The sequence below is a fragment of the Puma concolor genome, chromosome A2, assembly GCF_028749965.1.
Source record: "Puma concolor isolate L17-30 chromosome A2, mPumCon1.1.hap2, whole genome shotgun sequence".
Taxonomy (NCBI): Eukaryota; Metazoa; Chordata; class Mammalia; order Carnivora; family Felidae; genus Puma; species Puma concolor.
Window position 1 is genome coordinate 47,499,624 of NC_141668.1, and position 121,896 is coordinate 47,621,519.

The 121,896-nt window shown below is 50.6% G+C and overlaps 1 protein-coding gene across 7 annotated transcripts; it reads right to left on the minus strand.

Moving 5' to 3' along the window:
* Positions 1 to 23,093: 23,093 nt before the first annotated feature.
* Positions 23,094 to 121,283, minus strand: ADCYAP1R1 (ADCYAP receptor type I). Of its 7 annotated transcripts, none has more exons than XM_086693244.1 (18): positions 121,062 to 121,283; positions 68,092 to 68,230; positions 66,468 to 66,573; positions 52,266 to 52,373; positions 49,672 to 49,692; positions 48,589 to 48,630; positions 46,087 to 46,196; positions 45,382 to 45,479; positions 44,788 to 44,920; positions 43,702 to 43,855; positions 43,218 to 43,278; positions 42,616 to 42,685; positions 37,660 to 37,751; positions 34,674 to 34,757; positions 30,571 to 30,651; positions 27,320 to 27,449; positions 25,902 to 25,943; positions 23,094 to 24,465 (listed from the first exon to the last, which is right to left on the minus strand). In XM_086693244.1, the coding sequence occupies exons 2-18, from the start codon at positions 68,140 to 68,142 to the stop codon at positions 24,277 to 24,279; spliced, it is 1,572 nt and encodes a 523-aa protein (XP_086549370.1). In that variant the 5' UTR covers positions 68,143 to 68,230; positions 121,062 to 121,283; the 3' UTR covers positions 23,094 to 24,276. The 7 variants fall into 7 exon arrangements, with proteins under 7 accessions (XP_086549370.1, XP_086549363.1, XP_086549380.1 ...); XM_086693237.1 differs by lacking the exon at positions 121,062 to 121,283 and adding an exon at positions 79,488 to 79,886; XM_086693254.1 differs by lacking the exons at positions 30,571 to 30,651; positions 121,062 to 121,283 and adding an exon at positions 79,488 to 79,886.
* Positions 121,284 to 121,896: the final 613 nt, after the last annotated feature.

Here is a 121,896-nt window from a genome sequence, read left to right on the forward strand (position 1 = left end):
CCCTGTGGGGACGCTGGTGAGAGAAAAGGAAACAGTTGTACTTTCTTCATATATATATATATATATATATATATATATATATACACAGATATATAATTTTTTAAGAAAATTAATGTTTGTTTATTTTTGAGAGAGAGAGAGAAACACAGCATTAGCAGGGGAGGGGCAGGGAGGGAGACAGAATCCGAAGTAGGTTCCAGGCTCCGAGCTGTCGGTCAGCACAGAGCTGGACTCCGGGCTGGAACCCACCAACCATGAAATCGACCTGAGCCGAGCCGAAGTCGGAGGCCCAACCCATCCAGCCACCCAGGCGCCCCTGTTGTACCTTCTTTCTTGCCCGGAGTTAAATCTGTGCCTTTAGAGAGGCCAGCCAAAGTTCTGGTGGTACCTGCAAATTCCCTCTCCCTCCCGGCTCACCGCCTTTCCGTACCAAACACGCACGCACGCACGCGCATACGCACTTGATTCCTCTGCTTCAAAATCACGCATGCAAATGTGCTGCTGGAGGAAGGCAAAATTTTAAATTTTTTTTTAATGTTTATTTATTTTTGAGACAGAGAGAGACAGAGCATGAACGGGGGAGGGGCAGAGAGAGAGGGAGACACAGAATCAGAAGCAGGCTCCAGGCTCTGAGCCATCAGCCCAGAGCCCGAAGCGGGGCTCGAACTCACGAACCGTGAGATCGTGACCTGAGCTGAAGTCGGACGCTCAACCGACTGCGCCACCCAGGCGCCCCAGAAGGCAAAATTTTAAATGGGGTAAGGATAGGGTGAGAAGACGGGGAGAGAAGTGAGAGACTGAGATAGAGGGTGGCAGAGCGGAGAAGCCAACTTCAGACCCTGCCTTCTCAGCAAGGACCCGTGGAGCTCCCGAAGGAAAGCGTTGTAATCTGAACAGCGGGCGCCATCTAGTGGCTGATTCTTATAAGGAGTGGAAGTGTGGTCGGCGGTGAGGACCAAAGCCCGAAAAGGCAGCCGGTGGGGTGGGGGAAGAGTAAGGGAGTTAGGAAAGTAGGGAAGGCGAGAGGTAATGATTGAAAAGTCACATATAAGCTGTTCTTCTGGGACCCAGGATTCACACATCCAGCTTGGAACAGGGCACCTGAACTGCATTCAGGCTGCCCGTTGACTGTCCTCCATCTTCAGCAGCCCCTCTCCTGGGAGGCCGGCTTCTCAGAGCCACATCATCGCCCTACGATTGTCTCCAGATCCCTGGTCCCTTTTCTTTGCTTGACCAGAAGATCCCTCACGTCTGGTTGATGCCGTCCCTTGCTGACGTTTTTCTCCTAATTATTAGCAGTCTTTAGTACTAGTGCCTGGATATAGTATTTCTGATTTGGAAATCCAACACGCTTTTAATTAGAGAAGCAACAGGAAGAGATATTAAGCTGTATTAATGCATCTGAAAACCCAGCACAGTTAAAAGAAAGACAATCTCACAGATACCAGCACTGTTGAAAATTACAGGAACAGCTTCCAGTAAATAACTAAATGGAAAATCCCAGAGAGGGTCAATTGTTGTTAGTTAATATTTGTAGCAAAGCACAGCACTTAATAATGAGGCTGTTTCTTATCCTTATGGGAGGCAAATAATCAGAATTGGGATTTCCACTTTAGATGGTAATTCTGGCTCACTTGTAAGGGCCCCAGATTTTGCAATAATGAGCCTCATGAAAGTTTGTCTTAGAAATAATCCCTCCACCATCAACTCTCAGAAGAAGGGCTTCTAAAAATGCCTCTCTTTCCAAAAAATTTCACAAAAATGACCTTAGATCAGGTCATAAGATAGACCCTGAAATAGATTGTTTGTAATAAAATGGCCACAATTACTCCCTTCTCTGTATTTAGTCCTTGAACCTGGGATGAATTTGATTTGTTTTGTCTAATAAAATGCAGTGGATGGCACAAAAACAGACACATAGACCAATGGAATAGAATAGAAACCCCAGAACTAGACCCACAAACGTATGGCCAACTCATCTTTGACAAAGCAGGAAAGAACATCCAATGGAAAAAAGACAGCCTCTTTAACAAATGGTGCTGGGAGAACTGGACAGCAACATGCAGAAGGTTGAAACTAGACCACTTTCTCACACCACTCACAAAAATAAACTCAAAATGGATAAAGGACCTGAATGTGAGACAGGAAACCATCAAAACCTTAGAGGAGAAAGCAGGAAAAGACCTCTCTGACCTCAGCCGTAGCAATCTCTTACTCGACACATCCCCAAAGGCAAGGGAATTAAAAGCAAAAGTGAATTACTGGGACCTTATGAAGATAAAAATCTTCTGCACAGCAAAGGAAACAACCAACAAAACTAAAAGGCAACCAACGGAATGGGAAAAGATATTTGCAAGTGACATATCGGACAAAGGGCTAGTATCCAAAATCTATAAAGAGCTCACCAAACTCCACACCCGAAAAGCAAATAACCCAGTGAAGAAATGGGCAGAAAACATGAATAGACACTTCTCTAAAGAAGACATCCGGATGGCCAACAGGCACATGAAAAGATGTTCAGCGTCGCTCCTTATCAGGGAAATACAAATCAAAACCACACTCAGGTATCACCTCACGCCAGTCAGAGTGGCCAAAATGAACAAATCAGGAGACTATAGATGCTGGAGAGGATGTGGAGAAACGGGAACCCTCTTGCATTGTTGGTGGGAATGCAAATTGGTGCAGCCGCTCTGGAAAGCAGTGTGGAGGTTCCTCAGAAAATTAAAAATAGACCTACCCTATGACCCAGCAATAGCACTGCTAGGAATTTATCCAAGGGATACAGGAGTACTGATGCATAGGGGCACTTGTACCCCAATGTTCATAGCAGCACTCTCAACAATAGCCAAATTATGGAAAGAGCCTAAATGTCCATCAACTGATGAATGGATAAAGAAATTGTGGTTTATATACACAATGGAGTACTACGTGGCAATGAGAAAAAATGAAATATGGCCTTTTGTAGCAACGTGGATGGAACTGGAGAGTGTGATGCTAAGTGAAATAAGCCATACAGAGAAAGACAGATACCATATGGTTTCACTCTTATGTGGATCCTGAGAAACTTAACAGGAACCCGTGGGGGAGGGGGAGGGAAAAAAAAAAAAAGGTTAGAGTGGGAGAGAGCCAAAGCATAAGAGACTGTTAAAAACTGAGAACAAACTGAGGGTTGATGGGGGGTGGGAGGGAGGAGAGGGTGGGTGATGGGTACTGAGGAGGGCACCTTTTGGGATGAGCACTGGGTGTTGTATGGAAACCAATTTGACAATAAATTTCATATATTAAAAAAAAAAAATGCAGTGGAAAACACTTACCAATTCTGATCCCTTACACACTTCAGCCCAACCTCTTGGAACCCTGACAGCTGCCAAGTGAACAACCCCAAACCGGCCTCGTGGAACATGCAAGAACATACGGGGCAGAGACACGCCATTGTAGCAAGGCGCTAAGACATGGGGGAGAGCCCAACCAAGACCAGCAAAGCCATCCACAGATGCATGAGAGGACCCAGCAGAAACTGCAAGCACTACCCAGCTGATCCCAGCCCAGATTGCTGGTCTTCAGAATCATCACGAGCTAAACAAAATGGAGGTTTGGAGGTGGTTTGTGATACAAGCATTATGGCTAAGTCGCATATAGAAAATGTGTATTTCCTGACTGCATAGGAAATCAGGATACAAAAAAAGGGGGAGGAGCACATTTGAGGGATAAGCCAGATGGAAATAAGGATGTTGGCCCTTCTCGTGTTGCCAGTCAGAGGACTCATGACTTCCTTCTGGGCTATCTAACCCCAGCTGAAACTAACTCTGTTCCTCATTGGTACATTCTAGTTAAGCAGACATGAAATTTTAATAAGCTGCTGTTCCTGTCGTTACCACGTTTGCCGAAATCCTCATTTATTTCACATAGAATTTATTGTAGCAGCTGATTTTTCTTATACTAAATTTATTTCTATTCCAATTTATATTGTTGTCTACAATCGGACCAAGTGTTTTTTAATGTCTTTTTCTATATGTTGCTCCCCTCCTCAAAATGTTTTAAAATCTTTCCTGTTGCATAAACAGGTCTCTTTTAATTTTTTTTTAAATTGATACATGAGACTTCATAAAAATTTCAGAAGTCTGTTCTTCCAAAGATGCTGTTAAGAAAATGAGGACAAGCCACAGACTAGGAGAAAATATTTGTAAAACACATCTCTGATGAAAAACTCGTATGAGGATTTTTTTTTCGAGAAACGCTCACAACTCAATAACAAGGAAACAGATATCCCAGTTGTTTTGAAAAGTGGGTTATATGAGCAGATACTTAACCAAGGGGATGATGTGAGTAGCAAATAAACAGATGAAAAAATATTCAGTATAATTCACTAGGAAAATGCAGATTAAAATTGCAATCGATGTCATTACACACCTAGTAGAAAGGCTTTTTAAAAAACCACCAATATCAGGTGCTGGTGAGGTTTCGGAGAAACTGGAACTCTCACATGTTGCTGGTGGAGATGCAAAATGGCACAGCCCCTTTGAAAAACAGACAATTTCTTGCAGACAGTAGGGAGAAATTATGGCCTAACCTGCAGCCCATTTACACCTTAAAATTGTGCACAGCCTTTTGAAATAGCTAATCACAAAAGCTTAAGTGAAACATAAAAAAATACTGAAGGCAGATGAAGTATAAAAGAGAGAATCCATGATAGTATTCATTTACATAAAACAAGCACAATTTAAGTTGGCTAAAGAGAAGAAAAACTCAACTTCTATTTACATTTATTATTATTATTATTATTATTATTATTATTAGGTAAGGCTCAATTTACAGATCCTCCCACGCATGTCTGATCAAATTATTCAAAGCTACTTACAGCAGCATTTCTCTTCTCTAGTAGTGTTTCCTTTTTTAACTTTTTAACAGTTTTATTGAGATACAATGCACATACCAAGCAATTCACCTATTTAAAGTGTACAATTCAATAATTTTTATTGTACAATTCGCCTATTTAAAGTGTACAATTCAATAATTCCAATATTTGCAACCATCTCCACAATTTTAAAACATTTTCATCATTTCAAAACACACACACACACAAAACCTTTTCACTATCATCCCTCTGTATTCACAGTCCTGCCCTAGCCCTAAGCACACACCTACCTCCTGTCTCCATAGATTTCTCTGTTCTGGGCATTTCATATGAAAAGCCATGTAATCTATGGCCTTTTGTGACTGACTTCTTTCACTTGGCATAATATTTTCAAGGCCCATCCCTGTTGTAGCCTGTGTCAGTACTTCATGCCGTTGTAAAGCCAAATAATATTCTGTTGTATGGCTGTACCACATTTGTTTATCTATCAATCAGTTGATAGACATTTGGGTGGTTTCTACCTTTTGGGTATTATGAATAATGCTGCAGAACCATTCTTGTATAAGGGTTTCTTTAATCTTTATTCATTCTCACTATAGAAATGTATAGCTATAAATTCTCCTCTAAGCTCTGCTTTAGCTGCATAATATAAGTTTTTGGTCTGTTGTATCTTTGTTTTCACTCATTTCAAAGTAGTTTCTCACTTCTTTTGATTTCTTCTTCAACCCATAGGTTATTCAGGAGTATGTTGTTGAATTTCCACAAGTCTGTGAATTTCCCAATTATTTTCCTGCTGTTGATTTCTTATTTCATTCCGTTGTGACTGGACAGCATGCTCTGTATTATTTCTATCCTTTTAAATTTATTGAGGTTTACTTTATGGCTTAGCACATGGTCTGTCCTGGAGAATGTTCCATGTGTACCTGGGAAGAATGTGTATATTTTCTTGTGGGGAAGAGGGTTCCACACGTTAGGTCTTTGGTTTACAGTGTTATTCAAGGCTATGAATATTTTCAAGACTATGGCTATTGAACTATTTCCCCCTGCATTTCTGTCAGTTTTACTTCATGTACTTTAGTGCTCTATTATTCGATGCATATGTATATGTAATCATTACATCTTCCTGACTGATGGACCCCTTTATCATTATACAATATTTATGTCTATGTGTCTGATATCAGCACAGCCCCTCCAGCTTTCCTGTGGTTGCTGTGCACCTGATATACCTTTGCTCATCCTTTTATTTCCCACCTACTTGTCGCTTAGAATCTAAAGTGCGTCTCCTGTAGGCAGAATGCAGCTGGATCGTGTTTTTTAATGCAATCTGATAATCTCTACCTTTTGATGGAATTGTTTAATCTAACTTTTCATTGTAAGATAAATACAGATAAAGAAGTTATACAAAAATGTATAGTTTTAATAAGTTATTAGGTAAAACCCTCATAGCCAGCACCCAGAACTTTCATTAGCTCCTTCAGAAGCTCCTCCGTGTGGCATTCCAATCACAATCCTGTCCCTGCTCCCCAAATTAATGACTATCTTGACTTTTATAGTAATCATTTCCTTGACTTCTTTAAAGTTTTATTATACCAGTGTATATCCATAAACACTATAGTTTAGCCCCTCCTGTTTCTTTCTATCTAGTAAGTTTCTTCTTGAAAGCTATATGGTTTGGTTCAAGCTGGCCTATGCAAAATGAGAATGGAAACAGGATTCAGCCTTGTTAAGAAGGTCTAGGAAGTCAATGAGGCACCTGGGTGGCTCAATCAGTTAAGTGTGGGACTCTTGATTTCAGCTCAGGTCATGCCCCACGTTGGGCTCCTCACTGAGAGCTCAGAGCCTGCTTGGGATTCTGTCTCTCCTCTCGCCCTCCCCCGATCACACACGCACTCTCCTCTCTCTCTCTCTCTCTCTCTCTCTCTCTCTCTCTCTCTCTCTCTCTCTCAAATGAACTAAAAAAAAGGTCTAGGAAGTAAAAAGTCAGAGAATCAAACGTCTTGCAGAACTGCAAAAGCGAAAAGTCTGCCACACGTATACTAAAGCCTGTCTGAACAGAGGCAGAAAGTGGGAATGCGGCTGGATGTAAGATTCAGGCTAGAGAACCAAAGAAATGGGAGACATAAGATCCTCAGCCCCTTCCTGCCCCCTGCTATCTGCCTGAGATAATGCCTGTTGCCATCAAGGAATGCCAGCTGGAAATGGGGTCTGAAGGCAGGAACAGATGGGTTCTACCCTCCCCCACAAAACACAAATGTATTGCTTAACCTTCGGAGGCAGAGGTCAAGAAAGTAGCCACCAGACTGGGATGGAAGATAGAGTGAGAGCCTGTGCTAGGAGGCACGAACTGTAAAGGCAGGATGCCGACTCCAAGGCCACCATACAACATGGTTTATGACATTGGACAGCAGAGTACAGCGTTTCCAAGAATCAGATTGTCAATCAGCATTTTAGAAAATCCCCCAAACTGGTAAATGGGGGGTCAGAGATTACTAATCCCCAAGACCATCTCCTGGTTCCCAAAACAATGCCCACACTTAGCTGCTGAAGCATAACGGCACTTGGCGGAGCAGAATCCTCCTGGATCTTGCTCTCCAGCATCGCCATGGAAATCAAGGCACGAGGGAAGTCCCTCCAGGGTGAAGCTGAGGTCAGCTGTGTATGGCGAATGGTGGGTTGGGAGAGGAGGGCACAGAGAACCACAAGAATCTGGGAACACCATCCTTTTCAGAAGCAGCTAAGAACATGTGCTGCCCGCAGTGTGCTCCCATTCCCCATGGACTATTTTCATCTGAGCCAGCCCAGCCCAAGTACCACTATGTCCTGAACCAGGTCTGGGCCATCTAACACTGGGAATACCGGGAAGGCACTGGGATGCGGTGGAAACCCCAGAGATCCTCCTTGGAGGTGGGGAAATGACTTGCATCATGAGCTCTAACAACCCAGTGAGGAAAAGTTCAGGATGTTCCAGAAACATACCCTGCATTTACGGCGCTGGCCAGCAGGGCATGGCGTACCCAGCCCTCTGCGCACCACTGTGCTGCTCTATATGCCAGTCCTCATGCTGCCACCAGAGACAGAGTCCTAGAGGACCTGGCCATAGGAGCAATCCTTCAGCGTGTGCTAATAAGAAAAACTCAGCTGAATAGAATCAGCTTTAGAAAATCAGTCCAACAGAGTCAGGAAGCTACTCTTACACATGTCAGTGCTGGGTGGTGTTAGGTAACCTGAAGAAGTATAGGGCAGCATCCTTCTTCAGGAAGACTCAAGAGCTTTCAAGGAAGGAAAAGCCCCGTCTCTAAGTTTACTTTGGAAATTTGGGTGGGGGGCATTTTTGGATAATGACAACGAGAGCTGGAGCACAACTGGCATCTACTGGGCAGGGGCCAAGAACAGTGGACATCTCGCAATACCCAGAGCAGGTCCACAGTCTGAAGAATTGTCCCACATCCTGGACAGCCTTCCAGTATCCTAAAGGACCTTTGTGTAGGCAAAAACATACAGGTTTTTAACTTAAAACCTGGGCCAGTATAGGTTTACATTCAAACCTGGACCAAGAACTCAATTCCTGTTTATATTTGAAAGCAAAGTATTAGGGGCGTGGTTTTAGAATATTTTACATTTCCCAGCAGAGCAACTGCTTTGTTAATCAGGGGAGGATTAAACTCTTGTCCAAAACTCTACTGGGATGTGTTCCTAATTTTAGATAATTGTGTCAATGACAATAGTTCTGCTGGTGGCGTTTGGGTCACTGGCACATCTCTAAGAGCCTGTCTTTGCAGCGGCTGTATTTATGGTGATACGATAAGTATCGTAGATATTTATCGTAGATGGACAAAAGCATCTACTTCTTTATGTCTGCTATAGTGTTGTCAGCTGAGGGCTGACATGTACTTATTGAATAAATATCATTACAGTTTAATGCCCCCATTCTTTTTTATATTGCAGTTAGACCATTATATTGCTTTTTAAAAGTTTTAATAAGTACATATGCCTACACATATAGGCACATACACACACATATATACTATGTGAATTTCATTTTAGGAAAGTATAATGGATGCATCAATCATAATGAGCTAATTATGCTGCAGAAATTAACAACTCTGTGTTAATCTCTGCGATTTAAAACAGCCAAAGCTTATTTCTGGCACAAATGGCATTTCTGCCTTGATCTTTGCTCCAGCAGAGGGAACAAGAACATGACAGATCTCACATGGCTCTTGAATGCTTCGATAGCAAAGTGGCCCAGCTCACTTCTGTTCACGGTTCATTGGCTAGTCCATGTCACGTGGCCATATCCAACTAGGGTGTATGCCATCCAATTGTGTGCCCATAAAGAGAAGGTTCAAAATATTTAGAAAAGCCCTAACAGCCACTCAAAGTGTTATGAGAAAGAAATGTTTCATAGGATTGATAACTGCTGCATTAGGAAGATCCTATCCTACACAAATTATAGAAAAGAAAAAAGAAAAAAAAAAACGTTGGCTCTAAGGTCACTCTTCCATCCCAGTGATCATGACAGCCTTTGTGGAAGAGGTGAGATTGGAAAGGTGAGTCCTTTTGTTATTGGGAACACAGACTATTTCAGAAGTGAAGGGGGTGGAAGATGGGAGCTGGGGAACGAAATACGTTGAGCAGCTACTCTGTACAGGCAGGAGTGGGAGACTGTATGCTTAGAAGCCATTGGCTCGAAGTCACAGACTTTGGGATTCCACTGCAGGCTAGCTATCTCAAAAGCCCAGGGGTTTCTTTAAATTCCCCACACAGCCACTGAGCAAGAGAACAGGCTGAGAAAAGGCAGCAAAGGCTGGAAAGGGCATGAGGCTTGTCTAATGGAGAGAGGACTGTGGCCTGACCTTTGGGGAGCATGAGTAAGGCAAGCAAATGGGGATTAAAAAGCGTCCTGGAAGTCACTCACTTCCACAAACATCACGCGTTAACTCCTGTGCAGTAAAGAAAGATGAATAAAACACACCCCTACTGCGAGAGCTTACAGACCAGTGAGAAGTTTTAGGTCTTAAGGCCACAGGTCTTCGGAAGGCTTATTAGATCAACGGACAGCGTATTCTCAGGACACTGGCATGGAGAATGGAACTGATAGCCATGCAGAACGAGGACAGCCCGGCCTCCCAGAAGGACCCAAGGTCCACTAGGTCACAAAGGCCACCTGCCTTTGTCACCAGGGCCATTCATCAGATGACCAGAGGCATTCACTACCAGAAATGGCAGAGACTTGTCTCCTACTGGTTTACACCATCCCTGGTCCTTTAGAGGGACTCTTGGCTCTGAATCCAGAGACTAAATGAAAGACTTCAATGCCTTAAATGTGGAAAGCCTAGAGAATGTTCCGAGAAACCAAATACAGTGCTTGTTTGAAACGGTGTGGGATACGCTCAGTGGTCAATGCCATGGTTTAAACTAACCATCCATAGCAGGAATTCTGGGAGTTGACACTGACTGAGACCTCAACCACTGGATGAAAAGAATTAGCACATTTGTCCCCATAGGCAAGTTTTTGGAAAATTGTAGGAAAGAAACTTGGTGACATTAACTAGTTGGCATATTTTATTTTCACTACAGAACTTACTTCAATTTATCTAATCGTCCATCACTTGTTTTCTTGTCTCTTTCCCTTCCCACCAGACTATAAATGCCAGTGATAACAAGACTTTACCATATTTGCTGCTGGGTCCCCAAGGCCTGGAAGCCTGCCCAGTTCGTAGAAGGCACTCCGTCAATATGTGTTTGTGGAATGAACGATCATGTCTAAAGTGCTCAAATCTAACCTAACCTTCCAGGCACATTTTCCTGATCCTAAAACTAGATATGGTCTGTCCTGAGCCTTTTCAATGGCACATGTTTTTATCTGGATTCTGTAGAAGCAGAGCCTGAAATGGAGAATCTCGAGCAAGTAACTTACGGAGGGGGGTGCCCTTGGGAGAAACTGTCGTGGAATGAGGAAAACAGGGAGGGACGGAGGAAAGGGATGGGCAGAGATGTCATTTCAGCAGAATCAGCCCCCTCCTGCCCCTGCACAGTGCCACACAGAGGCAAGGGACTGGGCTGCCCTATCCCTCCATCCGTCAGTCCCTGGACACAGGCTTCACCCGATGGGAAGTATGGAGGGAGGGTGGTATCACCCCTCGGGCATCCCTCAGCGACCATCTGGAGAAGGGGGCAGGGACACCATCAGCAGCCCACACCTGCAGCATCTGGACCTGGGTGGGTACCAATAGTGTCTGTTAAGGCACATCTCCCGGTTTGCCTTCTTAGTTATTTACTTCCTTACAAACAGCAAGCTCCTCAAGATCAGAGTCCTTACCTCTTTCACCTCCGTGTCTCCCACAGCATGGGAGGCAGGACACAGCAAACACCTCAGTGGAAATCTGAGGAACGAATGAATGAATAAACGCGTATATTCATGTTTACAACTGAGTGTGAAAACTCTTAGGCACAGATTTACCTCCTAAATTACACTGAACATATGTTTGTTATATTTTTGTGGTCTTCAGAAATCAACTTTCTGTATGATGAGAAAAAAAACGTAAGTGTATTCTTGCCAACCAACAATGCAGAGGGTTAAACCCAATGCAAAATCCTCTCTAGGCCACAGTCTCTCCGCAGGCAATTTAAGATGTAAGTTTTTCATCCCGATGTTAATTATAGTAAATATTTTAACTTGCTCTTGCCCTTCATTATCTCATTTATGAGTCATTGTGTGGAAACAAGTCGGGTTGGCAGAGAAATCCCTGCTGGGAAGGGCTCCTGCGATTTCCAGAAAGGAGCGTGGCGCTGCCTTGTCGATAACTGAGTGACCAGAAGGGGGCAGTGCAGACCCACGCACTAATTTTCCTCCCAAAGAACTGAAGATCAGGAAACGTGCCTCTACATGTATCGACTGGGGGACAAATGGGTTCTCGGTTCCTGGGCTTTTTACATTTGCTCTTGCCTCACTTACTCGTTCAGCCTAAATGACAGGTTGGGTCGTGACCTGTTTTAAGTATTTCCCTGCTCGTGATGTAGATGAATGAGGAGGCAGGTCCACTCACTAGGCCACTTGCAGAGACCAGGACACCTGTCTTCTGCACTCTCTGTGTTTCCATCGTGGCTGCTTTGTGGGCCAAGGCCCAGCCTCAGGTCCTGGTGCTGCTGGGGCAGGGGGCGGGTTCAGTGCAGGCTGAGTCTCATTCCTTCAGCCTGTCCAACTGTTCTCTGAGCCTCTTATTCCCCCTATTAAAACTCCTCATACTTGGAATACCCAGAATGGCTTCTTTTTTCCTGACTGACTCCTGACTGATAAAGTCAGTGACATTAGAAGTTGACCCTTCTGTAACAGAACTCTTCGAGTGTCCCCCACAGTCTACCCTCCTCCTCTTCACCTACACTAATGGCACCCCCACCCCAGCCATTGTTCAAGAACTTGATCATCATCTTTCCCTTACCATGCCCAACCCAAGAGCAACTCCCACTGGCTTGAGCTCCAAATGCCCCTGATCCAGTAGTTTCTCACCATGTCCACTGCTACAGCTCGACTCCAAGCTGAGAAATCATCTTTCTCATCTGGACAATGGTAACTGCCTCTGGATGAGCCTACAGTCCATTCTCTACAAGGCTGCCAGAGTGATTTGAACATATAAAGTGCATGACCTCACTTTCTAGCTCAAAACGCTCCCAAGACTTTCTACCGCTCTTGAGAAATATTCCAGATTTCTTATCATGGCCTACAAGGCACTACATGACCTGGTCACTGCCTGCTTCTCAAACATTACGACCTTCCCCAGGACTTGCTGCACTCATTGCTTATTTCCACTCTCCTTATTTCCATCCCCTGGAGATTTCCCTTTCTTGCATTAGTTCTGCTATATTTCTAAACATGTACATATGTATACATATCACTCTTCGCCCATAATTTCTATGTATTTGAAACTAAAGTTTGCTTACCAGCCTTGTTAATCAGACATTCTAGCCACACTGGTCATTTTTCTGTTTCTAGGAACACCATGAAGTCTGTACCTACCTCAGGATCTTTGCACTTTTCAGATCATTGCCCTTTTGATCTTTGAATGGCCATACCCTTGTCTTTTAGCACTCAACTCAAATGTCACCTTCTTGAGAGGCTTGTCCAGAGCACCCTATTAAAATCTGCTCTATCCCATTATCCTATTTTGTAGCACTACATATAGCACAACCTGAAACTATGTTATTATTTACCTATATTTTTTCTGCCTTTCTGATTAGAATGTATTCCCTACAAGAAAAAAAAAAAATCTTATCCTTAACTCATGGTTTTATCCCAGGCATCTAAAATATATAGAACTTAATAGACATGCCATTAATATTTTTTGCATGAATGCTCGCATTCAGTAGGACTTCAGTACAGAATTCTAGGAGAAAATACCAGAGAGGATTTAGCCAGATTTGGGATCATGGAAAGCTTTTCAGAAGAAAGTCAGTAAGTCTTTGCTCATACTACTTTTGCTGCTTTTAATGGTATTTCTTTCCTCTCTTCTTATCCATTTGTTCATTAATACTCAGACTTAAAAAAAATTCTCCTGGAAAAGTTGACTTACCAAACCCCTTCCCCAGCTATTAGCAGGTGTCTCTAACAGTCAAAATACTATATGTTTCAAGAGACTAAAAATCCAGCACCATGTCACATGTTGAGTAGTGTTAGAGATACATTCAGTTTGGGTTACAATTAAGAAATGTACTGTTGCTTCATTATATAGTTAGATTATTACTAAGCCTTCTAGGAATACTATTATATTTCATTCAGCATTACATATAAAAACAGAGGGCTAGAGATCATATCAAAATGTGAAAGTGTCCTACAGGGTCTGGCATTGTGACTCCATTGTTTGCGGAGAAACAAAGTTTGGCATATATGGGGCCAGGCACTGATCTGTGAAAATAATCATCCAATCACCAGATATGTAACATTTTAAGTGGAGGATTCTGTTCTTACTGGTAGTGAGACCAAATTATCAATAATAAACTACATACTTTATTAATCGTGTGACTAAATTAGATTTCAATTATCTGTATAGAGAATGATTTAAAAATTATTATCCAAAATAAGATATAACCAAAGAGTGTATAGCCCAAAAAGTAGACAAAAGTGTCATAGAGTAATTAATATAAATATTACACATTTTGGGGGGATTTTAAAATATTTGTGACAGTTGTCAAATTTTCTCATTCTAAAAAAGAACATCTCATTGTTATAACTAAATTTGAATTTAAATTTTGCGTTTTTTATTAAAGAGCCTCCCCCCAATTATATGTGTTTCAGGCTCTATAAATCCCAGATTTGCCTTTGATCAAGTTGGATAAATTAGCCACAAAAAGATTTGACTCTCAAGTACTTATAGTATGTTGGAACTGTCTGTGGTGCTGGACCTGAAGTTCACTCAACTCTCTCCATAGTACTTATGGCACAAACCCCTGCCTTTGCCAATAGATTGTGCCTGGAGATGAAGAGTTGGGGTTCAACTCTTCATGACCAACTGAGGTCATCGTTAATTAATAAAAGTGAAAGTTTTCGCCCATGGAGAGAGTGTCTAAGAAGAAGAGGGTTGTGGAGAAAATCACAGATGACTCTCAAATATCAGGAAACCCAAAACACAGGGACACAAAAAGGGTATTATCTCAAGGAAAATGTTGACCACCAGCCCATACCTGAATCTAGATTAAAGGCAGAGAGGAGGGACCCAGGGTGCGAGAAAGTAAGTGAAGAGATTGTAATAGACTGGGGGCATGGACTGTCTTGAAGGGAAACGAGAGAGAATGACTGAGAGGGGTAGCCTGAGAGTAAGCCCGAGGGCCAAAGCAAAGATCATTCCCATTGACGTGGTGGGACTTCACTCCTAAATCTCCATGTGAAAGTCTGTATGAGTTGGAATATATGTAAATGATGGTTTTAAACAAGTCTGGCATCCATGAGTATGTGTAGCTGACTGTCATTTTTTCAGTTTGCTTTTGCTTCTGCTTTGGAATGGGCACTCAACTTCTTTGAAAGCTGGGGTTATTTGGACAGTGACACAAGGTCAGTGTCTAGCCTTCCTGAATGAATTTCATCCAGCTTCACCTGCTGAGACTGGGCCCCCTAAGCGTTTTGATGCTGCTGTGGGGGTTGTGATCTGGCAATGGAATCTGAGGAGTCAGTCAATTTCCATTGGAAACATGAGAAATTCTCAGCAAAAGACCAGACCAGGACTGGGTGGGCCAGGGCTGATGCATGTTTTTGTTTTGTTTTTTTACTCGAATGCATTAGTGGTCCTGAGGGGTGACTGTGGATGAGAGGAGGCTGTGACACCCACCTCTGCCCCACATTTCCATCATCAATCCCTACCTCTGCCAAATTATCAAAGTCAAAGCAGTGAATTAGCTTAACCAGTGAAGGTTCAAACTTTCTTGCCCTTTGCTGTGCATTGAAACATGTCCCCTCAAAAGACACATTGAAATCCTAATTCCAGATACCTGTCAATGTGCCCTTATGTGACAATAGGGTCTTTGCAGATGTAATTAGTTAATATGAGGTTATATTAGATTAGGGTGGGTTCTAAACCCAATATGACTGGTATCCCTGTAAGAGTGGAAGACACAGATACACAGACAGACATACAGGGAGAAAGCCATGTGATAACTGAGAAAAGGCTGGAGTGATGCCTCTCCAGGCCAAGGAATACAAGAATTGCCAGCAAGACAGGAAGCTAAGAGAAAGGTACAGAACAGATCCTCCTGTAGAGCCTTCAGGGCCTTTAGAGCATTTGGGTACCCTGCTGACACCTTAATTTCAGCCTGCTGGCCTCCAGAACTGTGAAAGAATTAATTTCTGTTGTTTTAAGTGACTTGGTTTATGGTAATTTGTTACAACAGCCCTAGGAAAGTAGATGCCCTTCTTTGAATATGCATTTCACACTTTGGTGCATTTTCTCTTGCTGGTTCCTCTACATGGAATGCTTTTTCCCTTTGGTGTTTGCAGAGATCCACAGGGGATGGGTTAATGAGTCTGAGAGGGGCAGAATGTTCAGGTACTTAATGTCTGCATCCTAAATAGGTCTCCCCTGGCTGGCTGATCCCAGTACTCTCTACTTATCAATAGCTGTTTTCTTTATAACACTTTCTATCTGAAATCACCTCATCTCTCTCTTTCCTTATTTAGAATGTAAGATCTTGGAGAGCAGGGCCCTCATCTGTGATGATTACCAGTGACAGAACAGTTCCCGGCACACAGTAAGCGTTGAGGTGATATTTGCTAAATGAGGAGTTAGATACTCAACAAGTATTTGTTAACTAAACAAATGAAAGGCACATATCCCACTGCCATAATCTGTCTTCTAAAAACATTGATACCCGTAAGCCTCTCCCATATAGAAATTTAGGAAACAATTATTTCAGAGGCCAAGGAAAACTATCTTTACATGAGCATTTACAAGATAGTATTCTAAAAATTAGAAGAGCTCTTTGTGACTGAGTTTCACACATCAAAATTATAATCTTGCACCCAGAACAGGGGGAATAAGCCATCTGCACACCCAGACCAGAACAGCAGCAATGGGCATCACCAGGGTGCAGTCCAACAAAGTTGGGACGCTCAGAAGTACCTCACTTGAGTTCACTTGAGAGCAACTGACAAAAATTCAAAGACAAAAAAAAAAAAAAGTGAACTATATAACTACATCACTACTCTGATGATCCCCCCAATTAAAAAGATATATAATGTAGAATCCATGGCAGAGCAGATCCACTCAGGAAATGTAGTCATGAGAGAGCAAGCAGGGTGGAGAAAACCAGAAACAATGCAGACATGCCCTCACGCCTCACACCAGAGCTTCCTATACGTGGGCATAAAAAGTTCCCTCAATTATGAGTGGGGCCCTCCAGAGTCCTTCTATGGACAAGGTTGGAGACTGCATCCCTCACTTTGTTCCCACTGTTGGAGAGTGGGGCATCAGTGGGATCATTCAGCCTCTGGTTTTTCACAGGTGTGGATGAATTCAGTGACCACCACCTATGGGAGTTTGAGACTAGCACACAAATTACTGTTTGCCAGACAGTATCTACTCTCTGCTTCCAATTTTCTTAGGGGTGCATAATACTGCCTGCCTTGCAGTAAACTATGGCCATGTGATTAATTGTTGGCCAAAAAGATATAAGCAGATGTGAGGCTTCTTAAAACAAAATGAACAAATTAGGAGGAGGGGCATCTTGCTTACTCTGACTGCCCCTGAATCTGGTGATGTCCAGACCTCCAGGAGCCATCTTGAATCATGTGACCTTGAGACTGGAGGTCACATGCTAAGAATGCAGGAGCAGAAAGAGGGAAGTTTGAGTCCTCAGAGAGACCATAACACCACCACACCAACTTTGGAGTGTTTACCACTGGACTTCTTTAACGTGGTAAAAATTAACTTCTATCTTTGTTAAACCACATATTTTATTTTTATGTTTTTATTTTATAGCCCACTGAAATCAATCCTAGTTGGTTCAGAGATGATCTTACACTTTGAGACTAAAAGTACATCTATGGGCTGATTTCCTCTTGGAACTTTCTGCCTCCTTTCCCTAAGACAGTGGCCTGGGAAGAAAAGTTGACTAAAGCTTGTGCTGCTGACATCTGCATTTGTCCTCCCCACCTTGGGAAATTAATCATTGTCCAGGCCCAAGGTTCACAAAAAGGGACTGTGATGTCCAGCTGGTGTCCTTGGAAGAGTGTCTAGAACAGTGCTTCCTAAAGTATAGTCTCCAGACCAAAGCAGCACCTGCACCTGGAAACTTTTTAGAAATGCAGAATATGAGGTAGGCCCTACTTCATACCTGCTGGATGAGAAATTTAGGTCCAGCAATATACATTTTCACAATACTTCAGGTGATTCTGATACACACTAATGCTTGAGAACCACTGGGTACCCAAGAGGAATTTCTCACACTACCAGTAGCAAAGAACATCATCAGGAATAACCGGAGTTGAAGGCATTCTTTTAAGGGGCTTGGCAGAAAAGAGGCCTGGAATAGTTGATAGATTTGGTGAAATGGATAGGACAGGATTTAGTAGTTTGATGATCTTCACGGTTGCCAAGAAATTCAAGTCTAACACAGAATTCAAGGTTCCAGTTACTTCTGGCTCCTTATCTTTGCTTCTGGAATGTGACCTCTAAGAACAAAACATACGGAACCTCATTTTATCAGGGTCACACCAGTGACACTAGACACTAGACTTCTAGGCACTAGAGAAGTCTTCTTTCTGAGTGGTCAACAGAGTCTGACATGCAGAGATTGATTTTCACCCATTGAGGGTAGGTTCCATTTTGAAAGCAGCTCAATATATCTGCTAAGTAGGTTATAAGACATAAGCCTGGTAATATTTTTTAGGGTTCAAGAAGAGGAAGACCTGGAGAGGAAAAAGGAGGGGCAATCCTAGGAAGCAGAAATAGCTGGGGAACACCCCCACTGGATACCTGGTGCATTTGGCATGAGGCCTCTCTGCTTGTAGGGCTCACATGTTATCTGGTTGGGATTTATCTTGTCATTGACTTCTTCAGAGTGGCCCACCCAATCACTACAGGGTGCTAGGGCTTTCTGCCATAGCTGTAGACCTCAGGCCTGCTGTAATGGGCATTCACTATTTCAGGGCTTTTAGAAAATTCCTAGACTGGGGAGCCTGACTTACCCAAGGTAGAATCCAGAAAAGTCAAATTTCCAGCCTCCTTTGCAGCTGGAACACAGCCAATCTAATGGACTCATGTGAGGCTTCAATTCAGAAGTGAGAGACTTAAGAGGCTGCACGTGGAATCTGCTTTGCTGGTGAGGATGGCAGCAAAGCTCCCTGCTCAGAACTGGTAACTATGATGAGGGGGGTCGCTGGTACAGAAGAGGCTTCTGGGCTGGCAGCAGCAGCAGTCAACAGCTTTGTCACCAGTTCCATGGCATGCTCCAGCTTGAAACACCTTTGCTGTTTTTCTCCAGCCTCAAGAGAGTTCTAGGAGGTGCCCAACATCTTTCTCCTAAACCCCTTTTCTCAATTATCAGTCAAAATTATCTTCTGTTGCCGGCAACTGTAAATTCTGACTCATATAAAGATGGGCACTGGAAGTTGTGACAATTGGTAGAAATTCAAGGAAATGGAGGTTACCTGGAATTCATTAACTGGTCTGGCCTGGAATGATGGTTCTGAATATCCAGATTAGGGGGAGGGACTCTGGCAGCCAATGATGCACCTGTGCTTACCTGGAATGAAATGCTCACTGTAGGCAAGCTTTGAGGGATCTGGTAGCCGTGCTGATAAAACAATATGAAGGCCACGAGGCATCAGAGACCGTAGGGTGAGTTACTTCCATTTCTAGGCACCCAAAACATCCAAGACATCTTCATTCCATTCAGTTTGCATGATCCTAGGACCTGACTCTTCCAAGCCCAACCTAAGCTCATTTATGCTTGTTCTCACACCTCTCCCTTGGAATCCAGAAGGCCACAGGACTGTGTAAACCAGATTACTCTGGATGATCAGATTTCCTCCCCTCCTTACCTCCTCTCCTCCCTGCCCTCCACTTCTGCCAAGTTACAGCCACCAGGAAAAATGATAAGACATTTATTGAGTTATCTACAGCAGGTTGACATCCTTAAAATCCAGGACAAGGTTGTGAGCACAGCATTAATGGCGGCAGAAGTAGCAGTGAGGTCTGCGGGGTTTATCTTTATTGTGGGAGATGAAACACAGGTGAGCCTGGTTCCACAAGCAAGCCTGGAGCCACATCTGGGATGCTGGGGACTGCCCCACTTCAGCCCTCACAGGGCAAACTATAAAACACGGACATAAGACAAGACACAAATGGCCAAGCACAGATGCATCCCAGGACTTCACATTTAGGGAAAGAAGAAAGGGGCACATAGCCCACTTCAGGGATATCCCAGATCCTTGAAGGATTCCCATGAAAGTGACATGGAAATCACCACCCACATGAAATTCTCCCATCCTGGGGCGCCTGGGTGGCGCAGTCGGTTAAGCGTCCGACTTCAGCCAGGTCACGATCTCGCGGTCTGTGAGTTCGAGCCCCGCGTCGGGCTCTGGGCTGATGGCTCAGAGCCTGGAGCCTGTTTCCGATTCTGTGTCTCTCTCTCTCTCTGCCCCTCCCCCGTTCATGCTCTGTGTCTCTCTCTGTCCCAAAAATAAATAAACGTTGAAAAAAAAAAATTAAAAAAAAAAAAATTCTCCCATCCTAACCCCAGGAAAAAACTATTCAGTTGTTGGCAGAGATAAGCCTGGAATTCTGTGTCTGTCAGAGCCCACTGGCCTTCCCCTTACCCCCGGTGCTGGTGGTTTTACAAGTGGGGCAAAGGTTAACCCAGGAGGGCTCAAAGTAGTTGACAAACAGCATGGGATCCCTTTCAGGGATCTTCACCCCAGAAACCAGCCCCTACCTGCGTAGTTTCCAAAGCCCTTTTACACACAAGAATGTCTCATTTCAACCTTATCCCTGGCCTGAGGAGCAGACTGCAAATCATGTCCTCCCATGTCTCATATTAGGAAGCAGAGGCTCAAAGAGGCCAAGCCTTGGAGGACAGAGCAGGTGGTAAGGCTTGAACTACAACACAGGTCTCCCCATGCCACACTGACACCATTGTTCCTCCTGCAATATGGAGTCCTAACAACTTCTGTAGCCAGAGCCCCTCTCTTGCACAAGGCTGAATGTTTTCTGTACGGACACTTTATTCTGGCTCACATGCAGGGCTGGGCACATGCTGGTGGGCCCACTTTCTCACTCAGGTTTGTAAAGCATATTGGATCCCGACACAATACAGGCACTGTGCTAGGCCTGCTGGTAAGTGATTTCTCATCAGCCTAACGGGGAGGTTTGACCTGCAGATCTCCATTTTCTTTCCCAGATCTAGTGCTTCATGAGTCTCCCTGAAGATACATGGGGATGGGGTCAAGGCCAGGTCAGTGGCAAAGCTGGGAGAAGCCTGGGTTCCCTGCTCCCTGCTCAGAGTTCTTCTGGCAGGCTTCCAAGGTCACTGGGCTCAGGCAGGAATTTATGATGACAAAGCACTCACCGCTTTCACTTTGGAGTGACCTTGAAGGGGTCAAGGGTACTCACAGAATCACAAAGAAAGCCTCTTCTAGCTTTCCTTCCAGGAAGGGAAAGGGTCAGATGAAGGAGGTGAATGAGCACACTTGGTGAGTGATGATGTGTACTTCCAGCCTTGGGCCCAGCTCCAGCTGCCTGGCCCTGATCCCTGGAGAAGCTGGTAAGGGTCAGAGAAGGAATCACTGCAGGCCACTGGATATGTCAAGGAGGGCCACAGAGCTACCCACTGAGACAGGAAAAGTAGCCCAGCCTCTAGTAGGGGGTTAAGAAGCCCACAGTGCTGGGTACCACCAAAATGCCACTGAACCCGTCCCCCCTGCCCAAATCACACACACTTCCCTCCCAGATTCCCTGACAGCCTCAGCATCCCTGACTTGAAATCCCATTTCCCCTAGGGGTGGAGACTCTCTCCTAACACGGCCTTTCCCATGGCGGGACATTCATGGAAGAGGTTGAAAAATCGCTTCATTCCAAGGAGAATTCAGCCTCCCCTGGGTGACAGTTGCCCTTTAGGATTGCATGAAACAAGAAAAAAAAAAAAAAAAAAAAAAAAACCCTTCCTGGTAATGATCTTCTAGAGTCAAGGAGTTGGATACCTCTGCTCTCCTCCGACCTAACCATTCCCAAGGCCCTCAAACCCCTCCTGGCTGCACAGGATTTCTTATCCTTTCCAGTCAGGCAAATACCACAATCCCTGCCTGGGGCCCATTCCCTGTAACTAGATGGCTGGTATTTAGACAGAGAATTCCAAACATGCACTGGGCTACACAAATCATCTAGTCTTACTTCCCATTTTACAGATTTGAAAACCAAGACTAGAGAGGGAAGGTTTTTACCCAAACCTTATGCTTCTCACCCACTACCAGTGGCCTTTAAGCCAGCTGCCTAACCTCCTGGAACATTCGAAATACATTGGGTACATCTAGTTCACAAGACTGGCAATAACTCATTCAGACAGAAAAACAAACCACAGACCAACGGGAACCTGGAACCTCTACAAGGATGCAACCCAGGGCTCAGGTGACAGCACAGCACATGGAATTCAGGCCTAATGATGTTTTTGCTGTTTTGTGATGACATGTGTGTGTGTGTGTATGTATGTGTATATAAAATCAAAGTCTCTTTTTCCACAGTGAAGCAGATCTGCTGGTGGGGACAGGGGTGAAGAAATGGGGTCCAGTTAAGGGACTGCTCCTAGGATCTGGAGGTGGCTACTATCCAAGCAGCCGTGGCATCCTGCCCTGGCTAGGCACACGGCTGGGTCAGCACATCATGCCCAAGGCACCTGTCCAATTGTCCCTGTCATGACCTTTCCCTCTGGCCCACCAGCTTCCACTGTGGTGTCCCAGTGGAAGAAACAGATGTTTCCTTTCTAAGAAAGAGAAAATAAACAGCATCCTCCCTTCCCTCCACGTATACACAAACATGTACACTTCAAAACCTTAGATGATACACATAACAATGATGCATGCCCTTTTATCTGCTGACTTTTGAAATGGAGAATTACTGACGTACAGAGCCTAGAGAAGCTTTAGAAGTCCCTGCATCCCACAAATGGAGAAACCAAGGCCCAGAACAGGGAGCTGCATGTCCACAATATCAGTAGTCTGAGCCCAACTAGGGCAGATTCTAGGTTTGCCAAAGACCCAGGGACCCACAGTGCTTCACTGGCCACGGACACAGGGCTTGTCTCCAAACAAAGCAACTAAGTCCTTCTCCAGTCACTTTGAAGATCTCTCCAAAAACAGACCCCCAAGCCCCTTCCTCTTTATAAAACCAAGATAAGCAGTATTTCCTCTCCACGCAAATTCCCCAAGCATTCCAGAACATGATCATGAAACAAGTCCACAAACACACTTGGACAGGAACACCACCAAAAGTTGACATAGAATGAAATGGGCCCCCCACATGGGCCATGGCACTCTAGCACTTCTGTCCATCTTCCCCCAACCCAGTTGCGCCCCATCTTGAATTCCTAGACTGTGGCCAAGCAATTTGCATCTGGAGAACCACAATAGGCATTGGGGATCTGCCATCCCTCCCATTTGCAGCTTCTGCTAACAGGCATGGCACGTGTGCCTTCCCCTCCCAACACTCTAGGACACTAGTGTCCGTGGTGATTCAATGTCAAGAATACACAGAGGGAAGTCTTTGCAAAGGTCTCAGAGATATTTCAGTAGCTGAGCCCAAGCCCAAAGAGCTGGTGGCTGGGATCCGCATTGTCCATGGGGGTGGGGTGAGGGGGAAATCTAGGCCCTGGACTCGGGCACATGGAGGCATAAGTTGTTCCAGGATTCACTGACATCACAGGAAGGCGGCTGGTTCATCCTAATCATGGCTTTAACTTAAGAAGAAATGAGGAGGGGGAAGGCTTAGGCACGGGTAGGGAGCAGTGTCTCTGAGGCATCCATCTCTCACAGTCCGCAGCTGATGCCTGGGGATGGGAGGGGCAGAAGGGAGGCTACCAGATGAACCCCCTCTCACCTTGAGTTGGGGGTAAAATAATGGAGCCAGTGAAGGTCTTCTTCCATGGGAGCCCCAAACTCTTTCCATCTCCTTTCCAATCACATCCACATTTCTGGCTCTTGGCAATTTTTCTTCTACCAAATGAAGAGCACCAGAACATTCTGGGACCCTTAGCCCCACACCCAAAATCAAGTCGCTGAATGGAAAAACTCTGGAGCTATCCCACTGCCCTTGTACCCAGGAGCTGGGCACCTAGACACCAAGATGCTGGGGGAGGGTATGAAGGAGTCTTGACTCAGGTCTCGCCTGCACTAAAGGATGCTCTGGGAGCCCAAGTTGGACCTCTGGCAGGCTTCAGACACTGGGCCAGGTCTGAGAAGGGCCTCAGGTGGCAAGGAGATTCAAGGAGTCCACGCTGAAAGTCAGACACTTGGTGGGGGGGGTGGCTGTTGGACATGCCCACCCCAAGCCCCCAAAGCAAGGTCGTCAGCCTCAGTTGACAGGGCCTCACTGACAAGGTCAAGGAGATCACTGAGGCTGGTGGAAACAGGGCAGGGTAAAGCTGGGGACTTGCTTGAGGTGAGCAGGGACAGTGGGCAAAGGGGTAGGGAATGAGACAACTTTTCAAAATTTGTGGCGTATTTACATGTCTGGATCAGGGCCCAGCGGCCCACGGTGGGTGGGGCCGGCGCCAAACAGGGAGAGGAAATAACCCATCTGCGCCCTGCATCCTTCTCCCACCTCAGGGAGCCCAGCCTCCAGCCTCAGGCCCGCCCGAAGTGAGAGAAGAAGCACAACATGCGTGGGCCGGCGCCTGCCCACAAACCCCAGCCTGCGTGTGGAGGAGAGGGGGAGGGGAGCGCGGGCTCAGGTGGCCAGGTTGTCAGCTGGGAGGCCGGACATGCGGATCTGGGAGCTGCTCTTGCTCAGGATGGAGAGCTGGGTGCCCCCATTCACCCCGCTGCTGGCCAGGGATGGGTGCCGGTGTTTGAAGTCCACGGCAAAGTAGCGGTTCACCTTCCAGCTCCGCCACTTACGCTTGATCTCCGCCTGTACCTGCAGGGAGCAACTTGGACGATCACTTCCAGACAGACACCTTCTCTAGCCTCATCCACCTGAATGCTCTGCCCGGGACCCCTCCCAGGCTGGCCCTGCCACCTCCTGCAGTACCCAGCAACTCCCAAATGGCACTTGTAGCCCTCAAGGCCACCAATGGGAAAGAAGGCCTCTGAGGAGCTGACCTCAGCCCCTTTCCCAAGTCACTGAGCAAGACCCTCCAGTGGCTTCTTGTTCTCTGTGGGCCTCTGTTCCTGGGCCTTGGTGCTCCATAGTCAGAGACCAGCTCACAGGCCCTTGGGTCAGGCAGATCAGGGCAAGGAGCCCCACTCTCTCAGACCATTAACAGTGGGCCGCAGATTAGAATTACCTGGAGAGCTTTAAAAGTCCAGATGCCCATATCATATCCCAGAACAATTACATCAGAATCTCTGCGGTAAGGCATCCATAGGTTGTAAAGCTTCCCAGTGGATTCCAGTATGCAGTCAGGGTTGAGGACCACTAAATAATGCACTCTCTGGCTGAACACACCCCCCATGTTGCTGTTAGCATAGTTAAGTACAGGGCATGGCCAGTTTCAGCTTCCATATGCCCCCTCAGTCCAGCACATTTGCTTAGTGCATGAACTGCACGACTAGAAGTGAGTGGTGCCAGCATCCAGCCCTCCAGTTCCAGCCCCCACCTCCCCCACAGGCTCCTGGTAAGCTCCACACACTCCCACTTCCTGACTCCCCAGCCACCCCCTGCAGGGCTCTGTCTCCTTATCTATCCTCATCTGACCTTCCCATAGATTGTCTTGGCAATCATTGAACCCTAACTTCTGGTTTCTCACATGCAAAAAGAGGGGGAGCCTGCTGAGGTCATGCAGGCAAGATGCCAGCACAGATGCAATGATTCCTGCCCACTCTCTAAACCCATCCCACCCATTCAGTCCCCATCCCTATCCCAGCACCTCTGTTATGGGCTCTATTCAAAAGCATCATCCTGGGAATGGAACAATACAAGAAGGTTCTTAGGCCTCTCCCGGGGTCTCTTCCAAGTCCCCAGAGTCCCTCCTCAGCAGCCCTGCTCATCACAGCCTCATAAACTATAGGTCCCATTGTCTGTACCTCACCCTTCCTCACTTTCCATTTTTCTTTACTAAGGCAGTCTTACTATGCAAGCCTTGCCAGGAAGGGCTGTGTTCAGCAGGCAATGCCTTTCCAGGCACAGCTGATGCCTTGGACAGTAGGCAAAGTGGGAGAGATTCTGGCACGGGGTGGAGGCTGTCAGGAGACCCTAGCACCACTGCCTTCCCCCTCATCCAGGTGCTGGGAGCCTGACATTGCCCTGGTCTAGGGAATCAGCTCTGGTAGGCGGCAGGCGATGTCCCTACCTGCCTGCTCCCTGGCAATCCCCACCTCCATTGTTAAGAAGTCAGAGGGCCAGAGTCTTACCTCCCCATTCAGAAAACAGTAGAGAACAGTCACCACAAAACCCTAGGGAGAAAGAGCAAAAATAACCTGAGAATGTTAGCAAGGGACCTTGTGCACTGGGAGTATAGGAGGTGGAGGAAAAGGGGAATGACCCTAGAAGGCAGAAAAATATAATGAACCGGATAGGAGGCCACCTGCCCAGGAACCTGCAGTAAGATGGGTAAAGTTCTGCTGAGCCAAGATGGCCGTCCCCATGAGGCCAAATGGCTACACCCCGACTTTGGATCTCACATTTCCTAGGTCAGATCCTTCCCATTCCCAAGGGCGAGCTCTATCCTACTTTCTACAAGAAGCTTGTCCTAGATGTCCATTGGATGTTCTCTGGGCCCCCTAACCAGTTTGCAGGACCCTGAGGACGGCACTACTCCAGGATAGAACAGACCTATGTCTCTATCCCTGATACCTCCCCATCCCACCCCACTTCGGCCAGATCCTCTTGTACACAGCACACACAACACACACGAGTAAATGCCCGGCACAGAGCAGGCAGCTGTCTTTTCTTCCTACCTTTACGCACATTCTTTGCATTTAGAATTTTCTGTGCTAAGACAGAAGCCCTGGGTTCTGACTCCCAAGCTGGGGCTGTGTCTGTACAACTCCCAGGCTCACCAGGCTAAGAACTCTAACAGGTGAAATGGCCTTGGGTTAAAATGGGGGCGGGGTGGGGGAAGAGATTAAGTCAGATACACAGAGTAACCTTCTGTGTTAGACCATCAAGAAGGTGGGTTAAACAGCTGGCTTAGGGAGAGGTGCTCTGTCCTGGGGACCCAAGGTTGCCACTGCTACTTTCACTGGCCACCTGGGCTGCCATCCATTAATGCAGTCACTGTGCATCCTCATACCAACTCGCTCACTCCTTCCCTCACATACTGAAAACCCCACCTACCTATGCCTCCATGCATGGATTCGTGGCTCCCCACTTGCTAGTCCCTGGATCATTTATGCATCTCTTTGCTCATCTACCTGTTCAGCTCATTCCGCTCTCTGTGGCCAGGTCCTGTGCTGGGGACCCCAACCGGGGTAAGACCGAGCTCCAGCGCTCAGAAGAGACATGGTCTGTAGACTGCAGTCAGGCTGTGGACACAGAGGTCTCTGGAGAGCACTCTGCTCACGTCCCAGGCTGAAGGATGGGCACCCCAGGGAGGCCTTGCTCAGAACGCCCAGATGCGGCAACAAGACATCAGTGTGTGTTCTCTCGGGAGCCCACAGGGTACACGGCAGAAGGGGCTCGCCCAGCTCCCCTCTCTTCTAGTACTCATTTCAGAGACAGAAACACGAGGCTGAGACTGGGTTAAAGAAGTCAGAACCGCTGGCAGGTCAGGGGCCAGGGCCCTCCCTGGCTCTCCACGAGTTCCACCTGCCATTTCTGCCACACCTACCTGGAAGGAGCCCAGCCCCAGCTCAAACACAAGCCTCTCCCTCTTGCTGACGTTCTCCGGGGAGAAGGCGAATACCGTGTAGTGGATTCCAAATAGCGGGATGAGCAGCAGGGTGGACCGGGCTAGCCGTCTGTCGGGAGAGAACAAGATATTGTTCTGGGGAACTGCCAAGTCTTGATGCTGGAACCAGGGAGGGCAGAGACGCCGGTCCCAGCTCCCTGCTCTCCCCCAGGGCTGGGGCTGCTGTCCACAGACCCTCTTGGGATTCTTTCCTAGAAAGAATGGGGCCTGGGACGAATGGTGGCCAACAGAGCAGGCCTTCCAGAACTCCCTGGGAGGTTCTCAGGGAACATCCCATCCCTCTAGGCCATGTCCGTATCCTGTAGAGTCACTAAAAACGCACATGGGAGTGTGTGATTGACAGACACCCCTTGTGGGAGGCACAAACCCCCTGGGAAAAGTGAAGTCAGTGCAAATAGAGGGATTGGATTCAGAAGGCTTGAATGACATCATGGACCCTCAAGCAGAGCAAACCCGCTCCTGCTCTGGAAGGAAGTTCCACGTGCCTAAAAAGACAACCCCCTAAGGGGCCACAGAGGCAGTGGGCTTTTCTGAGTCTGGGGTTGCCAGGACACTCATGGAGAGTGATGAGGAAGTGCAGCCCAGGGTGGGGCGGGGGGAGAGATGCTGTGCACAGTGGGTGAGACCTAGGAGGGATATTAGGAAGGATTTACTGACACTGGGAATAAACAAGCACCAACTAAGCCAGAGGAACCTGCCACCAGGGAAACAGTCAAGAGAGAGGAGGCTATCTGCTCAGAGTTTGTGGGTTAAAGACAGACAGGACCAAAGGGACTTCCGTGCCCCCTGAGGCTGCTGGCCATTGGCTGCTAAGCCCAGTGGGTGGGGCTCTGCTCTGATGGGCAGGGGCACAGAGCCATGGTATGACATCTGGAGGGTAAATATTGCATATCCTTGTGGGTCCTCTTCTATCAGAAGGGGTACTCCCAGAGCATCTCCAAGAGTAGCACCCCATCTTCGCCCACCCCAGTGTACTGGCTCCCTCTGGATCTTCTGGAAGAGCCAGCCCTGCCCTGCAGGTGCAGTCTGCCCCCTGGGCCATCGGAGTTGGGGATAAGTGGGAGGTTCGGCTCCCCTCCCTCTCAGTTATTGTCCACAGGGATGGACAGCCGGGTGTGGGATGGCCCTTTGAGTTGGGGCAGTTACATATGTACCCTGTCCTCTTCTCCATCCCAGCCTTTGTGGGAGAGAATGTTCTGTTGCATGTGGGGGCTCCAGATTTTAGGAGAAGGTGAATCCATGGAGTCTGAGTGAGGCCCTTGGCTTCCCAGTTTCAAATGAGAGGGAAGGAAGGAGGGAGGGGGAAGGGAAAAAAAGAAAAGCAGAGAAGGCGACACAAAGGAAAGAGGAGGGCTAGCCTAAGAAGACCTTCAGGTGGACCACCACTCAGCCCTAGAAGGAAGAAGCCCCCCAGAGAGCCAGTGCCCATGCCTTCCGTCCCTGCTCACAGGCAGCCCGTTCTGTAGGACCCAGGTGCCCCAGAACCAGGGCTGGAGCCAACAGGATGTGAGGAGGTCGCACTCTGAGCCCAGGTGTGGTTCTTGAATGGTCTATCCTCTCTCAGACTGTGGCTCCTTGGAGGTAGGCATGGTGCTTATCAGTTACCTTCCCTGGCCAGCACCCAGCACACGCCAGGCTGGGGGCTTCCCGCTCAGAAGGCACCTGCCTGCCCGTGAAAAAGGGTAAATGAACGTCCAGACCGTACGAAAGCCTCAGAGCTCTGAAACCTGACCACGACCGGGGGCTCGGGTCCTACTCATCTCTGCGCATCCAGTGGCTAGCACCAGAGGCAACAGGGAGTGATGGCTGAAAAATGAAGGTCCAAAAAGGAGAGGCTAGTGGCCTGGAACTGAGGTATGTGAGCGCCTGGGGAACCACTCTGCAACCCTGCCTAAAGGGGTTACTTTACAAGTGAAGCTTAATTGAAGGGGCTCAGGAGGGAAGGCAGCCCTGGGGCGTGCCTGTTGTCCCTGCCCTCCTCCTTCCCTGCCTCCTCTACACACGTGGGCCTGTTTGCAGGGACTTGACCCTACAGTTCCAAAGTGTCTTGGAAACCAAAAGGCCAAGCCTCTCCAGCTTTTATGGTGGCAGTGGATGGATGGGCCCATCGTGTGAGAAGCAGGGCCCTTTCAGACACGAGCTCAGGTCCTTCCAACTTCCTGGCCATGTGGCAAATGGCAGCAAGGGCAACACTTTTCCTCCCTGGTGGCCCTGTAGCCATCCCCTGGAATGGATGGGGACTTCTGTCAGGGACCCAGGGCATCCCGGTGACCCCTTTGGTAGACGGGGCAGACAGGGCAGATGAGGAGGCCACTAGGGCCCATACTTCTGGGACCTCTCTGCTTCAGAGCTGACCAGAGGCCATGGAATGGGGATATATGGTGTGAGCCTTGGGACCCCTTGGAGGTCAGTCACAGAATCACCCTATGATCTGGTTAAGCCACAGAGACAGTGACACAGGCCTCGGCCTCTGTCCTGCCCGAAAGAGGCATGAATGGGCAGAGAGCCTAAAAAATACCAAGAAGACCTTCCAATTTGGTCAGAGCTGCCCAAATTACAGCGGGCTCCTCCACTTCAAGCAATTTCCAAGTTAAGACTGAGCTTCACTTAGAGACGCCAATTATGTGACCTTGAGTGAGTACTTCACCTCTCTGCGTTCCGTTTTCTTATCTGTAAAATGGCGTTTCTACAAGAACCCATCTCATAGGGTCAGTGTGGGGATTAAGCCACTTGGCACACGAAGCGTGAGTGAGGTTCCTCAGGGTGAGGGTCCTGTCCCGTGCAGGGGGACGGTCTCTGAGAACTCAAGCTCTAAGGGTCTTAGAACTTGATTTGGCAGCTGCAAAGACGAGCCCAGGGAAGTGGGGGATTCTGGGAAGACCACACATTGGGGTGGCTGCAGGAGAGGCTTCCAGGCCTCAGCCCTGCCACTCCGTCCCCACGACCTCCCCCCACCCCACCCCACCCCGCCCCGAGGGCCTCGAGGCTGCAGAGAACTCACAAGACACACAGACAACAACATGCAACAGTGCAGAAAGGGCCGGGCTGGAGGCACAGCCTCGCTCTCCGCTCTCGTCCAGCCGGCGGGATGCAAGCTCCGGGCAGCGGCAGCGGCATGCGGCCCCCTCCCCTCCGGGCCTCCCGGCCACAGCCACGCCACGCACACTTACAGAGTTATGGTGGACAGTTCTGACATCTTGCAAGGGTGCTGCTGAGCCCGCTGTGGCTTGCAGTAGCATTTCTGCACGCAGCTGCTGGGTGTGACAAGATCAGCACTTCTGTCAGCTGGGGGCATCGGGCAATGAAGAAACTGAGGTGGACCTGGAGCGACAAGGCTCAGGGGTGGGCAGAGGAGCCCCAGGGATGGAGACAGGGCTGGGGCAGTGACATGGAAGAGGATGAGGAAGCCAGGGGCCAAGACATGGTCAGCTCTGGACGTAGAAATGCATGCCCATACGTGTACAGGTGTGTGCACGAACACACGTGCACGCAACGAGCGCTCACGCTGGGTCCACAGACAGGTAAGGGGAGCTGGCGGGAACGTGTGTTCTGAAGGTAGGGGCAGGGCTGGGTCTCAAGCAGGGGTCCCAGAAATTGGCTGAGTCAGGTCCAGGCTCAGAGCACGGCCTTGTCGGAGGTCACTCAGCCAGGTGGGCAGCCGGAAACACATCCCGTGGACCTCGTGCTGCCTAGCCCGGGCCCACCCAGCCTGAATCAGGCCAGTCCTGGGCTTGGGTGTCAACTGGTCTTTCTCCTCTACAGCTCTCACTCTTCTGCCTGCACCTCGTCCTCTCTGAGCCCCCAGGCAGTTCAGTGCGGGCATACGGGGGCGGAAAAGAGGCGGGATGGCTGGAAGAGATTGTTAATTGGTCTCGATCTGCACTGTCCAATAGGACGGCCACTACCCATCGGCAGCTATTGGAATGAAAATTAAATCAAATTAGAAATCCGCTTTCCTCCGTTCCCCTAGCCACCTTGCCAGGACTCAACGGCCACGTGCAGCTAGTGGCTCCCATACTGAAGAGCACAGGCTAGGGCATTGCTGTCCCTGCTGAGAGGTCTACAGCACAGCGCTGGGCTAGACTTTCTGAAGTTCAAAGGGCAGGGGCTGAAGGCTGAGAAGGGCCCCTTTTGGGTACCGCCCCACTGCCTGCAGAAACACCGAGGCATCCACAGGTGAGCCCCGGGTTAGCCCTACTAGCCTGGGTGAGGCACTGAGAAATTCCACCCCCTCAGAGAGGTCAGGCGGAATTTCCATCTGTTCTAGCTCATCACGGTCCTGCTTCTGCGTGGGTGGGGACAAGCCACAGACACTTCTTCTCCTTCTCTGATAAGCGTGTAAGACATGGATGAAGAGCTGTGTTCTCTCATCAGACCTCAAAAGAGCAGCCTCCCTCACGAACCCTCCTCAGGGACCATGAGGTACCAAGCTCCTGGCACCTGCTGGTGAACAGATCTATCTGCAGGGATCTGATACACATGAGAACAAATACACATGAAGAGACCAGACCTTGGGCATTCACTGATTTGTAATCTGTGATTCCCGATCTTTGAGAGGAAGTCTGAAGGTCCTTGACATGTGGAGACACGTCATTTTGCTGAGGCACGAATGTGAATCACACACTTCAAAGAGGAGGCAAGCCGAGGTCCACCCAGGACCCTTGCCACAGTCAAGCGTGGTGTTCCCACTTAACAAATGGCACCTCTCAGCTCACACCCTTCTGTGAGGGCACTACTGGCCCATTTTACAGACATGGGATGTGAGGTCCTGCGTGAGGCTCTGCTATCCAGATCAGCGGCATCAGTACCACCTGAGAGCTTCTTAGAGATGCAGAATCTTAGGTGCCGCCCCAGCCCTGCTGGCTTCGGATCTGCATTTTAACAAGGTCCCTAGGTGATCCACATACAACTCAAAGCTCTAGACACACTGTCATGAGGAAGTCCCATATTTGAGAAGTTTCTTCATGTGTCCTCAGTGAATGTCAAAGGTCTGTTTCATACACATACGAAGAGACAGATGGACACATAAGTATGTTTTTTCTCACAAATTACAACAACTTAATTGGGTATTTGGGAATGGGAACCATTGTAGCCTCTAAATTTATTCTCTACCTGGTCCAGATTGAATGGCTGGCTACTTTCTCCTACAGCCAGTGGCCTGATCCCTCAACCATGGCCTGGCTGAGGGCCCAGGAACCCAAACCTCAGATGCCGCCCCGTCCCCACCAGGCTTAAGCCCTCACCCTGAATCCTAAAGCTTCAGCTACTCTCTTCTGAGACTGTTCCGTCTCTGAGCTCCCAAGTTGTTGTCCCTGACCTTCCTGGGCCCTGGACACAGTAAATACAGACTCCTCTGATTTCCTTAGAGGCCACTTAGTTAGCTGGGAGATCAGCTAACTTTATGAGGGCATAAAGATGTGGGTCTCGGACGGGGAAGGGTAAACAAAGTGGGGGGACCTGATGCCTAGGAGGCCTCTCAGGAGAAGGATCTGGGGAAAGAGGTAAGTGGCCTTCTTCTCAAATACTCCAGTTCTCCCAAACCTTCAATGGCTCTGTGCAAAGGGACCCACTGAAATGACACAAGAGAGTGGCAGAAAAGCCAGATATAGATGTGAGAAAGGAAGAGATGTCATGACCTCTAAAAAGCCACTACAATTAGTGAAAAGAATTTAATCAAAAGGAAGACATAAACCCAGACTGGCTGGTGAACTCAGTTCTGATTTGGACCCAAGGGAGGATAAGACATTCAGACAAGGGTGCTGGGCAGGAACTAAATCAGAAGGCTGGAGATCCCCATGGCAGGTGCAGGGCCCACGGCTGCATTTGGAAACCAGGAAGCCCTGGCTCCCGGGCCTGGTTCTGCCAAGACTTTGCTGTGTATCTGCAGGAAGGTCAAAGCCACTTCCAGGTCTCAGCACTTCAGTCTGTAACCCAGGGAGGCAGCACACGGTTTCTTCGACCCCTGTTTTGGTCACAGGCTAAACTCCATGGAAGCTTTGGAGCTTTGGTGACTTTTGTGTGCAAAGCTGCTGTAGCCCCAGGAAATGCCGGACAGAATGTTAGACCCCCATCCTGCGGTGGTGGGGGCGGCTTTGAGGCAGCATCCTTGTCTATTTCACCTTGTTCCTAGTGATCACTGAAGCACTGGGATAGTTGGCAGGCCTACAGAAGGTCTCAGTCTGAACCGAACATTCTCCATAGGGTCCCTCATGATGGCAAGATGCTGTAAAGCCCCAGAACCCTGGCCCAGCCCCCAGGCAAGCGCTGCACACCATGCTGGTACTCTGGCCGGAAGCTCAGCTCAGCTCAGCAGATCTTGGAGCTTCTCTGCCCACCTCTTCCTCCTCCCCCACCACTGAGGACAAGCTCACCCTCTGTGCCCCCTCCCCAGCCTGGGGGATCAGGGCACCTGAGCTCAAGGCTTTATCTAGACACTGACTTGCTGGGTGGTCTCAGGTGATGTCACTTTCCTTCTCTGGGCCTCAGTTTCTTCATCTGCAAAATAGGAGTAACCATTCCCCCGCTGCTGATCCCTAACAGGAGTTGTGAGGACGGGGCCCTCCTAGACAGAGGAGGGGTGCTTTGGAAGTGGGAAATGGAGCCCCATGTGAACTGGAAGCCTTAGGCTGTGGGCTGAGCTCCTGGACTGATGGCTTCCTGGTTGCATTTCTGCCACCACAGAGCCTGTCTGTGGAGTCGAGGTCATCCTTCAGACACTGGGTATGTCACAGCCCTGCTATCTACATCATGGTATCTGCTCTCATCTCCTTCCTTCACCCAAGGGGCTGTGCAGACCTGCTCTGCAAGGTCCCTGAGGGAAATACAGATGGGGGGGGGTTCTCTCCCCGAGCCCAGACCCAGCTTCCAATGCCCATCCTGTAATGGAGAGACAGCTGGGAGTAAAGCCAGCTCCTGGAGACGGTCTCAGCACAGTCCATGTCTGTGTGGGAACTCACCCTCCCTTTTCTGAGCCAGCCGGCTTCTCACAAAGCTAAGGGCAGGAAAGAGCAGACTAACCCTGATCCCAGCCTCAGGCTGAGCCCGAACCCCCACCCCAGACCACAATGAGCCAGAGCACATGCCAAGCCCTGACCCAGGCCCACACTCCACGCCTGGCCCCTGCCCAAGTCCTGGTGCCAGCGACTCATTTCATCAGGAGCACCAGGTGAAAGAGTGTGGGTGGCTCAGTGCTACCACCCCCTGCAGGGGTCCAAGCCTCCAACAGAAGCGCCATCTCAAACCCTTATCATCTAAGCAGCTGGAACCAACCTACAGGAAAGGGAGTGAATGCTGGTCTGAGGGCACAGGCAGGGGGTCCTCTCGGGCTTTCTTGGGGACTCCCAGGCTTAAATTTGTTCTGGAAACAGAGGAAAAAATCGGAAAGCTGTTGTGGGCAGATCTGAAGGGGCCCTTCCGCCCGACACATAACTCTGGTGGCCCAAGGGGACTCAGGCACAGCCCTGAAATCTCCTCTCCCACCAGGTCCTGCCCCTTTCCATCCCCCCGATAGTCTCCCCTCCCCCCACAGCAGACACCTCCCAGCCCAAAGCACTCTGGGAGGGGGGCAGTTCTCTCTACAAGGCTGGATCCCATTGGGGCCGTTTCTTCCAGGAAGCCTTGCTTATACACTTATTGAACACCATCTCTCATCTGTCATTTCCTCGAGGACAGGAAAGATGGTGTAGTCAAGCTTAGAGCCAAGGGCTGGCGGCACCAGAGCTATGGCTTCACTTGCTCCTACTGGATTCATTGCACGACACTGACAACTAGCTCCCTCAGCTGTAAAAAGGGATGCTTACTCAGCCCACCAGATCACTGGGTGTTCGTGGGCACTAAATGTGCGTGGACGGAGTTGCAAGTGTTGGCAAAAAGCCTGCAGTCCTCAGCAGCACCGTCTCCTTGATTATCCCTCACTTTCCACCAACAGGGTCTCCTTGACCCTGGAAACACTCATGTAGGTTGCTAAATGTCAGGGGATCAAGGGCCCCTCATCCTGTGTTAGCCCTCCCACCTGGCTTGCCAACCGCACCTGAGTTTTTTGTCTTTGGGGCTTGAGACTAGCACCAAAGAGGATTCTCTGAGATTGCAAGGGGATTTTTTTTTTTGTCCACAGCAGAAGCAAACCAACCAGCTGGTTCTCAAATGTACTTAAATGTATAAATCACGCTTACAAATGGTTGTCTATGCATTAGGAAGGCCGGACAGGATCCTACAGCTCCCAGTCTGGGAATATTTCGGAAACCCTGACCCCACACTTCCCTCCCACCAGACCTGGGGAGCTTCTGGCTGCCTACCACAAGATGTCTAAGCTGGTGAAGTGTGCGTTGGGGTCAGTAGAGTGTCCTTATTAGGTTGCAGTTGGACCCCTGTGTGTGTCCCTGTGGGAGGGAAGGAAGGGGGAGCCTCCCAGAGAAGAGATCCCAGAAACCCCAGAAGAAGAAACCCTTCCCAGCAGCAAGCAGAGAGCAGGGGGACCAAGGCTGGAGCTCAAAGGAAAGAAAAGGCCAATTTAAATGCCAGTAGCTTCAGATGTCAGAAACAACTGCATGGGAGGCATTCGGCCCTAGAGCAGTCCACCCGGTGGCTAGACATAGGACGTGAGCGCTGACGCCAGACAGGGAGGTGAAGGGAGCGGCAGGGCTCTGTTTTGTGGGTGCTAGAGACTAAGGTAGGAATGATCCCTCTAGGGAAGTGAGTCAGTCACAGGGAGCCAGTCCCACTGGTCCCCCAGTGCAAGGCCTTAGAGACCTTATGACTTATATGCATGACAAATTTTTGACTACATAAACACATACAGGTAAGCAGGGGTTGGTAAAAAAACAAAAACAAAAAACACTTGCAAAAACATGAAAAAGAAAAAGACAGTAAATGGACAGGAAAAAAAAAAAAAAAAAAAGGTAGGGCGTCTTTTCCAATGAAATGTAATCATCCTTAAATGCAGGGAAAACAAGGCTGACCAAGCCAGGCCCTATGCAGATCCCCCAGCCCCACGGGAAGGACTTCTACAAGGCAGGCGCCCAAGCTGACCACACAGACCCAGGGCAAGTTCTGCATCTCTGGGGAAGCCCTAAGGATCTGGGATGGGTCTCTGGGTAGTTCTTGCCATACCGTGTATCCAGGAGAATGGCCGGTGGGGAGAACCCTCTGGTGGGGTCTCTCTGCTGCTCTACTTGTCCACTGACAGCCATCAAGGTTCTGAGCCCCATTGGGTTGGAGTCTCCAATGAAAACAGGACCAAGCCCCCACTGACGCCATGAGAATACCTCAGCTCCTTCTAATCTGCTCTTTTCTTTAAAAACTAAAGAGGCAACACATATGGCTTCCACCTTGCCCATGGACAGACCCCAGAGAATGCCCTCAGACTTTCTGTGCCCATCTGACCCCACCAGCCAACCACAGGGGTTCGACCATCCCCCCCGGCAGCAGCAGTGTCCCCACACCCCACACACCCAGCTGGTCATTCTCCTGATCATGAGGCAAGAAGGGTGAAATGGAAGCTTCCCGGTCTGATTCAGAATAAGTGGAAGGCTGGGAGAGGGGTGGCAGAGCAAGTGGGGCAAGCTGTTAGGGACGTGACTGCAAAAAGATTTGTAGGAAGCAAAGCCAAACAGCCATGGAGGTGGAGAAAACCCTACACTCAATGGTAAGTGTTGCCTGAGGAACCCCAGCTATGTCAAACATATCAGCTGTCCCTATGGTCAGGGAGGAGGGAGTTATAGGAGGAAGACCAGGCCCGAAGATAAAGCTTCCCTGAAAGAAGGTGGAGAAGAGAAAGAATCCTCTCTTCCAATAGCCAGCAAGAATGTCCACCTGGTTCGCTAGTCGGGGCTGAGCAACTTGCTCAGCCCCACTGGGCTGGGGTGGGGACATCAGGCAACAGTGCATCCAGTGGCATTCATGAACTTCCCACAGAACCAAGATCCCCAAAGGAAATCCAACTGTGAAGCAACTAAGACCCTAACTACCCTAAGGAATCTGGTGTCTTCCATATTGCTTTTCTTCATGTGACACAGGGTCTGACCATCTCTTCCTCTCTCTCTCTCTTCCCTTCCATGTAATCACCATGTGGATTAGCTCCTGGGCTGGCTAAAGGATAGGCAAGGCAACTACATTTTAAAGGCACTTTAATCAGAAAGAAGTCTTGCAAATGCCACTGCTGGTTTACCCTGTCAGCAAAACCTAGGCCTTCTCCTGTGACCTCAGTGCAGGGCCCACATAGCTGTTGGAAGTGACTATGGCATTCACACAATGGTACTTACAAGTAGATGCTGGACTCGTTGCCTCCCATGTCTGGAGACTGAAGTTTCTGCACAAGGATGACGATGATGCCAATGAAGAGCACAAAGTTAACCTGAAGAGCAAAGAAAAGACAGAAATGATTCTGGGCAAAGACTTGCCACAGCCCTCGCCTCTGCATGGACTGTTGCTGCCCCAGAAGGACCCTCTCTGATCAGTCAAAATCCCATCTAGACTTAGAATCCAAGATGGCAACGTGAGAACACTTGTTTACCTCCCATTTACTATTGCTGAAATGACAGAAGAGATAGAAGAAAAAGAGTTTCATAAGAGCACTGAGAAAAACGGAGTATTTCTGGCTCATGACTGAGCCAGAAAAGTAGGCAATTTCTAGAAGAGAAAGCAAATCGGATCGGGGTGATGGAAAACAATGCCAAACAGACAGAGAAGAGGCTCCTGCCGAGGTGAGAGCTGTCCTCTGGAGAAACTCCAAGCTCAGAGTAACTGAACATGGGGAACCAGAAAGGACAACCATAAGTATTATTAATTAAAAAGCTGCCTGGGAACGACAATGACAGCATTTACCTTCAGATGAAGATCAGGGACAAAATCTCTCTAAACAGAAAGGGGAGGACAGGGAGCAAACTAATAGAAACAAGGTGCAATGAAAGGACCATACAGTGACATCATCTGGATGGAGCCAAAGCAGTGCCTGGAGAAAAGAAAAATACAGAACTTGACACTAACTTACTAAAACATAGTAAATATCGACAACAATATAGTGAAGCATTCAAATCAAAAGCTAGGGGGAAAGTGCCACAGTTTTAACTTACACAAGAAGGAAATTAATAAACATAAAAATGCATTATAAAGAAATAGGAAAAAGGTAGACGATCAATAAAAACTTTATTTGGGGGCTTTGTTTTTTTGTTTGTTTGTTTCCACAGATCAATTAGAATGATAAAACATGCTCTATGAAGTCAGGGTTCTCTCAATGATCTCCACTACAAGCCCAGCGTCTCCACAGTACCTGGAATTCAGCACAGAACACTGCTCACTGCAAATGTTAGTCGATCCAAAAGGAGAAAATACAACTAAACAAATTTAAGGATCAGAAGGAGGACAAGACAACAGATGTATAGAATATTTTAAATCACAAGGGAAAATCAAACAAAATGGGAAAATAGAAATTAACAAAATCGAATCAAGAAGATATAGAGGGGGGCGCCTGGGTGGCTCAGTCGGTTAAGCCGCTGACTTCGGCTCAGGTCATGATCTCACGGTCCATGAGTTCGAGCCCCGCGTCAGGCTCTGTGCTGACAACTCAGAGCCTGGAGCCTGTTTCAGATTCTGTGTCTCCCTCTCTCTGATCCTCCCCCGTTCATGCTCTGTCTCTCTCTGTCTCAAAAAATAAATAAACGTTAAAAAAAAAAAATTAAAAAAAAAAAATGAAGATATAGAGGGTGCCCGAGTGGCTCAGTCAATTGAGGGTCTGATTCAAGTTTCTGCTCAGGTCATGATCTCGTGGTTCATGAATTTGAGCCTTGTGTGGGGCCCTGTGCTGGTGGCATGGAGCCTGCATGGGATTCTCTTTATCCCTCTCTCTCTGCCCCTCCCCTGCTCTCTCTCAATAAATAAACTTAAAAAAAGTTAAAAGAAGATGTGGAAAATCTAGGTAGAGCAATGTCCTTAGGAGAAATTGAAATAAACTAATCAAAGATGTATGCATTAAAAGGCATTAAAATGCAGATAACTTTACAGACCAGTTTCTTAATACCTTCAGGGAAGATGTAACTTACAAACTACCTCATTTGCTTTTGTTTAAAAGCAAATAAAAAGAAAACCTCACAGGGGCGCCTGGGTGGCGCAGTCGGTTAAGCGTCCGACTTCAGCCAGGTCACGATCTCGCAGTCCGGGAGTTCGAGCCCCGCATCGGGCTCTGGGCTGATGGCTCAGAGCCTGGAGCCTGTTTCCGATTCTGTGTCTCCCTCTCTCTCTGCCCCTCCCCCGTTCATGCTCTGTCTCTCTCTGTCCCAAAAATAAATAAACGTTGAAAAAAAAAAACCTCACAAATTACTTATTAGGCTAACAAAACTCTACTCCAAATCCCGGACAATGAAGAAAGCATATAAATACACACACACCACACACCACACACCTAACACTAGAGAACAAAGAACAATGAAAAAACTACAAACAAAATGTTAACAAATAGAATTTAGCAGTGTATTAAAAGAACAAACAGATCGTGTCCATAAAGGTTTTACACCGGAAGTTCAGGGGAAAAAAAAACAAATCTACTAATATTTGTCACATTAACAGATTAAAACAATAAACTACCCTTCTCCCCCATAAGATTGGTGAATAGTTCAGTAATCAAAACATCAACAAAGACATGAGAAATGAGCACTCTTGTATTCTGTTCATTTGATATCTATGAAAATGTTAAATGTACGTACCCTTTGTCCCAGAAATTCCACTCCTAGAGATTAATTCTAAAAGATATATTCACACATATTCAAAGATACACACAAATATATCCATTGTAGCATTGTTCATTAGGAAGACAAATTGGAATATTATATATAAAATGTTTCCAAAACATATTGGATTTCCTGATTTTTAAAAAATACACACTAAAACAAGCCAGGAATAGGAACTTTCCTGGTTAAATGAAGAATAACTTCCCAAAACTATATAGCAAACACCATCCTCATCAAAACCTAGGAATAAATGATATAAATACTAGAAAGAGTAAAATTATTTTCATTTACAGATTATGTAATGTTCTACCTAGAAAACCCATGAAAACCAACTGAAAAGGGACAGGAACTAATAAGAGAGTTTAAAAAGGTAACCAAGAAAAGGTAACCAAAAATACACAATAACTAATAGTTTCCCTATTAGTAGCCCACTAGAACATACAATGACAGAATGAGTCCCAGATTCAATACAAGCACAGAATGGAAAATACCTTGCAGGTAAATTGGACAAGACAACTAAAAAGCTATACAAATGACTCTATGAGAAAGGCTGAATAAATGGAGAATCATGTCATGTTCTTGGAGAAGAAGATTCCATATTTTTTTTTAATTTTTTTTTTAACATTTATTTATTTTTGAGACAGAGAGAGACAGAGCATGAACGGGGGAGGGGCAGAGAGAGAGGGAGACACAGAATCGGAAGTAGGCTCCAGGCTCTGAGCCATCAGCCCAGAGCCCGCCGCGGGGCTCGAACTCGCGGACCGCGAGATCGTGACCTGAGCCAAAGTCGGACGCTTAACCGACTGAGCCACCCAGGCGCCCCGGATGATTCCATATTTTTAAGAAAATCACTTCTCCAAATTAATTTATAAATTCAATGCAATTTCTCTAAAACTCTTGACCAGACTCTTTTTTTTTTTTTTTTTTTTTTTTGCAATTTGACAAGGATATTTGAAAGTTCACTTAAACAAGTAAGTGTGCAAGAAAATTTTGAAGGAAAAAAGAATAAAGAAAGGGATATTAACATACCAGATCTCAAAACCTGCTACCAGGTTAATAATAACAAACACAAGAGGGCATTCACCATGGAAATAGCCTAATAGATTAGTAATATAACATAGAAAGTCTGGAACTAAATACAAGAAGAATGTATTGAATGTTCATGATAAAGTAACATTTTAACATAATAGAGAAATGATGGTCTATTTAATAAAAAAATTAAAAGGGTGGAATGTCTATCCAACTGGGGGAAAAAAAACTAAGGAAGATTAGATATCATTTCAGATTAGACAAAGAAATAAAAATTTAGCTTGACTGGGGTGCCTCAGTGGCTCAGTCCGTTGAGTGTCCGACTCCTGATCATGGCTGAGATCATGACCTCACAGTTTCATGGGCTAACGTCAAGCTCTGTGCTGACAGCATGAAGCCTGCTTGGATTCTCTCTCTCTCTCTCTCTCTCTCTCTCTCTCTCTCTCTCAAAATAAATAAATAAACTTTAAAAAATTAGCTAAATTAAGGACATATATATAATAATCCAACCCATAAAATTGTTATAAAACAGTTAAAAATAGGGGCGCCTGGGTGGCGCAGTCGGTTAAGCGTCCGACTTCAGCCAGGTCACGATCTCGCGCTCCGTGAGTTCGAGCCCCGCGTCAGGCTCTGGGCTGATGGCTCAGAGCCTGGAGCCTGTTTCCGATTCTGTGTCTCCCTCTCTCTCTGCCCCTCCCCCGTTCATGCTCTGTCTCTCTCTGTCCCAAAAATAAATAAACGTTGAAAAAAAAAATTAAAAAAAAAAAAAAAACAGTTAAAAATACTTTTATATCCTAGGATGGGAAAAGACTTCCACAAACAAGAAATAAGTTTCAGAATTCATGAAGACAAAACCTGATAGTTTGACTGTAATAAAATTATGCAGTCTTGTAAACACACTGACAACGTATTTAACCGACAAAGCATTACTATCTTTCAAACAGTTAGAAAGACAAGTGATCAAAGCAAGCAAAAGAAAAACGAGCAAAAGAAATAAACAGGTAATGACCAGAATAAAAACAAATTTTCAATAAGTGCTTGGAAAAAAAATACTTCACTGCACCAGCAACGTGGAGAGATTCACGTTAAAACGATGAGCTACCATCATTCCCCAGAAGAGTATGCAAAAATGTAAATGTTTGATATTTTAAGTGCAGACAATGATAAGAGGTACTCTTTCCGGCCCAGCAATTCCATTTCTAGACATTTATTCTAAAGAAATACTCATGCTCAAAATTATGCACACAACTGCTCCAAGTAGCATATTTTGTTATGAGGAAAAATGAGATAATACAAATGTCCAACACTAGTGGGATAGCTAAATAACTTGTATATCCATGTTCCAGAATATAATGTAGCCATGAAAAGGAAAGAGGATGGTTTGTAAAGCGACCTCTGTATTTCCTCTTCTCCTGTTTTCTGCCCAGGCCCTGTCTCTTCCCCCCTCCTTGTCTCAAGGATACTCACCATTATGGAACCAACCACAGGGCCTTTGATCACCCACCACAGAGCTGTGTTGTCATTCATATCCCAGCAGCTGAAAGACAGAGAGAAAGAAGAGAGATTAAGCTCAGGGCTGGGATGCCCACAGGACAATGCCCCTGGCCCCACTGTGGCACTATCCCCCTACAGCTCTCTGAGGAGGGGCTGGCTGGAAAGAAAGTGCTCAGGCATGCTGCAGACCAGAGCCCAGTTCTGGTTCTTCTAGTGCCCCGGGCCTTCCCTCTGCTCCCTGTCAAGGCAGGAAGTGGAGCACAAGAGTTGGAGTCACCAATGGGCTCCTGGGCAAGGGCCCTGTTCCCCCTTCAGGCCCAGGGCTTGTGGAGGGGTGATCTTACCCCCAACACTCTTCCTCCTCTCCCTGAAAGGAAAAAAGACACTCAGAGCTGGGCCCAAAAGTAGAAAGGGACTCCGAAGCCCTGCACATTCTCACTAGGTTCTGGCTGAGATGTGACCATGTGGTCCACCTGTGGTAGGGTCAGGGTGTGGGGGTGGGCAGTCAATGTTAGGTCGGAGCAGCCACTGAGGCCCGTCAGAGCTCTCGCCCTGGCCCTCGGGTATGTACTCACCCTGTGTTGTCGAGGTAGAGCCTCAGCACAGCCCACACAGACACACACACGGTTGGGGTCCCTGGGAGAGCAAGAAAAGAAGCTCGGTGATAACAGGAAAACCCACGGGCCCTGGGTTCCCCTCAGATTTGGGGCTCCCAGAAGCCGCTGTCCCCACTCAGACGGGGGGTTCTGACTCATGGGGGCAGGTCTCCCTTTTAGATCTGGAGTCTTGGGGACCCTAAGTGCCTCCTGGGGGTTCATGTACCCGTAAGACCCTGGGCTATGTCACTTCTCAGAAGGACTCCTGGGCCTATCACCTCTTTCTGATGGTGGGTTTCTATGGGCAGGAAGAGCAAGAAAGGGTCCAAGAACCAGAAGCACACCATCAGCTGCAGGGCAGGACAGGGCCTCCCTCCTCTGACCTAACACACCCTGACCGCGGGACCAAGGACGTACCTGGCCATGAGGCCTGAGCCTGTCCAGGCCACAGCCAGTGACCTACCCCAGCCTATAATGGTGTACCAGTAGAAGTATCTCCTCTCAGGGAAGAAGGTCTCCACCAGCAGGGTGAAGAGGTATAGGCCCTCGATGAATAGCCAGAAGTAGTTGGACACGACACAGTAGTGGAAGAAAACCATTATGGCCTTGCACTCCACCTGCAAAGAGGGCAGGGAGGGTGAGGGAGGCATGAAGCTCCCACTGCTGGCCCCCACCCAGCCCTGGAAATCCAGCCCAACAGAACCGGGTAGAATCCTGAAGGCCCTACAGCTCTGACATGCCGGGATTCAAACACCCCATGGGGCTGAAAGACTCAACATTCCTGGATTCGAAGAGTTAAAAATGTAGCATCCTATGATTCTGAGTCGAAGCTGCCCATGGAGGCAACTCTACACATGCCAGAAAAGAGTTGGGCTGGGGGCGAGCACAGGACCCTCTCCCCTCCCCAGGCTCATTCGCCCAGGTCTTTCCTGCTCCTTCTCCAGCCCCTCCAGGTAAGGTGGATATAGAGGACCCTGCAGGAGGCTCCTTGGTAAAACAAAGGTTTTGGACATCAAGGTGGAATGTTCTTGGCCCCCAGAAATCTCAGAGAGACACTGCCCCCCCCCCACCCCCGGCTCCAAGTATGCTCTCCTGGGTCAAGACCCTGTGCTCTGGGATGTTCTTTCCATCTTATTCCATCAAAGCCTGTATTTTCTGCTTACCTCCAAAAGGTATGACAATTGGGGAGGCAGTCTGGAGAAAATCCAAGCCAAGCAGTCCCTTGGCTCTGTCATGGGTTAATTAAATGCCCAGGGGCCAGGCCAGCCCTCTCTCTGAACCTAGTTTCCTTCTTGGGCAAGTGGGACTTGGCATTTCCACTCTCCCTTCCACATCTGTTCTGCCAAGTACATGTACAGAGAGAGGGACAGGAAACGACATCATACGGGGATCTCACTGGCTACTAGCAACCTCACGGTCATTCCCGGATTTCCGCATTCACTGGGGACAATGCCTTAACCTGCAGAAAAACACCTGGATGACCGGGTGCCGCAGGGAAGGGAGTCCTGGGAGGGCAGGAAGCCTTCCTGCCAGGGCCTGGCTCACTCACGGTGGAGATGAAGCAGTGGTTGCTGTCCTGCTCCGCGTAGAGGATCCAGTCTTTGATGAAAACGGAGATTGCCCTCAGCATGAATGACACGAACAGGTTCATGTGGATGAAATTGCGGGTGCAGTGCAGCTTCCTACGCCAGCAAGCCAGGGGAGGAAGAAGCCTTGAAGCAAGGAACCCGTTCCACCCCTCCACTCTGTGGTCTGCTTTGGGCCAACTCCACGGTTTTGTCTCAGGGGGTCCCCACCTTGCCACCTCCTTCCCACCTCTCTAAATCCTCATTCACTGCCAGACTTTGTTGCCTGGCTCCACTATTCCGAGAGGCCAGACTTTCCCCTCCTGTGAGCTCTGTCTATCTAGGATAAAAGTGAGGAACATCGGTCTACCTTGCTGGTGGCCCTGGACACGTCAGTGGCTGTCTCTGGGGTCAAGTTTCCCATCTGTTAGCCTAGGGGTGGAGGAAATGTCCTTGCCCTCTCAGGGACCTCCAGGGCTGATATCCAGGGCCAGGAGTGGGGGGTGGGTGGGACAGAGAAAGGGCTCTGAGCTAGGGTGGGCTGCATTAGCTCAAACACAGCTGGGGGAGGGTCTTACCGGAAACGACACAGGATGACCATGGCAGTGGTGAGGGTGACAAGGGAGGTGCTGTAGCCAACTGTGTACAGGGCCTTGACCGACAGGTAGTAATAGTCCTGGAGCAAAGCACAAAACACTCAGCGTTCCACACGGGGCTTGCCCCAATCCCCCAGCCTCCTCAGGCCAGGGCTTTCCCACCTCGGGGACCACTACCTAGCTCCTCCTTTCTTTCTTGCCTCCTCCTCTCCCTCTACTACTCTGCCCCTCACCCCATCCCCCAAGAGCTTTTTACTCCCCTCTGCAGTGTCTGTATTCTGCTGACATTCGGTAAACGCTGGCTAAATAGAGGGGCACCAACCAATCAGAATAGCCTTAGCCTGGAGAAGTGTCCAGGAGGCCCCCTGCTGAGCCCAGCATCAACCTTTCAGTTGTCGGGCCACAGGAAGGTTGAGCACCCTAGAAGAGTAGTCAGAGAGGTAGGGGACATGTGGTGGGGGCTGGAGGAACTCAGACAGCAAACCAGATGCTTCTTGGCCCAGAATGAATGAATAAAAGTCTTGCCCTCTGTGTATCTGCCTTGGGTACACAGCAGGTGCTCGTGGGCTGCCTGGGGACCTGAGCTTCCTGGAGTCCCAACAGGAGCCAAGGCCTTTGCTGGGAACACCCTGCCACAGGCCTCCTTGGCTCCACCCCCACCACCTCCAGGTGGGGACAGATACTCACCTGGTCCCCGGTCTCTGATTCATATTCATCGAACCCACAAGCATCCACATAATGAGGGAACGGCTCCGACCATCCATCCTCAGTGCAGTTCCGGCTCACCACCCTCATGTCTGCAGTAGAACAAAAACTCAGTGAGGCATGGAAATGATTTAAAAGGACCCTGAAATTCTCACTTGAAAATTACTTCTTCAGTGGGAATTTCTGGAAACCCATATGCCCATCCGGGAAGCATGGTGACTGAAGGTTCACAAAATCTTCCACTGTCTGAAGGAAAATAGGGATTGCTGGTGCCCTTAAGCCTTTACACAAAGGACACTGGGGAGGACCAGTGCACTGCAGATCTCTTAACAAGCGGTGAGGGGACCGAGCCAGGATGAGTCCAGCCTCCTCCTCTTCTGGAACTGGTAAATGCTCACCCGGGAAAGGCCTGAGCCCCTTGCCTAGGCCCTGCATCAGCACTTGTCAAATTGCAATGGGCAGAAAAGAATGATGTGAGGTCATCATTGCAAACCCGGCTGCGTTCCAACCCCCAGATTCTGGTCCAGTAACCACCTCAGGTGTCTGTGATGTAGGAGCTCCTGTCATACATGGGGAGCTGCGAGCCTTCCAGCAGCAATATCCGCACAAAGGGGACACACGGCTTGCTTAATTAACAAGGACCAGACCTCCATTAACCTAGCGCCAGATCTTATTAAGATATGTATTTAAGTTAAAAAAAAAAAAAAAAACAAACTTTTGTCTTCCCAGGTTTAGAGGTCTGTTTTCTGTCACTAATGCGCTTTAATTTTCTCTTGATAGACTTTAAAGGCCATTTTGTAGGACACCAAAGCAGAGGGAGTCATTTCCTGTCTACAGAATGGAATCTAGATTGGTTTTTGCCCTGCCTGGGGCCTTTTAGCCTTTAATGATTGCTCATTTCATCCTCCCCTCTCCTGACTGTCTGTAAGGGTGAACCACAGACACCCCATGGAGGGGAGAAGGCAAGCAGCCCCCTCCACCTCCATCCCTGCACTTGAGTGTAGCCCCAGGCTGTCCCCTGTCCCCAGACTGGCTTTCTGGGAGCTTACCTGGTGTATTAGGACACATGGGAATGTTTTTTTCTTTTACAGGATTCAGGGGCCAGAAAATTGTGTACAACAGGTAACATCTATGGAAAAGGGGCCTCCAGAACCCGTGTTTCTGGAAGGATCCCCCTGCTGTGGCCAAGGCCACCTCTGGGGAGCTCAGGAAGGAGGAAAGGGCAGAGACCAAGACCAGAAACCCCTCCGCACTTTTCCAACCTCATGTCCTTGCCAGTTGAGTTGGAAGAGCTGGGGCCAATTCTTTTTTACCAAGAGAGTCAGAAACATACTTCCTGGGACTCTGGGAAGCAGCAGAGGGTGGGTGACCCCTTCCATAGAAGACAGCTCTGCCCCGAGTGGGGGATTACTGGTTTCCATTGCTTCTCAAGTTTGGAGTCCTGTGACACAGGATGAGGAGGACGTCTGCCAGGCCCAGGGAAAGAAGGAGTCACTTCTGTCCCACATTTTGATGCCAAATTCTTTCTTCCAGCAAATCCATGTCAGGCTGTTACTGGCTGGCGACCTCCTTCCAAGTCCCACTGAAAGTCTGCATGTCCTGGGGGAATCAGGGCCTTGGCCAAGTCCCTTCTCATTTCTGGACCTCATCTCCTCTCTGCTTTGCCCACATCAGGGTGGTGGGAAGAGGAAAGGGAAGCTGCTTTGAAAAGCAATTTTGTAAAAGTGTCCTAGAGGTAGAAGCCATTTCCTTTCTTTTATTTTCCTTCTTTCTCTGTTTCTTTTTACAAGACAGTGTGGGCACAGAAGCGTATAAACCATTTTGTTCAGAACTATTCCACGAATTTGCCACTCTATTGTTCTGATGGAAATCTCCAGAAGATGGAGTACTCTCCAGAATGTCAAAAACTTGTAGTGGCTGTGCCTACTTCACTAGGCTATTTTGCCCCAGCAATTTCATAGGAGCACAGAATTTTAGGGCAGTAGTTCTCAAAGTGGGCACCCTTCCCAGACCAGCCCATCAAGCAGCAACTGGGAGACTGGCTAGAAATGAACATTCTCAGGCCTCACCCCAGGCCTACTAAATCAGAGACTCTGGGGGTGGCGTCCAGGAATCTGAGTTTTAATAAGCTCACTAGGTGACAGATCACAGTGAAAGTTCGAGAACCACCACCGCACCTTTGGAAGTTCCAAACTATCAGGGGCCATCTGATCTAGGGGATCTGTACTTGGGAGTCCACAATGAGGCTTCAAGAGATCTGCACTCCCGGAAATTATATGCACAATGTTCTATCTGAGGACACGAGTGCAAGTTTCCCTGGAGAAAATCCACAGCTTTTTCAGAGAAGGAGAGCAACCTGTCAAAGATCACACAGCCACAGAAAGGCACTGACTGCCCTGGAATAGGGGCTCCCAAGCTCACGTGTCAGCAGGTGCCCTCCCTCCAGCCAGCCCCTGGTTGGCCCCAGCTTACCCATAACCTCACCTGAGAGATCCAAGGAGTTACTGTCAGGGAAATCGAACTCTCCTGCAAAGCACAAAAGTGGGCATGAGTCAGCACACACAGCCATCCACGTGTGGAGCCATGCATGGTATACTCTCCACCCTGGTAGCCCAAGGCCATCCCTGGTCCAGACGACGGAGGTGGGGTCTTGGCCATAAAGCCTCAGCGCACATGGCAGCCACACACCGCTCTGACACACCATGCCTTCTAGCATCAATCTCATTTGCTTTGTATTTCCGTGATGCTAATGATGGCCCATGACTCAGTTCTCCCCACTGGGCAACAGGAAGTGGAAACGGGATATTGTCAGGAAGGTGGGAGGGCCTCTGGACTGGGAGGGGAATGGAAAAGGATGACTGGCCCTTTTCCAGAAAAAGGCAAGGAGCAGCAACATGGGTCCCGGCCTTGGGTCTCTTCTTTGGTCTGCAAGCCTCCATCTCAGCCCCAAACCTATCTCATCCTGGATGAGCCCAGGACTTCATCCTCCGACATTTTTTTTCTTTCTCCTGACTCTTTATTCTCACCTCCATCCTTTCTTATCAAGCATCCCCTGCTGGCAATGAACCCTCGTTTCCTTTCCACTTCTCAAAGTCCTGCTTTTAACACGTAGCTGACATGCCACCCTCTCCAGGAAGCCTCTCCGGACCTACTCATTATCCCACCTGCATGCTGCATAGCGAGGTCTCCCATGCTCTCAAGCCTGCCCTACATTTCAACTTCACAGCCACCGAGGATGTCAGTATCTACGTGGGCTCACACACACATTCAGGCCTGTATGTATGCTTGGGCACACGGGTAGGCTCGTTTTCCAACCCCTCCATGAGTGTGTCTCATACTCCCAAATCAGCCCGTGAGCACCCAACACCAAGGCACCTGTGCCTTCCATCTGCCTGTGTCCCCCACCTCCCGGATGGCCAAAGGTGGCTGGTGTGGGGAGAACCTGGTCTCTGATAAGCCTCTGCTTCCGCCCCCACCCATTCCCAGCAGTCAGAACTGGGCTCTCGCTGGATGGACAGACGGACAGATAGATGATCAGCAGCCTGTCTTCTCCAAGGTTCCTCTTACCAATGGTTTCCATCTCCCACACTGAAACAGAGAAAGAGAGACAACACAGAGGTGAACAAGGGGGCTAATGGTGAGTCTGCTCTCACTGGGTCCTGTCGATTTCCTCCCTCTCCCGCTCCCTACTCCCAGACTCTGCTGGGGACCCAAGGCCATGAGGACTACAGGCTGGGGGTGGGCCAGACACAGGACCCAGTTAAGGAGAAATGAGAGGAGGAGAGAGATCAGTGCTCTTGTATCTTCAATAACCTGCAAAGCAACAACTACTACAGCGAACAGATTCAGCCTTGGAAACCGCAAAACAAAAGGAGAAATGCCATTCTCAACTTTCTAAGTATTTAAGGCAAATCTCACTGATCCAGCTTTGTGAACAGAGATGCTAAAAGGCCCTGCCTTAATGAGCCATTAAGAATCAGGTGTAAATAACACATTCATCATGCAATTGCCAGAGAGAGGGATATAGTGCGAAGGTCTTAAATCTTAAAATCTTAATTTACTGCTGATTCATGTTGCCTTTTTTGTTGTTGAAAAGCAGCAGTCTTGCCATGGTACCTGACTCAAAGTGGATGTGTAAGAAACACAGTAAATGGTGAATGAGAGGAATACGTGCACGGAGGAAGTGATGAAGGTGGTTTCCATAGGAATGCATCAGAGATGCGGCTGAGTCACCTGCGGTCACCACACCTGATGCCCCGCCATGCACATGGTACCCCGCACCCCAGCGCTTCCTGAGTTTGTCTCCTCTTTCAAATTCATTTCCTGTCCTGCTCTGGGTCACGCCCAGTCCCCCAGTTTTCAGGATGAGACAGCCCAACTGCCACCCTCCCTCTGGGCTGGCGGGTCTGGAGGTGGGAGGTGTGGCTGAAAGCTCCACAAGGGGAAGTGGGGGGGGGGAGGGGAGGTGGGGCATTGTAGCTAAACCCTGCTTCCGTGGTCTTTGCATGGGGCCTTGCACCCCAACATACTGCCACCTTCTGCAAGCCCCTTCCCCTCTGGGCAGGGTCAGGGGTGTTGTAGAGTAAAAGTCCCAAGAGTAAAAGAAAATACGCCTCTGCCTCTCACAGACAGGGTGGGGGGCGGAGGTAGGCAAGACTCCCTAGTGGACTGGAACTTGGAATTCTCCAGTTCTAGAAGGACATTGGCCTAAGCCTTAGGCAGGTGAAACAGGAAGCTGAGGGCCAGGTGGCAAGGTCCTATGCATGACCACACAAGTGACTCAGATCCCTCTAATCCCTCCATCCTCCTCTAAACAAGGTTCCAACCCAGGGCTCAGCAGTCAGTGGGCCAGTTCTCAGGATATCACCTGCCTAGAGTCCAGCCCTGCTTCTTCTCCCTGCCCCTACTACCTTGGGGCCCTGCTTCCCTTGATGGCCACAAGGAGTAGGGTGAGGACCAAGGTCCGGCTATAGGCCCCTCCCAGAGTCAGTGTGGACTGGCTGGACAGCAGTCTTTCTTAGGAATCTACAAGGTCCCAGCTGAAAGGTGGGAACTGGCCTGGAAAACCCAGCGGACTCACCCCCAAAGAAGAGATCTGCATGATCCCCTTTTCCTCAGACCCCTGCCCTTGGAGATGTAGTCATTAAGGCCTTGTGCCTTTAGGCAGAGCACTGCCCCCTCTCCTCTGCCTCCTGTCCTTACATCTTTTTTTTTTTTAAGTTTATTTATTTTGAGAGAGACAGAGACAGCGTGAGCAGAGGAGGGGCAGGGAGGGAGGAAAGAGAGACAGAGAGAGAGACAGAGAGAGAGAGAGAGAGGGAACCCCAAGCAGGCTCCACATTGTCAGTGCAGAGCCCGACATGGGGCTCAAATTCACAAACTGCAAGATCATGACCTGAGCCAAAATCAAGAGTTGGATGCTTAACCGACTGAGCCACCCAGGCACCCCTCCTGTCCCTACGTCTTGAGTCATACAACTCAGCCACTGCCCACCCCTAGGACTCTCAAATTGGTCTGGGTACCCTGAGTATCTCCATAGCATATCAATGGCCCCCCAAGACCTAAAACACAGACATGTCCCAAACTGAGCTCTTTGTGACAATATACCCAGTATCTGAGTGGGTATGTGAGTGTGGACATGGGCAAATAGTCTTATATCCAGCTGCCTAAGGGTGTCTTGTTGTGTGTCCATATCTGGGTGTCTCTCTGAGCCTCTGAGCATCCCTGCATGAAGTATATTGATAGTAACACCAACTAACATTATTGACCATTAAAATGTGTCAAGGCCTGGACTGAGTGACTACCACATGCATTCCTCCACTGATTCTCCAGTCACTATGCCACATTCCCATTTGACAGCCTAGGGACAGAGGGGTGAATTGCCTTGCTCCAGGCCCCACTTGGGTAAGTGACGGAGCCCACATCTGAGAGCACATTGCCTCACGCATAAGGCACATCTCCACGTCGACCTGGGGGCCCAGTCTGCAGGTGCCTCCATGGCCCCGTGTGGACCAGGGTCTGTGGTTTCACCCTCCCACCAGCATGGGAGCTCTGCAGTGGGGAATATTGGCCTTCGGGGTGTCCCAGGTAGGTCGGGGGCCCAAGTGTGGGGAGCAGACTAGACCAATCGAGGCCTAAAGAGGTCCCAGGGGGAAACTCACCTTGGTCTGGGTTGAAGATTCGGAAGAGTTCAGGGCAGCTGACGAGGACCATCTCACCCACACGGGCAGGCTTCCAACACGTGAGGTTGTCCCACATCCCGGGGCAGCCTGTGCGGAAGAGAGCCGTGGTGAGGGGGGCCCAGCCCCACACATGCACATGCACCACACACACGCACACGTGCAGGGGTTCACATGTGCACACATACACCCTCGTGAGCCAGGCCCTTGCAGTGAGAGGGAAGAGTTTCCTGGAGGGAAGGTGAGGCTTACTGTGTGAGGCAGGGCTCAGCCTCATCCCTGAACACCCCTCAAAGAGGAGCTGGGACATTTAGGAGTTCCTGGGGTGGGGAGGGAGCTCTCATCTGACTTTGCATCTCCCACAGCCCCACAGTGCTGGCAGGACTGCAGGGAAGAGAGAAACAGAGCAGCAACAGGACAGGGCGGGATCAGAAAGCATGAGAGGCCGGGGGTCTTTACAGCAACCTCCCATCATCCCGCACCAGCTCCCCCCAGTCCTCCAGGCCTCCACTATCACTCTGGGGGCCAGCTTCAGCTCGGCCTCCTTGGTGGGCCTTCCCTGCCCCTAAGGGGGGGAGCTGGGAACTGGCTGGCCTGAGGGTGCTGCTCCAGGGCCGCACCTGCCTTCCAGATGGCAAGGCTCTGACACCTGAAGGAGGAGGGCAGAGGCATCCAGGCAGAGGCCTGCATGGCCACGGCCCAGGACCGTGAAGGGACACAGTGCGGGGGGAGGGGGGGCGCGGGGGGACACAGGCCCAGTTCAGGCAAATACTGAGAGCTCGAAAGGGAGGAGGGAGCAAGGACAGGCTGAGGGGTGTCTGGGAATCATCCAGATTTGGGTCTCACTGGACATGCACTGCTGGGAGCAAGAGAAAGATGACGAACTTGACGACCAGATATTATTTGGGGGCTCAGCAGACCCTCCTGCCCCTCTGCCCACCACGCATCCTCTCTCTCCTTCCAGCTCCCGCACTCCCTGTGGCCGCTTTCTCACCTCCCTTCATGCCCCACCCTTTCCTGACTCTACCTCCCTCTCCACTGAAATGTCTCTGGCCTGGGCCACCAGCCGCCCACAGCCCACCTCGTCACCCTGGCAGGGCTTGCCCTGCTGACCCTGTGTGAATGCAGGTGCTGGCGGCCACCCTGGCCCTGGCCTCTCCCCTCTCACCCTGGACAAGACCACTGGTTCATGCACTTAAGGACAGAGCTACACACAGACAACCTCCCCATCCTGAGTCCTGCACTCCCTGAAAGCAGCCTCCTGTGGCTGGATATCCCCAGCATAAAGGGTCCGGGGCAATCCAAACCCAGCATGTCCAAGACTCAACTCAGCATCTCCTACTAAAGCCTGATCTCCTGTCTCAGCCCCAGCTAGACACCTAGACTTGATGTCGCCTCGGTTGACCCTCTGGCTAACCTAGTCGTCTTCAAACTTTAGCAAGCACCCTTAGCCCGCATAATTAGCTAAATCTCTCTTTGTAAATCTGTAGATCACGCATTCTTTCTTAGAAAAGAACAGAGCCCGGGGCGCCTGGGTGGCGCAGTCGGTTAAGCGTCCGACTTCAGCCAGGTCATGATCTCGCGGTCCGTGAGTTCGAGCCCCGCGTCAGGCTCTGGGCTGATGGCTCGGAGCCTGGAGCCTGTTTCCGATTCTGTGTCTCCCTCTCTCTCTGCCCGTCCCCCGTTCATGCTCGGTCTCTCTCTGTCCCAAAAATAAAAAAATAAAAAAACGTTGAAAAAAAAAAAAATTAAAAAAAAAAAAAAAAGAAAAGAAAAGAACAGAGCCCTTCTGCATGTCACCAACCTGGCCAACCTCCGAGCACCATAATGTTGTCTTTATAGCTGGCACCATCGAGTGGGCATGTAATCAAGAAATGTAACAGACCACTGCACTCCCTTAACTGATTAACTGCCCTATACCCATTTAAACAAATCCCTGTTGGTGGTGGGGGTGGGGGGATTGCCTCGGAGGCTCAGCTGGTTGAGTGTGTGACCTCGGCTCGGGTCATGATCTCACAGTTCCGCGAGTTCGAGCCCCACATCGGGCTCTCTGCTGTCAGTGCAGAGCCCGCCTCAGATCCTCTGTCCCTCTCTCAGCCCCTCCCCACTCATTTTCTCTCTCTCAAAAATGAATAACCATTAAAATTAATTAATTAATTTAAAAAATAAAAAAAATCTCTGGGCCAGGCAGAAACCTCAGAGTTGGCCTTTGGACAAGGCTGCCTTCTCCCCAGTGGCCAGCTTCCTGAACAAAGCCTATATTCCTTTCCAATCAAAATTCATCTCTCGAGCATTGGCTTTTTGAGCAGAGGGTAGCTGAAGTTGGGTTTCGGTAACAGACCACCCTTGCTGTGTCTCCTCCTTCTTGTTCCAGGTCTAACTGAACACCATATCCTGTTGGTCTGACTCCCAAATATTTGTGGAATCCATGCCCTATTCTCCATCCCCCTACCTCCACCTAGTTAAGGGGCAACCTACCTTTCACCGGGACCATAGTCTCCTCCACCCCACACAGCTGTGACAGTGATCTTTCCAAAAGGAAGATCCAGCCTGGTCATACAGCCCACCCCACCTCAAGTCCTTAATATGGCCCCCAAGGCCCAGCCCTCGCTTTCCCCTTGCTTTTCCCCTGGCAGTTCACCCAGGGAAGGGGCATGAAGTGAGAAGGGCATGGAGGAGGGAGCCCCAGGGAATCCCACATTTACCAGGTGGGCAGTAGAGGTACATGTGGTGATGTAATTCCTAAGAGGGGACAAAGGTGGAGGAGAGAGGTAGCTGCTTGTGGGGGGGGGGGGGGGGTCTGACAGCAGAATACAGTTTCAGGAAGAGACCCACATCCTGCTGAGGGGTCTATAAATAAGGGTTTTGGAGAGGGCTTCTCTACCAGATAAGAGACAGCCAGTGGGTGACCCACAGTGTCCCACCCCACAGAGCTATTGTGACAACTCATGAATTCATACATGTAAAGCTCTTAGAACTCCAGGCTCACTCAATGCATGTTCACCGTTGTTACTGTCATTAATTTCATTATTTCAATTAGGTGTCCCTGAGAATCATTCCCCTGAGACAGGCCCAGGCAGGGAGAAGCAGCAGAGCCCTGTAAGGTGAGGAGAAATGCCAGTGGGGTGCCACCAACAGGTCACAGAGGATGCCTGGGCAGGCACTAGCCGGGACAGGGGGTCTAGGACTGGCCTCATGTGCTCCCAGCCTCTCTGTTGGGGCCCATGACAGACTTATGGGAGGCGTTTGGACAAGAAGGCACCCAAAGCTTCCAAGTGCAGAAAACCCAGTCTCTCAGAATTCAGATCTGACTATTTTGGAATTCACACCCAGTCACATTGGCATATAGTCTCCTGCTCCTGGAATGACCAAGCTTGGGAGCTGGAAGCACCATAGAAAACTCTGAAAGGTAACAAACCAAGAAGACAAGGACACTGGGGCCAGAGGGGGGCAGGGTCCCAGGCCTCACTGGGACCACCGATAATATCCAGTGATCGCCAATTCCTGTCCACCCTTCACAGCAGGACATCCAGCCGGCATGTGGCTGCTTATGACATCATGTCCTTGAAAGAGACCCAACAGCACATCTTTGGCTGCCATGGTCCATGCTGATGGTGGAATGGCTGTGGAGTGTGGCTGTGTCTGGCCCATGCCCTAGAAGCCCCAGCCAACAGATGTTCCCTTAATGTGGAACATTAGGCCTTGGCAGTGCCAGCTGCTACTGCCAGCTGACATTCCCAAGGTCTCAGATCACTCTAATTTCTCTTTTTGTTTTGTGTGTGTGTGTGTTTATTTATTTATTTTGATAGACAGTGAGCATGTGCAGGAGGGGCGGAGAGAGAGAGAGAATTCCAAGCAGTCTCTGCACTGTCAGTGCGAGGAGCCCAATGAAGGGCTCAAACTCACGAACCTGAGAGATCATGACCTCAGCCAAAATCGAGAGTTGAATGCCTAACTGACGGAGCCACCCATGCACCCCTCAAGCCACTTTCAATAGAGGGAGCATAGTCCTGAGGGCTGAAGGGCAGAGAAGGATACAGGGCTCAGGCAGAGGTGCCAGGAGGGGAGAAGGGGACCCCCAGGTTGGAGGCCAGAGGTGCACAGGCATGGTGGGAAATGCATTCTCAGTCCAGGGCTGCCCTCCCTGGCCCCATTGCCCCGACAAACATCTACCAAGGGGTATCTGCCAAGGTGTGCGACCCTTCCCCGTGGCCTGCCACACTATCAAAGCCCTCCTTGTGCCTCCTAAGGCTCCCAGCATGGTTCCCCTCCAGGGACTAAGGGTCCTAGGAGCAATTCCTACAGCGTCAGGGCAGATGGAAAGACTAGAACTAAAATCAGTAACTCGATTTTAGTGACAGAGCCAGACACGCTCCACAAACTGGGCCCAATCCCAGTACCTGGACTTAGAAGACTGTAATATCATGATATAATAAGAACTATATGTTTGGTCTTCCTCCCAGGTCCCAGGCAGAGCTCCTAAGTCCTTGGAATTTCCTCAAGAGGATGAGACTGTCTTTTGTTATTCATAAGCCCCTTTCAACAACTCCTGAGTTTATGCTAATGAGGTGACTCTTGGCTGCTGTGGCTGGTTGCCAGGGGAACCAACCACGTGATTTCAGCCGCACCCACCAACCTCAGAGGAGGAGGGGCTAATCACCAATGGCCAAGGGTGTAGTCAATCATACCTACATTACAGAACTTCCATAAAAACCCTAAACAATGGGGTTCCAAGAGTTTCTGGGTTGGTGAACACATCCACATACTAGGAAGGTGGTGCACCCCAAACTGCACAGGGACAGAAGCTCCTGCGCCTGGGATCCTTCTGGACTTTGCTCTGTGAACCCCTTAGTCTGGCTGTTCATTTATATCCCTTACAGTAAACTGGTAAACATGTTTCCCTGAGTTCTGTGAGCCATTACCACAAATTATTGAGCCTGACAAGGGGGTCATGGGAACCCCCAATTTGTAGTCAAGTCAGACAGAAGAGTGTGTAACATGGGGACTCATGAGTTGCAAAATTGGTGTGTGAAGTGGCAGGGGTGGGTGGGGGGGGCAGTCTTGAGACTAAGACCCTTAACCAGTACGGTCCATGCTAACTCCAGGTAGTTAATATCAGAAGTGAATTAAATTGTAGGGAGACCACCTGGGGCCCACAGAAAACTGGAGAAGGAAAACTCACATATTCAATGTCAGAAATGCTCTGAATAGAGACACAGTTCTCCTTTAGGGGAGAATGTCCCTGACCCCATGGGGAGCTCACAGACCTCTGCCCACTGGGGGCAGGAGGAAACTCCAGTGGCCACATCAAGGCTTCCCAGAACGCCCATGCACACTTCTCCAGCTCCCCCGCTCAGCCCGTCCCTGAGGGAGGTGGTGTGGGCTCTGATGGGGCCTGCTCTGAATCCCCCCCAGAAACCCTTTCTGGCGAGATGAGGAGGATAGGATCTGGGCTCTGGAAAGAGCCTTGAGTTTCTCGAAGTAAGGCCAGCAACTCGTTTTCCTCCCACCCCCGCAGGATATATCCAGCTTCTCTATCCCCATCTGTTCGGGATACCGAAACACCTTTTCTCCTTCTCTTCTCCCTCCTCCTTTCACCCTTTTTTTTTTTTCTTCGCATTCTCCCCTTACCCTCCCTTTTATTCTCTCGTTTATTCAAGAAACTCTGTGTCTGTTATGAGTCAGACGCTGCAGAGCAATACAGGAGTGAATAAAACAGCCCTAGTCTCTGCCTGCACAGAGCTTATAGTCTGGGGGTCATGACAAACATTTTGCATTTTATGCTAAATGCTAAGAAGGCTCAGATGACGAATTACCTTCCTCTGCTACTGCAACAGAGCAGACTCGGTGACCTAACTGCCCCAATTTCTTACGGTTCCGGAGGTCAGAAAGTCCAATATAGGCGTCACTGGACTACAATGGAGATGTCTGCAGGGCTGCGTTTCTTCTGGAGGCTCTAGGGTGAGTCCATCTCCTTGTCTTTTCCAGATTCAAGACATTCTTTGCCCTGTGGCCCCTTTCACCATCTTCAAAGCCAGTAGCAAAGCATCCTCAAATCTCTCCTTCTCTGACCCTCCCGCCTCCTTCCTTCCCTTATAAGGACCTTGTGATTCTATTGGATCCACCTGAATAATCCAGGTAACTCTCCCCATCTTAAGATCCCTAACTTAATTACACCTGCCAAGTTCCTTTTGCCATGTAAGGTAATACATTCACAGGCTTTGGGGATCACGACGTGGACATCGTTGGTGGGGGCATTGTTTTGCCTCCCACAGATGCGTTTTAAGACAAGGAGTCACATGGTCTGATTCAGCTGCGTGGGAAGGTAATACATTTCAAGAGCAGCAAATCAAACATGGAGACATGTCTGTTAGGATATGGCAGAAGTCCAGGGGATGGCGGAGGGACTTGATGTGGAGCCAGGACAGCGGAGATGGAAAGACATTCTGTGTAGGTGAGCTGGGAGGCAGAACGGATGGGCTTGGTGACAGACAGGCCAGACACGGCTGGCAAGTGCACTCATCCACATTATGCGGCTGAGTTCTCACCAACAGTATGTGGAGGTGACGAACTGCTCTCAAAGGCTCCCCTCACATAGTCCGCGCCCTTTCTCTCCCTCTCCCTTCTCTGTAGCATCCTTGGAGGCCACACGTTGAGGGTGGCAGTGTCCTGAGATGGAAGGAACCCAGATCTCTGAACGACTGTGCAGTCAAGCCCCACCTCCCACCTCTGCCAATCACACCAGCCTATGACGTGTGCAAGCAATCGAGACTGGTGTGCTGAGTCTCGGCAACTTTCAGGTTTTTTTTTTCAGTTGGTTGGTTTTTGGTTTTTGTTACTGCAGCAAGAAGTCTAGGATACCTTGACTAATGCGGTGAAAGAGAAGGAGGTACCAAGGATGCTACCTGGATTTCTGGCTTGAGGGTCTGCATGGCTAGAGAGGTTCGCCATTCCCCACAGGGGAGAGAACCGGGTGAGAAGCAAACGGTGGAGGGTATTGGGCTGCGGCTCAGGAGTCCCGTTTGGAGCGCGTTCAGTTTGAGGTGGTGCCAAGAGCCAAGTGGAGGTAGATTTCAAATAGGCGGTTAGATGAAAGTCCAGAGTGCAGAGGGGAAGTCAGAACTGGAAGCAGGGAACAGGGAGCGGTTGGCACAGGGGTGCGTGGTAGGGCCACGGACCTGGATGACAGGTCCCGTGAGGCGGTGTGCATTAGAGAAGAAAAGGGAAGACAATAGGGCCTGGCCTCAACAAGAAGGCAGGCCAGCATTCAGAGGAGGGGCTGGCAAAGAAGACGGAGGAGGGGTGGCCAGAAACATAGGGAAAACCAGACGTTAGTGACATAGCAGCCAGGAAAGCAGGCTCCAAGGAGGACACGGTCAAGTACATCATACACTGCTTCCCTCCCCTCCTCCCCCCTGCAGAAGAGGTCAAAAATCAGAATGGCTCCTATCCCCTGCGAGAGTTCTTTGCTTTGACGCCCCCAAGCCTCCCGCTTCACCTTTCCTCTGGTTCCCCAATTCTACGAAGTCCACCTGTGCCCTCCTGGCTCAGTCTGCCTGCCCCCACCCCCCACCCCAACTCAAAGTCTCTATGGCACCACATCAGAGGAATTCAGACACCTCAAGTTTCCTGCTCCAGGGGATAGCCCTGTGCACTCTTGAGGAGCTGCTCCCACTAAGACTGCACAAAGCAGCCAACGAGAGGAAGTGCCTTGCAACAGCAGGAGGGGAAAAGACCACTTGGGCACACTGAACAGAGAGAGAACACAGGGCCATTAGCCTCAACTGGAACAAAATAAGGAGCTAATCGCAGGTTGTCATGGTGATGATTTCGTCCAGTTCCCCACAGTGCTCAAAACCCATGAGACCAGGGACACCAAAGGGACTCAGACAAAGACGCCGTCCTCCCTTTGAGGATGCTTGGGTATTGTTAGAACAAGCCCCTCATTTTAGCACACAATTCAAGGGTAAAAAATGATTCAATTTACTGCAATTTACTTTACAGCCAATATTTCTGATCCGTAAAATGGGGACCAGCTGTGATCTCAGTGCAAGGGGCATCGGGGGTTGGGGACTGAAGATGCAGCCCTCCCCTCTGGAAGTCAGTGGTTCTCGAAGTGGGGACCCCAGACCAGGAACACCATAGAGAACTTGCCAGAAATACAGATGTTCAGGCCCCACCCAGCCCCACTGAGTCAGAAATTCTGGGGCTGGGTCCAGTAATTCTGTGTTTTAACAGCCTTCCAGGAAGTTCTGATGCAGGCTCAAGTGTGAGAACTACAAGACTAAAGAAAAACCAGTTTGGACAGAAACGGAACCCTTTGTCAGACAGGGGCAGTAAATTCCTTCGGGTGAGGGTCCCTGTAGACCCCACTTCTCATGCTGGGTGCCCGTTCAGTCTCAGAGCAGCAGGGAGGTGCAGTCAAGAAGCTGATCTTGCTCCTGGGGTGAGGAGCCTGGGCCCAGCCCTGAAGTGGCCCCCCTTCCTCCGGGCCTCTCCTCTTCTGGTGAGAGTGGAGGTGGGGGCTGGGACGCAACACTTTGCACCCAGGACAGGCCTCAGGGACTGGATCAGAATAGCAACAAGCAGGCTTTCTCATCTTCCCTCCAAGCCTCCTCCCTCCTGCCCCAGCCGTGGCCACCGTAGGCCTCTTCCATCTTTTCCAGAGTAGAGGGGACCCTCAAGGAGGACCACACCCAAAAAGCCCACGGAAATGCAGAGAGGGCCTCCAGGCTGTGGAAGCCCACAGCCCTGCAAATGGGAGGTGCTGGCTGGACTCACCCTGCACGGGCAGGCCACTTGGGCTGAGCAAGGAGAACAAAGCCGCCAACCCAGCAGGCTGCGCCTGTGACCTGTGTGGGTCCCGGGGACTGTCAAGAGTGGAGACACCGTTCCCACGCACAGGAGTCCTTTCTCCTTCTCTCTGGGCACAAGAGCACTGCGGCACAAAGGGCACCCCCCGGCTAGAAGGGCAGACCTGGGTCCTGTCCCAGAGCTGGCTCCAGCCTTCTGTGTGACTCAGCCAGTGACTGCCACCTCCAGCCTCGACCTCTCCCTGGGTCACGTGACAGAGCTGGACTCATGCTGTCTCAAGCCCCATTGAGCTTTCAGGGCTTAGGATGAGGTACAAAACCATTAAATATAGCTCCTCAATAACAGTCTCAATAAACGTCTTTAAAACACACCAAGGATGCTGTGAACAAAACCACGTAGTGGTCCGTGGCCTGACCTGTATTTTCTACCCTCTTCAGCTGTCTGCTGAGCTCCGGTACCTTTCCCCGCTACCCCAATCCCACCCCTACATCTCTCTGTCCCTTGGCTTCTACTCCGAAGGCCACTCTGTGCATTACCATGTCCTCTTTGGGGTGTCCCAGGGACAGACAAGGATTTGACCAGAAACAGCTGCCTTCGTGGGAGCTTCCCACAGCCCCAACCACACACGCACGGTAGCATGGAACAACCTCACCCCCAGCAGACCAGTGTCCTCCTTCCAATGCACTCACTTCACTGGATTTACAAGATGATGGGGAAACATACGAAATACATATAAATATATTTCTAAAACAGGTCAGTGCATTACTGTGAGTTCACAACTCACAGTTACTGGAACAAGCCGACAGATCTTCTTTTTCCATTTGCAAGTGCATCGTGCGCTTAGGGACAGAAGGGGCAGGGGAGGGGCAAAAAAGGGGTGCAGCAAGAGGGCTGGCCTCTCTCAGTTCACCCAAGCACGGACTGGCAACCCCATGCCAACTGCCAATTCTCTGTTACATCTGACTCTTGGCTAAGAATGAGCTCCCAGCCTGGCTTGCTTGTGCTCTGGGACCTGTTCCCTCATCCGAGACGACGTGGGCACCCCGTGGATGCTATCCTCTGCCCACACCAATGGTTCTCAAACTTGGATATCCTGTAGAATCATCTGAAGGCTTTTAACACATACTTTTAATAACCTCCCTCCCCCGCCCTGCCCCCAAATGCTGATCACATGGGCCCGGGAAGGGCCTGGATATCAGCATCTTTAAGTGCCCCCCGGGGTTTCTAATGCACTGCACACAGCACAGAGACGAACTGCTGCCTGTATTTCACAAGCAGGCTGAATCGGAAGGTCCAGCAGCCTGGCTCGGCTGCACAACAACAAGGATGCCGCAAGGACCCGAGGCTCAAATGGAACACACTGGGGAAATGAAGGGGCTAGCAAACTCTCCCCTGTCTGCTGACAGCAAGACCGGTGCTCTCCCAGAACTTCTACACTAGAAAGATGCCCAGAGGCCACATGCTCTGAAGCCCCTGAGGAGGGGTTCTTCCAACCTCAGCTTGTAGGGGAAAACCCCTGCTGACCACAGGCCTGCAGTGAACCGGGCTGGACACTCCTGGGTCTCTCCTTCCACGGCACTGGCGCTGGGGCCTGGGCAACCCAGCCAAGCAGATCACTGGAAGCTGAGGCCTCATGCTATCCTGGCCCCTAGAAACACAAATGCCCTTTAGCCTTTTTGTAGCCAAGTGAAGTACAGGCCTCTGGGGGCACGTTGAAGGCCCTCCTCACCTACCTCTCTCTCCAGCCTCATTGCAACTTCCTCTTGCCAAGTGATATTTCACTGCACAAGGCAGGAGGGTGTGGTTCCGCACCTCTTCTGAGCCACAGAACAATGCAGAGGTTAAGAGCAAGGACTCCAGAACTACCAAAGGCACACGCTGGCCCCTCTTTCCCTGGCTGCGGGACTTACCAGGTAACGGGCTAACAAGCTCACTTCTGTGAGTCTGTGGAGCCTCAGCTGTAAAATGGGAGGGAAAACTCTGCCCAGCCCATGGGTGGCTGAGGTTACGTGAGCTACACCATGCAATGATATGCGCGGGAAGATTCAGAAGCTGCCCCTGGTATTTAAGTGCCAGCTGTTACGGTCCCCACCCACCCTACTCACTGTTCCCTTCCTACCTTTATCGGGTCATCCCCCACCTGGAGGTCTCTCTCCCCTTCCCATGCTTCTCCATCGGCCTTCTGCAGCCTGGATCTGGTTCCCAGCCCCTCCTCTGGTCCTCCAGAAAACCTTTCCAGATTGTTCCAAAATGCACTGCCCTGTTTCCTGCAGAGACTTCCACACTTCCCCAGAACTCAGATCTAGCAGAAGATGGGAGGGACACCCTAGAGGCAGTCCACACTGTAAGATGACAACTCTAAGTAACTATAACATACATCTCTGCCGAGTACTCAGCAAATGTCACATGTCACCCTTAGCACTTTCCACGATTGGCACTAAATGCAATAATCTTATTTGATAGGTATTATTTTCTCCTCCATTTTGCAGACCGAAAAATGAAGGTGTTAAGTGCCCTTCACAAGGTCACTTGGCTGGTGATGGGGGCTAAGGCCTCAGGGTATCCTATTCTTCTTCCGAGGCAGTGTATCCCAGTGGTTGAGGGCACAGAATGCCTGGATACAAGTTTCACTTCTGCATCTTATTGAACTGTCTCTAAGCAAGGTATAAAACCTCCTTGTGCCTCAGTTTTCTCATCTATAAAATAGGGGTAATAATAGGCCCTACCTCCTAGGTTGCTGCAGAGGGAGAAGAAAAGCACTAGCACAGTGACCAACGCATGGTAAGTCTTTGTAAGTATTGACTATTAACATGATCCATCCCACCCCCAAGTTTTAATAGAGAATGTTCTAAGCCACAGAGAAAGAAAGGGCCACAGAGGTGGTGGTCCAGCTAGGCCCTCAGCCTCCGTTTCTTTTCCACCTGTTGGCTGCCTTTTGACTTTGCTTAATAAGGTTTCAGCTTATCATGTGAGTTGAAAGAATGAGTGAGTGAATGAGTGGGTGAACGAAATAAACGAGAGTGACTGAGAGTGAACGAGGGAGTGAATGAGTGAGTGAATGAATGAGTGAATGAATGAGTGAGTGAATGAATGAGTGAACAAATAGGTGAATGAATGAGTGAGTAAGCAAATAAGTGAGCAAATGAGTAACTTCCTGAATAAGAGAATGGGTGAGTAAATGAATAAGTGAATGAACGAATGAATGAATGAATGAATGAACAAATGAATGAGCAAGTGAAGGAATGAATGAATGAGTGAGTCAATGAATGAGTGTGTGGGTGGATGAGTGAATTTCTTCCACAGACCTGGGGTCCCTCACCCAAGTCCAGTTTTGAGGGTGACCTGTGGTGGGTCCTGACTCACAGGGCCCCTAGGACTCTCAGCCAGACCCTCTCTGTAGCCCACCCCCAGCCACCCCCTCTCTGTAGCCCACCCCTCCAATTCAGGGTTCCAGATACAGGGAGTTACCAATTCCCCTCCCCCTCCTCTTGCTGCTGGGGTCCCCTCAGCCTAGAATGTTCTTGCCATTCATCCATCCCTGGGCTTTCACCTGCCATCACGTGTCTGCTCCTCCCTAAGCCTAGCTTACGGGTTTCAACCTCAGGAATCACCTGAGGAGCCTTTAAAAATCATGACTATAATGAGCTGTGGTTCTGATTTAATTGGTTTGGATTGTGGCTTGGGTACATTTTTCTAAAAGCTCCTGGTGATTCTGACGTGCAGCAAGGTTTGAGAACCAAGAACCTGGTTTAAATACCCCCTTTTCCATAAATCCTTCCCTACCTTCCCCACAGAGAACTCCTTTCCCCCTCTTCTGAGCATCACTGTGTGGAGGACAGTGAGACCCCCTCCCCCCACTCCCCCTGGGGAGGGAGTCCATCACTACATCTGTCTCGCTCATGGCTCTTCAAGAACACCCCTGTGGGTAGGCCTTCATGTCCTTTCCTAACCCAGGGCTCCCCAAATTGCTGTACAATTAACCTGCACCCCACCCCACCTCCACCTCTACTCTTCCCTCCTGGATGTTTCTCATTGTTCAACCCCAAGTGTATCTGAGACCTGCCCTGGGCTGGGAAGCAGGGCACCTCAGCCTGATACCCACTCCCACCCCTGTGTGGTCTAAAGAGTCCCTGCCCCCAGGGCTCCCCGCCTCCCATCTCCTGGACTAAAGGCTTGGACCAGATATTCATTTGGTTTCCTGCAACTGTTGTGCCCATCTGGGCCCCCTGCTTCAGCCTCCCTGGATGGCGGGGCCTAGAATCCACTTTCGGCCTTGGTTAGGGCTAAGCCAGAGCCCGGCCCGGAGGGAAAGGCCAGCATGGCCAGGAGCAGCTTCATTACCAGTTAATGTTCACTGACTGTACAGGGAGCTCAGCCCAGAGGGACCGTTACATTTAACTGGGCTGCCGATTAATCAAGTATTTAAACAGATGGTGCTCAGAAGAGCTCCTCATAAATGGGGAGGATCCAGAGGGAAAAGTGGAGCCCTCTAGTCTGGGCAGAGAGCCCAGCCTCCAGCAAGTGAGGTGCAAGTGAGGCCGGCAAGACCTCCAGGGATGCCCCCACCCCCAAATCCCCAAGCTCCCACACAGACCCTCTTCCTGACCCCACTGGGTGCCTCGGCCCCATGGGCCTCAGTGTCCCATCTGCAATGGGGAGCTGGGAAGGGAGGGTTACACAGACCCCTGGTTCTCAGCCAGGGGTCATGCCACGCCCTCAGGACACTTGGAAAAGGTGCAAGGGATTTTGGGTTGTCACTGGCATCTAACGGAGAGAGCTCTGGCTGCTAATCGTCCCGCAGCGCACAGCCCCATCCAGCACCAGAAAGCAGTACCCACCCCCCACCCCCGCCCCGCCACAGTGCTAACGGCAGCCCCAGGAGAAGGACTGCAGCCAGCAGTGGGGTTCCTCCTGCAGCCTTGTTCTCTGGCTTCTGATGGAGTGAGCAGAGGAAGAGGGAAATGACCCCACATTGCCTGCCCTGGGCTGCCCAGGTGCTCTCTGGCTCAGCCACTGGCAACAGCTGTGTCCCTGCTGCCACCAGGCCCGGGCTGCTTGCTAATGAGCTCTCTAACGGCAGCTTCCCAGCTCAGACACCAGCCCCCATGGGAAAGAAGTGGCCACAGCCAGCCACCCAGAACAGCCTCCTCCAGAATGAGACATCCAGGGCAGGCTGTCCCCGAGGAGGGAAACCTGAGGGTCCTGCCCAGAGCAGATCCAGGACTCCTCGCCCCGAAGGGTTTTCAGAAGGACCCAGGTGCCTGAACCTTCCACAATTCTCTACAAAATGGCCAGAGGCTGGGACACCAGTTTCCAAAGGTTGGGCTGGATACGCTGGGGACGCCAAGCCTTCCTCACCACCCTACTCACCTGGGAAGGAGTCATTCAAGCCCATCAGGTCATTCACCCTCTGGATCTTCTCCAGGCACATGGCTTGCTCCTTCTTGAAGATGCAGTCAGAGTGCATGGCAGTGACCTGCAAGGGACACATGGGATGGACGGTAGGAGCAAGCCGGGAGGTTCATGTACAAGCCCTTTTACCTAAGCCCCAGGGGTAGTGTGTGAGGGATGGGGAGCAGAAGCAGGAATAGTGCCAAAGAGATTTCCAGGCCAGCAGGGGCCCCGGACTCCACTTTACCACAGATTCCCTGAGGCTCTTCTTCACCAATTCAATGTGTGGCCTTCAGTGGACTCCACCCCACCCTGGGTCTCAGTTTCCATGTGTTATAATAATATTAACAAACACATATATAACATTATATTATGCACATGCGTTATTCTGTCATATGCATGTACACCTCAAGAACACTACAGAGTAGGTACTATTTTCATCATTCTCCATTTGACAGATGTGAATCTAAGCACAGAGACATTAAGTAACTTTCTCGAAGTCACACAACTTAGTAGACCATACAGCAAGGATCTGAACCTAGAGCAGTCTGGCTCCCGAGACCACTGAGGCTATTGGTGTGCCTTAGGGAAGCAAGTAGGGGGTGGGAGAGAGAAGGGGCTAAGAAAGCGCATCCTCTCTCTCCTCTGGGGACTCAGAAAGGAGGTGCACTCCCAGGGGCGGCAGGCAAGGCAGCAGTGGTTGCATTCAGCGGGACCTACTAGCTGCTCTCATTTAGTCCTGCCCACATTTTACAAAAGCAGAAACCAAGACTCAGAATATTAAAAAGTTCCTGCCCAAGGTCACACAGCCAGCTAGCGGCAGGTGCTACATTTAAGCATAGGACCAAGTAACTTCAAAGCCCATGCATTACTATCATGACAGCTGTGTTCTAATGCTATCACTTTAACTTAAAACTCTGGGGCAGGGATGGTTCTTCAAAGGGATGTCTGCAAATACGGAGGCAGGCACAAGGCATGTTGAAGGATCCAATCTAGTCTTGACTATTCACAGATGTTTTGGCTTCCGGGGAGAGGGGCAAGCTTCTCCGTGGTCACGCAGTAAGGCAGGAAAGAGGCAGGACTGGCATCCAGGGCTCCGAAAACAGCGCATCCACTGCTGGTCTAAATTCCCAGGTTGAGAGGCAGAAGCCAATGCCTAGGAACCCTCCTCCCTGACCCTTCCCGTGTTCAGGAAGAGGCATGAGCAAAGAGCAGGCTTCTGAGCTCTAACCTAGCAGAGCCTGATGGGCTGGGGACTGGGATCAAAATACTTTCTGCCGCTGTGACTAGGGCCCCTGCATACAGTCAAGCAGGTTGTATACTGCACAACTCTAAAGGTTGCCACACATGTCACCAACATAATAGATTTATAAATTGTGTCACAATTTCTGGCCAAATGAGTACAGGGTCTTGAGGAAGGGGCACCCTTTGTAATTCACACAAAGGCACTGAATGGCCCAGTGGGGGTTCAGGCAAAGATACCAGCCAGGTGAACTGAGCTTGGCTAAGGGCATACAAAAGACGCAGCTTCTTCTCTGGGATGAGGGTTCAGATGAGCCTGGGGCTCCAAATGATCACAGAGGGGAGGGTCCTGGGCTCTTACCACAGGCAGCAGGAGGAAGGCAGCCAGAGAGGCCTGCAAGATGCTGGCCATGACGCTTCTCAATCCGGAAGGAGGCTCAGGCCAGCACTGCTCGCCTCCCACTCAGAGCAGCGCTGGGCAGCCCCAAGGTGTCTACAGGCTAGAGAGAAAGGAAGGCATGAGCCCTGTGGGTCCAGTGGCAGAGGAGGGGCAGGGACAGCCCTTCTTCTTGACACCCCCCCTTACCTGTAGCAAGGCTCTCAGTCTCCAAGGGTAACCCACCCCCCGCCTTTGTCCATGCATTCTTTATTCTTCTATCAAACAAACACCTGCTGGGCTCCTACTCAGTGCTAGGCTCTGGGGATGCAGTGGGAACACACCGGCTCAGGCCCCCATCAGACTACCAGAATGGTCTGGATGGCTTTCCCCTCTGCAGTGGACGACTGTCTCCCCCTATCTCCCTCCACTGAGACAGAGTTTTAGCTGGCACATGTGTGCCCACCCAGCAGGGACATTTCTTGGTCCCTCTTGCTCTCAGGTGCAGGCATGCGGTGAAGCTCCCACCTACGGAATACAGCTGGCAGGGCCCTGTGTCACCTCTGTACCACCTGTCCATAATGCAGCACGAGCTCTCCGCTTCTGCGCCTTCGCCCTTTCCCGGTGCCGGACCCTACAAGCCTGGAAGGCCTACCTAGCGCCAGACTGCTACGTGAGAAAGAACCTCTCGCCACAGAGGGTCACTGTGTTCCAGCTGCCGAGCCTGGCCCGGTAGCAAACAGAACCTCCTTTCACCCTGCCTCGGCCCACCTGACCTCCAGGATAAAGCCTCTGCCACCGCGACATACAAAACCAAGTGAGTGCTGAAAAGCATGCTCCAAGGGGGAGGGGGGGGGGGGGGGGGAGGGGACTCTAGAGGACTGGGGCTGCTGGTGGGCACCAGACAGGGTACAGGGAGTCGAGTACGGAGGGCATGGGAGCCCTGGCACATTCCCAGGAGAAGAGCCTGGTCTGCTTCTCAAATCAATCATAAACGCATATTCCTTTCAACCTTGCAATTCCGCATCTGGGTATCTGTTGAGAAATATTTACACTTGCCCAAAAAAAAATAAAAAAAAAAAAGCACATGCAACAGTATTCACTGCAGCATGGCTTAAAATAGCATCAACAGCAAAAAACGAAGCAACAAAGCATTCATCAAGCAGGCACTGTTAATAGGTCCCAGTAGCCATGCAATGGAATACTACACAGTAATTTAAACACTGTTATTTTTACTACTATTAAATTATTAATAAAACAATTCCATAGGCCTGTGTCAGGGCCACCACTAACCCATAGGTGCCTGGTTCAGAGACCCGTGGGGGCCGCGTCCTTAGTCACTGCATACACCCCCCCACAGTGGGCAGAGCTGCCGTTACCCCGGTTCCTTTGTGCCCCTGGCCCTCTGCGCACCCACACATCCTCCTCTGCTGGCCCCTCCAAGTGCAATCTGGTGACAAGCAAGTACCCACAAAGGAGAAAGAAAATGAGCTACAGGAATGTGCAACAAAAGGCGGCCCTGTCTTGCCCGCCTCTTGCTCGACCTACTCAGGGCCCACTCAGAGATGTTGAGGGAGGCCTTGGGTATCCCCAAGATATGCTCTGAGAGGCCCCGGGGGCCCTGAAGGTGCTGGCGCAGGCTCTCGTCGCGGGCCAGGAAGGACTGGGCAGGCTGGGGAAGCGCTGATCCCATCATCCCCAGGCGTCCCGGGGCACCAGCTGTGCTGGACTCGCAGGCTTTAATTTCTGCACCCACTCCCAGGGCCCTCCACACCTCTGGTGATCACGGGCTGCATCTGGCAATGACCTGGCACTGGTGGTCCCCAGAGGGCTCGGGCACCTGCACCATCCGTGGGAGCCTACAGCCCTGTCTGCTGAAACAGGAGCCGACACTCCTGCCCGCCTGGCTGGAACAGAGGGATGCCTGGCCCCGGGCCCCTCAGCACATGCTGCAGGCTGTCCCTCTCTCGGCCAGCGGAGGGCTCAGAGAAGACACCATAAGGCAGAAAGCCTCTGTGATCTGAGCTGCCTCTTCCTCACCTACGACAGTGTCAGACAGGCTGGAAGGCTGGTGAGATGTGAAGGCAGGTGGGCCTCCACCCCGGGCAATGCCAGGTAGCCCCGGCCCCTGCATCAGCCCTTCTGGTGGGGGGCCAGCAGCCTCAGCCTCCAGCAGCCAGCCATCATCTAGACCACGTGCTTCTGTGGGTCTCAGCTTTCTTAGCCAAGAGGAAGGTGACTCCTCACCTCAGCTCCCTCGTGGCCAGCAGGGCCCAGACAAGAGCCAGAGAAGGGAAGTGAATATACAGCCCGTGTCGCCAAGTGGACGTAGTGCTCCTTCCTCAGGGGCCACCTCTCCTATACTCCCAGCAAGGCGCCACCACAAACATGAGCTAGCTGCTGCTTCAGCCCTCTTGGGGGAGGCCTCTGCCCTGGGGCACAGAGCGACGTTCCTGGAGGAAGACAGTGGGCAAGAGCACTCAGAAGTGAAAGCAGAGAGCTCCCTGCTGTCAGCGACACCCTGAGACGGCAAAGGCACCACCAGCTTCCTTCAGGATGGGGCTCCCACAGGCGGACACTTGCTTCCTGCTCCCCGATCCCCGACCCTGGTCCGAAGGTATGCTCACACTCAACCGGGATGCCCATCAGGACCATTGAGGAACATTTAAAACTACCCCTGGCCTGGGGCGCCTAGGTGGCTCGGTCGGTTGAGCATCTGAGTTTTGGTTTTGGCTCAGGTCATGATCTCACAGTTCATGGGATCGAGCCCTGCGTCAGGCTCTGTGCTGGCAGTGCGGAGTCTGCTTGGGATTCTCTCCTTCTCCCTCTCTCTCTGCCCCTCCCCTGCCCGTGCTGTCTCTGTCTCCTTCAAAATAAATAAATAAACTTAAAAAAAAAAAATAGCCCCAGCCCAACTGAGTCAGTCTCTCCGGGGCCGGGGCTCCGACATCAATGTTGCTTACAGCTGTCCAGGTAACTCTCACGTAGAGTAGGGATTTTAAAGGCCCTGTTTTGACCTTTATTAGAATGAAGAGAGCTGGTCCAGAAGAGCAGGCAGCTTCCACGGCTCTGCTTGCTCTACGGGCAAGTGGGTGGTAGCAGGCAAGCAGAGAATGAGTTCATGTTTGAGAGCAGGCTGATTTCTGATTATCTCCTCTCTCTCTCTCCCTCTCTCTCTCATACACACACACACACACACACACACACACACACACACACACACACACACACAGGTTCACGGAGAAGAGCATAAACACCTGTCAACCCCACAGAGACAAAGAGAGATGTTTATCCCCAGGGTACCCACTGGAGGCATCAGTACACCGCCACGTGTGGAATACACAAAGGTGGAAGCTCCTTCAGGGACTGCCAGACAACTCCACGCGCATTCACACGCTCCTTCACAGAAATGCAGAGGCACATTCAGAATGCAGAACAAAGGTACGCACAGATGCGACCACACAGCATCACAGAGATTCACACGTGTTTATCAGATTCTTGATCTGTGCCCCAATACACACACTGATTCTGCAAAGGCATCCAGATGTACAGAGGCAGTCAGAAATGTCTGGATTCAGGCACGGGCACACACGCACAAACATGCGCACGCTCACACACTCGCCCAGGGACGCCAGACTTGCAGGATGCTCACGCCTGCTCTCCGCAGGCCAGCTCCTTCCTCGGCCACAGCTGCGCTGAATTAAAAACAAGCTGGAGCAGAGGCCCCAGCCCAACCATCCCCCAGCTCTGCTTTGTCACCAGGCTGCTTAGGCGATGATGTGAAGCAGCCCAGTGACGCAGGGTGGAGGGGCTGGGGTCTTCTCAAACACAAGGCCTCATCTGGGACTCGACCAGTCTTCCCGATTCCCACGGTTGCCCTCTTTTTTTTATTGAGATACATATCTGGCATATAACGTTATAGCGATTCCAGGTGCACAACGTAAGGATTCGAGATTTGCACGTATTATGAAATGATCACCACAATAAGTCTAGTTATCATCGTCACCACACAGTTACAACATTTATTTTTCTTGTGACGAGAACTCCTAAGATCCACTCTCTTATTCACTCTCCCTCCCCCTCCGACCCACTACAGTCCACCCCCTGCCCAACTGGACTCACCAGTGAGAGAGAGGGTGGGAGCTCCCAGGCCTTGATCTTCCCATTCCCTCACCTCAGATGGAGACCTCAGGGATCACCTCCTCCAGCCTTTGCAAGACGAAGGTCTCCTCAGCCCCTCCTGGCACTCCTGCCCTCCCCCCATCCATACCCTGACACCCACCTGCACCACCCTCGCTGGACGGCGCTCAGAGTCTCCAGCTGTTGGCCACCTGCCCCAAACCCGCCCCTCTTGTGGGCCACATGCACGGTTCCCCTGCCCTCTGACATGCGTCCCTTGGGTCTGCCACCTGCAGCCCTGTCAGCTGCTCCTCTTCCCCCTCGTCCCAGCTGCCTCCCTCCTCTGCACTCCTCCAACCTGCCAGTGACCTTCACACAGGACAAGGTCAGGCCTGGCCACTGCGGTCTGGGGTTGGACTCTCTCCTCCCTGAGCACGGACACTGGGCTCTTTTGGCCCAGCCACACGGCGGACTCAGGATGACCTGGTCACTGATATTCCCAGGTTCACTTTCCTGGGTCCGGGCTCTGCTGGGGCCACTGGCTTTTACAACTGATCTGAGAACAATCCAACTCTACTCCCTGGCATTTACTGTGGTGGACTTGGGGACCATTTTGCTAGAGGTTTTAGCCTTAGGACTTCAAGCGAGCCAGTTTTGCTGTGCCTCAGTTTGACTGTAAAATAGAAATAATCATAATACCTACCTCAGAGCTATTACTCTGCGATACCACCAGATTCATGTAAGTAAACCACAGAGTATATAGCATAGTCTGGTTCCAGTGAGGGCTATACCTACGTTAACCATTATTAAATTTCTTACTACCTGTGTCCAAGTTTTTGCACCTCTTGGTATCATCACCTCTATCCCCATAGCCCTGTGTGACATTCCAAACGGGAATGGCCAGACTGCTGCACCTTTATTTGCTAATGATTAACATTTATTAAACACTCAGTATGTGCCAGGCACTCTTCCAAGTGATACATTTGCATTAACTCCTTTCACCTGCTCAAACCTCTGAGGTAGTCACTAGCATTATCCTCATTCTATAGCTGAGATGACTAAGGCACAGAGAGGCTAAGTAACTTCTCCAAGGTCACACAGCAAATAGGTGGTAGAGCTGGGAAGGGAACCCAAGCAACCTGGCCCCATAGCTTGTGCACGCCTTCCCTACACTCCTGCTATTTTTTGCCTTTGGCAAGAGAAAGATCAGCTCAGAACTCATCTGTATGTTACTAGTGATCCCTCTCACACCTTTGGGGACTTATCAGAACTTCTGCTACCCCTTGCCCATATTTCTGTATCTGAAACACCTTCCTTACGAAGAGTGAATTATAGACACAGCATTTCACACCTGATATGGGCTTTCAAGGCCACCTTCCATTATCACTACTGAGTTACCTGTGGGGAGACTGAGGCCAGAGAGGGGGAGATACTTCCCAAGTTCGCACAGCAGAGAGTACTGGAGTCCTGTCTGACAAGAATGGGTGTGTGACAGATACCTGGTCTAGCGGGGAGTCCGCTCCCCCTTCCATACTGGGGAGGCCCTCCTCAGGCCCCATCAGCCCAGTGACTGATGGCAGCGGGAACAGACAAGAGCAGCCGTGTCCTCCGGTGAGCCACTGCGCCAAGCACACAGGAAGACAGCGTCATCAGTCAGCACACCGGAGCCAGCGGTGACTCACCAGGCTCCCAACTTTCTGCATGGAGTGGGAGGGGACTCAGAGACCCTCTAGCCATCCCTCCCTGCCCCACACCTACAGGACGCTTTCTGCTGCCCTCCGGCTGAGGACGGCCCAGCCCCCGGGATGGGGTGCTCACCTCTCTCCAGCGGCTGGTCCAGGGTCTTCAGGGGAAAGCTCTGATGTCTTCCCACCCTGTTCTTCTGGGCCAGCTTTGCCTTACGGATGCTCCCACAGTGGGAGGGCAGCACCTCACCTTCCATTAGGCCACACAGATCTAGGTCCTCCTGCCCTCATGGGGCTGGGGCCATCTGGGCTATCCCCGACTGAACTCCTCTGGCCACTCAGCATCCCTCCCTGTCACCCTGCAGTGCCAAGCCTGACCTAAGACAGATGATCCACGAGAGCCTTGCTCACCACATACTCCCTTTATTAATGAACCTGCCCCCACTAGTTCCTTCTCTCCCTCCCAGTGCAGGAAACCAGGGAGGGAAGACTGAAAGATAAACATTACCCCCCCCAACCCCTGCCAAGCTCACCCCTCAAAGGGAGAGAACTATACTCGCTTCTGGGAAGGAACAGGGAAACCCTAGAACCTCTTCCTCCTCGGTAGGGGCAGAGCCGATGAAGAACAGAACCCAATGCCTGGGTAAGGGGCAACCTGGCAATCGCAGGATAAATCGTTAATGCTGATGCTCCTCTGGGTATTCAAACCTTCCCCTTTCAGAACCTGGCCACTGGGGTCCTGTGCACAGTAGGTGACGGAACGCAGGTCCCTAGAAGGGCCCCCATGGCGCCACCCACAGCCTTCATTTTACACGTGAGAAACCTGGGCTCAGGGCAGGGAAGGGCTAGGCTGGAACACATGTGCACCTTGGCAATGTTATCGCATTTCACTTGTGAGGGTTTGAGGCCCTAAGAAACCAGGAGACTCTCCCAAGGTCATGTTGCAAAGCCTTTCCACACTGACTAGTCCAGGCACATCTCCTGTCCTGGAGGGGGGTCCTGGGAGTTCTCTGCCAGGGAGAGCCCCGCCCCCCTCCACCAAACAACAGCAAGAGAGGAGGAGAGGGGGAGGAGGAAGCAGAAGACAGAAGAAGGGGAAAGAGTGTGTACAGCAGGAAGGGCATCCTGGAAGGCGGTGGGAGGTACGGAGGGAGAGGCTGGAAAGGGAGGGGAAGGGAAGCCAGGAGTAGAGCCCTTTTTGTTGACAGTCTAGTGAGCCCCTCCCAGGCATGGAGGGACTGAGAGCGTCTCACCATCTGTCTGACGCTTGTCAACCAGCAGTCCCTCCTGAGTGGGTATGAGCCCCTGGAAGGGAGGGCCGGCTCTGATCGGCATGTGCCCCCATACAGGGTGGGGACCCAGAGAACTCTGACGAGTGCCTGGTGAGTGGGCTTGGGAAGGCGACCTGGGGGTGCCGAGGGGCTCAGCAAGGTGTCAGGAGGTGGGGGTGGATAAGAGGGTGGGAGGTTGGTGCCAGTCTGCAGGTGCTGGAGACCCTGCCGCCTTGGTCCCTAGGATAGGGTGGGAGCACAGAAGAACCGTAAGCAGGGGAGTGCAGTGAGAAGCTTCCTGGTGAAGCAATACTCCTCAGAAAGCTGGCAAGCTGAGCAGAAGGGGAAAAACCCACACTGAGGCCATTTTCTGGATTCAGGGTAGAGGTGATGGGGGCCTGGGCAGGATCCAGAGACACGGGAAAAACAGGAGACGAAAGCCTCCCTGGCCCACTTCAGGGAGAAATGGCAGGCAGGAAATGTCAGAAGGGAACAAGAGGGAGGAGAAGAAACCAAAGGCAAGTCCTGGGTCACTACACAGCCTTAAATCAGAAGCTGGGAAATCTGAAGGAGCCTACAAAGGAGCGATTTATTTATTTTTTTTCTCGGTCAAGCCTCGGCAGTGCCCATTTGTCAGGGGGGGAATGTTGAGGACAGGTAAGGCACTACAGCACTGAAATGAGAGCACCCAGCTACTCTTCAAGGTCAAACCCACCTCCCACCACCACTCTGGCTATATCTGCCTGGGCTGATCTCACCCTTGTCTGAGAAACACCGGCCCTCGATAAGGAGACCCTCCCTCCAGCCTGGGCCGTTTCAAGTCTCATTCTGCAACCTGTGAGTTTCAAGTCCTGTTGGAAACATGAGGCATGTCCAGGCGCTCTCACATCTCCCTCCTGGTGGAGGTGGCATAGACCTGGACACGCAGGGTGAATGATAAGGGGGTCCAGGACCTGTCTGGTGAGCTGAAGTGACATGATGTCATTTCATTTTCATGAATGTTGTCTCCAGGTGTCTTCAGCATAGGAGATTTATCACATGGACACAGCGGAGGCCTGTCTGGAGCAGGGGTGCTGAGGGTAGGCAGGGAGCCTCTCCTGGCACTCACCCATTAAGCAGATGGGCACTCGGAGCTCCAGCCAGAGTGGAGGGAAGCATCCAAGGCCACCTAGGGCAGCTCGGGCTCTTAGGACTAAGCCTTTCCTTCTTCAATCTTTTAAACCACTTTTCTCCTCTAACCTTAGAGCCAAGAGGTTGGCAAACACTTCCAGGAGGTCAGAGCCAGCCTGTCACCTATTTTTGTACAGCCAGTGAGCCAAGAATGGTTTTTCCATTTTTTTAAATGGTCAGATAAAAATTACAAGACTCATATTTCATGACACATAAAAATTGTATGAAATTCAAAAATGTCAGCATTCGTAAACGGAGTTTATCAGAACACAGCCATGCCCGTTTGTTTTGTTTACGCATCATCTCTAGTTGCCTTTATGCTACAACAGACGAATTAAGCAGCTACAACAGGGTGTATGGCCAGCGAAGCCTAAAATATTTACTATCTAGCCCTTCACATAAAAAGCTTGCCAACCCTCAATGTAGTCTCATTCAACACACGCACTTTTCTCCACTCCATTCCACGTGCATCTGGACTTTCATTAAGGAAGGTTTTTGTGATCTCCCTCGAGCAAATGTCTGAGTCCCCAGGTATCTGTGTGCCCAGATCTGTGTGAGGCGGTGTGTCCCAATGTCCATATGTCTTTCTGCTGTTGCATGTTCTGCCCCACCTCTCTGGCAGGTGTCTTTGGAAACCTACATGCCTCCCAGGCAGTGTGTCACTCCCTCTATGTGTGTCACTGTGGGGGTGGCTGTCACCATGTGCCTCTTGACGGCATCCAGGGCTCAGTACAAATGTCGCAGCTGAGGAGTTTCCAAGCCTGTATGTTGCCAGGCAGCTGGACCACTAGGCAGGCACGTTCAGTCTCTGTACTCAGATTGCTCTGTTCAGGAGTGGCCAAGGTTTCCAGGGCCTCTAGCCCTACCAGTGTGGAGAGCCCCCCAGGCGGCCCTGTTTGGGGCATCAGACCTCTGCTCACATACCTCCCCAGACGGGAAACCCACTGTCACCCCAGGTGTTGGCTCCATGCTGGGTGGCTCTCAGGGAAGCAAGGCCTTCCTGGCACTGAGCTGAGCCCCCGCTCTGTGCCTGGCACACCTTGGTTCTGCCCTCTGGCAGCCAGCACAAAGTGTCCTCCACTTAATCGGGGCCAGCCAGCCCTTGGTCAGTGAAGTCTTCGTCCCTGCGAGGCTAGAGACCTGGGACATTAAATCTGAGGCCACATCCCCAGGAAGAAAGCCACCTTGTGGCCTTAGCTCTTATCTTTCTTAGCCTCTTAGTTGCATATACTGATCTGTAAATACCTATTTTATGTGTTTGTTTATTTTACACAAATTGAGGGAGCGTCCCAAAGTAGGAGCCTGGCAGGGAGGGGTGGTCACATGAAAAAAAAAAGTGTCCCAAAGTATTTCTCCAATCAATCCCCTGACGGCCTGAACTTTACACAAAAGAGAACTTTAATGGACGCTCTAGCCTGATTAGTCCTCAGAATGTAGGGAAGGGTCCCTTGAGAGGCTCCCCACAGACTCCTATCCTCATTGCACACAGGGACAAACAGACTAGAGGTAGCTTGGCCCAGATACAGACCCACCAATGAACCATCTGGAGAAGAAGGAGCCAGGTCTGCATCCTCTGTCAGCCCGCACACCTGTTGATGGATTGGTTAGAAGCTTTGACCAAGGGCCCACCCCCATGTGTTCTGTCTCTAATCATATGTTCCAATTCCAGCTTGTGTCCAGACTGGCACCTCATTGCCCTCCCCAAGGTCAGTCAGTGGGGATCAGGAGCCCCAGATTCAGCTGGGAACTGGGGGCTCCGCCAACCCCACCTGCAGCCAGCACCAAACTGAGACTGGGACCTCCTGAGAAAAATCTGGGTGCTGCTGTTGCCCAGCCCCCAAACTCACAATTTTTCATCCCCTCCATTAGCTCACATCCATTCCAAAGCCTCTAGCCTGACCTGATGCTTGTCTGCTTCCACCCAACAGCAGTCCCAAGGCAAGTGGCCCTCCATAGACTAGTGTAGCCCCATCCCATTCCCCAGCCACTATCCGCCCCCCCCCCCCCCCACCCAGGGCTGTTCACTAGAAAAGCTAAATGCTGTGTCTTTTTTTTTTTTTTTTTTTTTTGGAGGGGGGTGTTTTGTGGGACACCGTATGGCCTGGGTAAAGTCAGGGAGACTAACTGCGCTAAAAGTATAGAAATGGTCTGGAGAATTCCAAGGGGTCCACCACCCCTCTCCTCCCCCTGCAGTTTCCGGAAGGGGACCTGAACTCCTTCCAGTGGTGAGGCTCCACTCCCCAGCTCCGTGTGAAATGCAATCAGCTTCTGGCCCGGGTTCCCTCCCGAGTGGCTAGCTTCATCCACCGCCCGTTCTGGCCCCCTCAAACTGCCAATGTCCCGCCCAGGATGTGGCCCCCCCCCCCCCCCGCCTCCTGCAGCTGCAGCGGGAGCCTGTGCCTTTAAGGCAGTCGGCAGGGGTCTTGGACTGGCCCAAGGCAGCCCGGGAAGGCCGGTGCTTTTCTCCCAACAGCCCCCTTAGGACGTTTTCTTCGAGACCAATGAAGCCCAGGCATCAAGACCCCAGCCCCTCTGCGCCGCGGGAAACCGAGAGAGGATGCTCTTATGAGCAATCCCAAATGTGTCACTATAGGGGGACATTCTAGGCGGGCCCTGTCCCCCACGCATCCAGCACATCGCCAGCCCACCCCTAAAGCCCCGTGAGGACTGCGGTAGCCAGCTCCCAGAGACCCTCCAGCGTCACCTTCCCGATCCGCGTAGGCGCGTCCGTCTGCCTTGGAAGTAGGGAGACAGGTCCCCTCTGGGTCCCTCCGGCCGCAGTGCCTTCCCAGCCCCTGGTCCTCCCTCTGGCACGGGGAGGGGAGGGAGGTGGCCCCCTGGGGGATGCAGGGATCGCTCGCCCCGAGTACTATCCCAGATATTGGGGGGAGGGGGAGTGGGGAGAGGCTGTCAGATTGTCGCGCACGAAAGGAGCAGCAGTAGGAGGGGGCTTCGTTTTGGAATCGAGAGGCTGGCCGGCGTTGGCCCTGGCCCGCTCTCCGTCGGTGGAGGACGCGGCTTGGGGGGGAATCACGGAGCTGGAAGAAGGAGTCCGCGGTCCCCGGGGGTCAAAGGTTCCCGATCAGGGGAGGGCGGGCGCGCTGTGGAGGGGCAGGGGCGCCTGGGCGGCCCTTACCTGCTCACAGCCTGGCCTCGTGCGGGGCTGCGGGCGGCGGGCCGGCCCGGGGCAGACTCCACGGGGAAGGCGCACAGCGGCGAGTCCGCGCCCCGCGCCGCCTGGGGATGGGGAGCGTGTGCGCCGAGAAGCGCGCGCCGAGCCCAGGTCTCCGCGTCTGTGTGTCGGCCGGCGGCGGGTGTCCGTGGTCCCTGCGCGGCGGCGTGTGCGTACGCGCACGCGGGGACCGCGCTCGCCTAGAGCCGCCGCCGCCGCCGCCGCCGTCAGTCACCGCCCGGGACCGGAGCGCGGCGCCCCCCGTCTGCACCCGCTCGGCTAGCGCCGCGCGCCGCCCAGCCGGCTGTGCCTGCGGGAGAGGCGCCGCCTCCGCCGCGAAGCCAGGCCCGGGGCCGGAGGGAGGCGACCGACCACCGCCTCCGCCGCGCACTTCGCAGGCTTGGGGAGGGGCGTGCAGACCAATGGGCGACCGGGGGAGGGGTTAGGCCGGGGTTGTGCTGGAGAGCGGGACCCCGCCCGCCGGGTTTGCCGGGCCTCGCGACAGACACCAGCAAGAGCTGCGGCAGGAGACCCCGGAGCGAGCGAATGTGCGGAGGCGATGACCTCCCCTCCCCCTCTGTCACCGGCCTTCCACAGCTCAGGGTTGGGCTTCGCTGGGGCTCACTGCCCTCCTTTCTACCTTCCCCAAGATACCTAGAGGGAGAAAGCCCTTTTCAAACTTCTCCCTTCCAGGTCCTCACGAGTCCCTGTCCATCTGGCTGAGCCTGTACTTCCTCCTCCTCCGGGAAGCCTTCCTTACCAGGCAAGTCCAGACTCTGTTCTGGTTACTCTTTGCCCCCCACAGCCTGGGCCTAGTAAGTTCAGCTAGCTTTGGCCAGCCTGGATGTCCTCAAATGTGACCCCCTGGAGAGCAGCTCTAAGGCTAGAGACAGGTTGGGGAGGGGGGGAGGGGGGATTACAGCAACTTAAAATGACACTGGTCTGGGGTCAAGCTGCTTGCTCCAGTCCTCACTGTGCCAGGGCTAGCTCTGTGAGCTTGGGCTGCTGACTTGATGTCTCTGAGCCTCAGCTTCTTCACCTGTACATGGGAATCATAATACCTATTCCTGCCCCTGCCCCAGGCCCATCTTGACAACAGCATTAAGTAAGAATGGTACATGTACCCCATAGTAGGTTCTCACTGGTTTTATTTATTCACTAGTGAATAAATTACTATTGCTACTGTTATTGTAGTCCTGCACAACCTCCTGCTAGTACAGGTGTTTAAACTAAGGTTTAATGAAGGGAACTAAACTGGTCAAGGTCATATAGCCAGTCAGGAGTGGAGCTGCAGCCTAACTGAAAAGAGTTGCCCACCCCACTCCCACCCCCTTGCTCCTGCCTGTCCCTGCTCTTGGGTTTCTGGTCACACCCCAGGCTTGAGCATCCCAAGACCTCCCTCCATACCCCCATCCACAGTTCCGCAACCAGCCTGTCCTTCCCCAATCAAGTAAGTTATTGTCCAGCCTCCCTTGGGCCAAACTTTGGGTGTGGCCACCTCATTAAGGAAGCCTCAAGAAGGAGGAGGGGGGAGAAGGACATGAGGCTTTCCTTGGGGATTTGGTTCCAAATGAGAAGAGGAATCCATGACGGAGACTTAAAGGAGGTATGTGAGGCCCCAGAAAGATGCAAGGAGTTCCTAGGTTCACACAGTGACTTGGTGGTTTCTCTTCACTGCACAGTGAACACTAGCCCCTGCTGGTACTCCACACTGTGGTTTGCATGAAACACATTCCTCTCAGTCCAGGAAAACTTCCTGGAGGAAGAGAAGGTCAGTCCTTCTCTGTGTCAATAAAGAGTGACATCTCTCTGGAGAGAAGAGAGCCAGGTGCTGCACTGTAGTCAGACACACAGAGAGGACCTCCCTCTGGACCTGGCTACACCCCTTCCTAGCTTGTTGCCCTAACCCCTGGGAGCCTGCTTCCTTCCCCTGCTGTGAAGATCAAATGAGATGCTGTGTGTGAAGGTGCTCTGTAAACTATGAAGTGTCTTGAGAGAGAAGAAAGCCTGCCAGGAGTCTCAGAGTCTGGAGGAAAACAGGGAATTCGGGATAGCAGGGGGCCTGGGAGTGTGAGAAAGGGTGGAAATCAAGAGTCACCTATGGCAGGCCAGCTCAAGCTGGAAATGCCAATAACCAGGGCCCCAGAAGAGGTCCCCTTGGCTCTGAAGTTCTGCATTCTGTTCCAAGTTTATTCCCTCTTTTTACACTTAGTGCTCCAGTTCCCACTCAGGGTTCTGGATCCCCTGCTGTCTGTACTGTGTCCCCACATGTATGTCTTGGTGTGGGCAGTGAGGGCTTTTTTTAATTGGTCCTGGAGGGGGCACCTCTCTAATTCTCTCCAAAGTGCTGTCTGCGTCAGCCGACCTTGTAGATGGACTGCCTGGTAACATCAGCCTGGGGGAGGCAAGGAGGTGAACAACAGAGCTGGGGTCCAGGAGGCTTGTCTACCCGCCTTTCCTATGAATGAAGTGCCTGAGCCCAGAGGGACCACAGGACTAGACCTGAGGACACACAGGCAACTTAGTCATCAGATTGGGGACTAAAGCCTGTGTCCTCGTGCTCAACTTGGTGGCGTTCTACCTGCGGGCTGCCCCCATTATGCCGGAGGCCCAGGCTGGGCTTTTTACACCCTGCACTCTTCTCTGCTCATCCAGACAGAGGCTCTGGTCTCTCCAAATAAGCTTGGTTCTCCTTGAGCAGCAGCTACACCAATTCTGTTTCCCAGGCTGGGCTTCCCCAAGGACAGGGCCAGAGTCTCCCGCTTCTTCTGAGCCAGCCAGCCCATTCTCACCCTCCCTGCCTGGCTTTGGGAAGACTGGAGGCTGAGGGCCCCACCCTTGGGAATGGTGCCCTCCCAGAGGGCCCCTTGAGTCGCCTTCTCTCTCCTAGGGAGGGAGGCTGGGGGTCTTTTCAACAGCTATTCCCTACCCTGAGGTGCTCCCTGCCTCAGCTCCCTTCCACAAGCCAGCCAGCCAGGCGGGCAGCAGCTGAAAAATATGGGTTTTAATTCAATTTACTGAGACATGGCTGAGGGAGATGGATGTCGGGCTGCCCTACCCAGCATTCATCTCTCCTGCACAGCAGTGCCCTCCATGACTCCTGGCCCCCTATCCCAGCCCAGCACAGCCCTTACGCTGCTCAGTCAAGGAGACCACACATTGGGAGGACACGGAGGCATTTTCACTGTAGATAGCTGACATTTGCTGAACAGTCACCTTGCCTTGGGGCCAGTGCTTCTCAACAATCGTGGTGCTACAGAGTCCCTGGGGAGTTTTGAAACTACACCTATGCCCGGGCCTCATCCGAAATCATTAGGCAGTTGGTCTGTGGTGAGGCCTGGGCAAAAGTATTTAAAGCTCATTCCAATGTACAGCTGAGGTTCAGAACCACTGTCATAGGCCCTCTGCTAAATGCTTCACATGTGGGCATCCCAAGGTGGCATCCTTGCATGTCCAGAACTGGTTATATGTGTACTGGGATACTGTCCCTCAGCCTGCTAGGCAGGGAAAGTTTGATTCCGAAGGCCTCTGATCACCTCCTGCATCCGTGCTGGACTCAGACAGCACAGGGAGGCTCTAAGAAGCCCCAGGTACACCAGGGAATGCCTACTGGAAGGCCTGGAAGCACAATAGGACAAGTAGCAGGGAGGCTTTGGAATGCTCAACCCCCCTGCACGTGGGTAAATGATGCCCACTGCCACCATCAAGGTCCCCTCCCCCACAGAGACACAGGCCACAGGGACATTGCAGGTGTCAGGGCCTGGGCTCCCCTGGGATGGTTTCCATTCCAGAAACAAGCCCACCAGGCCAGGTACTGTCTTATCTCCTGCCCTCTCATCTGAGGTCAGCATCCTTATCCCATGAACCAATGCCATCATCAAGCACCTTTTCAGTTCCCCTGTGGACACTGGTCCTCAGGACCCTCGGGATTCTCTGAGAAACCAAGGCAGAGAACATTAGGCTGCCTATATCCATGGTTTTTATTTTTTTTTTAATTTTTTTTTCAACGTTTATTTTATTTTTGGGACAGAGAGAGACAGAGCATGAACGGGGGAGGGGCAGAGAGAGAGGGAGACACAGAATCGGAAACAGGCTCCAGGCTCTGAGCCATCAGCCCAGAGCCTGACTCGGGGCTCGAACTCACGGACCGCGAGATCGTGACCTGGCTGAAGTCGGACGCTTAACCGACTGCGCCACCCAGGTGCCCCATCCATGGTTTTTAAACAGCGCTCCAGGAGCCCTGGAAATCCTTGAAGCTGCCTCACCGGAAGGCCTTGAGTACAGGAGGAAAGGAGACTCATCTTCACAGCCGAGGAGTCCTGAGTCTCACTGTCCTGCCCCCCGCAGGGCATGGCAAGGGATAAGGATGAACCTGTCTGGTGTTGAGAGAGGTAGAACCAGCGGACCAGGGACTTGGAACCCTAAATTCTAAGTGCAGATGTGACTGGTTAGCACCCCATTTCACAGACAAAGCAAATGAGGCTCAGAGAACAGAAACGACTGGCTCAAAGTTACAAGGCTAACTGGTGACAGAGCTGGGCCACATACCACATCTCTGGACCTTTCCCTGTTCCATGACAACTCAGAGAGTTGGGAAACGTGGGTGTATTGGGAGTCTGGTGGCCAAAGAAGTAATCCCTTAAAGCCCAGAGTAAAAGCGAGAGATGCGGTCTTCCTCCCCCATGTTCACAAGTACTCAAATGCAGCCTCACACTCAAATATGCATACTCCTGAATAGACATACTTGTGACACATGAATGTACTCCACACACATACACGTGTGTATTTCCATCCAATATCTATGCCCAGAGGGACATTCACAGAGGGCACACGCACACGCACCCACAAGGGCACCATCCACAGATCTGCGGTATGAAAGTACATCTTGTCTACCAAGATGGAGAGATGTTCTCTCTCCTGCAGAATTGCATGCAGGCTGTGGGCCTGTCTGCGGAGGCCTAGCTTCTTCACTGTCAGCCAGTGACATTTCTCGCTCATCTTCCATAGTCCCCTCCCGGGGAACTCAGCTGTCTACCCGTGGGAGCTGACTACCCTGCAGGGGACGCTGGTTGAAGGAGCAGGCGCTGTCTATTCTCCTCTCCAACTCCTCTCTATCCACAGGACTTCCTTTGCTCATCCCTGCCCCCATCCCCTCCTCCATCTTTGGCACACTGGAGTTGGTATAGAGTATTCGTCTTCTGCAGAAAGAACCCCTCCTGGGCATCCTACAAATGGGCCATATTGTGTGTGCTTGAGAGCCATATTGTGCACGCCCTGCCCTCTGATTGCTAGGGGCTTGGTCGCTGCCCTCGGTCTGGCTCCAACTCCTACTGGGATGCATACCCGCTCCCCTCTGCCTGCCCTCCCCGCCCCCTTGCAGATCCCACACTCAAAGCCAAGTCCCACTTGCTCTCGCTCCAGTTTCTTCAGAGCCTGACTTGGCCGCCTTGAAAATAACAGTGCACCCAGCCCACCACCAGTCCTGGCTTCAACACAGGGCCTCGGCAAGCACGGAGGTGTGGAAATTACAGATAATTTGTGTGGGAGGCAGCAGCAAGCATGAGGCACGGATACAGCCGTTCCCAGAAAAGCAGCTCAGGATAATAGGGGCCTGAAACAGGCTGAGCCCTGACTCGGTGTCGTGCAAACGATGCTGATAATTATATTAAAAGTAGGGCAAATAGAACGTTCTTTGACGACCAACTTTGGGAGCAGGTTGGCAGCTGATGAAACAACTCTTTGCCATGGCAGATGGGAGCATTGTCTGCAAGGAATTCACTGGGGCACTGGGGGCTCTAGCCCTGAGCAGGGGCCGGGAAACTAGTTGCAGCCGGCAGGATGGGGTTGACCCAAGGCCTTGCATACATTCAAGGGCAGGGTTTGTATATCAGGTTTCCGTTGCTGTGTAACAAGTTACCACAAACTTAGGGGCTTAAAACAAATCACACTGATCATCTCGGTTTCCTTGGGGCAGGACTGCAGCCGGGACCCCTGCTTAGGGCATCACAAGACTGCAATCAATCAGACTGTCGGCCAGGCCTGGGGTCTCAAAGGAAGCTGGGGCTCTTCTCTCAAGGTTGTTGACTGTCTGTTGCTCATGGTTGTGGGGCTACAGCCCTCGCCTTCTAGAGGGCCCCTGCCATCCCTGCCATGTGGTCCTCTCTACAACATGGCAGTTTGCTTCTTCAAGGCCAACAGGAAAGAGCCTACTGCCTCTCTGCCCTTGATTTCTAGACCCTCTTTTAAAAGGTTAGTTCAGACCCTCTCAGAGTAATCTCCCTTTTGGCAAATTTAAAGTCAACTTATTAGGGACTTTAACAACATCAACAAAATCCCTTGCCCTTTGCCACATTACTAGCCTAAGCAAGAAAGTAAAATCCCATTATATTTATAGTTCCTATTCATATTCAAGAGGAAGGGCTTGTATGGGCTTGTATACTGGCAGCAGCAATCTTGAGGACCTCACAACTCTTGTCTACCACAGTCCCCATCACCTGGAGCCTGGAATGTGAGGAGTGGGGGGGGGGGGGCAATCCATTGACCAAAGATCTCTGAGGCCAGAGTCTGTGTCAGTTCTGTTCCATCTCCAGTGCTTGGCATGAAGTCAATGCTCGGGAAATATTTTCTTGGTTGAATAAGTGAGTCACCAACTCCTAACTCCATTGTACAGGTGTGACAGCCAAGGCCCAGAGAAAACAAAGAACTGTTTCAAGTCACCCAAGGCAACAGATGACAAAGGTGAACCAATGATGAGCACGACCATGTGTTGAGTATTTACTATATGCCAAGCACCATGTTCAGCTTTTTTATTAGCTCCTTGAGTCATCATGAAGCTGTAGGATTAGGGATTATGATTACCCCAGGATTACAGACAAAGAGAACAAGCCTCAGGGAAGTAAGATAACTCGTCCAAAGATGCTATTAGCACAATCATAAAGCCAGAACTCAAGCTCACTTGGCTTGATCCAAGTGTCCCTGATGTCCCCCCTTTTCTACCCTGCACTGCCTGTGTCTACGGGCGGGACAGACAGACAGCATCATCAAAAGGCCAGGTGTACGGGATGGTCAAGGATGCTCAGCCACCTCCCCCCCACTCCCTGCTTCTCACCACCATCACCACCCTCCTTCTTCCCAGGGGGATTTAGTCCTCACATTATCACTCCATTTCACACTGGGCCACAGTGTGTGGGGGGTTCTAATTATTCATAATTAGCCAGCCTGATTAGTCCTGTCATGACAGGATTGTCTCTTTCAGTTCTTTCTTTTGTGTTCTGAAGGCACTTCTCTGGAAAGGAGGGGACTCATCTGCGTGAGCAGGGAGAACACAAGGGAATCTGACTGGGTTAGCAAAGGGACCTTTTATGGCCACAGAGACAAGCACCTCTTGGAGCCTGCCCCTCCCACCAGATCCCCATGGGAAGTTTTTTTTTCAGCCCCAGAATGCAGAGAACAAGGGTCCTGCACACTGGAGGACTGGACCTGGCTTACTCCCCATACATGCACCTACATCACCCCCTCACCTCTGGGAAGTCTCTGGTCAGATGTCCCTGCCCTCCCTGTGTGACAGCACCCTCTCTCCATCACACTCTACCCTCTTACCCTGCATTATAACACAGTGGGTAAGCATAGATTTTGGAGCCAGACTCCTGGGTTCAAATCATGCTTCTGCTAGTTGGACAAATTATGTAACTTTCTGTACCTTGATTCTCTCATCTCTAAAGTGGGACTAAACAATAGCATCTATTTTTTCACATTATTATAAAACTTAAATAAGTTATGTAAGGCATTAGAACAGTGCCTAGCACAGCGCAAGTGCAATAAAATATTAATTATTCCTTTGCTCTTTTTATTTACAGCACTTAGTGCTACCTGCACTTAGTTGCATATTATTTATCTATTCGTTCAATATTTGTCTCCCCTAAGAGAGTGGAAGCCCCTCAAGGGCAGGGTCTCTCTTTGCTCATTGCTCTATTTCAGCACCTAGAGGGCTTGGACAGTGTTTGTTGAATCAGTGAGTGAGTCCCGCCGTCCATCTTCCCAGGCAACAGTTTTATTATTCTCTGAAAGTTGCTTCTTAAAGAGAATAAGAATGCAGCTCTCTTGCCCTCATCACCTTCTGACCTCTGTCAGCCTGGTTCATGACTTCACTCTGGAACCACAGACCCCTCTGTAATACAAAAGCCAAATTCTAGAATACGCTCAAATGCGCTGAGACCCGGGTCATATAATTTGGGGATCGTAGAATTCATGGATTCTTAGAATGGACTCCAGGATTTGGAGAATTCCAGAACAGAACTCTGGAATCCCAGCTTGTCATCTGAGAATTACTGATAGGACCTAGGAATCTTGGAAAGGAGGCCCAGAATTTCAGAAGAGATTGTTGGAATCGGGTCATTGGGAGAATCTGGTGCGACCAGCTGGCTCCGCTTTGCTGGCTTCTTTGCAGTGATGAAAACACAAGTGATGCCGGTGCTCAGAGCAGAGGGGCAGGGACAGGGGCCAGGACGGCGGTGGGAAAGGGCTCCCCTGTGAGGGTTGCTAGGCGCTGGCACTGGCCGAGACAATGCGGCTGGCGGGGAAGGTAGAGCCCAGGGCTGCATCCTAATCAGGATGCAGGGGGAGGATGGGAGGGAAAGGTTTGGGGCGGCATACAGTGGGGCGGGCATGGCCAACCCTAATCCCATTACAACTGGTCATCCAGCTGCCAGGGCTGGCTAGGCACCAGGCCCGGCTGTGCCCTTTTCTCCAATTGCAGTCTCAGGCTGCTGAGGACTTTGGATGCAGAATGTTCTCTATCTTACTTTGAAGTCCATACCCCAGAACAGGAGTATGGCTGCATCCTGAGCCCCAGGGGACTAAGAGATAAAAGGGAGGTGGTGGCAAGGGGACTAGAGAGTGGAGGAATCCCTCAAGGAAATGGACTGACCCGGAGTAAAATGGTAGTACTTTGTAAGAAATTTTGGATATAAGACAGAGGTTCAATAAATGGACACCTGACGTTACTTCTACCCTGAGAACTATCTCAGCCCCAGGCAACGCTTTGACCCATCTAGACACTGAACCCTGACCTTGTCTCAAATTGGCCTCTAATCCTAGTCTCAGAGGAAGTCCCTGCCCTGGCCACAGACTGACTTATAACCCTTTGCCCTCACCCAGGACCAATCCCTGATCCCAGCTATGGATTCCTCCTCAGTGAGCACACAGATCTCTGAAAATAGACTTCACTTCAAAGAACCCCAAAGACCAGCAGCGTTCTTTAAAACAGTGAAATAAAGCCCCCTGGCTTTTGGAAACTCACAACTACAAAGACCACTCGAGCTGAACTCCCACTCAGAGCTCAGAGCGAGCTGACTCACCTTCACTGTGTGGAGGGGTCTTCTGCCCAGAGGTAGCTCTGCTCCACCCCGGGCATCTTCCAACATGAGTGAGAGAGTCTGGAAGGAGGTTGATGGACCAGGGGTTAACCTGACCCAGAGGTTGGAGGCAGAGACGCTGATCGTGGTGAGAAGGTTGGGTGAAGTGACCAAAGAGGTGGCCCTGGGGGTGGTGGAGGTGGAGTGGCCCTGGGGACGCTGATCTTGATGATTTCTGACAGTAGAGATGACAATACACGTGAGTATCTGTAAGCTTGGCAGTAGCCACCTACCCATACGGGTCTCCTAACTTCCCTTCCTCAGTCGCACTCTCCTCCTTTCTGCCACCTCAGCTTCAGCGTGGCTGGTTTTAGCATCTTGCAGTAGGTCACTGTTTTCCTCAGTGAGCCTGGCGCTTTTTGAGGAGGAACTCTGTACCAATTCAAGTAACAAATAAACTTGAGTCTCTGTATGCTTCCTGCTCTGCTTTCTGCATCTCCAAGGTGGGGGGACAAACTGGCCTCTTCCATCAATATGGCTGCTTCCCCCCTTGGGCCCTTAACACGGCTGACCCACACGCCACTCACTCCCAGGAAGATCAAAGGAGTCCTGGCGGGAAGAGATGGATGGACCCGCAGCTACAGTCATCGGAACAGAGGAGTGAGAAACCGTAGACCCCAGAGCCGGGGCTGTGCCAGCCACACCACACAGGCGCAGCGTGGCCAGGATGTGAAGGCTGCGGGGCAAGGCCCTCTACCCCCTCGACAACTTTCCTCCTTTAGTGCCTTGCCCGAATCTCCCCACCGGGACTCATTCTTCAGTGATGAGTGGGAATGTGCAGTGCAGAGTGCCGTTGTCTGGTGGTAAGAGGCCTGCCTGCTAATCCGGGTCACAGTGCTGCTTCTGACCGATGCTTCTGCCCCCCACCCCTGCGTTCAGTTCGCAAGTACTGCATTAATTCCGGGGGGGGGGGGGCATCTGGGTTAGGACACGTCTTTATTGCCAGGCTGTTTTTTGCAATGCACACCCTTCGGCGTCCTGAATCCCGTTCCAAGTGCTAGTGGCGTTGCCCGGCCACTGTGGCATTCAAAACGCGCCTCTGCATTTTCAGCGCTGCCCACTCTCTGCTCCCTTGAGAACCATTTGGGGAGGTTGTCTCTGCAGGGCTTGCAAGGGGAACAGCCTCGAAACTGTTTCGCCAACATCAGCCCACCACCCACCTCCAGGCTTTATGAGAGAAGGCGAGAGGTTTAAACGAAAACCCCTGGGGATACACGGAGGGTGGAGTGAATTAGTGCTGATCACATGTGTTATATTCACGAGAAACCCCTTTATGGACCTACCCGTCCAGTGGGAGCGACAATAGCCACCCTCACTACCACGAGGAGATAATCCCGCACCCCCAAGCTTGTTTAAGCAAGGGGGTCTTTCTCCTTCTTGCCACTCAGTGGCCGTGGTCGTATTTCTAATTTTGTGTTACCTCAGTTTTCCCAGAGGGAAAATGTGAAGGATAATGGCATGTCGTTATGCTACGGGGTTGTCGTGAAGATTAAATGTGTTTAAACAGACGCGCCTAGGATGGTGTCTGATATCACTGAGTCCTCTGTAAACAGTAGCTATTACTACCTCTACTTTCCTGCCCCTCCCACTGCTGTCATCACTGCGCTCCCCCCCCCCACCTCCCCCTGACCCAGGGCCTGGCATTCCATAGACACTCCATCTGTGTTTGCTGAGCTAGAGTGCCTGCAGCTGTGGCGTGTGGCGGGGGGGGGGGGGGGGGGGTGTGCACTGTCACCAGGTGGGCGAGTGCACACCCCAGCCCTTCCCATGCTCACTGTGCATGCCACGCAGCACCTCAACCTCCCTGACAGGCTCAAGGGAGCCGAGCAAGCCCTTCTGAGACTAGAACTCAGAAGAAAGTAGAACTCGGAAGTAAGGAGAACTGGAGCAGGGAGTTCTTCTCGTGCTTTCTTCCCATTTCTTCCCCTCTAAGGTTGAACACGTTGCCAGGATTCCCTCCCACCCCCACCCCAAATGGCTGCCTTTCTGGTGGCTTGACTTATGACAACCTTGGTTGGGTAGAGAGTCCCAGGTCAACTGACTCATGTAGGACATCTCCCCAGAGGTCCGTATCCGTATGTCCAACAGCCCAGCTGACATCCCAGCCCAGCGCTTCCAACACTAAATGCAAGATCCTGCTCCAGTCTGCACCCCTTCCCACTGCCCCATCTCCACAGATGGCACCACGTTCATCTCCTTGATGAGCCCAAAACCAGAGAATCACTCTTGGTACTTCTCCATCCTTCACGATTCACCTAGGGAGCCAGCATTTAGTAAAGGATGCTCTGTGGGCGAGGCCCCATGCCAGGCACCGAGGTTGCAGTGGCCCTGCCCTCCTGGAGCCTACACTCAAATGAGTACCCAGAACTTAAGCAATGATCATACAAATAATATAATACAACTTGTTATGCTGAAATTAAAGAATAGGGGGCCATAAGCCTAGGGGTTAAGGGAGTTTTCTAGAATAACTGTCAGTTTATCTCAGATCTGAAGGACAAGTGCAGGGAGGTGGGAGGGGGTAGAAGAAGGTGGGAAGGGGAGAATCCTGCAGCAGCAAAGGCATCAAGAGCAAAGGCCACGAATAGAGGTGGCCTCACTCAACACATGGGACTCAGACCAGTGTGGCTGGAGGACAGACAGCAAAGAAGAGAGGCTTGACTTGAGGCCAGAGGCCCGATCAGATTGTGAGGGTCTTGGGGGCTGATCAAAGGGCAACAAAAGCCCTGAGACTTTACCCTAAGAGCAGTGGAGAGAAGCTGCTGAGGAGATGATCAGGTCTCCTTTGCATTTAAATGATATCACCCAGGATGCAAAGGAAAAACCAGGCTGGAGGATGTGGGGAGACCAATGAGGAAGCTGTTGCAGTGGATGAGGAAGGAGATTATGGTTTGGGCTCAGGGAATGGTGGGAGAGGGGGGTAGAGAGAAGGGGGGTGCTGGAGACCATCTGAGGAGATGAAATCAGCAGGACTACATTTCCCAGCTTCTCTTGCAGCTGAGTGTGAGCCTGTGACAAAACCCTTCTCAATGGGACGTGAGCAGAAGTAATGTGAACAACGTCCAATTTGTGCCCCCAAAGAGGGGCATGACCTCCTCTTCCTCTTCGTCCTTTCCCACTGGCTGCCATGGGGATGTGATGGTTGGAACGAGAGCACCATCTTGGACAAGGAGAAGAAGGCTGCTTATGAAGAGGAGCAAAAGCACCCGTTTGAGGAGGATCCTGGGTGCCCAGTGGTTATGGAGCAGCCACAGCAGCCCAAATTGTCCACCCAAACTTTTATGTGAAAAAGAGGGAAACTTCGATTCTGTCTGGGCGCCGCTTATTTAGGTCTCTCTGTCCTAGGTGCTGAATCGGACCTCCATCAAGTGGCAATTAGACACTAAGAACATGGACAAGAAAGGCAGGGCTTCCCTCAGGTCTTGGACTTATGCCACTGGATGCAGGTGATTGGGGTTCCTCAGAGAGCCCTGAGGGAGAAACAGGCTGCACGGTGGGGTGAGATGGGGTGTACAGATTATGAACTTGATGGGCAAGCTGAGCTGGAGGCATCCTAACAGGAGACAGGAACAGACGTGAAGGGAGCAGGTAGGGAGCTTCAAGGACAGGAGGCAGTTGGAAGAAAGTGCAACCTGGCAGTTCCTGGAGGACTCAGCAGTTCCCAACCCTGACTGTGCAAGAGTAGACAACGAATTCTGATTCTTGGGCCCATCCCCGAGATTTTGATTTATTAGGTCTGGGACAGGGCCTGGCATCCATGTTTATTAAAATGGGTGGGGTGCCTGGGTGGCTCAGGCGGTTAAGTGTCAGACTCTTGGTTTCAGCTCAGATAATGATCTTGTGGTTTGTGAGTTCAAGCCCCGCATCAGGCTCTGCACATATATGTGGAGCCTGCTTGGGATTCTCCCTCTCTCTCTCTCTCAAAATAAATAAACTTAAAAAAAAAAAAGCTCCCCAGGTGATCCTCATGGTGCAGGGGGTGGGCAGAGGAAGCAGGGGTGTGGCCATAACCAAAACCACAGGAACGGATGAGATGCCTCAGGAAGGATGGTGGAGTGAGAAGGGAATCCACCTGCCCTCCCTCCCGTGCCTCCCAGGACAGCGGAGGGGAGAGAATGAATGATCCAGAGCAGCCACCCAGCTATCCCCATCCTAGTCCTCGCATGGACTGCAGTAAGGAGAGCCAAATAGGAAGCACAATGGTCCTCTCAGGAGTGACAAGGCTTTAAAGCAACAAAACTGGTTCTTTCCCCTCCTCTCTCCTTCCTTTCCTCCTTCCTGGGGCTCCCTGCATGTCACCTGTCACTCATTACTCACTCAGGAAGCTGCTCTAGCCTTCACTGGACCTGGAAGCTGACCTGGCCAGAGCCTGCTAGCAAGGGGCTCCGCCTTCCCTCCAGGGAAGGACCCCCTGCCCAGGGCAATTCCATGAGGCTGTCACTGCAGCCACGTGCTCTGTCTGCAATGTCAGGGCGGCCTGCGCAGTGAGCACGCATACACACACACACACACACACACACACACACACACACACACACACGAGTGAGTCATCGGGACATCTACTGCCTCCGCTCTTTCTAGCCATCTTGTTTTCCTGGACCTCAAATTGCTCATCTGTAAATATCCCTCCACTGGGTCCCCACAGCACATGGCCAATGTATGTTCTGGGAGGTGAAAGTGGAAGGTGGCAAGGGTCAGCCAGATCTGGTGTGAACATCCGTGCTGCCGTGCCCATTGTGTGACACTGGGTGAGTTATGCAGCATTTATCCCCTCTGAGCCTGTGTCTTCATCTACAAATTACTTAGCATAAAACCTAGAACATAGCAGTAGTCAATAATATATATTAGCTACTTTTGCTCTTAACAGGATTTTACCAAATTCAGAGAGGGCTGTGAGCTAATATGTCAGGAAAATGCCTGACCTGGAGTATGTATTCAGTGCATACTGGTTCCCTTTCTTCCTTCAAGTTTAATCAAGTAAACCTTCAGCGCGGTGCAAGTGTAAAGTCTGCAGACTGCCAGTTCTCTGTAAGGGTGAGGTTTCTGCCAGTGTCATGGGCTGGTGGGGGAAAGGGCTTTGAGAACCAGCGCCTGTCATGACCATCTACAAAGTGGGAAGTCAATCACTCTGCTTGGGGTTACTCCTCCAGGAGAAGATGTGAAAGATCAGACACAGGGCCAGGGAATAAAATGCGCAGCCTGCCGGGTGGGGAGGAGCTCTGGGGCAAGAGGTCAGTGGTGGCATGGGGTCAGGGAGGGGGCAGAGGAAGGCCTACCAGACAATGTCTCTTGGATGGGTGGGTACATGAATGGATGGAATCCTAGAGCCCCCGCTGGGACCAGAGGACCTGGCAGACTTGAATAATCAGATTCTGAGCACCTGCCCTGAGGCCAACAGATCCTCCTGCCCCTATCTCTGGCTGCTGTTGCTCCCCTGGGCCAGGATGGTGCAGTGGGCCGTGGTGGGAGTTGCTCTCCCAATGCCCGGCCCGGAGTCACCCCTCAGAGCCCTGAGTTGGAGGGTTTTCCCAGGGCTGGCTGCGACCTCAGCGCACAGTCCCCCCACTGGGACATGTCAGCAGGGCCTGAATAACTTGAAGGCGTTTTTCATGTATCCAGCCCCAAAGTCCTGCTTTTCCCACCTTCCCCTTTTATTCCTTCTCTTTCTGCTCCCCCAAATGAGAAGTTAGGGTCCAAACTGAGGCCACGTCTCCTTGCACTCTGCTGCTTCCCTCCGGGGCACTCCCTGCCTTCCTTCCCCCAGCACCTGGCCTACCTTTTCAGGCAGGCCACCAGTCACTACCTCTGTCTGCAGAGCCCAGCCACGGTATTAGAGTGCCCTTGGTGGAGTCTTGAGGTTCTCAGAGAGGGAGAACGTGCCTGCTGGAGTCCAGCATTCCTGAGGCCCTCGGTGGCAGAATGGCTTCCAAAAATCCAGGCCAGTGAGCTCACATGCTGGGCTGCAGGCTGAGCCTGGTCTCAGTGGTGGCCAGTCAAGGGACGTAAGGGGAGTAGCTGCTGCCTGGAGTTGGGGTTCTGGGAGCTCTTAGTGGAGGCTCCTGAAAGTTCTAGCACATGGATGGAGTTCTACTAACGTTTGTTGCATACATTATTCCCATAAGGGAGTTTAAACACCGTCCCTCCAACTCCCCTCACTTTGAGACTGAGCAATGTAGTCATGGAGAGTAGATGGCGGTTCCCCCCTGTCCCTGCAGAGGGCCACTCTCTTCCTACTTTACACCCAGAGTCAGAGAGCTCAGCTGGCTTTGCCAGCTTCTCCTCTGGCAGGATACGCTCTTCTCAGCTGGCCATCAACAAATCCACTCCAGGTGTTAGCCTCCGACAATGCCCTGAAAGCTCCCTCCTGCCAAGGGCACCCCAGCAACTGAGTGGTCAGCCCCGCGGCCCCAAAGGTATGAACAGAATTGGCAGGAGTTCAGACAGAGGCCCTCCCTATTAACATCACGCGCCCCCAGCCAGCCCCTGTGGGTGTGAGCAACACCAGAATATCCCAGGCACTCAGCAGAAGCTAACACAATCGGGCTGCAGAAATCCATGAAAAAGAATGGGTTTTCTTACTGCGCTCCGAGGCTTTAATTTCCTGTGTTTGCCCCCAAAGGGCTTTTTCATCGACAAAGCACTTGGTCCTGTGGGCAGTGCGGTTGAAGAGAAGTTGCTGATGGAGAGATTAGCGATGGGGGACATACAAGGGCTGGTGCACTGAGATGCCGGCCCTGAGGTAGTGGGAAGAGAGCCAAGATCAGGCCTGGACTAGGGACGGCGGTGCCCCAAATGGCCAAGAGTGAACAGACCAAGGACAGAAGCCAGGTTGGGCTGCAGTCAGGAGCCAGGTGGCAGAGAGCAAGTTGCCAAACCAGAAACAAGTGCTCTTGAGAACAGATTCCTGGAGACAGAGACCTTTTTAATCGGCTGAGAGAGATGGTGAAGTTAGGGATGCGGGCCAGCTGGAAGCGTCTGAGAGGCAGGACACAAGAAGCTCAGATCAGAGTTTCTACCTATTGCTCCTCATGGGTCCTGAGCTGCAAACTGTCCGAGCCCAGAGCTGAATTTGTGAGCTGTTGCAAGGAGGAGAAACTTCTCTAGATGAAGAAAGGAGAATCCTGGGGAATACAGGGCTGGCAGGTTTGTGGTGGGGAGGGAGGGAGAAGCATTTTCTGTCTTCAACCCTGGAAGGATGCGTTATGGGTGGTCTGCTCAGCTTAGCTACAAAGAACTGTAGGCTCACTTGGAAGCAGTTAGGATTACAGTCAGACATAAGGAAGGACTTCCTGACAAATGAAACAAGCTGCCCAGGTCGCTCTTCCCACATCCCTGGGCCTTCCTTTTACCTTAGCTGGGGCCACTTGACATGGCCCTTCCCTGATGTTTCAGAAACCAGGGATGCCTCGTTCTAGGGACTTGGCATGAATCTGGCCAGCCTGCAAGGCTCCAGCCCAGACATCCTACCTTGGGCCAGTGAGTTCTCCTCCCCACTTGCTCCAACCAGCCAGAGGCTCACAGGCTGTCCATTGAGCCTGAAAACTGACCCCACCCTCCTTCCCCAAACATCTTCCTTTCCTGCCTAGTTCTCCTCTTAAGCCACTGGCTTCTCTCTCAGTCTCCCATTCAGCTTCTTTCTCTGTGGCTCACCCTCCAAATGTTGGTGTGCTCCCGGGCTCCATCCAGAGCAACCTTCTCTTCAACATCTATGCTCTCTCTGGGTGATAAAATCACCCCCCGTGTCCTTAAATTTGACCTGCTGATGACTCCCAAATGTCCGTGTCCGCCCCAAATGCCTCCCTCCCTGCAAACCCCACTGCCTGCTTGACGTCTCTAGTTGGATGTCTACAGTCATCTTGAACTTAGCAGAACCAGCATGGAACACTCGGGCTTCCTTCTCCAGATGCCCCATTTCCGTGAATGGCATCACCCCCTGTCTTCTGTTCAAAGCAAACCTAGTGGGCATTCCTGATTCCTTCCCTTCCCTGCCCCCTTCCCTACATCCACCCATCAGTGAGTCCTGTGGAGCCCAAGTAGATCTTGAATTATCCCACTTCTGTCTGACTCCATCTTTTCCATGATAAGCTAGCCATCATCTTCACGGGACCTGGTTAAGCACATAGAGTCTGGAGCCAGCTCTACCCTTACTCCCTGTGTGGCCTTGGGCAACTTACTTAACCTCTCTGGACCACAGCTTCCTCACATCAAAGTGGGGATAATAACAATATCTCCCTTACAAAGTTGTCAAATTAAGTTTAAAATTAAGTCAAGTGATGTATGTAAAAAAAGAACAGTGCTCAGCACATACGAAGCCATTTCATCAACATTATCACTGTCTAACTCAGCACCATCCAACAGAAACATAATATGAGCTACAAACGGAAGCCATATGTGTAGTTTAAATTTTTCTAGTAGCCACATTTGAAGAAATAAAAAGAAGCAAGCGGAGTTAATTTTAATAAAACACTTTATCTAACCCAATATATCTAAAATAGTACGATTTTCGGGCGCCTGGGTGGCTCGGTCGGTTAAGCTTCCAAATCCGGCTCAGGTCATGATCTCACGGTCTGTGAGTTCGAGCCCCGCGTCGGGCTCTGTGCTGACAGCTCAGAGCCTGGAGCCTGTTCCAGATTCTGTATTTCCCTCTCTCTCTGCCCCTCCCCTGCTCATGCTCTGTCTCTCTCTGTCTCAAAAATAAATAAACATTAAAATTTTTTTTAAATAGTATGATTTTCACATGCAATCAACATAAAATGTGAATATTTTACACCATTTGTATTGTATCAAGTCTGAAATGCAGTGCATGGTTTACACCCACAGCCCATCTCAGCTGAGGCTAATCACATGTGAATGTGCAAAAGCCTCCTGTGGCCAGTGGCCACCGCATTGGGCAATGCAGGTCTAAGCAGTGTCCATGTTTCCATTCTTCTTCTGCAGTGGAGTTTCTTAACCTGTGCACCACTGACATTTTGCACAAGTGGTGGAAACAGAATTTGAACCCAGAGTATATATAGAAAGAGCTAGACGTGAGTACAGTGTGACCCTGCGTTGTTTAAAAAGAAAAGCAATCCTGGGAACACCAGCATTTAGACGATTTCACAACCCCACCACTGCTGACATTTTGGACCAGATGATTCTTTGCTGTGGGGCTGTCCTGCATGTCAGATGTTTAACAGTATCCCTGGCCTCTACCCACTGAGTGCCAAGAGCACCCACTCCTACCCCGAGTCAGAACTGCCAAATATCCTGGGGTGGAGGGTCACTCCTGGGTGAGAATCACTGCTCTTGGGTCTCCTCTGTTTAGACTCCTCTACTGGCTTCTCACCACACTGAGGATAAAGTCCAAACTCCTCACCACGGTTGGCAGAGTCCCCAGATCTGGCCTCTGTCTGCTAAGTGCTTCTCCTCCTCTCTCCTCGGCGCCCACCACACTCCAGTCTTCCCAGCCTCCTTGCAGCATCTGAATAGGTCAAATTTCTTCTCTCTGTGGGGCCTTTGCCAAGCTGTTCCCTTGATTTGGCCATGCTTGTCCCCTTGACCTTTACTCTGCTGATCCCTTATCACTCAATTCTCAGCTTAGGCTCAGTGGGGCCTGCCAGACTTACCCACCCATCCCCAATCCATCATGGCACTTTGCTCACCATCCATCTGCATGGTGTAAGCCTCTGCATGCCACCTGATTGATATTTTTAGGTTATTATTGACTGTTTCTCCTCTACAAGCTCCAGGACCACAGGAACCTTGTCTATCTTGAGCATCACCAGGCTCCCAACATCCAGAACAGAGCCAGGCAAAGAGTAGGTGCTCTCAATTAGTACTTGTTGAAGGAACCAATTCCCTCTCTGCTCTGGCATCTGTCCTCAGCTTAGAGATGCCAAAACCTCCCCCACCCACCATGCCAGCAATGTCCCTTGATTCTCCAGTGGGTTGATCAGAGCTGCTGCCTCTCCAATTTCTCCTTGGCAGGCCCCTATGGATGGCAATTCAGGTCTGCCTTCTGCAGCAGCAGTCTGCAGAGGTGTTGAGGGACTGAAAGCCATGCACTGCACAGCCATGTCTGCCCAGAGAGCGTGCCTTTTTCCAGTTCACAGGAAGGGCCATGGGAGCTGACAGCATCCTTGCTTACGTGGCTACCCGATGCTTCCTGCAGCCCAGTCTCGGTGGAACACCCCATCATAGCAGGGGTCCCTTCTGGTGCCCCAGGCCAGGTGAGCATCCAAGGACCCAGCCTGGATGCGGAATGCCTGGATCTTTCCTCCAGACCTGGGAAAACCGTGGAGGTGGGACACTAGCCCTTTCCCCAGTCCTTGTCTTGGGAGCCCTCCCTACACCTCAGCTGTTTACATGCAGAAGCCACAGTGCCCAGGACCCTCTCCTCTCTGCACGCCCCCTCAGCCCCCCCTCCCAGAGCCAGCTCTGCCTTCCACATCTCTCAGGACAAGGGTGGAATGGTGCCTTCATGCACGAGTGACTATAATTTAGGAATGAACTGCCCAGCCACCAGAGCCTGCAAATCCTGGGAGTGGCAGATGGAGAGGCTAACAGAGCAAAGCTCCCCCTGGAGAAGGGTTCTCAGCAGGGGCATGGAATTAAGAGTAGAGGGTGGTTTCAGGATCTTGGAGCAAATGGTCCCAGAGACTTTGCCTAATAAATGCCCTTGAGAGACACACCCCCCTAAAGACTGTTCAGGGCCCATTCCACTGGCCTCTGACATCTTGGCTGGGCTCTTGTCTCAGGCCATTAGAGTCTGGAGGGCTGGAGATCACCCCCTATTCCTTTGATATATGGGGAAACTGAGGTCCAGGGCTGTGAGATTCCAAAGGAATGTTCTGGAAAGCAGGGGTCACCGAGAAGGCAGTGTTAAGAGGATGAGGCAGGGGGAGGGCAGCCAGGGCCTCTGAGCTTCTTTCCCACGCCCCCCTGCCTCCAGCACTCCCTCCTCCCAATCCTACTCAGCTCTCGTCTGATTTGCTCCCTGTGACAGCTGGGGAGGCTGGGCCTTGCCCTGGCCCCTGCCATCAGCCATCTCCGTGTGGCACTAAAGATGTGCACAGGAGCCAGGCCTCGGCAGCGAGCTTGGCAGGCACTCGGCGTTGCCTGGGAGACCACGAAGGAGGAAAGCTGCTCCACATGGCTACTGAGGGCCAGATGGCTGGTGGTCCCCGAGGTGCCTCTCCCGGGGGCCACCGCCTCTTTTGCATCTAGCTGGGGTCTTCTAGACACCCACAAGGCAGATGGGAACACTGAGGTCCCGAGGAGGGGGGAGAGCCTGACTCACTGACACACTGAGGGTCAGTCGCAAGGAACCAAGGACAGGGCCAGGGCCCAGGAGCTGCAGCCCAGGAACACAGAGCCAGGGGCACATTGTCTGCATGGCCAAGTCTCCCACCATGCCCCTCTGCAAAGATTCGCTGTTCAAGGGCACTGGTATACCTTGCTTTCCGGAGCAACTGGAATGAGCAGCCGCGGAGTTGGGGGAAGCCTCCCTGCCCTGGATGCACCGGAAATGAAACACGGAAGGACCAGAGCTGGGCTCTCTGCTGGGCCGTCGCTGGGGAGCCAGAAAAGGGGTGCCGAGGTGGGGGCAGCGGGGCTTTGGAGCTGCGGAGGTATCCACCCTGCTGAGGCAGTCCACCCCTTCCTTCCACACAGGAGGAAGAGTGTGTTGGGTGGGGAAAGAGTTCAAGTCATCCAGAAAGGCTGTCCAGCTGGTTCCCCTCCTTGAAACTGGGTGAAGCAGGTCTGTGGCCTCCCTTAGACCTCCAGGGACCCATGGCGTGGGGGCCTGTCATCCTCAAGGTGGATGTGGCTGAAGGCGACAGCCCTGCTGTGCTCAGGTCACAAGCCACCCAGCCAAGCGCTTGGAAATGCTGGGCTGGGCAAGGCCCTGGGTACTGACCCTGGAGAAGAAGAGCTCATCCATGGCCTGCCCACGGAGACCCCAAGACTGGCAGATACCTCTCCCCGACCCCCTAGCTCATGAGTGGGTGAAGCACACATGCCTGGCTTGGGCTGGAGTCCGAGGCTGGGCCTGTTCAGGGCTTTGGGATAGGGAAGCCGTGGCCGTCTTCCCAGGGAAGGGGAGGGAGCTCCCAGCGCAGATCCTGACTGGTCTCCTCTCATGGAGCAAGGGGATGGCTGGCTGCTTTTCAGCACTGACATCAGGCATGAATTAAGTAGGGAGACAGCCAGGTGGGCTCTTGGGGTTCACGTAACCGAGCTATTTGCCCCACAGCCCTCTCCTCCGAGGCACAAACGGAAATCCCCACCTGCTCGGGGCTGTCGCCCAGGCAGCCAGGCAGCCTCTGCTCCCCCCCACACCCACCCCCCCCTCCCCGGGCCTCCCGCCCCCAGCCCCCGCCTGCTGCCTGAGCTGTCAGCCCGACTACCAAACAGGCTGATTATCCCCATCTGGGGAAAACAAAACATGTCAGCAGTCGTGCCTGAGAAGAGGCCTGTCTTATTAGTAAGAAGTAATCTTAGGAAAACTCCCAGCTCTGATTGCAATAGGAAGTGAATGAACGCATGCAGCTTTCTCAGCCTGGCTTTCTCCTGACGCCTGAACAGACTTCCGCCAACATCACGTTCTCAGAGAAGCCTTCCGGGCCTAGGCTGACCCTGCCCAGGCTGCCTTCGGGCTTCACTGGACCCTCCCAGGGCCTGCGGTGAGTTTTCAGTCAATATTCCCCCGCACAATCCTAGAGCTTTGGTCTGTATTTCAAAAGTGGGCCATCAGTTGTACTGCTGGTCACTTTGTAGGAATTCTGGAGATAATTCTGGGCTAGAAGACTTGCTGACTCCTCCAGGAGGAATTCTGTTCCTCCTTGAATGGGGTGACCCAGGTAGGAGGTAGGGATGCAGCAGGGTTTCAGATCAGCTTGCCTATGATTTCCTGTCCCAGCACTTGCCTATGGGTCCCCTCCTCCTGGGATGCTCTTCAACCTCACTGGCACGCCTGAATTTCTTCTGTCATAGCTGTCCTTCAAACCCCAGCCAAACAAAAACAAACCACATCCAGTCCTCCCCAGCTTAAAGGATCCTCAGCCTGCAGGCCAACCTTTGTACTTCCACCTGGCCTAGTGTTCATCTGAGCGTACATCTTCACCCCACTGGCCCTCGCTTGGGAGCTCCTGTGAGCAGGGGTTATGTCAGCCACGTCTGTCTGCCCAGGACCCAGCCCAGGGCCCAGACGCAGTTAATGTCTGAGAAATGTGCTCAGTGGATGAAAATGCACGTTTCCTCTGTCCCAGCCTGGTTTCTCTCCCTGCTTCCATCTACCTTAGCTGCCGGCTACTGCTCCCACCTTCTTCCCAAATTCTAGGGAATTTGGTGGGATACGTTCCCATCTTCTTCCCAAATTCCCTAGACCCTGGGGAACGTATCCCTTATGTGATACGTTACCCAGGGCCTCCTGCGATCCTCTTGGGAGGCGGGGGGGGGGGGGGGGGGGGAGGGAACTTTCTCTGAATGCCTCCAATCTGGCAGGTCAAGTGGTAACTATTTCACACATTCATCTGATCTAACACTGAGCACCACGGTGTGTTTGGTAGAATGTTCCCCACTTTACAGATGCAAAAACTGAGGCTCAGAGAAGACACAGCCTTGCCCCAGGTCCTTGGCAGCAGAGTAAGGATCTGGGTTCCAACCCTCTTGCTCCCAGGCCAGGGGCCATGTCCTCTGCAACAGGTTGCTCCATTCAGTGGGGTCTGATGACCAAGCCTCAGGCAAGAAGTCCTGCCCCTGGGAGAGCTCAGACCACAGCTCCCCTCCCAGGGTGGACACTCCACCTGAGACCATTTCAACCCAATCATACATCATCATTATCATCAGCTAACTGCACAGGGGCATTTACCATAGGCCGGGTGCAGTGCTAAGTGTTTTGCAAATTGATAACACGCCAAAATTTCCCAACAACTCTTTGAGGTCTGTAATTCATAATTTCCACCTTGCAGATGAGGAAACTTGAGGCACAGAGAAGTTAGCAAAGTTGCCTACAGTCACAGCTATTAAGTGATAGAGTCCGTATTCTTAATGACATTCAGGCTAGAGACAGGAAATATGGGTCACGTGCCTCTGTTGTGCAGCTACCAGAATGATGCCCTGGGAGGGAGGAGGGGTCTACCATGCTGCTTAGCCCACCCCCCATGTGGCACATTATACGGTTCTAGCTCTGATCCCCCACCTGCCTGCTGTTCCTGAGAGCGGGCCACCCTCTCCCCCATCCCCCATCCTGACTGTGAGCTCATCAAGGGCAGGGGGGCCAGATTCACCCTCTTTGATTTCCCCCCACAGGGGAGCAGAGACCGGAGTTGAACAAAAGGAAGCATAATGGTTTTACATATGCATCTATGATGCTTACTCTGCCTGCTTCCAAAGCAGATGTAAGGTGGCTTAGAATATTGGGATGCGTAATTAGGACAATACAATTATTCTTCAAAACAGAGCTGTTGGAATCCAATCAGTAGGCAAGATGGAGTTCTACCAGGCAGCTGGGAGGCCCCAGGCTGGGATGCAGGAAACTAGGCTCCTGTCCCCATCTCTGTCTCTACCACGAACAACTTATAGAAGTTGCTCCTCCTTCTGATGCCTCAGTGTACCTATCTACAAAACAGGTAGACCAAGTATATCACTCAGAGATTGAAGTTGGTCACTAGTTTTTCTTTTATAAATTTTTTTTTCAACGTTTATTTTTTATTTTTGGGACAGAGAGAGACAGAGCATGAACGGGGGAGGAGCAGAGAGAGAGGGAGACACAGAATCGGAAACAGGATCCAGGCTCTGAGCCATCAGCCCAGAGCCTGACGCGGGGCTCGAACTCACAGACCGCGAGATCGTGACCTGGCTGAAGTCGGACGCTTAACCGACTGCGCCACCCAGGCGCCCCTGTCACTAGTTTTTCAAACTGTGCTACCCAGAGCCCCAGGGGTTAATCAAGGACATGCCAGAGGCTGCTGGGGTGGGCTTCAAGGATAGGAGTCAATAGGTAGGCCCAGCCCACCATCCCCACTGCAATCAGAGTGACTACCATCATGTATTTTAGTCATTGGGCTTCTGCTAAAAATGTCTGAAACCCCACACCAGACAAGACATTCTGTAAAAATCCTTCCATGTTTAAAGTCCTCCCTCCCTGCCCCCACCCCACCTACCAAAACCAAGGTTCCATTTTGGGCATAGCTGGGCATTCCTGATCTCAGGGGACATTTGAGCCCAGTAGGTGAGATCCAGGTGCCCCTTATCAGGGACTACCATTCAGGGGCTCACACCTGGCAGGGTCTAGGGTCCCTTCTCTCTCTAGACAGGAGCTTATCTTGTGCCTCTGAGTCCAAGACTTAGGTGTTGGTGCAGGGACCATGGACTTCAGGGCCCTCCTTGACCCCCCATCAGCCCAGCTCTGCAGGGCTCTGTGCTGCGGGCAAGTGCTGAGAACACTATCTCCCAGCAGAGATCACATCAGACGGGCGGGCGAGTGGCCCAGATAAGCTCCTGTCCACCAGCAGGGACTGGATGTTCCAGCCACAGCAGCTTTGAGAATGACTCAGCCGCTCCTAGACTGGTTGGTGCCCCCTGTGTGGACCTCAGAGCCTGTGCTATCAGCTCCCTAATACCCGGGCGCTGACTGCCTCCTCAGTCATGGGCATGGCTGTGGGCACTGATCTTTAATCACTGCAGCAGGGTGAGTGGCACAGAGACATCCACGTTCCCTGCAGTGTCCCTACAGCCAATTTGCTGGTATACTTTGTCACCTCAAAGTCTGGTCCTAGCCTGAGCCTCCCCCAAGTCCTGCCATGGGGTATTCACGTAATAGGAGATCTGAGTGGTAACATACGATTCAGGTTTAGTCTGCATGGTACTCCCGCACCCCTGGAAAGGGAGTCCTGGGTCCCAAGACCGGGGTGCAGAAATTGGTAACACAGTCAGGCCTGTAATGGTCTAGGCCTCTGGCTCTGAAGTGAGGGGAAGACAGAAAGGGGGTAGGAGGGCCAAGAGGACAGATGGCCAAGACATAGGACACATGGGCTGGGAAAGGATGGAGAGGCCAAATGGTTAGCAACTCCAACCCATGAGCACAAGATGGGGGGCCTCCCTGGGGCCTTGGGGGCCCAGGGCAGTCCGCCCCCACATTGCTTCCAAGACAGTTTGCAGACCCCAGCCTACCCAAGGGGCACCAGCAACAGCAGGGGGCATGCGGGCTCTGGGCTCTTCCACCAGCTAACCCCATGCTGTGACTCTGGAGGCCTTGTGACCTCCACTAGCCCCTGGCCTCGCCACACTCCCCTCTTCAACACCAGACACTCATGACCTTGCCCCTTGGCTTCCTCGACTCCACCCATTCCCATTCCTCCTCTGCCTCCCCTTGAATGACGGTGGTCTCCAGACCACTTTCTTCTCACTCGTAGCAGAAATTCTCAGGCAGCACTTAGACTGGGGTCATAGCACAGTGTCTGTGGGAGGGGGTAGAGATGTTCCCCATAGGCTCTGCTATGCACGGCCACCCAACTGAGCACCACGTGCTACTCCACATCTATTTGCCAGTGGGCCCACATCCCTCATTTGTGCCCCACCCCATCTGTCCCACCATCCAGTGGACTGTCTCCACACTGATGCTTCACAGATGCTTGGTAGTCAGCCAGTCCAAAGCCAAGCTCTCGTTATCGTGTTCTCAGTCTTTGCAAATGGCATCCATCCCCCTAACTGTCAAAACCAGAACCATAGGTAGAAATTCACCTTTTCTGCATCGATGACTCCCATCCCCATCTAATCCAACCCAGCCTATCCCTCGTCTACATTACAAAGGTATCTGGTCTCTCCTTTCCAACCACCGGGAACTGCCCAAACCAGGGCACCATTGCCCTTCACCAGTTACATTGTTCTCCCAACTGGTCACCAAGCCTCTACTCTCACCCACTATCCAGCCAGGGGTAGAGTAAGTTTTGCCACCTGCTAATTTGACCAAGCCATTCCCTTGCTCTAGAATCCTCAACGGCTATTTCCCATTGTATCATGTCTAATACCCCCAGCCCAACTATCTCTGCAACTGGTTTCCAAGTCTATGTTTTTTTTTTCTTTCCTGACTTACTCCACCCTTCCCTGATCTAACTAGGTGGAGTTTTCCTTCATCTCCCCCATTGTATTATCTTTCATTGCTAACTCTGCCCCAGCTAGGGCAAGACAATGCCTCCACCTGAGGGCTCTTCCTCAATCCCCATGTCCAAGTCCTGAAGAACCGGCTCTATCCACTCCCTTACAGGAGCCTCCCCAACTGCCTCAACCCCCACTGACCTCCCTTTTCAGCATTTCCCTGCCCCAGTCAACTGAGACTACCCTCCCGCCAGAGCTCTCACCTGAGCCTGGGCTCTTCTCTGGCTGACCTGGGCTGAGGCTGGTCCCTCCACCAGCCAGGGACTTCCTGGGGGTAGGACCCAGGTCTCCTACCCCAGTCTTTCCAGCAGGTCAAGCAAATGAAGGCCAGGATGCAGGGGAGGGAGTGTAAAGCAGGGCCTCCTTCAGTATCTGGAAGGACCACTCATGCCCTCCAGACTTTTTTTTTTTAATGTTTTATTTATTTTTGAAAAAGGTAGACAGAGTACAAGATGGGAAGGGTTGGGGAGAGAGGGAGACACAGAATCTGAAGCAGGCTCCAGGCTCTGAGCTGTCAGCACAGCATAGGATGCAGGGGTTAAACTCATGAACCGTGAGATCATGACCTGAGCCAAAGTCCAATGCTTAACCGAATGAGCCACCCAGGTGGCCCATGCCCTCCACTCTCTTATTTTTATCTTGCTCAGAGAAACACTTTGGGACCCAGTGGTCCTGCGTGAGTTCTGCACCATGTCTTTTTGAGGGAGGAGGGGTTTAAGAGCCTGCATCTCACAGCAGGGAGGCCAGGGTCTAGGACCCTGACACCTGACATCTACCCCCTCCCTGGGCACCCACCAGGCCTGGGGTGGCCGCTTCCGGAGGCGCTGTCAGTGAGAACACTCTCACATTCAGGGGCCACTCTCTTCCTCCCTGCCCATTGTGCAGCCCAGTGCCCTCCCTTCTCCTGAACTGGAGGCTGAAAGCTCCAGGCCATTTTAGTCCAATTTTCTCCTCAGATAGCTAGGTGATTGAGGCATTAAGATTTGGAGTATGCTGTTCAGAATCAGCAAGGAGCAGTACGTGGGACAAACAGTGACAGAGACAAGGCAGGAGCACTTCCTCCTCCTGTCCCCCACTTCAACACCCCCAACCCCCTCCCCAGAACCCAAATCAGGGGGAGCCCTCCCTGACACAGGGGGTCCCAGCTTCCTTTGCTGGGCACGTGACCCTGGGCAAAACACCTATCCTCCCCCATTTCCATCCTTTCACCTGTACAATGGGCTTTAATGTTCTCTTCAAAGGATTAAACAGAGATTAGAAATGTTTTTAAAAGTCAAGGAGGAGACCAGTGATTATAAACTGTTGATGTTCTTGTCTAATATCAGCTTGGATCCTCTCTCCATCCTTGGCAGGTTGTCTAAACCAGGATCATTCTCCCCCTTTCAGTGGAGAAAAACACAAGTGTGCAGAAGTTCGATGTTCGCCTGTTACCCCACCCATTCACAGAACCCCAGGAATAATAGCACATATTTACGGAGACCTGATGATATCCCAGGCTAGGGCGTCCTCTTGGATTATCTCATTCAAAGCTCATAACACCTCCATGAAATGGTCCTATTATGATCCCCAGTTTACAGATGGGCAAACTGAGGCAGACAGCATTTAAGCAACAGGTCCATAGAGACATTTAGCGAGCAGCTGACACAGTGCCACATTCCTTCACTACCAAGTCTCCTTGACTCTAAGGGCTGAAGGGAAGAGCCTGGTTGGCTCTGGTCAGCCATGCCCCAAGGGCTTGGATTGGTCCACCTGGGAGCCACAGCCACTTTCACAGGAGGTGGGCCAGATTCAGAAACCTGGACACAAACTGGTAGATTCCTCTTTGTCAGGCCAAGCACCCTCTGGGATTCTCCATCCTTGCTTCTATCCTTTGATCTCTCCCCTTCTGCTTGTCTCCACCCCCAGTTCCCCCCCGCCCCCCCCCCCCGCCACCCTCTTCCACCTGCTCCTACCTCTGACTCCAAATCTCTGCACCTACCTGTCCCTACCATCCCCAAAGCAGCTCCCCTTCCCCAAGATAGGAGGGGTGTAGGGTTAGGCTGCTCACTGCATGCCCCGGCTGCAGAGCTGGTGGGCTAGGGGCGTGCGACCTCCCACCCCACGTAAGTAAGCAGACAGAAGGTCTGGAGGGCCCTCCAGCGTGCCCCCGTGCTTCCTGCTGAGAGGCAGAAATGAACCAGCAGGCCAGAACTGGCACCCACACCTAGACTCTCCTCTAACACTCCCACCCCTTCAATCTCATCTCCCCTCTTCCCATCCCTGCTTCCTCCTGGATGCATTCGGTCATTCACTAAGCAAACACTGGTCACATGCCTATTCCATGCCAGGTATGGGGCTCAGTGCTGAGGTTCAGAGGTGAACAGGACACAAGCCAGGCCCTGGGCCTCAAAGAAGGGGATGGGCACAGTGGTCATTTCCCTACAGCGTGTGAAGGGCTATACCAGGGGCATTAGCAGGGAGGCCTGTGGGAGCCCGGGTAATGGGGCTGTTCCCTGGGAGTTAGGACAAAGATGTTAGGCGCCAATTCCTAGATATTTCTTGGTTAACCTGACCTGCCCCATCTCATCTGAAAATAAAAGTTAACTCCCAACCTGCAGGACATAAGCGCTGAGGCCTGACGGAGGTGCAGGGACTCCTGGTAATGAACCCATCCCCCTACCCAGTCTCTGCCCTGCCCCCAGAGCCCTGTCCCAGCCCACGAGAGGTCAGGGGCATGCCTCCCCAGCATTTTGATTAGAGAGGAAAGGAAGCACCGGATCCCCAGAACTTGAGCCCCTTACCAGGTGGGAAACCTACACCCACTCCCCTTGCCTCATAGCAAATTCTCCCTCTACCCAAGACCAGCATCATGCTCCAGCTGGGCACCCACCCTCCTCCTCTGCACCCCACATCCAAGCACTGACTTGGCCCTCTGGGGTCCTCACCCTCCTCCACGGCCAATTCTCCACCAGCAGGGCCTTGTGCTGGGTGAGAGTGAGGTTAGGACAAGGAGGAGGAGAAAGCCTGGAAACATACCAGGTGTCAAATGCTCCCCCTTCCTCACCCTCACACGGTGCTCAGGAAGAAGAGGATAAGGGCAGGGGCAGGGACATCCTGACCTCTCTCCCGCTGCACAGAGGGGCAGGGGAGACTTCAGAGACTGGAGGGTGTCCCCAGCAAACAGCAGGAGCTCAGAAGGCTCTGATGGAGACATGAACTCAGAATCCTTGAGCAGCTGGGGAGTGGCTTTGCTTTACTGCTTGGGGCCCAGGTGGGAACCAGGAGAACAGAGAACCTGCCTGCTCCCGGTCAGCAGAAAGGTGGCCTTATGCAAAGTACGTAACCTCTTTAATCTATAAAGGAGGACAACTAAGACCAAGAGAGCCTTTAACAAGGTCTTTAACAAGGTCACACAGCAGGCAAGTGACCCAAGTATAAGGCATCCTACATAGATCAAGTTCCTTTGGGACGGTCCAGTTGATGAAAGGCTCCTGTGGCTGGGTGGTGGGCTGTGGGATAGGCACTGCTACCCGTGACGAGGGCCATCTCCTTCCCTGGACTACCAGAAGAAAGATGGCCCCCCCTCAGGTACTGCAGAGGAAGAGCCACTTACCCACCTGCCAGGCTCAGGATACGAAGCCAGCTCATGATGCTGCCAGCTCGCCCTTCCCACCTCCCTCCTGCCTCTCCCGTACCCGGGAGGGGTCAGAAACTGACTGGCAAGCTGGACAAGGGGTGGGAGAGGGAAGATGCACAAAGAAGCCAGCTACGTGCCCCCTTCCCACTGCAGACCTGAGTCAGGCAAGGGAAAAGGGCTGTTAAATCAATTTCAGATTTATAATTAACGTCTTCTCTGCAGCCTAAGAGTGAGCAGAAAAGACAGGGGATGTGCCCAAGTTCTCATCTTATAAAACCGGAGACAAGTTCCCCAATAATGCATTTTCAAGGGGCTCTAGGACACAAAAATAAAATTGTTTCCAAAAGACACAAGCTCTGCTTGTTGGACACATATAGGTAAAGCACCAAGACTGGTAACCATCCGAGTAAATGTTAGCTAAAATGATTATAATTCCTAGGTCCTCTTGGTCCCATATAACCTTTTTTATTTTTAAGTGTATTTATTTATCTTGGGGTGGGGGTGGAGAGGGGCAGAGAGAGAGGGAGAGAGAGAATCCCAAGCAGGCTCCGCACTGTTAAGTGCACAGCCCAACACAGGGCTCGAACCTACTAACCATGAGATCAAGACCTGAGCCAAAGTCAGACGCTTAACCGACTGAGCTACCCAGGGCACCCCTCCAGTCGGACCTTGATGGGGCAAGGTGTTCGCCATGGGTCCCAGCAGCACATGCAGTCTGGGTTGTCTTTCTGTTGATCTGCACCAGGTACCTACAGCTGCAGCCCTACGACCAAGGTATTCCGTGCCCTTGGCCAGGCAGGTCCCAGCCCTATCTGGGTCCCAGTACCCTTATCTGGCACAGGATGAGGCAAATGAGGTTGTTTCTAAAGGCTTAGTCCCTTTTAACTGTTTAGGTGCTAGCAAGGGGCCCCTTGTCTTGATCTTGAGAAGTCCTACGTCTAGGTGGGCACAGGACTCTGGTGAGGAAAAAGGTAAAATTCAGGAAATTTCGCAGAATCAGGACTCCTGGCGTCTCCTGAACAACTGAGCCAGCACGTCCACATGGCAACAGTCAACTGGAGAGAGTAGGCACAGTGCCCGTCACCCAGAAAAAAAAAAAAAAAAAAGCTCTCCATCTGGCTATGGTCCCTACCACTCCCCATCGCCCCCATTCTTAACACCAGCTGCCAGTTAGCACTGGCCGTGTGCTGTTGTTTTAGTGGAAAACTATTTCTTTGTCACTGTCAAAAGTGGAAAATTGAATTGGAGGGACATATGTTATAAGAAACAAATAGCAAGGGGAGACTGTTGCCTTGGAAGAGTGTTTAACCATCAGATGCTGGATACTGTGCCCTTATGTGATGACCCAGCCCAAGGCTTACGGTGGTTAAGTTTGTGTCTCAGGCCACCCAGAGGACCCCCTGGCCCTGCATCACCCCTGGCTGCTGCCCCCATAGGACCAGGGGGTCAGCACTGGCCCCAGCCACCAGAGATTTCTCCGGGGGGGTTCTCCCTCACCTGTCTTCACCCCCACTAACACACCCTTCTCCAGACCCAGAACGTCACGTGGTAGCAACGGCGAGGCCCATGTTTCCCTCAGAAGAAGGAAAGCTTACATGGTGCAGAAGCCAGCTGAGACACGGGTCGAGCAGGGAGACATGAGGGCCCACAGGACCTTCTTAGGCCAGAGCCTTTGTCTGGGTCGTCAGCCTTCATGCTCTGCAGATCCCCACTAAGAGAACCAGCTGACAGTGGGATAAATTCACCCCACTCAGGCCCTCTCCCTCCTTCCCTCTGCTGGAGTTGCCATGACAACCAGAGTTCACCCTCTATGCCAAAACACCGCAAAAACAACAACAAAAGCTCCACCTTCCACTAGAAGGAGAGGAGGCAATGGCCAGGTGTAGGCAAAATGGGAAGGAAGGCACATGGTGCGATGTCCTGCCCTTTTCCCACAGCCCCCCAGAGGAAGTGCGTGGCTGGGAATTGGGGAACCTTCAGCTGGCAGAGTCAGAGTGGGGTGGGGTAAGGGTCTGAAGGGAGGTTTCATTTTCCTCCATTTTCCACATACTCACTCACTGCTTACATCTGTCCTAGCAGCTCCTCCACAGTAGCTACCTGGTCTGCCTCCATTCTGAGGCAGCAGGCAGAGGACAGAGGGGACGGTGCAGGTGCCCAGAGGACCAGCTATGGCCCTGGGATGTATGTTTATAAATATTTTTTTAAGGTTTATTTATTTTTGAGAGGGAGAGACACAGGAGGTGGAGCAGGAGAGGGTCAGAGAGAGAGAGGGAGACGCAGAATGCGAAGTAGGCTCCAGGCTCTGAGCTGTCAGCACAGGGCCCGACGCGGGCTTGAATCCGAACGGTGAGATCAGACCTGAGCCAAAGTCAGACACTTAACCGACGGAGCCACCCAGGCACCCCTGTCCTGCAATGTATGCTTAGAACAAGCCCAGGCTCCCTATCTCTACCTGGCCCACGCTATGTGACCTCAGCCAAAGGCATTTCGCTGTCTGGTGCCCTGAATCCATCCTTCAATCCCATTATTAAAAGCCAGCTTGAGAAGGAGTCAGGATCTCGTTCACCCTGAGGTATAAGGCTGATAAGGCTATAATCCCAGGCTGGGCATTGGGGAACATTTTCTAGAAGCCGTGTTAACCCAACAGCGCTCTCCCACAGCATATAGGGCCACAGGAATGATCACCATTGGAGCTTAAGGACATCTTGCCCCTTGGTGCCATCCCTCTAAGATGGACCAGATTAAGAAGCAGTGTTTGGCTACAGAAGGGACCCTGAAGACCTGTGGAGGGAGGAAGGGCAGGAACGATGAGGAACAGGAGGAGGGCAGAAGCCAGCCTTACAGACTTGGTATTTGTATATAAGAGCACAAGAGAGGCACAGTCTGCTTCGAGCCCCACCCTCAGCAAGCAATGTGTCCTTTAGCAAACTGTTCCCCTCCCTCGGCCTTGGCCTCCTGGTTCTGAGGGGGGTTGGACGGGACTGTTGTGGAGACAACAGTGTTGTGATGTTCCGCAAGCCTGGGGGCTTGAGGGGGTAGGGACATCCCCCCTTCACCTCTGACCTCCAGGTGCTCAGTCTGGGGGTGTGGAAGGAAGAAAGGGCTAGGACAACGGTGGGTATGGAGGTGGTGAGCAGAGGCAGGCATGGTCCTGACCCCTGTCCCCAAAGATGGCCAGGACCCCAGCCACCTGGGGCAGGCTAAAGAGCTGCTTCTGCCTGTAGGATCCTGCAGCCCCCGCTGCCTGTGCCGGAACAGGGAAGAAGTCACCGTACCCTGGGGGTTCACACCCACCCCTAATGCCAGAGGAGACCCACAGGCAAGTAATTGCAATTCCACGCAGCATCTGCGAGGACGGAGTCTGCCTTAGGAAGCTTCTGGCAGGAGGAACAAGGCAGGTGAGTGTGAGGTGGGCATATTTATACCTGAACTTGAGGCAGCTGAGCGGAAAAGGCTTCCCAGAGAAGGGGATTAACAGCCCATGGCCACGTGAGGATGTCATGTGTGTGTGTGGGGGGGGGGGGGGGCAGCAGGAGCAGCGGCCTGCAGGCAGAGAGAGCCTTATGAGCCAAAGCCTAGAGAGTGGGACCAGCCAGGTACATAGGGAACCCCAAGGACGGGTGTGTGTGTGAGCGTGCACATGTGTGTAGCTGGCAGAGAAGAGGGCAGAGCCCAGCCTTGGCCATCCCACAGTGCAAGGACAGAGGGGAAGGGGTCAGCCGGGAGGCAGGGAGATCAGCGAGGAGACTATGGTTGTCCAGAGAGGAGAAGACAGCCCTCTCTCCAGCACCCCTGGCACAGTTCTACACCACAAACTTCCCTGAGCACCTACTTAGCTATACTGAGCCACACTTTTGTAAGGCTTATGTGCACCAGGCCCTGTTCCAAGAACTTTACACATATCTCCTGGTTTAATCTTACAACAATGAATGGGGAAGAGGCAGGGAGAAGAGAGAAGACAGAAGAGACAGGGAAGGAACAAGGTGAACAGATAGGCCTACCTCCAAGGCTAGGAGGAAGAAAACACATCATGCAGTGTTTGGAGTCTAGAGTATTCAGGGTTAGAAGCAGGGGATGGGGCTGCAGAGGTTGGCTGGGGCCAGACAGCAAGACTCACCGGCCATGTGACAGGGTCAGGTTATCTCAAGGGCAATGGGCAACCACTGGGCACGATCAGATTGAGAGAGGTCTCTCTGAGCCCCACCAGTGAAAAGGAGAGCAGTCGGGCTGTTGCCGTCCAGGTGAGACATGATGCGTGGCCTACACTGGTCAGGGTGGTGGTAGAGACATGTGGGTGGGCTCACAAGGTGCTGAGGAAGTAGAACTGGCAGTGCATGATGGTTGACTATCTCGTTGGCAAGTGGAAGGACCCGGACCCCGGACCACAGGTGAACGGTAGGGGCGTACATTACTGCAGGACTCAGCAGGGAGGGCAGGTGTGGAGGGCGCCATGATGAATTCAGCTGGAGGTATGCTGAGTTTGAGGGGGCTGGGGACCCACATGAGGACAGCTCCAGGACACTGCTGGGTGCACGGGTCTGGGCTCAGGGGGGAGAGCTGGGCAGGAGAGTAGAAGCAGGGACCACCGGCATAGAGATATGCCAAGAGGTCCATGCAGCTGTGTCACGGCACCTGTACAAGTAAGCCCTGCGGGTTGCCCCCACTCCCACAAAGTCCGACTAAAGTGACAGAAGAGGACAGACAACCAGAGAAGAGACAATAAGAGACAAGGAAATTTTGGAAAAGCGGAAGTGCCTTGGCAGAATTGAGAAAGCAGACACCTAAGTGCCCGTGGAGGGGAGGCAGCAAGGAGCAAGCCAGATCTGCCTTGATGCCTGGAAAGCCTCTAGAAGGAGAACTGCCAGATTCCTCTGAGAGCAGGAGTGAGGCTGGAAACAGAAGGAGCAGCATGAAAGCAGTCAGAGCCGCCCTCCCCATCCCCCCTGCAAGTTCCCTCCCACGTAGCTGAGGAGAGAAAGCCTCCTCTCCAGAGAGACTAAACAAACCTTGGTGACACAGGGACTGTGAAGTGGAGGGTGGGAACAAGGCACCATCCTGAAGTGGGGACTGAATACAGAATTGTGGACCTACAGCCCCCATCTGCTACTCCACCTGCAGAAGGCTAAAAACCCCCAACAGAAATTAGAGATCTCCTCTTGGAGTGGGCAAGAGGGGGGTACCACTCAGCTCAAGAGCAAAGACCTAGAGATAGTAGCATTTAGGCTCAACACCCAGTCACCTCTTGGGAAGCCTATCCAAGGACAAGCCCTGTCTATGCACACAGAGCTTCCTGTCAGATTGTTGGTGCCTCTGTCTTAAGTAAGAAGGGTCATATCTGTCTGCCCGGGGTCTCCAGACATTTCAGAAAGGCCTCCAACATGAAAGACATGAGAGAGGGAAGGGGAAGCAAGAAAGGGATGTGGCAGGTAGGAAAAGAAACTTAGAGGAAACAGAGACAAGTAGAGACGGAAAAACTAAAAATAGCTAATATTCTCAGAAAATCAAAAAAATGTATTACATACCTGGCAGGGGGGAGAGATGAACAGAATGCTATTTTGTAAAGAAATATTCAAAGAATGTCATGAATGGATGTTGTACTTTGTCAAATGCTTTTTCTGCATCTATTGAGAGGATCATATGGTTCTTATCCTTTCTTTTATTAATGTGGTCTATCACATTGATTGATTTATGAATATTGAACCACCCTTGCAACCCAGGAATAAATCCCACTTGATCAGGGTGAATGATTGTTTTAAGATACTACTGGATTGGATTTACTAGTTTTTTGTTGAAAATTTTTGCATCCATGTTCATTAGGGATATTGGCCTGTAACTGTCTTTTTCAATGGAGTCTATCTGGTTTTGGAATCCGGGTAACGCTGGTCTCATAGAATGAGTTTGGAAGTTTTCCTTCCATTTCTTTTTCTTTTTCTTTTTTGGAATAGTTTGAGAAGAATAGGTATTAACTCTTCTTTAAATGTTTGTTAGAATTCCCTGGTGAAGCCATCTGGCACTAGACTTCTGTTTGCTGGGACTCTTTTTGCTTTATCATGAATATCCATTCATGACGAAAACCCTCAACAAAGGTTTTAGAGGGAACACATCTCAACATATAAAGGCCACATATAAAAAAACGCACAGCTAATATCACCCTCAATGGGGAAACACTGAGACCTTTCCCTCTACGGTCAGGAACAAGACAGGAATGTCCACTCTTACCACTGTTATTTAACACAGTACTGAAAGTCCTAGCCTCAGCAATCAGATAACAAAAAAGAAATAAAAGGCTTCCAAATTGGCAAGGAAGAAGTCAAACTTTCACTATTTTCATATGACATGATACTCTATACAGAAAACCTAAAAGACTCCACCAAAAAATTGCTAGAACTGATACGCAAATTCAGTAAAGTGTATACCAAATCAATGTACAGAAATCTGTTGTATTTCTATACACCAATAATGTAGCAGCAAAAAGAGAAATCAAGGAATTGATCCCATTTAAAAGTGCACCAAAACCCGTAAGATACCTAGGAATAAATGTAACCAAAGAGGTAAAATATCGGTACTCTGAAAACTACAGAACACTTATGAAAGGAATTGAAGAAGACACAAAGAAATGGACAAGCAGTCCATGCTCATGGATGGGAAGTATAAATATTATCAAAATATCTATACTACCCAAAGCAATCTACACATTTAATTCAATCCCTATCAAAATACCACCAGCATTTTTCACAGAGCTAGAACAAACAATCGTCAAGTTTGTATGGAACCAAATAGCCAAAGCAATCTTGAAAGAGAAAAGCAAAGTTGGAGGCATCACAATTCCAGATTTCAAGTTATATTACAAAGCCATAGTGATCAAGATAGTATGGTAGTGGCACAAAAATAGACACATAGATCAGTGGAACAGGATAGAAAATCCAGAAATGGACCCACAACTATATGGTCAACTAATTTTTGACAAAGCAGGAAAAATTATCCAATGGAAAAAAGTCTCTTCAACAAATGGCGTTGGGAAAACTGGACATCAACATGCAAAAGAATGAAACTGGATCATTTTTTTATACCATATATGAAAATGCATTCAAAATGGATGAAAACCAAAATGTAAAACAGGAAACCATCAAAATCCTAGAAGAGAACACAGGCAGTAACCTCTTTGACATTGGCCATAGCAACTTCTTACTAGATAGATCTTCTGAGGCACAGGAAACAAAAACAAAAATCAACCATTGGGATTTCATCAAAATAAAAACTTCTGCACAGCAAAGGAAACAATCAACAAAGCTAAAAGACAACCTTCAGAATGGAAGAAGATATTTGCAAATGACATATCTGATAAAGGGTTAGTATCCAAAATCTATAAAGAACTTCTAAAATCCAACACCCCAAAATCAAATAATCCAGTTAAAAAGTGGACAGAAGACATGAATAGACATTTTTCCAAAGAGAACATACAGATGGCTAACTGACACATGAAGAGATGCTCAACATCACTCATCATCAGGAAAACACAAATCATAACTACAATGAGATATCATCCCACACCTGTGAAAATGGCTAAAATTAACAACACAGGAAACAACAGGTGTTGGCAAGGATGCAGAGAAAGGGGAATCTTCTTACACTGTTGAAGGGAATGCAAACTGGTGTGGCTACCATGGAAAGCAGTATAGAGGTTCCTTAAAAAGCTAAAAATAGAATTACCCTATGATCTAACAATTGAACTATAAGGTATTTACCCAAAAGATACATAAATACTGATTCAATGGGATATATGCACCCCGATGTTTATAGCAACATTATCTATAATAGCCAGATTATAATAACCAAATTATATATATTATAATTAAATTAATATAATTAAATTATAATATAATATAATTAATATCATATAATTAATATAATCATATTAATATAATCAAATATATATAAATAATACATATATAATGGAATATTATAAGGAAGATGTGAGATAGATAAATATAGACAGCTAGATAGATAGATGGTGGAATATTAGTCATAAAAAAGAAAGAAATCTTTCGGGCATTTGCAATGAAGTGGATGGAGCCAGAGAATATTATGCTAATACTATGCTCAGTGGAATAAGTCAGTCAGAGAAAGACAAATACCATATGATTTCACTCATATGTGCAATTTAAGAAACAAAATGGGTGAAGATAGGGGGGAAAAAGAGAGAAGCAAACCAGAAAACAGACTCTTAACTATAGAGAACAAACTGAGGATTCCTGGAGGGAGATGGACGGAAGTGCAGGTTGAATGAGTGATGGGTATTTAGGAGGGCACTTATTGTGATGAGCACTGGGTGTTGTATGTAAGTGAAAACAAATATTCAAAGAATGGGCAAAAGAACGTGGAAAATAAAAAGAAAACTATACAGCTGAAATTAAAAAAATCCATTGAAGGCCGAAAGATTAAGCTGAAAACATCTTTTGGAAAATAGAACAAAATGGCAAGTTAGGAAATAAGAGAGAAAAGATAAGAAATTGGAGGTTCGAATCATAAGGTCTTATGTCTCGCTAATAGGACTTCTGGATAAGCGCAAACAGAGAGAACAGAGGGGAGAATGAAACAAGATTTTCTAGAACTGAAGGATGTCTCTACTTGGAAAGCACCCATTCGGCAGCAATGAATCATTGACGATCCATACCAAGGCATAGTATCATGAAATCCAGAGGGTCAGAGACAAAGAAAAAAACCTGAAAAGGAGAAAATGGGAGGACAGATCATATAAGGGGTAAAAACTTAGACTAGCATCAGACTCCTCAACAACAAAACTGGAAAATAGAAAACAACTGAACAATCAAAAATCTTTTGAGATTTCAAAATCTTTGAAACTTATTTGCAAGCTACAATTCCATGCTTTGCCAAACTATCACGTAAGTAAAATAGGGGTTTTGTGTGTGTGTGTGTGTGTGTGTGTGTTTTAAGATAGAATAAACACATATTTATTCTGTATGGACATGCAAGGACTCACAAAATGTATGTCTTTTGTGCATTTCTTAAGAAATTGCTGGAGAGGAGCGCCTGGGTGGCGCAGTCAGTTAAGCGTCCGACTTCAGCCAGGTCACGATCTCGTGGTCCGTGAGTTCGAGCCCCGCGTCAGGCTCTGGGCTGATGGCTCAGAGCCTGGAGCCTGTTTCCGATTCTGTGTCTCCCTCTCTCTCTGCCCCTCCCCCGTTCATGCTCTGTCTCTCTCTGTCCCAAAAATAAATAAACGTTGAAAAAAAAAAATTAAAAAAAAAAAAAAAAAAAAAAAGAAATTGCTGGAGAATATGCTATACCAAAGGCAGTTAGCCAAGAAATAGGAAGGCGCTGGGTCCAGGACACCGTGGGGTCAACTAACGAGGAAGAGAGGGAACTCTTCAGGCAGATGGGGAAGGACAGTTCTAGAATGACAGCCAGAGAAGAGACATGGTTTGTATGTGTAGATTATCTGAGGAGGCGGGTAGAATTGAGAGCAATTTTAGGTTTTGCTGGAGAGTCTGGGAAGCGCCACGGTAGGTATAGGAAAACTAAGTAAGCAACAAACAAGAAATAACTTCAGGGAAAAAATTAGTCCTATGGATTCCACTTCTGAAACATCTCTCAGCTGTTTCCCCTCCACTTCTCCTGGATTCCAAAATATTTTAAAATATTAAAAGTAATTTCAACTAAGCTTGTTGTAATCGTTTCACAATGTCTCCTTATATCAAACCATTATGTTGTACATCTGAAACGAATACAATGTCATGTGTCATGGCCCAATAAATTTTTAACTTTAAAAAAAAAAAAAAAAAAAGGCTTGATGATGAACAAAACATGACACTTTTCAATTCCACGGGATCTGCCCCTGGCCCTGCAGGACCCTGAGAGTGAGTGCCTTACTTACCTCACCCTAGTCCCTGCTCAGTGCTGAAGCCAGGCTCCCTGCCCAACACAGGAGGGGAGGGTCAGACTCTCCAGGAGGCAGAGGTCCTATCTGGGGAAATTCTGCATGCATTTCTGCTGTGCAGAGGTTGAGTATTCCTGCTCTGGAAGAAGTGCCAAATGTAGGTCTGAGAGTTGCAGAGGGGAAGGGAGGGACTGCCATGTGCTCCTTGAAATGGGACTGCAGCTGTTTAAGAGATATATGCCCTATCTGCCAGGGGTGCTGACACTCTTCCTTTCCTCCTCCATTCCTTTGGGGCTTTCTCCGTGGGCTTGTCTTTAAAATGCAGAAACTCTCAGGGGCACCTGGGTGGCTCAATCCGTTAAGGGTCTGACTTTTCTGTTCAGGTCATGATCTCATGGTTTGTGAGGTCGAGCCCTGCATTGGGCTCTGTGCTGACACTGCAGAGCTTGCTTGGGATTCTCTCTCTCTCTCTCTCTCTCTCTCTCTCTCTCAAAATAAATAAAAATAAGCTTTAAAAAATAAAATAAAATTCAGAAACTCTTAGAATGATTAAACAATACAATAAATTAATTAGCTGAGTCTTTGAGGACCCTGTGCCCCACCTGTCCACTCCAGGTGATAAGGGTCCTTCTCTCTGCTTATCCAAATCCTCTGTGGACTCCAGTCCCAGTTCACCCCTTCTTCCCCTTCCAGGAAACCCCTGAAACCCCTTCCTGGACAGCAACATGCAAAAGAACGAAACTGGACCAGTTTCTTACACCATACACAAAAATACATTCAAAATGGATGAAAGACCTAAATGTTAAGACAGCAAACCATCAAAATCCTCGAGGAGAACACAGGCAGTAACCTCTCTGACATTGGCTGTAGCAACTGGGATCTCTCCTTCTATGTATTCCATAAGCACACACTTGAGAACCACCTACTATATGACAGGCTGGGTTGCAGAGACACAAGGATTGATTTTTTTTTTTTTATTCTACTTGAAGAACTCAGAAATAATACCAGCACATAATTAAAGTAAAACTGTACTTGAAGGTTAGAAAGAAGTCAGCAAGCTCTGCTCCACCTTCTCCAAGCTCAGCATCACCTCTGGGTTTCAATCACCCTTAATCCTTTTGGGTAGTTCATCCAGTATTTAGCTCCATTTAAAAAAAAAATACAGGCAAGTACATGGTATTTTTTGATATTTCAGTTTGGGGCATTAGCTCCTGACTTCCTGCCATGGTAAATAAAGATGTAAATCTCCTATCTCTCCCCTGCTTCCTTTCCTTCCATCCTCCCAATAATGTCATTTTCCAATTTTTCATTGCATTAAAGTACCACTGAGCCCAGGTGTGCATTATAACTGCATTCTTTTTGTCTGACCCTTTTTTTTTTTTTCTAGAGTTCACAACTGCCTTTTTTTATTTGCCTGATGTCTAGTATCTATTGTTAATTGTTAATTCTAAGTGTTCAATATCTCTGCCACTCACCTGTCAATAGTAGTTTCCGGTCAAACACCTCAGGTCCATTTTCTCTCCATTTTCTTTTTAGAACCTGGATGTGTTGTTTGCAGGGCCTGATACTCAACTGTCCTGTGAGGGCACTCCTCATTTTCTTGCTGACACATGCCTTCGCTGGACTTCCTATGTTCAAGGCCTCATTTCTGGAATCTTCTTTCTTTCTCTTCCTGGGCTTGCTCCCTTGTTTCGGTGGTGTGCATCCTCCAATAATTTCCTGACAGTGGGGGCATAGGAGGTAAGAAATTAAAACACTAATCTTGATTTACTGAGTTTGGGGCACCTCTTAGATCGTGCACCCCAGGCAAGCACTTCACTCTCCTTGCCCTAGTTCTGGCCCTGGTGAGCATCAGCATTGTTTCTTCCACCCTGCCAGGGCCTGAACTGTGGGGCATAATCACTGCACATGAGAAACACTGCTCAGATGAAGGTGGGCTATATCCCAGGGCAGTCCTGCACACCCAGAGTGCTTCCAGAAAAGACCGGGCAGGATCCTGACTTTGCTGGCTCCCTCTGCTTCCCGGGAGCAGCCTCAGGAAGAGTGGAATGGCTCTGTTGCCCTTGCCGTGAGCCGGGAAACTTCTACGAAGGGCAAAATGTCATCTGTGAAACCTTCTCTTTCGGAAAACCGATCCAAACAGTCCCTTGACACAGAACCCTTCAATTTTCTGAGGGAGTAAATCGAATGTCTGTTCATTGCTTGAATAGCTAATGCTCATTATGGTTCACACTAGTTTTAGGGATGTTTGCGACGCAGTAGGGCTGAATGTTGCATAATAGCTGATAATCACTTATCGTGTGCCAGATG

Coding starts and splice junctions, on each gene's coding strand:
- ADCYAP1R1 (XM_086693244.1), bottom strand. CDS start 68,142: ATGGCCAGCATCTTGCAGGCCTCTCTGGCTGCCTTCCTCCTGCTGCCT. Junction 66,574..68,091: donor CCTTCCTCCTGCTGCCTGTG/GTAAGAGCCCAG, acceptor TGTCCCTTGCAG/GTCACTGCCATGCACTCTGA. Junction 43,856..44,787: donor ACCACTGCTTCATCTCCACC/GTGAGTGAGCCA, acceptor CCCTCTTTGCAG/GTGGAGTGCAAGGCCATAAT.